A 128,109-nucleotide genomic window follows, 5' to 3' on the forward strand; every position below is an offset into this window, starting at 1 on the left:
TTGAGCAGGTTAGCTACGGCAGTGGGTAAGCCAGTGTCTTTAGCTCCGGAAACAGAGAGGAAGGAGAATTTCCATGTCGCAAAGATGTATGTGAGGATAGATCTGACAAGGAAGCTTCCGGAGAAAATCATATCAGGTTTTTCAAGTGGAAGAGAAGTGGAGATATCTGTTACGTACCCCTGGTTACCGGTGAAGTGTGAGTTGTGTTCAAGTTATGGACATGTTGCTGATAGGTGCCATTCAGGAGGCGTGGTATTAGGGAGTCAAGAGGCAAGGGCTAAGAGTGCCACGGTTGATAAGTCTCGTGGTAGGCCCCATAATAGGCACCACTCCAGTCAGAGCCGTTCGACGGGTGTTACTGAGCAGTCCAACCCCTGTATGGGAGGTAGCATGCCTATCATAACACAGGATGAGATACCGAAGGCTGCAGAGCCGAAACAAGAGATCCAACAAGTGGCGTCGTCTGTTGCTCTTAGAACTCTCCATAACAGGAATCGTTCGAGGGCCCGGAGTAGGTCTCGCTCTATAGTAAGAGTGTACGCTAGAGCCGTAAGTTCTCCTCCGGAAGTCAGTACAAGCAGTGCTCTGGCTGTGGTAAGGAAACAAGAAGTTCTAACTCAGTCTCAGTTGGAGGAAGGAGAGATTGGAGAAGATGACAGTCTAGAAAGGAACATGAGTAGTAATGCGAGTAAGGAGTTCAGAGTGGAGCAGGACGAGGAGGATGAAGTCTGGTTCACGAAACACGCCAAAAATTATAGACGTGCATTGCGTCAGCAGGAGAGTTGGGAAGCGTCGGGAGCAGTTGGTTCGCCCCCAAAATTAGCTAAGTTTCTCATGCGAGCTAACACCTCGGGTGGGAAAATTGGGTATAAATCTGGTCCCCCTTTTTTGAATCTGTATATATGAAGATTTTTAGTTGGAACATTAGAGGAATAAATGGCCTTGGCCGTCAGAGAGTAGTCCGTAGCTGGTTACAGAGTTTGGGGTCCTCAGTTGGAGCTCTCTTGGAAACTCATGTACAGAAAGAAAGTTTTCTTAGTGTTTTAAGAGCAGTGGCTCCAGGTTGGAGATATGATAATAATTACTTGGAAGCTTCAGGAGGCAGAATCTGGCTGTTGTGGAGAGAGTTAGTATCAGTGGTGGTTTATCGGAAGACGGATCAACTTATTCTATGTGGGGTACTTGACCCGGCGTCAGGCATCGAGTGTACAGTGGCTTTTGTGTATGCTCATAACACAGAAGTTGAGAGAAGGAACCTGTGGAGAGACCTTGTCACAATCACGAGTTCCTCTCTAGTGGCAGCGTCTCCTTTAGTGATAATGGGGGATTTTAATCAAATTTTAACGGCTGCTGAACATTTTTCATTGCAACCGTATGAGCTACCTGTTAGAGGGATGGAGGAATTTCAGAGCTGTTTGGAAGACAGTCAGTTATCAAACATGGAGATCAGGGGTACTTTCTTCACTTGGTCCAATAAAAGACCAGAGGATCCTATCCTCAGGAAGTTAGACAGAGCGATCTGTAATGAAAGGTGGAGAGACATATTCCCAGAAGCAGTAAGTATCTTTGAAGCTCCGGGTGACTCAGATCACTCACCGATAGTGGTCACCTTCTCGTCGGTTCCTCAGACTAGGAAGTGTAGCTTCAAGTATTTCTCCTTCTTATCTTCGCACCCAAATTTCATAACTGAGATTTTGAAGAGTTGGGAAGAAGAAATCCCGGTGGGATCAAAGCTCTTTTCCTTGGGTCAGAGACTTAAGAAAGCCAAAGCCACTTGCAGGAGACTTAATAGAGAAGGCTTTGGGAATATTCAGCAAAGCGCCAAGGAGGCTCTGAGTAAGTTGCAGGAGATTCAGCTCCAGCTTCTTTCAACCCTTCAGAAACGCTGTTTCGTCAAGAATTTGTGGCCCGTAAGAACTGGCAGTTCTTCGAAGCAGCTCAGGAAATTTTCTTCAGTAGAAAGGCCAGAGTCAGATGGCTGGATTGTGGAGATGCAAATACAAAATTCTTCTACAAAGCGGTGGTGGCACATCAGTTAAGAAATGCAATTACTTATTTGATGGATGCAGGGGGGAATCGGATTTTTAACATGTCTCAGATCAAGGATATGGTAGTGGCTTATTTCCAGAATCTATTGGGTTCAGAGGATGAGTCGATTCAGAATGTCTCGGTTGAAGAGTTAAGAGGTCTTCTATCGTATAGATGCACCCCGGAGGTGACTGAGAAGCTAGTCTCAATTCCATCTGATGAAGAAATACAGTCTGTACTGTTTGCCATGCCAAAGAATAAAGCGTCAGGACCGGATGGTTACTCAGCGGAGTTTTTCTTGGAAGCCTGGAGAATAGTTGGAAAGGATACGATTGGAGCAGTGAAGGAGTTCTTCATGGCAGGAAGAATGCTGAGACAGTTCAACACTACTACTATATCACTTATACCGAAGGTTGTTGGAGCAGAGCAATTATCCCAGTTCAGGCCGATATCTCTGTGTTCTACGGTCTACAAAGTAATGGCCAGAGTGTTAAAGAAGAAATTGAAGTTATGCGTCTCAGATATAGTTCAACGCAATCAAGTGGGGTTTGTTCAAGACAGATTGCTCTGCGAGAACGTGTTGTTAGCCTCGGAGCTGGTGAAAGACTTCAATGATCAAGGTCCAACGACTAGAGGGTGCCTTAAAATTGATATTTCAAAGGCCTATGACAATCTTAGCTGGGAGTTTCTTTTCAAAGTCCTGTCTGCGTTTGATTTGCCTGAAGTATTTATAGGGTGGGTTAAGGAGTGTGTTACTACCCCCTCATACAGCATAGCGTTGAATGGTGACAATATTTTATTGGACATTAGTCTATTCCTAACATTGTTGCTCCAAGGATTTTTGCCGGGGAAAAAGGGCTTGAGGCAAGGTGATCCCATATCATCCTTACTATTTGTGATCGCCATGGATATTCTTTCAAAAATGCTCGATAAAGGCTCGATGGAAGGGAGATTTAGTATCCATCCAGAATGTGAGGCTCCTCTGATCACCCATCTGAGCTTCACGGACGACATGTTGATCTTCTTTGATGGTACTGAGGACTCATTGACAGGGATTCTGCAAATTCTAGAGGAGTTCAGACAAATATCAGGCTTGAAAATCAACAGACATAAAGCAGAGCTGCTGCTTGACGGGGGTAGCAGTAGTAGATGTCGTGATTTGGCTACAACAATGGGGATTGCTCAAGGAGCTCTCCCGCTGTGTTATCTGGGGGTTCCGCTATCTCCAAAAAAATGACACGTTCAGACTTTCAGCCTCTTATAGATAAAATTGCGTTTCTCCTCATGGACAGTCAAGCATTTGTCCTTCGCGGGCAGGTTTCAGCTAATCCAGGCAGTGATTTACTCCACTATCTCCTTCTGGGCTTCAATGTTTATAATCCCTGCGGAGTGTGTGGCCATTTTAGAGCGAATGTGCGGGGCCTTTCTTTGGAATGGCGCTCCAAATTCAGCTAGAGGAGCTAAGATATCATGGGACTCTGTATGTACTCCTAAAGAAGCTGGTGGTCTAGGTTTAAGGTGCTTAGCAGATTGGAATAGAGTTCTTGGTTTAAAACTGATTTGGCTAATCTTTACAGCCGGAGGTTCCTTGTGTGTGTCGTGGGTGCGAAGGAACTTGATTGGTAGAGAGATTTTTTGGGTTTTAAATCCTACTACTAGGAGGAGGGGAAGTTGGATATGGAAAGCAATTTGTAATCTTCGACCCATGGCAAGGCCAATGGTGTGGTGTGAACTGGGCTCTGGCATTACTGCCAGTTTCTGGCATGATAATTGGACTCCCCATGGTCCTCTGATTGAGCTGATTGGAGATCGAGGTCCACAAGTAACTGGCTTACCTATTGATGCAGCAGTAGCGGATGCTTTGACTGATGATGGGTGGTGGCTAGACAGAAGTAGAAGTAGAAGCCCCACCATTACCTTGTTGAAGGCTTGTTTTCCCAATCCACAAGAGATTATTGATTCAGAAGAAGATGATACTTTCCTCTGGTATCCGGAGCCTGGCCGTGGTAGTGGGAACTTCTCTACTAGCGCTACTTGGAGAGCTCTTCATCACACTCCTTTAGAGGTGTTCTGGCATAAGGTGGTGTGGTTCGCAGGTAGAGTACCTAAACATGCCTTTATTACATGGATTGCAGCTAGAGACAGAATGGTTACAAGAGATAAACTAATTCGGTGGGGATTGAGAGTTCCAGCGAGCTGTGTCATATGCCCCTCTCATGAGGAATCTCGAAATCACCTGTTTTTTTATTGTACCTTCAGCAGTCAGGTTTGGTTTTTTTTAACTTCTCGCTTGCACCTCACACCCCCCACAGGGGTTCGAGGCAATTCTGAGATGGCTTAATGCTCCCTCTAGAGATTCTAGTGTTACGTTGATCGTGAGACTTATATTCCAAGCCGTCTTATACTTGGTCTGGAAAGAGAGAAATAGTAGAGTTCATGGAGGTGTGGAGAAACCTCATAGTGCTATTGTAGCTGAAGTTCAGCAGATCATCAGGTTCAGACTAGATCCATTGGCTCGTCGACAGGTACTAGCGTCAGGGCAGTCATCAGTGCTTGCAGTTTGGTTCTCCTTCTTCGATAGGTGAGGGTGCATTCTTTACACGAGATGTGAGTTGGTGGTAAGTTTGTTGAGTGGCTGTAGAGCTGCTCTTTTTTTTTTCTTTTTTCTTTTTTCTTAGATTTATGTTCTGTTTCTTTGTAATAGGTTTTTTTAATAATAAATAGAAATTTAAAGTAAAAAAAAAAAAGAATCAATATGTGTCATTAGTTGTCTGGATAACATTAAAAGAGGCGGATCGCCTTGGCTCATGGCTTCCTTCTTCCGGGTGGTGACCGCATGGATTTTCGTGTTCCAATTGATGGTTCATGCTATCAAAGGTGTAGTCTGGATACTGAGGCATGCTATCAACCTTCATTTGTTGATATCAAAAAGAAAGAATTCAAAACACAAAATGACATATCTTTCTGTTCACGCTAAAAGTTAGAACGGTTAAAGTTTTTGCTACCGGTCATTATGTAATTAATTATAAATTAATACAATACACCAAAAATATAAAACTGTATAACTAAACCAAAAATCTATAAATAACAGAAAAGTAAATATTTAGTGATTTATAATTATTAATCATATTTAATTTAGTGTTTTGTAATGGATACTGTTTCAATAGATACGATCTTGTTATTTTATTAGATAATTTTAACCTTATTAAAAGTTGTGTAGCCTATAAAAATTTATAGTATGTTTTATAATTGGTTAATAGTTTTTAATTTATTTTTAATAATACTTTTAGATAAAAACAATTTTTAATAATTATGCTTGGATCTAAAAAATCATATATTTTGAAACATAGAGCTTGTCTTTTCTTCATAAATGAATTTAAAAATTGAACCTCAATTTTGTAAGAATCTCAAAATTAAGAATCATAAAATAGTAAAGGAAATCCTTACTAATAAAATGGAGCTTTTGAGGCTCCATGGGACGTCCACATCAGCGAAAAAAACTTCTTCCGAAAGATGACACGTGACATTAACAAAAAATAAAAAATAAATATACATATAAAAAAGTAAATATACAATATAAGAAATGGAAAAACTACATTAAACATCTATTTAAAAAATGTATAGTTTTACATTTTTATTATTTCCAGATATTTTATAAGTAAATATAAAATATAAGTCAAACAAGCATACAATCTATACTAATAAAAGTGATCTTTTGAGGCTCCATAGAGCGTCCACATCAGCGGAAAAAATTCTCCCAAAATATGACACGTGGCATAAAATATAGTTTTACATTTTAATATTACTAATTTTCGAAAATTATAAATAATATCTAAACACACAGCATAAAAAATGGAAAAACTACATTAAACATATGTAAAATTATCATTTTTCACTTAAAAAAACGGCTTATCTCCATAATGTAGCATTACCGTTTTATAAAAAAAACAAAAAAACATTATATAAAAGGGACCTTCTGAGGCTCCATAGAGCGTCCACATCAGCGGAAAAAAATTCTCCCAAAATATGACACGTGGCATAAAATATAGTTTTACATTTTAATATTACTTATTTATGAAAATTATAAATAATATGTAAACACACAGCATAAAAATGAAAAAACTACATTAAACATATCTAAAATTATCATTTTTCACTTTAAAAAAAATGGCTTATCTCCATAATGTAGCATTACCGTTTTATTAAAAAAAAAACAAAAAACATTATATATAAACATACAACATTAAAAATTGAAATACTACATTAAACATATGCAAGATTACCATTTCACATTTTTATGTTTTAAAAATAATGTGTAAACATACAACATAAAAAATGGAAAAACTACATTAAACATATATAAGATTACCATTTTTCACTAAAAAAAGACGACTTATCTCCATAATGTAACAAAACTATTTTTTTAAAAAACATTATATATAATATCGAAAATAATAAATAATATGTAAACATACAACATAAAAAATGGAAACTAATAAAAAAAACCTTATTTCGAAAATAATAAATATATATAAACATACAACATTAAAAATGGAAATACTACATTAAACATATGTAAGATTACCATTTCACATTTTTATGTTTTAAAAATAATATGTAAACATACAACATAAAAAATGGAAAAACTATATTAAACATATGTAAGATTACCATTTTTCACTAAAAAAATACGGCTTATCTCCATAATGTAACATTACTATTTTGTAAAAAAAAAACACATTATATATAATTTCGAAAATAATAATAATATGTAAACATACAACATAATGGAAACTAATAAAAAAGATCTTTTAAGGCTCCATAGAGCGTGCACATCAGCAAATAAAACTTCTTCCGAAAGATGACATGTGGTATAAAATATAGTTTTACATTTTAATATTACTAATTTTGGAAAATTATAAATAATATGTAAACACACAGCATAAAAAATGGAAAAACTACGTTAAACATATGTAAAATTATCATTTTTCACTTAAAAAAACGGTTTATCTCCATAATGTAGCATTACCGTTTTATAAAAAAATACAAAAAACATTATATATAATTTTGAAAATAATAAATATATGTAAACATACAACATTAAAAATGGAAATACTATATTAAACATATGTAAGATTACCATTTCACATTTTTATTTTTTTAAAATAATATGTAAACATACAACATAAAAAATGAAAAAACTACATTAAACATATGTAAGATTACCATTTTTAACTAAAAAAAAAGACGGTTTATCTCCATAATGTAACATTACTATTTTGTAAAAAAAATATATATATAATTTCGAAAATAATAAATAATATGTAAACATACAACATAAAAAATGAAAACTAATAAAAAAGACCTTTTGAGGCTCCATAGAGCGTCCACATCAGCAAAAAAAAAAATTATCCCGAAAGATGACACGTGGCATAAAATATAGTTTTACATTTTAATATTACCAATTTTCGAAAATTATAAATAATATGTAAACACACATCATAAAAAATGGAAAAACTACGTTAAACATATGTAAAATTATCATTTTTCACTTCAAAAAAACGGTATATCTCTATAATGTAGCATTACCATTTTATAAAAAAAAATACAAAAAACATTATATATAATTTCGAAAATAATAAATATATGTAAACATACAACATTAAAAATGTAAATACTACATTAAACATATGTAAGATTACCATTTCACATTTTTATTTTTTAAAAATATTATGTAAATATACAACATAAAAAATGGAAAAACTACATTAAACATATGTAAAATTACCATTTTTCACTAAAAAAAGGCTTATCTCCATAATGTAACATTACTATTTTGTAAAAAAAAAAACATTATTTATAATTTCGAAAATAATAAATAATATGTAAACGTACAACATAAAAAATGGAAATATTACTTTAAACAAATGTAAGATTACCATTTTACAACATACAACATAAAAAATGGAAAAACTACATTAAACATATGTAAGATTACCGTTTTTCACTAAAAAAAGACGGCTTATCTCTATAATGTAATATTACTATCTTGTAAAAAAAACATTATATATAATTTCGAAAATAATAAATAATATATAAACATACAACATAAAAAAATAAAAATACTACATTAAACATATGTAAGATTACCATTTTACATTTAAAAATAACAATAATATGTAAACATACAACACAAAAAAATGGAAAAACTACATTAAACATATGTAAGATTACCACTTTTCACTAAAAAAAAGGCTTATCTCCATAATGTAACATTACCATTTTATAAAAAAAGAAAAAAACATAAATATAACTATTTGACTATTTGTCCAAGTTCTTCTATTAAACATTGTCGTTTTACATTAAAAATGGAAAAAAAATTAAGATTTAAACATCTATCTTAAAATATAAAATACAGATATTAACTAAATATAAAGTATAAGAAAGAGAAATACTCAATATATAGTAAAATAAATATATAAATATATTTACAATAATAAGTAAATGCACAATTTTTAAAATATGGAAAGAATACATTAAATATTAAACATCTATCTTAAAATGTGAAATATAGATATTAACTAAATAAAAAGTATAAGAAAAAGAAATACACAGCTTAAAAACAATGGAAAAAGTATATTAATATTTAAACATCTATCTTAAAATGTAAAATATAGATATTACGCAAATAGAAAGTATAAGAAAAGGAAATACACAATTAAAAAAAAATGGAAAAAGTACTTTAGTATTTAAACATCTATCTTAAAATGTAAATCTATCTTAAAATATAAAATTATTAGTAAATAGAAAGTACAAGAAATAGAAATACACAATATAAATAAAAATAAATAAGAAGTAAATATATAATATAAGTAAATACGCAATTTAAATATGGAAAATTGCATTAAAATTTAAAAATATATCTTAAAATTTAAAATATAGATATTACGTAAATAGAAAGTATAACAAATGGAAATACACAATTTAAAGAAAATGGAAAATGTACATTAAGATTTAAACATCTTTCTTAAAATGTAAAATAGAGATATTAAGTAAATAAAAAAGACAAGAAATGGAAATACATATACAGGAAAATAAATAATAAGTAAATAATGTAAATATATAATATATGAATTATATATATAATAATAAGTAAATACACAATTTTTTTAAAAAATGGAAAAAATTCATTAAGCATTAAACATCTATCTTAATATGTAAAATATATAATATAAGTAAATACACAATTAAAAAAAATGGAAAAAGTACATTAAGATTTAAATATCTATTTTAAAATATAAAATATAGATATTACGTAAATAAAAAATATAAGAAATGGAAATAAACATTTTTAAAAAGGGAAAAAGTACATTAAGATTTAAACATCTATCTTAAAATGTACATCTATCTTAAAATGGTAGTAAATTATATAAAAATGGAAATGCCACATTAAACAAAAAAAAATAAAACTATATAGTTTTACATCAAGAAAGTCCCTATAAAATTCATTATTCCATCAACATCAACCTCAACCTCACACTATCAAGGAAAACTTAAAAGCACTCGAGCAAAAAAATGGTTCCACCATCAACTCTTGCCATCCCAAAAACCTTTAATGACCTTGAAGGAGATTTTTTATAACAACGAACTTTTTGTTAGGTGGATTCATTGTTGGAAAACCCGCAACTTCCAAAAGCCAAACTTATTCATGGGAATTGAATTGTTTTTCATAGACTCAAAGGTATTCTTATAAATTTAAATTAATCTAATCGATAATTTTATTGTTAATATTCATACTAACTATTTCATGATCAAACCATTACAGTTAATAACCATTCAAGCGTTTATCCCGAAACACTTCTTTCCTCGTTGAATCAGGTATTGGTTCATGTTGGTTTAGTATTGTTTTTAGTTTATTAACCGGTTTAGGATGGTCCTATTGTAAATATAATTTAAGTTGGTTTAGCATATATTATGCTTAAAATAACTTAAATTAAATAATAGTAATATTATGCTTAAAATATAATTTTAGAGAGTTTTCAAATATAGTTTACGGAACATTATAGGTGATGAATTTAATTTATTAAATTTGTTTTTACTTAAAACTAAGTTTTTTTAAAAACATACTGAGTTATAAATATCAATGCTGGATTGGTGAGTATAACATGAAGACAAAAATATAAATATTTCATTTTCAAGATAAGAAATTCAACTTTTATTCAGTTACTCAATATATAATATCTTAAATTATTTTTTAAAAAATATACATAATTTATATATATAGATTAACCTTCCAAACTTAAACTATTATATTATATATGAATAATGTTTTTAAATAAAAATAATTTCTGATTTAAAAAAAAATAAAAACAACAAATGGTTATTTTCAAATAATGGATGTAATTTACATTATACTATCATTTAACAAGTATTAGATACGTTTTGATATATCATTATTTTCTATTTCTAGAAAAAAAAAAATTGTTAAACATCAATATCATCTAGGTTAAGTATACAAACAACACAAATTCAAACATCACAAAAAATATTTACATAAACATTATAATACAATAATTTAATCAAAAAATACAATTCAAAAAAATAATATTCAAAAGAATAGTTATATACTTAATATTTGAAAATCAAAGATATTTTTGCTAAAATTGTACTTACCTGGCCAAGGAGATCGACCATCTTTTTACGGATCGATCGATTGTTGAGCATGTGATCGATCCGAAAATACTCTGCAGTTTAATTAAATATCTAAAACATTTATTTCAACACTCAACAAATAGTTTTGCTAAATATGATAACTAGATAGCCAACAAAATTACAAAAAAAATATTTAAATAGTAAAAAATATGTTAATTTAACGTGTTAAAATTTAAAAATAAATTTTAATTATGACATGCATCTTAACATTTATATAAATATATATCATAACCTATATATAAATAATTTAACAACTTAAATTAGAAAAAAATAAAAATCTCGGGCGTAGCCCGGGTTAATCCCTAGTCCTTACTAATAAAAGGGAGCTTTTGAGTCTCCATGGGGCGTCCACATCAGCAGAAAAAACTTCTTCCGAAAGATGACACGTGGCATTAACAAAAAATAAAAAATAAATATACATATAAAAAGTAAATATACAATATAAGAAATGGAAAAACTACATTAAACATCTATTTAAAAAATGTATAGTTTTACATTTTTATTATTTCCAGATATTTTATAAGTAAATATAAATATAAGTCAAACAAGCATACAATATAAGAAAAGTGAGCTTTTGAGGCTCCATGGGGCGTCCACATTAGCGGAAAAAAATTCTTCCGAAAGATGACACGTGGCATTAACAAAAAATGAAAAATAAATATACATATAAAAAAGTAAATATACAATATAAGAAATGGAAAAACTACATTAAACATCTATTTAAAAAATGTATAGTTTTACATTTTTATTATTTCCAGATATTTTATAAGTAAATATAAAATATAAGTAAAACAAGCATACAATATAAGAAATATAAATATTACTTCAAACCTCTATCATAATATTATCATTTGATATAAAAGCAAGAAAATTAAAATAAATAAATATACGATATAACAAAAAATAAACAATAGGTAAAATACAGCAGAAAAAACTTCTTCCGAAAAATGACACGTGGCATTAACAAAAAATAAAAAAAAATATATACATATAAAAAAGTAAATATACAATATAAGAAATGGAAAAACTACATTAAACATCTATTTAAAAAATGTATAGTTTTACATTTTTATTATTTCCAGATATTTTATAAGTAAATATAAAATATAAGTAAAACAAGCATACAATATAAGAAATATAAATATTACTTCAAACCTCTATCATAATATTATCATTTGATATAAAAGAAAGAAAATTAAAATAAATAAATATACGATATAACAAAAAATAAACAATAGGTAAAACACGGCGGAAAAAACTTCTTCCGAAAGATGACATGTGGCATTAACAAAAAATAAAAAATAAATATACATATAAAAAAAGTAAATATACAATATAAAAAATGGAAAAACTACATTAAACATCTATTTAAAAAATGTATAGTTTTACATTTTTATTATTTCCAGATATTTTATAAGTAAATATAAAATATAAGTCAAACAAGCATACAATATAAGAAATATAAATATTACTTCAAACCTCTATCATAATATTATCATTTGATATAAAAGCAAGAAAATTAAAATAAATAAATATACGATATAACAAAAAATAAACAATAGGTAAAATACAGCGGAAAAAACTTCTTCCGAAAGATGACACGTTGCATTAACAAAAAAAAATATATATACATATAAAAAAGTAAATATACAATATAAGAAATGGAAAAACTTCTTCCGAAAGATGACATGTGGCATTAACAAAAAATAGAAAATAAATATACATATAAAAAAAGTAAATATACAATATAAGAAATAGAAAAACTACATTAAACCTCTATTTAAAAAATGTATAGTTTTACATTTTTATTATTTCCAGATATTTTATAAGTAAATATAAAACGAGGGAAAGTATTTTTAGAATAAAATCTATGTTCAATGGGCGACGAAAAGGACAAAAATGGCGACACGACGGCTCCGATCTCTGGCGCTCTGGCATCTCCGGCTCCGATCTCTGGCTCTCTGGCATCTCCGGCTCTCTGGCATCTCCGGCTCCGATCTCTGGCTCTCTGGAATCTCCGGCGACGGCACAAGATGGTACCGACCCACCCCCGAGGGAATCTCGCGACTCAATGGTAACGCTGGGCGACGGAATCGGTGACTCGACGGGAGACTCTCTGGCTGCTCCGGCGACGACTACGGATGGTTCAGATCCACCCACGTTTGAATCTCGCGACTCAGATCCACCCCTACACGACGGAAACGGCGACTTGACGGGTGACTCACTGGCTGCTCCGGAGAGAGCTCTGGATGGCTCAGCCACAACCCCGATGGAATCTCACAAAGGCGGCTCACCCCCCCCCCCCCCCCCCCCCCCGTGAAGGCAATCGCTCACCGTGGACAAAACCACAGACTGTCGAGTTTGTGCCTCCTCCAGCTGCTGAAAATGGCGTCGTGGAAATGACGATTCCAGATGAGATTTTGACTGATCAGAACCCTTTGTGGAGATGCTATGTAGTGGGGTATTTCATTGGGGATGCTCCTCACATTGGATCCATCCACGCTACGGTGAATCGTCTCTGGTCTTCGCCAAAGACGGGAAGCAAAATTGATGTGCAGTTCTTGGAGAAGAACACGGTTTTTTTCGGATTGAAAATCCCCAGATGAGAACTCGAGTCATTCAGAGGCGATACTGGCATATTGCAGATATTCCACTGGTGGTCAACGAGTGGTCCCCGGAATCGGCTCTTCAGCCACCGGACCTGTCGGCTATGCCCATTTGGATTGACCTTAAGGGTGTGCCGAGTATGCTTTTCTCTCAGAAGGCATTGAAATGTTTAAGTCGAGCTGCAGGCAAATTTGTCAAACTTCACCCTAGTACAGAAAAATGTTTGCGGCTTGACGTGGCTCGAGTACTTGTTGAGGTTGATCTCCATAAGCCACTGGTGGAGAGGATCAGCTTTGCGGATAAGAATGGTGTGCAAGTGCTGATTGACGTATGCTACCCCTGGTTGCCTCCGAAATGCAGTATTTGCAATGCTTGGGGCCATAAGGGAGCGGCATGTAATTCAAGGAAGATTAAGGTTCTCCAAAAGGAAAAGGAGATAGTGGGATTGGTCCCGGAGACTGAGGTTAACGGCGATGTGCAGGACAGGTATGCGATCACACCAAACAAAAATGCTGTTAGTGATTTGCTCCACGAGCTAGAGGCTATGCCACCAGCATTGGAAAGCAATGAGGTGGAAGTTAAGTCAAACGATAAGTTTGAGGTTGGCGGTTCTTCAAGTTCAAATGTCCTGAAGCTAGATTGGATCCTTACAGGCAGGAAGTCTTCTCCACATGATAGGGAGAGGGTCACAGGTCCAAAAGAAGTTGATCAAAGGGAGGGGGATATGGTGATCTCACCTTCGAGATTCAGTGTTCTAGCGACGGAGGATACTGAGGAGAGAGATGGGGATGGAGATGATGACCCTGACGACATAGAGGAGGGACAGGTGATATCTGAGGTACAGGATACGGATTCAAAGAAAGATACAGCCAAGAACGTGAAGTTTCGGGCAGGAACGAGTCTCAAGCTCAGTAAACAACTACAAGGGCGTGGGAAGGAGATGAAAGGAGTAAGGACACGATCCACCAAAAAAGCTTCCACTCGGAAGTTATGACGTCCTTTTTCGTATGGAACATGCGTGACTTCAATATGCCTCGCAAACATAGAGAAGTTAAAAGATGGGTACAGGCAGAGAAGTTCTCTTTTGGATGCTTACTGGAAACTCGGGTTCAATTGGGGAATTATGGAGAATGCGCAGCAGAGGCACTTCAGGGCTGGGCAACGCTGGCAAATTATGAGTACAATCCTCTAGGCCGCATTTGGTTCTGCTGGTCAGATAAAGTGGTGGCTACTCGGTTACATATAAGCTCTCAGGTTATAACGTGTGCAATTCAGATACCTGAGACACGTGAGCAGTTTATATGTTCAGCAGTCTATGCCTCGAACTGTGAAGTGGAAAGGAGGAGACTGTGGGAGGAGCTAAGGGGAACTCAATCTGCATATCAACATCTCGATATGCCTTGGATAATCATCGGGGATTTCAATGTTACACTGTCTACAGGAGAGCATTCTAGGGGTACTGTCCCTCGATCATTGCTTGGAATGAGGCAGTTTCAAGATGTCGTTATGGACTGTGGTCTAACTGATTTGACGGCTTCGGGGGCGCTGTATACCTGGTGGAACAGACGAGAGGAAGATCCTATTGGAAAGAAATTGGATCGCGCGTTGATAAATGCGGCATGGCTTAGGCATTACCCGCAATCATCTGCTTATTTTGAGGCTGGGGGTATATCTGATCACGCGAGATGTGTAGTCACCATATCAGGAGCCCTAAATGAATCAAGGAAGCCGTTCCGTTTTTTCAACTACCTTTGCGAACATCCGGATTTTCTTGCTACGGTCAAGCGAGTATGGGACTTGACGCAACCTATTCATCACACTAGGGCGGCTTTGAGTAAATTCCAGGGAAAATTAAAGCTTCTCAAATTCGATCTGAGAGTGCTAAACAAAACCCATTATGGGGACCTGCCTAATAGGACAAAGCAAGCATTTGAAGAGATGTGCAGATGTCAGAATGAGGCACTTGTGAATCCAAATCCAAATACTTTTGCGGCAGCAGCAGAGGCGTCAGCTAGATGGAACAAATTGGCCACTATCGAGGAAAAGTTCTTTCGTCAAAAATCCTGTGTGCGGTGGCTGGGAGCTGGGGATCAAAATACTGTATTCTTCCACCGAGCTGTGATGACAAGAACGTCTAGAAACACAATTAAAAAACTGGTAACTGAGGCAGGTGAGGTGCTAACAAAGGTATCTGATATAAAGAAGGAAGCAGTCTAACATTTCCAAAAGTTCCTCCAAGGTCAGCAGGGTCCAGAGGTAGACTCGGAAGACATACTGGAGGACCTTCTAACCTATCGCTGTCCGGGTAGCTCTGCGGCAGGGCTTGTAGCTCCTGTGACTGAGGAAGAAATTATATCAGCACTGAAAGCTTTACCTAACGATAAGGTGTCGGGTCCAGATGGCTTCACCAAAGAGTTCTATGTAGCGGCTTGGTCTGTGATAGGGGGAGATTTCATCGTAGCGGTACAGTCCTTTTTCATTTACGGTTTTCTACCAACTGGGATCAATGCTACGGTCTTGACACTAATACCCAAAACGGAGGAGGCGCAGACAATGAAAGATTACAGGCCAATCGCATGCTGCAACTTTATATACAAGGTAATATCCAAAGTGCTTGCTCGTCGGTTGAAAACTATACTCCCTGACGCTATTGAGGCAAATCAGACGGCTTTCATTAAGGGTAGGCTGATGCTCGAAAATGTTCTTCTAGCATCAGAACTCGTAAATGGATATCACAAAGGGTCAAATTCTGATAGAGCAACAGTAAAATTTGATATCTCAAAGGCATTCGACACGGTTAGGTGGTCTTTCATCACCTCGGTTCTAAAAGCTATGGGCCTTCCTCCACAGTTTATACTTTGGATAAGGGTTTGTATATCTACTGCGGCTTTCTCTGTGTCTGTCAATGGGAGTTTGGAGGGTTTTTTCACAAGTGCTCGTGGAATCCGCCAGGGATGCTCTCTCTCACCTTATCTCTATGTCATACTAAACAACGTTTTATCCAAGATGTTGAACAGGGTAGCGTATGAGCATCAGTTCGACTATCATCCGCTATGTAAAAAAGTAAAGCTCACGCATATCAGTTTCGCTGATGATATTCTTGTGTTTACTGATGGGTCTGCTAGGTCACTACGGGGAGTACTAACGGTCATGGACAAGTTTGCTAGCATCTCAGGCCTTCATATTAACGCAGCCAAGTCTTCGATATTTGCCTCCGGACGGACGATAAGAGAGGTCTTACGTGAGGCGGCGCTCTATGGGATCAAGGTCGGACAGCTCCCGGTTAGGTACTTGGGTATGCCACTCACCACCAAGGCCCTCACGAAGCAGGACTATGACCCTTTGATTGATAGGGTCCGCAAAAGGATGCTTTCTTGGAGAAACAAATGTCTTTCCTACGCTGGCCGGCTACAACTAATAAAGTCTGTGATCTCGAGCATAGTAAACTTTTGGAGTCAAGCTTTCATCCTTCCAAAGGCTTGTCTAGATGAAATTGAAAACATGTGTAGCGCTTTCCTTTGGTCGGGTTCTCCCAATCAGACTAATAAAGCTAAAGTAGCATGGGATGACCTATGCTGTCCTAAGCAGGAAGGAGGTCTTGGTATCAGGAAGCTTAGGGACTCCTCAAAGGTCTTCGCAATGAGTCTAATATGGAAGATTTTCTCGCTAAAAAGCTCTCTATGGGTCTCCTGGATCCAGGAATACTTACTGAGACAAAAATCATTTTGGGATGTAAGGGATGATGGGAAAGGATCATGGGTTTGGAGGAAACTATTGAAACTTCGTGACCGGGTTTATGAGTTCATACGTTTTGAAGTTCATGATGGACAGACTGCTTTCTTCTGGGTTGATGATTGGCTACAAGTAGGGAAGTTAATTGATATCACTGGCCCTATTGGCACATGCCATTTAAGAATTGCTCGCCATGCCAGGGTGCGGGATGCAGTCACGAACTCCTTTTGGAACATCCGTGGTCACAGGAGTCGCTTCTTTCATGAACTTACTGACCGCATTCGTAGTGCACAGCTCCCCCACGAATCACTCGGACCTGACATCGCGCTGTGGAAGCACTCTGATGATAATTACAAGCCTTACTTCTCCTCGTCACGCACTTGGGAGCAAATCAGAGACAAAAAGACAAATGTATTTTGGAGCAAAGGTATATGGTTTACACAGGGAGTTCCGTGCTTCTCGTTTATAGTGTGGCTGGCGGTAAAGAATAGATTGTCCACAGGTGATAGAATGAGAGTTTGGGGCATTCAACAAGGTTGTGTATTATGTGGTGAGAGGGATGAAACCCGTGATCATCTTTTCTTCGCTTGTCCTTATTCTTTCACAGTGTGGGACAAGCTAGTGAGCAGGTTGAGCGGAAATAGGACTGATCCAGACTGGATGGCCACGCTTCGGTATGTCAGTGGCAACTCACTTCACCTTTTGGACAGGATTTTGCTAAAAATGGCGTTCCAGACATGCGTCTATCTCTTGTGGAAGGAAAGAAATGGGAGAAGGCATCGCACTTGTTTCCGGACAGCATACCAACTGATCAGGATCATTGATAAAACGGTAAGGAACAGGATAACTTCGCTTCGACTCAAGGCTGGCCAAAAGCTTGAAGGATTGATGCGACGTTGGTTTGAAGTTACAGCCTAGATAATTTCTTCTCCATATGTATATCCTTTCCTATAATTTACCATAAAGCTTGTAAAACTCTACTCTTTCTAGTCTGATCAATAAATTTCACATTTTATCAAAAAAAATATAAAATATAAGTCAAACAAGCATACAATATAAGAAATATAAATATTACTTCAAACCTCTATCATAATATTATCATTTGATATAAAAGCAAGAAAAATAAAATAAATAAATATACGATATAACAAAAAATAAACAATAGGTAAAATACGGCAGAAAAAACTTCTTCCGAAAGATGACACGTGGCATTAACAAAAAATAAAAAATAAATATACATATAAAAAAGTAAATATACAATATAAGAAATGGAAAAACTACATTAAACATCTATTTAAAAAATGTATAAATTTACATTTTTATTATTTCCAGATATTTTATAAGTAAATATAAAATATAAGTCAAACAAGCATACAATATAAGAAATATAAATATTACTTCAAACCTCTATCATAATATTATCATTTGATATAAAAGCAAGAAAATTAAAATTAATAAATATACGATATAACAAAAAATAAACAATAGGTAAAATACAATTAAGAAATTAAAAACTAAATTAAATATTTTTGTGAAAAAAATGTTTAGAAAAATAAATAATAAGTAAATATACAATTTTAAAAAATAGAAATATTTTATTAAACATCTATCATAGTATTAGAATAAGTAAATATATAATATAAGAAAAATATACACAATAAGTAAATATACATTAGTAGAAATAGATACTAATAAAAAAGACATTTTGAGGTTCCATATAAGGTTCACATTAGCAAAAAAAACTTCTCCCATGAGACGAGGCATTATTATTTAAAAAATAGAAAATAAATAATAAATAAATAAACAATATAGGAAATAGAAACATTACATTAAAATAATAATTAAATATACAATATAAGGAAAAATAAATAATAAGTAAATATACAATATAATAAATAGAAATATTACATTAAACATATATCATAATATTATCATTTGATATAAAAGCAAAAAAATTAGAATAAGTAAATATACAATATATAAAATAGAAAAATTAAATTAAACATATATATGAAAATGTATAGTTAAATAAATAATAAGTGAATATACAATATAAAAATATTACACTAAACATTTATTATAATATTACAATAAGTAAATATAAAACATAAAAAAATAATAAGTAAATATACAATATAATAAATACAAAAATACGTTAAACATCTATCTGAAAATATATTATAAAATAAATAATAAGTAAATATATAATATAAGAAATAGAAATATTACTTTAAACATCTATCGTAACATTACAATTTGATATAAAAGAAAAACAATTAGATAAGTAAATATACAATATAAGAAATAGAAACACTACATTAAACATCTATCTGAAAAATGTATAGTTTCACATTTTTATTATTTCCAAATATTTTATAAGGAAATATACAATATAAGTAAAACAAACATACAATATATGTAAAAAAAATGTACAATATAAGAAATATAAATATCACATTAAACCTCTATCATAATACTATTATTTGATATAAAAGGAAGAAAATTAAAATAAATAAATATACAATATAAAAAAATAAACAATAGGTAAAGTACAATTAAGAAATTAAAAAACTAAATTAAACATCTCTCTGAAAAAATGTTTAGTAAAATGAATAATAAGTAAATATACAATTTAACAAATAGAAATATTATATTAAACATCTATCGTAATAGTAGAATTAATAAATATATAATATAAGGAAAAATACATAATAAGTAAATATACAATATTATAACTGAAAAAAACTAAATTAAAAATCAATCTGAAAAATGTATAGTAAAATAAATAATAATTAAGTATATTTATTTTGACAACAATAATTAAGTATAAGAAATAAAAATATTACATTAAGCATCTATCATAACATTAGAATAAAAAAAAGTAAATATACAATATAAGAAAAAATAAATAATAAGTAAATATACAATATAAGAAATAAAAACTAACATCAAACATCTATCTGAAAATGTATTTTTTTACATTCTTATTATTTACAATAAGTAAATACATATACAATATATGAAGAAATAAATAGTAAGTAAATATGCAATATAAGAGATAGAAATGTTACATATTATAATAAGAAAAAATAAATAATTAGTAAATATAGTATATAAAAAATAAAAATATTACATTAAATATATATCATAATATTATCATTGATATAAAAGCAAGAAATTTACAAAAAGTTAATATACAAAATAATAAACGATAAATAGTAAGTAAATATACAATATAAAAAACATTATACATATATCTCAAAAATGTATAGTTAAATGGAAAATGTATAGTTAAATAAATAATAAGCAAATATACAATATAAGACATAGAAATATATAATTCAATATCTATTTTAATTTTACCATCTGATATAAAAGCAAGAAAATTAGAATAAATAAATATACAATATAGAGAAATTCCTTAAGATGGTCAGTTTAAATTTTTGTCACAAAACAGCCTTAATAAGAAAAATGACCAAAAGAAGTTTTCATAAAGAGTAAAAATACTTTTATACCGTAGGGTTAACTAATCTAGATTTAGAGTTTAAAGTTAAGGGTGGGGTTTTGAGGATAGAATTTCAAATTAAAACAAAAATTAAAATTAAAATTTTCAAAACAAAAAGTGGCTATTTTGGTTATTTTACTTATTCAATGTTATTTTTGTGACAAAAACTTAAAAAATAATTCGAGAGAGATGTCCTACAATATAAGAAAAATTAAATAATAAGTAAATATACAATATAAGAAATGAAAAACTATATTAAACATCTATCTGAAAAATGTATAGTTAACATTTGAAAATAAAAATAGCTCCGCGCGTAACGCGGATTAACTCCTAGTCTTATATATATATATAAAGTTGGTTTGTGCTCTGCGCACACAGCCTTGCACGTCAGCAATGAGATTGGGGTTCTGATGCCACGTGTCAATCTTAAAAAATAAAACGAAAAAATCGGTTTTAAGAAAAAAGATTATGACCTTCGTTATGGTTGATTTTTAATGGGCTAGATATTAGATTATTGGTTTAAATCTATATGGACCTTTATTCCACTCTAAACTGGGCCGTGTATAGTCAAATAGAGTACGTCTAGGAGACTCTGACGTTTAGATTAGAACTTCTAGCTGTCTATGTTCTGCAACAATTCATCTTAGCGGCGACGAAAAATCTGGAGACGTTACAGAATCAGACTGAATCAAACGTCGTCTTTAACGCAATCATTAAGAATAGCTCCACTACTTTCACAATTCATCAATGAATGCCTTCACTTCCTTTTCCTGAATCTCCGACTATATAAAGGTACGTCTTATCCTGTTTAATTCATCACCCCAATCCTCTAAAAAAAAGTACGGCTATGACCAGAATCTCTCACTACAGAAGGCTTTCGTGATCGTGTTTTACTGTGTTCGAATTTTGGAAGAGCTGGAAGGACATGTGAAGCTGATGAGGACACAAACATCGTTGCTGCAGTAACCGTCGATGGTACAAACGTCTTTTCAGAGCGTACGTTCAATTGCTAGCGAAGTCCCTCACCAGAAACAAGATTTAGAAGAAACCCGCCTAAACCATTCAGTCAAGTCCTCAAACTGGGCTAATCCAAATCGAACCGGGTCTAGCTTTCACCATGGTTTCTCTCTCGATCTTCTTCTTCGTCGTGTTCTCTTCCGAGAACCTCCTCTTAGCTCTGATCTTCGTTGCCGTCCTTCTCTTCATCGCCTCGAGTGTGTACTTAGTATCTTCTTCGTTTGAGCATTTTTCTGCCTGGATTGATTTTGGTAAGTATCACAATCTAATGATTCCTGGTTTCTCTTTCCTACTACACTACACATGATAATTTCTTTTACGTTTTGGTTTTGATTATATTTTTTTCCTATTTGAATAACTAAACACATTGTGTCGTGATCTCACAAAGAAAAATATGGTTCCTCTTACGAAAGTTTATAACTTTGGATGTCATTTACAGAGCTCAGATGGTGATATAATTGAATGTGTTCCTATCTCAAAGCAACCAGCTTTTGATCATCCTTTCCTCAAATATCTCAGGTACATAGAATGACGTTTACTTAGAATTTATTTGGGATTTATGTTTTATGTTCTAAGTGCTAATGTTTAGTTTATTTTACTTGCGGTTTCTTCTTTGGATGAAGCCTAATTACCATCCTGAGGAATTATTTGATGACAACAAAGTGTCTCCTACTAAGTCAAAAGAGAAGGGCATACATATCCCTCAGTTATGGAATTCATATGGTAAATGTGCCGAAGGAACCATTCCCATGAGGAGGACAAAGGAAGGTGATACCTGGAGAGCAAGTTCAGTCAAAATATATGGCAAGACGAAGCATAGAACTGTCATCTTACCTAAATCTGCAGAATCTGGCCTCATCAACCAAAGTGGTCACTAGGTGTGTCAAAGTTTCTTTTTTTTTTTGTTGGTTTCTTGATCTGAGTTGTGTTGTTTGTTTTGGTTTTTTGAACAGTAGCATGCCATAACCTATGTGGACAGGGATAAGTATATAAAGTGACTATAAATGTGTGGGGGCCTAAGGTACATCATATAAGGTTGGCAGATACACTCAGCTTCTAGGGAACATATATGAATATGATTCCGTTTCTCATATTCTGTATAATGATCTGTGTATGCAGAGATTAGTGAAACTGTTATCTTCAGTTACTATTGCTGTTCACATTTCTTTTACTAATTTTTTGTTTTACATATGAAACAAAAGCTGATATTTCATTGGTTCCATAGGAAAGTGAGTAAGGGGCTTAGGTTCGATTCATGATGGCAGCCTATTTTTTCTTATTTTGCTTCTAGCCTTGTGAAAGACAAGACCGGTGCTGCCTAGAGCAGGCACTGTGGGACATTGATTCTTGGAACGCTCAAGCCTTCTACTCATCTATTGGTAAGGCCTGCTATATTATCCATAACTTGGCGAGAGTTGGTCGCAGAAAGTAAATAAAGAAATTAAAAGAGACCAGACTAACTTTTGGGGGAACTAATCAAAAGGAGATTGGCAACACAACCATAGACAAAACCCTTCATAAAGGGTGTGATATGTAGTGGTTGTAGATCCACGGCCTCATTTATTTCTATATCACTAAATTTATAGCAATCAAGCTTTTAAAAAAATTTCAAAATCACAGTTCTTGAAATAACCTACAGTTGTACAAGTGCTCTGTATAGCCAAAAATCCAGAGCAATTTTTTGGAGCTTTCTATAAAATTCTAAAGCAATAAAATCTAAAATCACAGCAAAAAGTCTACAGATTTTTTTTTACAGCAAATTTTTTAAAATTACAACCATTACTAATCGGATCCGAAGTGTAAGTATTTTAGTATTCCAACGACCATAACCTCTCTCTCTTCCTATGAGATTATATGGTATTTGTTGCAGATCGAATAACTGAAAACTCATAAACCCGATCTGCAACAAATACCGTATAATCTCATAGTATTGTAACTTGGAGAAAGATACATTAAGTGTTGTCATCAGAAGACAGGGAACTTGGACTCAAAAGCTTTACACCCATCTCTCTTCTTCCATTGATTCTCTAGAGGTTTCTACTGAAGGTCCTTATGGTCCTAACTCCTTAGATTTGAGGTACAAGAACTAAACAGTCTTAGTTCATTTTCTTACTTAACTACTTTATCTAAATTGTCGTTATCATTTTCATTTACTATAGGCATGACTCTCTAATACTAGTCAGCGGGGGAAGCGGAGTCACTCCCTTCATTTCAGTGATCAGAGAACTCATATTCCAGGCCCAAAACCAAAGCACAAAAATACCAGATGTTCTTCTTGTTTGTGCCTTTAAATACTACCATGATCTTGCGTTTTTAGACCTAATCTTCCCACCAGATATTTCAGTCTCGGACATCTCTAGGCTGAATCTCCGGATCGAGGCCTATATAACACAAGAAGACAAGAAGCCGGAGGCAGCTGATGATACCAGATTGTTGCAGACAAAATGGTTCAAACCACAGCCACTAGACTCTCCAATCTCACCAGTCCTTGGACGCAACAACATACTCTGGCTAGGAGTTGTGATCTTATCATCATTCGTCATGTTTCTCTTGCTCATAGCGATTGTTACACGTTACTACATATACCCTGTTGATCGTAACACAGGAAAGATCTACAACTTCTCGTACAGAGTTCTCTGGGACATGTTCCTAGGATGTGTGTGCATTTTTATTTCTTCAAGCGCAGTTTTCTTGTGGCGCAAGAAAGTTAACAAGGAAGGAGATAAGGAGTCCAAGAAGCAGGTACAGAGCGTAGATTTTCAGACGCCTACGTCTTCTCCAGGTTCATGGTTCTGCAGCCACGATAGAGAGCTCGAGAGCGTTCCCTATCAATCTATAGTACAAGCCACTTCAGTCCATTTTGGCTCCAAACCTAATCTGAAAAGTAAGTCATCTAACTCAGTAGAGTCCACGTGTTCATCACATGCATGGAAAAATGGTGTATACGTACAGGAATCTGATGCTTGAACTTTATTGTTTTGCAGAGATTCTGTTTGAGGCCGAAGGTTCAGAAGACGTTGGAGTGATGGTGTGCGGGCCAAGAAAGATGAGGCATGAGGTGGCAAGGATATGTTCATCTGGTTTGGCTAAAAACCTTCACTTTGAAGCAATTAGTTTCAACTGGTGATCGATTCCATGTTCTGACTATGTTGTTTATATTCATTGTGATTACCTTTGATATGTTGAAATGGTTTGCTGTTTATTTTTTTAACGCAATGCAAAAATGAATGTCGATATGTGCTATCATCCATCCGCATCATTAATTATCATCATCACCATATATGGGATCATCATCATCATACTCGATGTCATCGGTTCTAATATGTGTTGAAGAGCAAAATAATGTTTTAAAAAATCTAGATGAATGATCCATGCTAAGCGCATGCATAATTTTAAAAATCACATTACCGTTTCATCAAAATTTTATGGTAAAAGTTTTATATATTCCTTGGATAAGAGCTAGAGGTGATTAGTTCTTTGTTCGAATTTTAGATGAAGGTATTTTTTTAGGAGGAAGAGTAAAAATGTCTAATAGATTTTGAAAAAAGGAGATAACAAAAAAAGTGTCAAATCTCATTTTGTTAAAAAATCTAATGGTACAAATCGTTGTTATCCAATTGTTATGTTAGAGCACTTCCAATAAGAAATTCTCACTATCTTACAATTAAAAGAAAAGAAAAATGTAAAAGTATGAAAGAAATTGAAGAGAACTTATGAGATACTATTAAAACATTCTGTTAACAACGAGCATGATTTTTTTTTGGATAATGTAATTATGTTATCGTTTTTATTTGGTAAGATGTTTTTAGTTTGTTATGTAGTAGGTGATAAGTTAATATGTTTTGTCTGTTTTTTTTTTGAATAATGTGTTGTTGTGTGTATACTTGTTAGTAGTCAAATGAGCCTCTAACGTAAACTAATATTGAATTTCAATAACTTTGCATCTACGCATTTGTTGATTCTAAGATTAACGGTTTCATCGTCAAAATTGTATTATATTTTTTTCATATTTTTGAAAATTATAATTTTTAAGATGTTTTTTGCCCTCTCCCCATATTTTAAACTTGAGCCCTCACCTTCTATGTATTTCGTTACATTTCTGGTGTGCGGTGCTTCTCACCATCACCGGAAAAAGACTCACATTTTTCTCTTGTTTTTCTTGCCTTCTTCACCTATGAGATTATATGGTATTTGTTGCAGATCGGGTTTATGAGTTTTCAGTTGTTCGGTTGCTTCCCACGGCATTGTAGGCTGTTCCAGTCAATATTGATTGCTCCTCTTCTTCCTTAGATTTCAGCTGATGTTAGGAAGTGCATCTCATTGGTTGGGTCATAGTTTATTCGTCTTTGATTTTGTATTCCTCGTCGTTGGCTTACCGTCAATAGTCTCTGCTCGTTTTGGTTTTCAAGATCTAGTTTTTGGTGTTCTGACTTCTATGCTCTCTTTCATAGCGTGAGGACGGCTCCATAGTTTTCTGATTTCGCTCTGTCTCCCTTTCCCTCTTTATTCTTGCATCTCTTTGCAGCTTTCATCGCATCTCTGGTGGCTCTCCCTTTCACCATGTTTGCCACTCGAGATTTGGATAATGTTTTCGTTCGTGTATGCTATGTGGGCTTGGAAGGTTATTTCTGGTCTCAAGTTTAGTCTCTGATTTTTTGGTGGTTCTCTTTCATTCTCCCTCTCTCAAGTTGTTTCTTTTCTTTCCATGTTTTCCTTGGTATAGGTGTGCGGAGTTAGTCTCTTGGAGCTTTGGTCCCTTCTATCCAGAGCTTTGTGATTTTTCAGTTGGATGTCGTCTTGTATGTTCTTGTTTAGTCTGTGAGGTGTTTCTTACTTTTTAGCTACTGGTTGTGATTCCGGTGTTTTAGGCATATATTTTCCTGCTTTTTGGTGGCTTTGGCCTTTCGATTATTATTCTCCCTTTGGCCCGCTTTCTTAGTTTATGTGTTGGTTGTCTAGTTTCTTATTCTTAATTTGATTATCTTATGATACTAATAGTGAAATAAATATAATTTGTAAATGAAATAATAAAAATTAGTAAAAATAATAAAATGATGAAAAGTCTTGCTATTTTTAGGTGTGAATAAATTAAATATTTAAAATATATTTATATTATTTTATTTATTTCTTGAATTTTAGAGACCAATAAGTGTGAGAAGGATTAGATAATACACAATTAAAAATTTATGGAGAAAATTGCAATAATTTAAAAGAAGAGGAATTTATATTAAAAAAAAAACATGAGGACACTCGTTAGCAAATTAATGATCTGAGAAGGACCTTCTCAAGAATGGATATAAAACTATAGAAATACAAATAAAATGCTATACAGAACGTTGACGTTGATGATCTTCAAGTTATTCTTCCCATCACAGACTCAACCAAAACTATAAGACTTGACATCGACCTTATCATCACCAGTCTTGAGAGAACTAATAGGCCTCCAATTAAAGAAGAAGAAAAACTATACATGCACGGTATGCTTCGGAAATTTCAACAATGGAACCTGTCTATGCTTTCTTACTTACTGTCATACTTTCCATTGCCGCTGCATTGACCAATGTATGTCCCATATGTAGGAAACATTATCTATAAATCAGCATTATTACAATTTATAAGTGATTTCTTATGTTCCAATTTTCCGTTTCATTTGCATACTATTTTTGATTTTTGTTTTAATTTTTAAACAAAAAATATAAATGTTTTTCCTCATTCTCTGATGTGCTCCATCACCAGAATTAGTTTCTCACCAAAAATCAAATAACACATATACAACTGAGTTATGTTTGGTTGCACACCTTTAAATTCAAATTATTCTCTAAAATAAAATTTCAAATGCTGTTCCTTTTATATATTGTTCACATTGTACTTAACAGTATATGTATGTTGTTTAAAGAAAACATATATTTTACTACTTAAACCATAAAGCATATTTGATAACCACTACAAATAGATAAAAAAAATATCATTCTCTTTTAATATATTTTCATCTTCATTTGAAAAAAAAATCTTTACTACGACCATATATAAATTATAACTTTTTAACAATAAAATATATGAACCCGGCGCGTAGCGCCGGAAAACCACTAATCTATAATAATAAAGTCAGCTCATGATATCTCCTCATGCTTCCACGTCCTCAAGGAGAGAGGTGATTTTCTTGACACGTGGCATCTCTCTCTTTCCTCAACTCAATCCTACGAAACCAAAATATCTGGGCTTAACGAACTTCCTTTCTGATAATTTTCTATTTGGACTCGGCATTTTCTCTGTGTTATTTTACTAGGCATGTCTTCAAATCAAACGAAGCCCATATGTAGAGTCTGAGTGTTTATTATTTTTGTAAACTCAGCCGCATCAAACAGCCCTAATCGTCGTCTAAGTTCTTTATCTCTTCGTATCACCGGAGAACAAAAACTAGAAACGTTACGGAATCAGTATGGATCGAAGTGTCATCTTTAAGGCGCTCTTAGCCTCTTATTTATAATAGCTCCCCACGATTTATCATTGAATGCATCTCCAATGACTTCCTCACTTTAGATCCTGGACTTTAAAAATGTATGTTCTATCCCCTGAAAATCATCAGTTTATTGTGATATGATGCGTCCTTCCACATTCTCCACTTCCACTCCACCCGGTAAACAATAATTTATACATGGGTCCTTCATCATGCTTCATTGGATTTTACGTTCTTCTTATAATTGTTATTCTTATAATTGTTATTCTCTAATCTACAGCTTTGGATTTGAGACGGAGTATGGATTGGGAGAGTGAAGAACATCTTTCGAGAGAAAGCATTACATGAATTTCGTAAGAATAAAAGAGGATTAAAGCGATCTTTACAGTTTCAATATTTTGATTTTTTGTTGCGATGATTATATCTTTAAATTGTGTATCAGCTTCCGCTGAGAAAATCTGGGGTCGACCAAAAGATGGTTCTCTGACACATTGAAAAGCTGACAAATCAAAGTAAGCTGGTTAGAAGTTTCTCCATCGAGTTTCAAGCTCTCAGTGGATTGGATTTCTGCAGGTTAGGATTAAAAATCATATCAAAAAGTAGGCAAACAGTTTTGTTGTAATCAATCTAATTGTGTTCTCCATATCATTCACAGAGACAATAAAAGACTCCAGCGCCGGATTGTAGTCCGCACATACCAATTGGAGACGATTAATGGAAGCACTTAAAGAACCATACCAAACATCAATGTGTATTATCAAACAGGTATTGGAGCAGCAGCTCCGAAGCTGGTCATCAGTGAAGAAGAATATGATCGAATCAAACAAGCCTTATTCATTCACCTAAGAAACTGTTAACAAAGGAGGCCGTAAGCAACAACTCTTCAGTTCTCCAATACCATTAATTCCTCTCATTAACTCTTATTATGCCACAGGTAACAGGTAATGATCCAAGAGATCAGCACTAGAGAAAACGATGAGAATGCATATCGTAACATCTCCAATATGGAGAAGATCCACGGCAAAGAAATAGAGAAACCAGTCGTGAGTCACGTAGTTGCTCTATGCAGTGGTGGTGTCGGTGTTGATGCTACTGCCTTGTCTCTTCAGAAAAGCATGAACCCAATTACAGTGATAATTCAATTGTGCAAAATGCTTTTGGCACGTTGGATTTTAGCTTATTTCGTGGTGACATTTGCTGAAGATGTGAAAACACAGCAAGACTTGTCAAAAAGAAGTGAGAGGACATATCAAAGTAGTAAGTGAAGCTAAATGTGATCACTACCAAAAATATTAGGCACCTTCTCCTTCCCCTTTGGGTTCATTGATGTAAACCAAAAATATACCATTAGTATATTACTATAAATTATTTATAAAAATAATTTTTTTCTTTTTTTGTGTTACTTTTTAATATTATATTTAAAATCGTTTTTGAATTAAGAGGTTTTTGCAAATATAACTCAAAATTTGAAGTCAAACATAAAACTAGCTCATATTTTTTTGGAACTTTGATTTGTCTATTTCATCCTCAAAGTTCAGATTATTCACGAAAATGCAATCACTTTTTTTTTTTGAAAATGCATATTTTACTCTATCACCCTCATAAAACTTTTTATTATAGTTTTTGGCTTTTTCCTTTTTTATAACATGTGGAAAGGGGGTTTGTTGACATGTGTCTTCATATTTTTTTGTATTTTAAATCCTTTTACTTTTAAATTATTGCAATTTGTTCCATCAATCTCTAATTATGTACTATCTAATCCTTCTCACACTTATTAGTCCATAAAATTCAAGAAATAAATAAAATAATATAAATATATTTTAAATATTTAATTTATTTACAATTAAAAATAGCATAAACTTTCACTATTTTATTATTTTTACTAATTTTTATTATTTCATTTATAAATTATATATTTATTTCACTATCAATATCATAAGATAATCAAACTAATAATAAGAAACTAGAGCACCAACACAAATAACCAAGAAAGCGGATTAGAAGGAGAATAATAATCGAAAGGCCAAAGCCACCAAGAAGCAGGAACATATATATATGCTTAAAGCACCAGAATCACGATCAGTAGATAAAAGGTAAGAAACATCTCACAAACTAAACAAGAATATACAACACGGCCATGCAAATGAAAAACCACAAAGCTTTGTTATAGAAGGGACCAAAACTCCAAGAGACTAATTCCGCACACCTATACCAAAGGAAACATGGAAAGAAAAGAAACAACTTGAGGGAGGGAGAATGGAAGACAACCACCACGAAATTAGAGGCTAAACTTGAGACCAGAAATAACCTTCCAAGCCCATATAACATGCACGGACGAAAACATTATCCAAACCTCGAGTGGCAAACATGGTGAAAGGGAGAACCACTAGAAATGCGATGAACCTGCAAAGAGATGCGAGAATAGAGAGGGAAAGGGAGACGAAACAAAATTAGAAAACTATGAAACCATCTAAAGTCACAGCAAAAAGTCTACAGATTTTTTTTTACAGCAAATTTTTTAAAATTACAACCATTACCAATCGGATCCGAAGTCTCGCTATTTTAGTATTCCAACGACCATAACCCCCCCCCCCCCCCCCCCCAACGTACCTCTCTCTCTATTCCTTTCCACTGCTCTTTCTCATTTCAACAATGGCCTCAACGCCGCCTCACTGGTCCCTCTTCACCGCCACCACCAGTAACAATCGCCACACCCGTCATCAACAACCCAACAACCGCCAATGGCTTCCTCCTCGTGCCCCCCGCTCCCTCTCCTCAGCATCCCATGTTTCCCTCTCCAATCGAAAAAAGCTCCCAACTTTCTCTCCTCAGCTAACCCCAAACTCTTCTCCTCCTCTCTCCTCCGACGTCTCGGGTCGCCGCTCGATCCGGTTCGTCTCCAAGATGCATTTCAACCGACCCAAAACCACAACCTCCACGCGCCACACCCCCGCCGCCGAAGACGCGCTCCATAGCCTCACCGCATCCTCCGGAGACAACGACAAGACGACGTTCCAGAGCCTAATCTCCACCTTCGAGCCAACGCTTCGCGGCTCCGACGACTACACATTCTTACTCCGTGAGCTAGGGAACCAAGGCGAATGCGACAAAGCCCTTCTCCTTTACCACTTCGCTGTTCAACGAGAGAGAAGGAAGAACGAGCGAGGGAAGCTATCTAGCACGATGATAGGCACTCTCGGTAGACTAGGCAAAGTAGACATCGCTAAAACCGTTTTCGAAAGTGCTTTATCAGGTGGGTATGGGAACACTGTCTACGCCTTCTCTGCTCTCATAAGTGCTTACGGGAGAAGTGGTCTACATAATGAAGCTATCACCGTCTTCGACTCCATGAAACGCTACGGCTTGAGGCCTAACTTGGTCACTTACAACGCCGTCATCGACGCGTGTGGTAAAGGAGGGATGGAGTTCAGCAAAGTAGCTGAGTTCTTCAACGAGATGGAGAGGAACGGTGTGCAGCCCGATAGAATAACGTTCAACTCTCTCCTCGGCGTATGCAGCAGAGGAGGGTTGTGGGAGGTAGCGAGGAGCCTCTTTGACGAGATGGCGAATAGAAAGATCGAGCAAGATGATGCGATCTGCAAAGGAGGGCAGATGGATCTTTCTTTCGACATACTCGCTCAGATACGTGCGAATAGAATAACACCTAACATTGTGAGCTACAGCACTGTCATTGATGGTTTTGCGAAAGCCGGGAGATTCGATGAAGCTCTCAGCTTGTTTGACGAGATGAGGTATCTCAGTATTGCGTTGGATAGAGTTTCTTACAACACGTTGCTTTCTATCTACACCAAAGCTGGTAGAGATGAAGAAGCGTTGGATGTTTTGAGAGAGATGGCGTCGGTTGGGATCAAGAAGGATGTTGTGACTTACAACGCTCTTCTCAGAGGGTATGGGAAGCGAGGAAAGTACGTTGAAGTGAAGAGCGTTTTCGACTAGATGAAAAGGGAGCGTGTCCTGCCTAATTTACTCACGTATTCGACGTTGATCGATTTGTATTCGAAAGGGGGTTTGTATAGAGAGGCGATGGAGGTCTTTAGGGAGTTTAAGAGCGTTGGTTTGAGAGGTGATGTTGTGTTGTACAGCACGTTGATTGATGCTTTGTGCAAAAGTGGGTTGGTTGGTTCTGATGTTTCTTTGATCGATGAGATGACTAAGGAAGGGATTAGTCCTAACGTTGTAACTTATAATTCGATAATTGATGCCTTTGGTCGCTCTGCAACCATGGAGTCTAGAGATGGTACATATATAAACAATATTTATTAATAAAATATTATATTAAAATATAAACTGTTAAAGCAAATAACTTAATTAATATTAAAATTTAAGCAAAATACAATATTATTCCATAAAGTGATTTTCGTAATGCATTTCAAAGTAAAAATGGTTCTCCTCATTTTTAATTTGTAGATTAGAAATAAAAATTATTGAAATCGGGTGATATTAATACTTGTAAATACATTAGATCGGAACAAAAAAGTAAAAGAAAAACATAAAATATTGCTAAAAGACTAATTTTTATCGATGATATTCGTGAATATATTCAACTAGTGGTATTCCGGCGTTACGCGCCGGGTTCGTATGTTTTATTCTCTAATGAGTTCAAAATTGTTTTTTGATCCATTTGATAGTTGTTAATGACAGTAGTGTGTTATTTTGTTTTGAAGTTTGTTAGGTCAAAGAAGAATAGCATAAGTGGTTTCAATGTTCTAAAAATCGCTAGGCGGTAACTAGGCGCTTTATAGAGGACTAGCGACTAGGCGAATTATTCGGGGCCTAGGCGAGGCCTAGGCGTTAGAAAATTGTTGATTTATTTTATATATTTTATACATTTGTATGACATATTTTAGTTTTTAAGTTTAATTATAAAATTATTGTGATGAGTTATCAAAATTAGATATACAAAACAGAAGAAAGTAGACAAATTTGTAGATTTGTAATAATATTATTGCTTTATTTAACATATATAGACAATTTTAGATCGATTTTAACCAATTTTAACTGATTTAGAACAGTTTAAACCAATTTAAATCATATAAATCGGTATAAATCGGATTTTAAGAAAATCGTTTCGGATAGGACCGAGTTGCTACCTAGGCGGGGGCTTAGGCGCCGCCTAGACCGATTTTTAGAACCTTGAGTGGTTTTCACTGATCGATTCAATAAAAACAGAATAAATAGCTGATAGTTGCACCAAAGTAAATGTAGTTGAACTTAAACATAAAGTAAAGTTGATGTTCCAAAATAAAAACATGTAAATGCATGTGTTTGTTTTGTGATGATCATGTCTGAATGAAGATAATAAATTCTTTCATCCTCTTAAAGTATTAACAATCCTCGCATGCTTTGTCCATGTCATGGTTGAGGCAATTTATTAGGGATTCATTGTAGACGTATTGATTAAATATTTTGTCTTGGGAGGAGTGGGTTAATCACGGAAAACTCGGAATTAATCATGTACTAATGAAAGATTGAGACATTACGGAGATCGGAACGGCACTTTAGGTTCTGGATATTTCGTCAGGTAGTCTACGAAGGTCTTAAGCTTAAAGAAGATCTAATATTATAGTAGGCTTGTCATGGTGTTTCCCAGGATTGGGCTTGTCAAAAGTTTTAAAAGACCCTATCTCAAGCTATAATAATAGCCCAGTCCGAATAGGTGGTATGAGAAAACCAGAATTCACAAAATCAATTAAGACGCAAGTTGGTTTGGCGAAGTGACACGTGTCCAAAACTTCCTCTTTCTTGCTAACATGGCGGCCTATAGAGAGAACTGTGTATTAGATTTTGTACAATAATATATATTTTAATTATAACAAAACTATTTTTGTGTGTTTTTTAGAAAAATATAGCAAATATGAAAATATTTAAAATTTATTTATGTCCATCAGTTTTTGAACTTATTTTTAAAATTAGCAAAATTTAATATATGCATAAAAAGAAACATTACACAACCAATATTTGATGAGACTACACCAGAATTTCTGAATATTATGCTCTTAAAATTGAATAGAGTTTTTTTTTTGTTACAGTTATATTCAATTGTGCAAAATGCTTTTGGCACGTTGGATTTTAGCTTATTTCGTGGTGACATTTGCTGAAGATGTGAAAACACAGCAAGACTTGTCAAAAAGAAGTGAGAGGACATATCAAAGTAGTAAGTGAAGCTAAATGTGATCACTACCTTGTTCATTGCAACCATAGTTGTGGTTGCACCTCTCATATCTGATGAGATTGAGATGCCTCATAAGGAGACGGGTGTTCGGAAGATTTCCAGGCCTTTCACTTTAATGGATTTACGTCCATTATTTCATGACGATCTTTAGAAATTAAATGATACCTTTAAAATCTACTTTACCTTTTTTACCCTATAACATCTATTTTAACTTTGCATTCACCTTTGATACAAATTTAATTGTATTACTACATAACGAAGACGTTCTGTTGTTCTAAATTGGTTTTCTTCATTTTGGATTTAAAATACAGAATAGAAAAATGGCACTTTAATTATAATTTACACATTTCTAATAAATTCACATTTATGTTGTAGTTTTGTTGTTGAAGGCATATATGAGAAAAAAAACTTTTAGTTAGTTTTGCGTTCCACTACGTTAACAACCGGGACACAAATTTTGGATGTGTTACTTCAGTGAACAGCAACTGATTTTGCTTTACAGAGCAATGGTATATTATGTTTGACTCAAACCCACTATGAATCAGTCTGAAAACAATTTTGCATTGTCAGAACTGAACCAGATACAATTTCATTGAAGAACATGGCTGATGGGACACAAAGTTGAATGACATATTAACAACAGTGCAAAAAATAGGCTCATGATGTTTTAAGCTCATTGAATAGAGGGTTGAGCTTTTTCCTCAGTTCATCCTTATAAACCCGAAAACCATATAAAATACAAAACAAATCAGGAGTCAGGTCATTTCCTTCCAAAGAAATTCATCAAACATCTGATAATCCTTGATGATCCACTCAACCCCATGTAACTGAACAATTGATTAATAGAGACAATGTGAAGAGGGTATAGCAGCATTTGTGTATAAAGTGAAATCTCTGCATTTCATGGAATTTTGTTAAAATGAATCGGGAAGGAAAGAAATGGAGGAAGAGGATGAGCTATTTACCTAATTCTGCAGTGCAAAAAGAAAAAACCAAGTAGTTTATTTTTCTATATGTCTACCCTTCTTGCGATCTCTATCAACTCTCTTGTCTCCTTTTCTCCCGTATACTTGTATGCATATATCCCTCTCTATCTCTAGATCGTGAACGGTGGTGCGACCTCGACGGTTTAGATCATCGACCATTCTCGTCTTTGTCTCTTCTATGCCTTGAGTTTCTAATCTCCGACTTTGTTTTTCGGTTGATCATACTCATTAAAGTACATTTGTATACATAACTTCAACAAGCACTCGGTCTACAAAACCTAAGAAGAAAATTAGCATAAGGACAACAACAAACACAACATCACTCTCATACGGCGAGCATCGTCCTTTTGAAAACTTTCTTGGAACTTTTTCAAATAAAGAATCAACCAGCCCCATGACACATAAACATAAATTCTTTGGGAAAAGTCTGCGATAATGTTTAATACAACATATTAGGATGGTTCGATCTGAATCAAAATATAAAGCACATGGGTCAGTCTATGGACTCTTTAAGGGTTTAACATTACATACTTGTCAACAGATTACTTTCTAGCCTAGACATAACTCACCCTGCAATGAGAACCTCGACTATGATCAAATTAAATCAGCGAAGACACAGAAAACAGTTCTGGGAGATGAAAAAAAGAGACAAGTAGATGAAAGCAGTCTTTTTGGTAATACATGATCACAACTTACTTGCCCAATGTATGTTTATCGAGATCCCTAGTTGATATCATGACCCCTGCGGCAAAAGAACATAGTTCTAGACTTAACCATAGCTTATCACTAATCTGAAAACATAAAAGCCAAGTCAAACAAATATGTTGACAGCAGAGTTCTCGTTTTCTTAAAAATATATGAAAAAAGGAATGAACAAATACTAATCAGGAAAAACATGAAAAGAGGAAGGCTAAGTAGGACTCACCCAGGCTAGGAGTAGACAGAACGCAACAGCGGCTAACTGATAGAGGTCATTTGTCTGATTGAAGAAGAAAAAATGTTGGTTAATAATCTACAAATTAACTAAATTTCAGTGGACATAAGATAAAAAAATCATGTACACGTGATGCTGACCATTAGCTTCAGTAACCAAGGAATAAATGTCTGTGCTAATATTTGACAACGCATCCAAAAACGAAAGCAACACAACCCCCCCCCCCCCCCCCCCCCCCCCCCCTTTTATACAAAAATAGAAAAGACGTGATTAAGTATGATACTTAGAATACACTTTTGGAGCAACTTATATTATCAGTCTTTCCTTACACTTTTGTCATTGACAACACGCCTTCAAAAACGCCAGAGTTTCCCCCTAGAATTGGGTTTTTGTTATTTAATTAATTTTTGTTAGTTTTACTAAATGATAAAAGTTTATAAATTTTACATTTTCCAAAAAAAATATTTTTTTAAAATGATTCTTTTGTTTTTTCAAAAAAAAAAATGTACATATGGCATCTTCATCAACAAAATTAGTTGACCTAGCATTTAAATCAGCAAAATTAGATGATGTGTCAGCTCATGTGGCGACTGAGATATGATTTGATAAAAAAAATAAACAATATGTATTTTATTTGAAATTTTTGAAAATTCAGATATGCATATAAGTCGGGTATCAATCGAAAGTATCGCAATATTATTAACTAGTACCAAGTCCCATTTTTTGTCAACGGTCACTCATTATTTTTGTCAAAGTCAACGGTCACTTACAAAGTTCCATTTTTCTGTTCCTGTTCTAGTTCATACTATCTATCATAAAGCTTAGATCTTTCTCAGTTGAGTTTGAATCTACAAAGGTTTTTGTGTGTGTCAAGATGGGAGGTTGTGTTTCAATATCAGTGCCGTGTGATCAAACACTCAGCCAGATCGGCCGCTGTTTGACTCAGAAAGCAAGTTACATTCGTAAGCTCCAAGAAAACGTGGGAACTCTGCAGACGGCAACGCAAGAGCTCAAGGATCTCAGGGACGATTTGCTGACAAGAGTTTCTTTAGAGGAAGAGAAAGGTCAACGACGGCTCGCAACCGTTCAGAGATGGCTTTCAAATGTTGAGACAATCGAATCTCAAGTCAATGAATTGCTGCTTGCATCAGGTACTGCCGAGGTTTCCAGGAGTTTCAGGTCGAGGTTTGAGTATGGTAAAAAGGTCTTCAAGAAAATCAAAGAAGTCAAGAATCTCAAGTCTAGAGCAGATTTTAAAGTCATGGCCGAGAGAGTTCCTAGATCTAAAGTGGAAGAGAGGCTTATCTACCCTGTTGTTGGTATGACAGCAATGACTGAAAAGGTATTTAGCAGTCTAATGGAAGATAAAGTTGGAACATTAGGTCTTTACGGAATGGGGGGTGTCGGTAAAACCACACTCCTGTCTCAAATCAATAACAGTTTTGTTAACACAGGAAATGATTTTGATGTTGTCATTTGGGTTGTGGTGTCTAAAGATCAAAAGATAGAGAGTGTTCAAGAAACTATTTTGAGGAGACTTGGTCTTTGCAGTGAGGAGTGGAAACACATAAAGGAAGAAGAGAAAGCGTCAGAGATCAAGAAAATGTTAAAGGGTAAGAGATATATGTTGTTATTGGATGACATATGGAGTAAAGTAGAGATTCAAAGGATAGGATTCCCTTCACCCACAAGAATGAACCGATGCAAAGTAGTGTTCACTACTCGGTCTAAGGAAGTGTGCTCGGAGATGCGGGTTGATGTTGAGATGGAAGTCAAGTGTTTGGCGTCGGATGAAGCGTGGGAGTTGTTCCGGATGAGAGTTGGGGATCTAACCTTAGAGAGTCATCCATACATTCCTGAAGCTGCAAGAATAATAGCTGAAAAGTGCTATGGTTTGCCACTGGCGCTCAATGTTATTGGGGAGACCATGTCATCTAGAAAGACAATACAAGAATGGTCTCACGCCCAGGATGTCTTGACTTCGTTTGCTGCTGACTTTTCGTGTATGCAAGACAAGATTCTTCCTATCTTGAAGTTTAGCTACGATAATCTAAAAGATGAGATGTTTAGAAAGTGTTTACAATACTGCGCTTTGTTCCCGGAAGACTATGAGATTGAGAAGGAAGAGTTGGTGGAGTATTGGATATGCGAGGGAATTATAGATGGGAACAAAGACAGAGACAAAGCTAAGAACCATGGTTATGAGATCATAGGTACTCTTGTTCGTTCTTGCTTATTGATGGAGTATGAGCATACAGAGTTTCTCAAGATGCATGATATGGTTCGTGAGATGGCGCTGTGGATAACAGCTGATCTTGGTAAGAAGAAAGAGAGCTTCATTGTGAAAACCGGTTCCGGGTTAAGCCATGTCCCAGTGGTGCAAGATTGGAGCGTTGTCCAGAAGATGTCATTAATGGGAAATGAAATTGAGAAGATTAATGCATGTCCTTATGGGACAAAGAAACTCGCAACACTCTTCCTTCAAAACAACAAGCTGGTGAGTATCTCAGAGCGGTTCTTTCAGTGGATGACAGAGCTTAAGGTTTTGGATTTATCTTCCAATGAAAGTCTCACCCAGTTGCCTGCAGACATTTCAAAGTTGGTTACCTTGCAGTATCTTAACTTATCAAGTACAGGGATCGAGGTTTTGCCATTTGGTATAAAATCTTTGACAAAACTGATACATCTGAACTTAGAGTTCACACACAAGCTCAAGAGTGTTGTTGGGATCTCGAATCTATTGAGTCTGCAGGTACTAATGCTATTTGAGTCCAATATTCCTCTGAATAATGGCTTAGTGGAGGAGGAGCTGAAGTCCTTGGAAAATTTGGAACTTTTGACTCTAACTCTAAAAGATGCCTTTGTGATGGAACGACTCCTAAACATCCACAGTTTAGTGAACTTTACGCGCCATTTATCTCTCGATAAATGTATACCAAATGCTGTCAGAATATCATTAGTGGCAGGGTCGAGTGCTCCATCTGGCCACGAGGATAGGCCACTGCAGCACATGAAAAGTCCAAATCCTATGTACTTCCGCAGCCTCTCACGTGTAGACATTGTGAACTGCGAAGGTCTAAGGGATTTGACATGGCTGATGTACGCTCCTAGCCTGACGAATCTGCATGTGGAAATGTCATTTCAAACAGAAGAGATAATAAGTAGAGAGAAAGTGATGAAGATTGATGGAGAGAAGCTTACTACGCCTTTTCTAAAACTAGAATCACTCTCACTTGTGTTTTTGTATGCAGTGAAGAGTATCTACTGGGGTCCTTTACCCTTTCCTGCTCTTAAATATCTAAAGATACACAGATGTCCAGATCTCAGGAAGCTTCCACTCGATTCTGCAAGCGCCAAGGGGTGTGGTCTTGTTCTAGATGCTTATAAAGAGTGGTTGAGAGATGTTGAATGGGAGGATGAAGCTACTAAGAACCGGTTTTGTCCAACCTGAAAACTGTTAACCTGCATTTACATTTGGTTGTACTTCACAATGTCTTATGTTTGTGTCACTAGGGGTTTGTCCAGATATTATATTTATGTAGTTCAAGATTCGACATTTTTGATATTTTTATTATGTTTTGGTGTTATTTGTTATCAAACATATTTCATGACATTGTATTGTTTTAATTATTATCATCTTTTTAAGTTGTAACTTTTGTGTGGAAACACATCATCTTCCTAACATTTATATACACATCTAAGACCATTAAATAAAATCTATAAAGTTTCCTCAATCATTAAAACTGGTAATATATCGTTTACATTAAATATTCTTTATGTAGATAAAATAATAATTGCGTGATTCAAAAGTAGGGGTCAGATTGATTTTTCTTATAATTTGGCAACCAAAAATTATGCATTTTGAAAATTATATAATTAAATTATGTGCATATTGATACATACATTGTATATGTAAACAACGACAAAATACGCATGTTGAAAATGAAAAGAAATATATTTAATCTAACATATTTTTTGATAAACAAAAAAGCTCCCACGCCAATCCGTTAATTAAAAAAAGGTAAAAATAATTATAAAAAATTCCAATATTTATATTATTTAAATTTTACAAAATGCAATTTATTTTAGTTTCAAAAATAAATAACTAAAATATAATTAAAATAATTTTAATTGTTTTATTTAAAATTATTCAATGGAGCGGGTGCGGATCAACTATTGTTGTAAAGGTTATGCGGTCGGTTAATTAATCAAAAATGATTATAAATAATGAAAATATTTATTTTCACTATAAAATATTTATACTATAAACACATATCATCTTTAATTTTTTCTATTACAAATCACACACTTTAAAAAATAAAATAATTTTCAATATCAATACTATTAAATCGGCAACATGACCTATTTAGTCCAACAAATATAAACCAAATTAAACAAACTGTACAACTATAATTATCTTTTATTAATCGATGCCTATTTTATAACATCTACTCCAATATTTTAGGCACCACTGTCGACAGTTATATATATAATAACAATTATTTCTTCCTTTTGGGTTTATACCAATTTGTGATTGGTAATCTATGTTACTTTATTATAGTAAAATTATAATTAAAATCTATTACACTATATACACGAATATTACTGTGATATTACCATGTACTAGGGATTAACCCGGGCTACGCCCGAGATTTTTATTTTTTTCTAATTTAAGTTGTTAAATTATTTATATTTAGGTTATGATATATATTTATATAAATGTTAAGATGCATGTCATAATTAAAATTTATTTTTAAGTTTGGACACGTTAAATTAACATATTTTTTACTATTTAAATATTTTTTTGTAATTTTGTTGGCTATCTAATTATCATATTTAGCAAAACTATATGTTGAGTGTTGAAATAAATGTTTTAGATATTTAATTAAACTGCGTAGTATTTTTGGATCGACCACATGCTCAACAATCGATAGATCCGTAAAAAGATGGCCGATCTCCTTGGCCAGGTAAGTACAATTTTAGCAAAAATATCTTTGATTTTCAAATATTAAGTATATAACTATTCTTTTGAATATTGTTTTTTGAATTGTATTTTTTGATTAAATTATTGTATTATAATGTTTATGTAAATATCTTTTGTGATGTTTGAATTTGTGCTGTTAGTATACTTAACCTAGATGATATTGATGTTTAACAATTTATTTTTTTCTGGAAATAGAAAATAATGATATATCAAAACGTTTTTAATACTTGTTAAATGGTAGTATAATGTAAATTACATCAATTATTTGAAAATAATCATTTGTTGTTTTTATTTTTTTTTTAAATCAAAAATTATTTTTATTTAAAAACATTATTCATATATAATATAATAGTTTAAGTTTGGAAGATTAATCTATATATATAAATTATACATATTTTTAAAAAAATAATTTAAGATATTATTTATTGAGTAACTGAATAAAAGATTCGGTTACATTGGCTTTTTGTAAGTATTTCACCCAAATTAATTTATTTATGGTATTCAGTAATCTCAACCATGTTTTGAGAGAATTTCAACTTTTATTTGATTAATATAACACGTTACTTTATAAAATAGATTTATGCATACAGTTACATTATTGACATATCTTTTAAAAAGATATGTTAATTAATTACTCCTAATAGTATTGGCAAAGAAGTATAAAATGTGATTATTATTGTAGTTACTTAATATTTGTTAAGAAGTACAAAATAAAATACTTATAGTAGTTTCACTTTTTATTGTCACCGCTAATATTACTTTTAAAGTAATACTATTTTCACAAACTATTACAATATAATCTTAGACTTAGGTTGTGATTGGGGATTAGACTTTCAAGACTTTGAAAGCTTTACAGTAATCTAAAGTTTCTAAAGCCAATAAATTTACCAATCAGATTTTTGCTTTCCTAAAATTACTCAAAGCTCCTAAAATTACTCAAAGTTCAACTTCCCTTTCTTTTCTCACGTTCCTTTGCTGTTTCTAAAAACTTGAATTCATGGCTTTAGAAAATATATATATTTTTTTAAATCACAGCCACAAAAGCAGCAGTGGAACATTTTCTAAAGCCATTATTTTAAAGTCTTAACAGTAACAGTCTTAAACAATCAAAGCCTTAATCAAGTTTGATATATTTCATAAAGAATCATTCTCACACTACAACCACATAACTTACATCTTAGCCCAAAGAATTATGATTTATTCAACCATATATTAATTATTTTAAATTCTAAATAATTTACACAAACATTAAGTTTATCAATTAACAAAGCGCATGATGTTAAAATGGGTTTTAAGTTGATTTTTAATAAGGGAGGGTATATTTTTCGATTTAATCTTTTTTAAAAAAAACAATTTTTATATTTGTGCTTTTTGTAATCGTATCAATACTATTAAATTAGGAACATGCCCAATTGATAAAAGGTTGTGTCCAACATATATTCATTTTATTTAAGGGTTACTTATTATTCTCTTTATATATCCATATCCAGTTTTATTTATAACTTCCATTTGATTCCCCTAATTTTCGGATCCACTTGAGTCAAAGTCTACGGTTTCATACAACAATAAATATAAGTAATCATATTAAACATGTTTGACAACAATATAATTGAAATCAATTTTTTCACCCTATAACCTAACCTCGATTCTATTCGTAACACCTACACCTTTTATAAGTAAAACTAGAGCTTATCCGCACGTCCGTGCGAATATTTATTTTCACATTTATATATATAAATAATATTTAAATGTTTATTGGTTAATATTTTAAAAGTTTATCATATTTTAAAATTTTTATAAACATTAGAGTTAAATAGTTTACATGTTGGAAACAAATATTGACCCATGTGCCATATTTAAATTTCGACAAACATTGAACTATTCATATATTTGAGTAATGTCCCTTTTAACACGAAATCGTTTCCCAACTATATAATATTTTAAATATTTTAATTATATATGGGTCATACGGCGAGATTTAGATACATCAGAAAATAAATATTTCATTGTAAACATTAAATATTATTTTACAAGCAATTTTATGACATTTAAAAATTTATATAGATAAATTTCTTGTTGAAATATATTTTAGAAATATTTGAAATATATATTTTAGAAATGAATAAAAATATATTTTAGAAATATTTGAAATATATACTTTAGGCAACATTTAGATAAATTAAATTGAATATTCGATTACAATACATATTATTCTACAAGTAATTCAAAAATAGTTAAACCTTAGCATAGATAGATTTTATTGTTTAAAATAATTAATGGTAGTGGTTAAACTTGGGAAATATTATATTTTATTATTGAAAACATTTTTAAACTTGAATTTTCCTAAAATTTAGCTAAATCATTTTAGGAAATACGCTGATCACAAAAATTTAGCTAAAATTGATTTATAAAATGATTTAATAAAATTGGAAAAGACAATGATTACTTAAATGAAGATTTATTTAATTCTCAATGGTATTAGATTGTAAATATTGTGAAAGTTTAAGGGTTAGTTTATATTTGTACTTCTGTTTTAATAGATTAGATTAATTCAAAAGTTTTAATAGGTTTAGATAGATACAAACAGCTTGATATATATTAATTAGGTTGATTTATTTTATTGTCAATTATATTTGATATATATGACTAATTTAGATACTTAATCATTTTCAGAATATTTTAATATATTAGGACTGTTTTAATACTAATAATTTTTAAAAATATTATACACAAACATATAATTTCTTTTTAACATATAAAAAAATGTTACATATTTGTGACAAAAAAAATGTTACGTACTTACAGAAAAATAAATAAATTATAAAGTAACATTATACTTGCGGGTGAAGATCTATAATAAACAAATATAATTACAAAAAAATGGGCATACAGACATAGATTATAAGGAACATAGAGTATGTCGGGTCAACTTCTTAGTTGCTATTATTTTATAAAATATTTTTGATTAAAATTTATACACATAAATATGATGACAAAAAAAAATATAAAAATTAAATTTCTAAGAAAAAAATGAAACAAAAATTAAGGGCGGGTCAGAATCTAGTATATACTATTAAAACAGAATTCATGACTTTTTTCATGTGTGATATTTTAAAATGGACCATCCTCCAAAATGTTTATCAAATTTTACATAATTTAATCTTCATATCTTTTAATATCTTTATCTTTTATTTAAAATACTTTTGTTTAGAAAAAATCTAAGAAAATATTTTCAGAATCATTTTAAATTTTATTTCCGAAAATTAATTAATTTAAATTTTAACTATCATAAAATATAATTAGAATTTTAAATTAAATTTATTTTTGTTTTATGAACGAAAACTGAAATCATTTAAAATATTTTGATTATATTTTAATGATAATAAAAATTTAAATTAATTAATTTTCAGAAATATAATTTATAAGGATCTTAAAAATATTTTGTTAGAAAGAAATGTCCATTTCTATTTCAAATAAAAAATAAAAAACTTATCCAATTTTGTGTATTTCAAGAAATTTTTCAAAAAAGATTTCTACTGCAAAATTATTTTGCATGTACTATATATTATAGTTTCTTTTTAAAAAAAATATTTTTTGTTGTTTTTAAAAATATCTCAAAATATTTCTTTTCTATTACGTAGGTCCGGTTTAATTTGACTTCCATAGACATTTCGAACTTAGAAATAAAATTTAAATTATGTAAAATAGTATTCTTACATAATAATGTTCTCAAAATAAATTTTGCTACAAAATTCATAGTAATAACAATATAAGCCACTTAAATATAAGCATTATAGAGTTATATAATACATATAAATTGCATTAATTTAGTGTAAATTTTGTTATATACACTAAAATGTTTTAGTATAAAAAGAAAAAACCCGCACGGATGTGCAGGTCAAGATCTAGTTATAAAATTAAAACTCAATTACCAAAATGCAGAACAAATAATACTGGTAGATGTTAAGTCAAAACGTAAACAAAAAACAACCAGAGCTTCGAAATCGCTGATCAAAATCTAACAAAAAAAAACAGCGCTTTGAAATCACGGATCAAAATCTAGTTATCTTTAAACTAAAACATCAAATAAAATATAAAAATATGAGCAGTAAATTTTTATTGGTAAAACCAAAGATAATAAACATAATTATATATTTATTATTTTTAATATATGTGAAATAAGCAAAACATCAAACATTTGTATATAAAGAGAGTAGAAAATTAACCTATAGTATAGCATTTTTGTTGAGGTTTGTAATCATGTTGGTTATGTTTATATTTTTAATATGATATATTTGTTTCTTCTCAAAACACATTTCATCGGGTCACCAAAAACGACTCCAAAATCTATTAAAATTTCAATGATGATACAGACCCCCCTCCCATCATTACACACCAACAACCATTTTACAGATAAAGAGAGATTGTTTCAAGACTACTTTATGCTATATTAGGCTGGGTGTGACATTGATTCTTGGAAGGTTCAAGCCATTCTACTCATCTATTGGTAAGACCTGCTATATTATCCATAACTTGGCGAGAATTGGTCGCATAAAGTAAATAAAGAAATTAAAAGAGACCTGAGTAACTTTTGGGGGAACTAATCAAAAGGAGATTGGTTGGCAAACACAACCATCTCTGTCTTCTCTCTATGGACAAAACCCTTCATAAAGTGTCAGTCTTTTAGTATTCCAACGACCATAAAACCCAACCCCTCTTAAACGTACTTCTCTCTCTCTTCCTTTCCACGACTCTTTCTCATTTCAACAATGGCCTCAACGCCGCCTCACTGGTCCCTCTTCACCGCCACCACCAGTAACAATCGCCACACCCGTCAACAACCCAACCACCGTCAATGGCTTCCACCGCGTGTCTCTTCCTCCCCTCGTGGCACCCGCTCCCTTTCCTCAGCTCCTCCCTCTTCACCATCCCCCGTTTCCCATCGAAAGCTTCCAACTTTCTCTCCTCTGCTAACCCCAAACTCGTCTCCTCCTCTCTCCTCCGACTTCTCCGGTCGCCGCTCGACCCGGTTCGTCTCCAAGATGCATTTCAACCGACCCAAAACCACAACCTCCACTCGCCACACCCCCGCCGCCGAAGACGCGCTCCATAGCCTCACCGCATTCTCCGGAGCCGACGACGAGACGACGTTCCAGAGCCTAATCTCCACCTTCGAGCCAACGCTTCGCGGCTCCGACGACTACACATTCTTGCTCCGTGAGCTAGGGAACCGAGGCGAGTGCGACAAAGCCCTTCTCCTTTACGAGTTCGCTGTTCAACGAGAGAGGAGGAAGAACGAGCAAGGGAAGCTAGCTAGCGCTATGATAGGCACTCTCGGTAGGTTAGGCAAAGTCTCCATCGCTAAAACTGTTTTCGAAAGTGCTTTATCCGGTGGGTATGGAAACACTGTTTACGCCTTCTCTGCTCTCATAAGCGCTTACGGAAGAAGCGGTCTCCATAATGAAGCTATCACCGTCTTCGACTCCATGAAAAGCTACGGCTTGAGGCCTAACTTGGTTACCTACAACGCCGTCATCGACGCGTGTGGTAAAGGAGGGATGGAGTTCAGCAAAGTAGCTGAGTTCTTCGACGAGATGGAGAGGAACGGCGTGCAGCCAGATAGAATCACTTACAACTCTCTCCTCGGTGTATGCAGCAGAGGAGGGTTGTGGGAGGTAGCGAGGAGCCTCTTTGATGAGATGGCGAATAGAAAGATCGAGCAAGACGTGTTTTCTTTCAACACCCTTCTGGACGCGATCTGCAAAGGAGGGCAGATGGATCTCTCTTTCGACATACTCGCTCAGATGCGTGCGAATAGAATCACGCCCAACGTTGTGAGTTACAGCACTGTCATTGATGGTTTTGCGAAAGCCGGGAGATTCGATGAAGCTCTCAGCTTGTTTGACGAGATGAGGCATCTCGGTATTGCGTTGGATAGAGTTTCTTACAACACGTTGCTTTCTATCTACACCAAAGCTGGTAGAGATGAAGAAGCGTTGGATGTTTTGAGAGAGATGGCGTCGGTTGGGATCAAGAAGGATGTTGTGACTTACAACGCTCTTCTCGGAGGGTATGGGAAGCGAGGGAAGTACGTCGAAGTGAAGAGCGTTTTCGACGAGATGAAACGGGAGCGTGTCCTGCCTAATTTACTCACGTATTCGACGTTGATCGATGTGTACTCGAAAGGGGACTTGTACAGAGAGGCGATGGAGGTCTTTAGGGAGTTTAAGAGCGTTGGTTTGAGAGGTGATGTTGTGTTGTACAGTGCGTTGATTGATGCTTTGTGCAAAAGTGGGTTAGTTGGTTCTGCTGTTTCTTTGATCGATGAGATGACTAAGGAAGGGATTAGTCCTAACGTTGTAACTTACAATTCTATAATTGATGCCTTTGGGAGGTCTGCAACCATGGAGTCTAGAGATGGTAGCTTAAGTACATTGACTGGAACAGAGGAAAATCGTGTGATAGAGATATTTGAGCAGTTAACCACTGAGAGTAGTAACAGAAAGAAGAAAGAGTGTGAGGAGGGTGTGAATGAGCTCTTCAGTATGTTGGAAGTAATCCGCAAGATGCATCAGCTGGATATCAAACCAAATGTGGTAACCTTTTCAGCTATTCTGAACGCTTGCAGGTTTGTCACTCTTCTTGAGGTTAGCATTTTTTTGGTGAGGAGTCTTATTTTGTTGACATGTTTTTGTATCAATGTAGTCGGTGCAACTCATTTGAAGATGCTTCAGTGCTGCTAGAGGAGCTCAGGGTGTTTGATAATCAGGTGTATGGTGTTGTTCATGGGCTTCTCATGGGCCGTAGAGAGAATGTGTGGCTCCAAGCTCGGAGTTTATTCGATAAATTAAAGGAAATGGATGGTTCGACCGCTTCTGCTTTCTACAATGCTCTTACAGACATGCTCTGGCACTTTGGTCAGGTATAAATAAGACTGTTATAGCAGAGTCCACTTCGTGTTTGGACTTACACCTTTGTTGTTTATAGAAACGAGGTGCACAACTAGTGGCGCTTGAGGGAAGATCTAGACAAGTTTGGGAGAACGTGTGGTCGACTTCGTGCTTGGACTTGCACCTTATGTCTTCTGGTGCTGCAAGGGCAATGGTTCACGCTTGGTTGCTAAACATACGCTCCGTTGTTTTTGAAGGTCATGAGTTACCTAAAGTCATGAGGTAAGCTACAAAGAGCTTCTCGGTTTAACTTCAATCCTAAACCCAAAGTTTTTCTTCTAACTTTTGTCTTTGTGGCAGCATATTAACTGGTTGGGGAAAACACAGCAAAGTGGTTGGAGACGGAGCGCTAAGGCCAGCGGTTGAAGCGCTTTTGAGGGGAATGAACGCACCGTTCTACCTCTCAAAATGCAACATGGGAAGGTTCACATCGAGCAGTTCGGTTGTAGCTAGTTGGCTGCGTGAATCTGCCACTCTCGAACTCTTAACCCTCCATGATCACTTAACCACCAAAGCTAACACAACAATGAGATCAAGAGACCAACAAGGGCAAGACTCTCTCAAGTTGCAGCCTCTTCTTTTGTAGCTCTACTCTGTTAACTATTTATGACCATCAAATCTGTGTTTTGTTCCCAATAATGGTGGGATTATGTGCTAATATCTTGTAACAGAAAAAACCAACTACTTATGTGGACATGGTTTTTATTCTACCAGATAATGACGAATCAAATTTTAGACTAATATTGATATGTATAAGATGCTGAGTTTTCGTTTTTGTTTTGATACTGGAGTGGCCAACATGAACACGCAATAGTTAGATTCTACAATGGATTTTGACCATTGAAAAGTAAGTCTTTGAATTGTTGTTCTCTATTAGCCTTGTTCAATTTGATTTGAATATTATGTGTGTGAAATTGTGAATCGTAAATTTATTTTATTTTTAATAAATCACACTTTGTTATAGTAGATATTATAAATTGAAAAAGGAAAAACTAAAAGAAAAACACCGAGGGGAGAGTAAAATATAGAGTCAATTTGCTCTATATACACAAAACAAGCCAAAACTAATAAACTACCCTAACATGTTATAAACTAATAACTACAGTAGTAAATTCAACTTAAGATGATTATTTTGCCCTTTTGGAAAGACCGCGTAAGAGGGAGAAAGCTTTATTCTTCATGTCAATCACTTTCCTTTATTTTTTTTGGCAACCAACCCTCTTACGATAATCTCATCTTTGATTGATATTCTCTACTCAAATCGCATTCACCACTTTTTTTTATCTTTTCAACCGGCGTCAGTTCTATTTTCGTCGGTAATCACACATCGACCTCCTCCTCGCCAACTTGTCCTTGCCACTGAAACAGTAATTCCGTCAATGCTGAAGGCATTATGAATTTCAGTGAATCATGGAATTAAGGAAAAACAAGCCTCCGGGAAGCTCTCCGTGATATGAAAGATCAACTCCAGTTGTGATAAAAAAATATTCCCCAATTTATGAATCTTCATATTAGGCTATCTAAACTGAAAATCAAGAGATAAATTAAGGACTGTGATGATTGATTGCAGGATCTTAGCAAATCGGTAATCTACAATTTGTTTCCATGATAAAAAGCACAGTACATTCATGAAGCTGAGCTTACATTACTAGTACGTTAACAAAAACGTTAACTGCTTAGCTTTTACGTAAACGTAAATTGAATGATTAATAGATAACTTGTCAATCCAAAAGGTAATGCTCCCACTTAACAAATCAATGCATGTCACAATTTTAACATACTACATATTTTGTTAGCAAGTTATATTTAAACGTAAAGCGTTAGAAAATTCAATAACATATACTGTAGTGATTACTCATAAAGTGTTATCAGTCTAATATATGTTATTTTATCATGTAAATATAAAGTTAGATGTAATTTACTAGTTGATGTATGATACAATAGTTGTTAACTGTTGAGAATGTAAAAATAAATAGCTAATGATAAAGTTATCCCGCTAACATATTTGGTAGAGTCTAACAAATAATTTATCAGTTAGTGACATGTATATTTTACCATCTTACCAACCATTTCTAAAAGGGCAACATAATTTGTAACACATAACCTATTTTGTAGCATCTAATAAATCATGTATCATCCAACAACATCTATTTTTAGCATCTTACAAATCATTTTTGAAAGTGGCAACACGTTATGTAACATCTAACAAGATAAGTATCATAGTGGCTACAACTACTTATTATATAAAAAAAAACTACTCATTATCAAAATATGTAAGATTCAGATCGCCGTCATCGTCCTCCGGAAAACCCCACTCTTTCTTCAATAATGCGCTCAATCCATAAAACCATGTGTTTTCACGAACTCATGAATCAAGCCACCACTTCTTTTTTTGGGTGTAAATCAAGCTACCACTTTAAATCCTCTAAATCAAGACTTTAAGCAAATTGTGAACAATTACAGTAGACAATCTCGTCGAGAGAGAAGTACTCACTGGACCAACATGATGCCTCTATAATGAAACATACCTAGCCTGAAATAGATTCATGGTGGTAGAAGATTGGTAGTGAAACTCGACACAAATTTTATCCTTGGTACAGTGAAGCTTAACTACTGTCTCGATTAGGGTGTTGTTTCCATCTGCGGTTCTCGCGAAAAATGTACTTGAGATGATAACATACAATTAATAACAAAGGGAATGGATGAGGGTGGAGCCATGGAATATTGCGTATGGTTGAAAACGATAGAGAGGAAGCTATAATTTGAGAGTAAAAATCAATAAAAAGTCGCAGGAGAATCAAAGGATACACGTGAGAGAGGGAGAAAGGAGAATGTGGAAAAGGGTAAAATGGGATTATTAATATGTTAACAGTGAAAACAACAGTGAAATGATATTTACTTAATTATGGTTTATTGTGTGTATATAGAACCTAAATACTCTAAAATATAAGCACATACCGAATATTTGGAAACTTCGTAGTATCTATGATCTTCTTAGTCCCAGATGAATATATATATTTGTGATTCGTTTCATCGGGAAAATTTCAGATATCCATAGTTTTTTTTTAATATCCAAATTATTCGATTCGATCTGCCAATTATACTAAAAACTAAATTAAAATAATAATATTAAATTAATTAAAAAAACTTTTAAAATATCAATTTAAAATAAAAATATATTATCATACTAACAAACTAATATTTTAACAGATATTGTAAATAAAAAAATTAATGTTAAGAAGTCTGATAAGAAAAACCACACGTTAACATTTGATTCAACATAAAAATTAAATTGGATATGCAATAATCCAAAACAAAAATTTGAATAAACAACTTAAAATAAAAAAATAACTAAATTATATCATAAAATATGTATAGATATAATAGTTTGTATATACAATTACATTATATATCTATAAATATACTGATCGGATCGGATATTCGGTTTTTCAAAAAAATAATATTTCAATTACGGATATCACATTTTGATATTTGTTTCAATTCAAAAATTTACGGATATCCGAATTTTTCGGATCGAAACGAATAACGAATCGAATCAAATTTAAGGGATAATTTTACCAGCCCTAAATATAAGCTATCATCTCCATACATACATGAAGGGCCTTTTGATATCCTTGGCTGGTTTTATGAAAACCGAATAGGTGAATCCACAGATTACAGTAATTTAATTCTGGAAGATTAATTATTAATAGCGAAATATTAAATTAATCCAACTTGTCAACACCGACCAACCAGTGACGTTTCACTCACTAATTGAACGTAAATCATTTCATTTGGTAAGATTACATATTTGCATATACCCCCTAAACAAACTTCTTATCTTTGTTTAGTAAAATATACTGTAATTGATTTTCTTTTCTTAAAAAAATCCATTTTTCAAAATTTCGTTTTAAACCGGGAATCTATAATATTCTTAAACACGTGAGACGGTAAGAGTACGTTGCTGGTGTTTTGTCATTATCTCATTAATCAGACAAGATACTACCACAGCTCATGATATATACAAATGTTCTAAATTTATAATTTACTCTTTAGTATTATTACGAGTAATGACTCCTCCTGATATACGATTACCACTTTTATTCTTGATTAAGAAATAAACCAGAAAAATCTAAGATTCGGGTAAACTTTTGAAAAAGGTAATGAGATTTTGACAAGATTTTTTTGCATTTTATTAGAAATTCCATGTTTTTAGAAGATATATATTCAGATATTTTTATGGATAATGGATATTTCAAGAATATATTTACGTTTATATCTCATATATAAACTTAATCAACGGTCATATCTCATAATATTTTTTTGCATTTTATTAGAAATTCAATGTTTTTAGAAGACATTCCTTAGATATTTTTATGGATTATGGATATTTCAGAAAATATTTATATTATCTTAAATGATTACGTTTATTATCTCATCACCAGTTACAACTCTTGGTCCTCCTCTATATAAACCATTCTCTCCTCCCCCTTCATTTTATTTCATTTCCCTTCTATAATTTTTATATCTCCGATTTGATCCAACGATCCACAGATCTCGTTTCCACATGGCATCCAACGGAGACAAACCACTGATCGTCAGCTTCGGCGAGATGCTCATCGACTTCGTCCCCACCGAGTCCGGCGTCTCCCTCGCCGAAGCTCCGGGCTTCCTCAAAGCCCCCGGCGGCGCTCCGGCTAACGTCGCCATCGCCGTCTCTCGTCTCGGCGGACGATCCGCCTTCGTCGGAAAACTCGGCGACGACGAGTTCGGTCACATGTTGGCTGGGATCCTGAGGAAAAACGGCGTCGCTGATCAGGGGATCAACTTCGACACTGGAGCCAGAACCGCCTTGGCGTTCGTGACGTTGAAGGCTGACGGAGATCGGGAGTTTATGTTTTACCGGAATCCTAGCGCCGATATGCTTCTCCGTCCCGATGAACTCAACCTCGAGCTCATCAGATCGGTATGTGTATCTCTTCTATCTCTCTATCCCTCATGATCTTCAAGAGATCCGGAGGGAAGTAGAGATTCATAGTCTAGTTTTTTGAATTTTCGTATAGAGTTTAAGAGAATATTGATTGCTCTGAGTAACGTAGAAGCTGATCTCTCTCACTCTAATGGGATATGTATCAATCAATGCTAATTGCTAACTAACGGTGACTTTTGTCTCATCTCATTTCGATTTTTTCGCGGGTCTTATTAGTATTCTTCTTCCTCGCACGGATGTGCGTTGTTCCACGTGGGATCACGTGATTTGTCCAAAGCACATGACTTCTTGTTTTTTATCATCCAGAAAACTGGAAAAAAAAAACATGAAAGTGATATGAAAATTTTCATTTTTTTTTGTCAAAAAATAAAAGTTCTACCGTTTTTGTTTAACTAGTATCGTGATTAAGCAAAAGCAAAATATTTTTTTGCTAATAAAACATATGTTCTGATTTGTGGAAAGGGCAAATCTCCAAAATAGCACATTTCTAAGTTTATATCACAAAAATAGCACTCAAAAACTAAAATGACCAAAATAGCACCTTTGTAAGTTTATCCTTTGAAAATTTTAATTTTTTTATTTTTCAAAATTTGAAATCTTATCCCCAAAACCTCATTTCTCAACCCTAAATCCTAAACCCTAAACCCTAAATTTTAAACCCTAAACTCTAAACCCTAAATCCTAAACCCCACTCTTTAACTCTAAACCCTAAGTTTGTGACTTTTGATAAAACATTAAGTGATATTTTTGTGACTTTTGACCTCGAATGCTACTTTGAGAACAAAAACTTGATTTAGTGCTATTTTTGTCTTTTTTTCTTGTGGAAATAGGAAGAGATGTTTTATAGTATTAATTAGTTAAAGCCGTGTTCTCTTCTTGATCAAAAATGAATTTCTGAATTTTTGAGAATTTTCGGGCTCATTGATGTGATCAAAAGGGAATGGCGATGGTGAAATGATCGCTAGGTTTGAATTTTTTTTTTTTTGCGTAATTTTGGTAAAAGACATACTTTTACAGCTAATCTCAATGGCCAGAACCTTTTACTTTTCTTGAACAGTTTGATAATGATTGACCCCATTGTAGTTTTACATGAAAAAACAAAGAATCAATATCAGAATGGGTCCCTTAGAAATTATTCCTTATGAATAATGATCAAACTTGTGCTATTTTGTGAGTTTTTTTTGGGGTGTACCGTGTACCAACCTGGCTTTTACTTGATTTTTGTAAATTTTGAATTTTGTTGACCGGTGTACATTTGTGACCAATGTGATGTGTTTTTGCAGGCTAAGGTGTTTCACTACGGATCAATAAGCTTAATAGTGGAGCCATGTAGGTCAGCTCACTTGAAGGCCATGGAAGTTGCGAAAGAAGCAGGAGCTCTTCTTTCCTACGACCCAAACCTCAGGGAACCTCTGTGGCCATCAAAGGAAGAAGCCAAGACACAGATCATGAGCATCTGGGACAAGGCTGAGATCATCAAGGTAAGCGACGTCGAGCTCGAGTTTCTCACTGGAAGCAACAAGATCGACGATGAAACCGCAATGTCCTTGTGGCACCCCAACTTGAAGCTCTTGCTTGTCACTCTCGGTGAAAAGGGTTGTCGGTATTACGCCAAGGTAAACTCACTATAACATCTTTTACGTGCATTTACCATCATCATCATTCATCATGATTGTATCTTGGTTGTGTCTTGTCTAGTGCTGTGTCCATTAGGTGATACCAGAAGGCAAAACTAGTATGCTATATATTATACATTTCATAATGTATTTATATACTAGCATGTTTTTGGAAAGGATCCGAGAAACGTATTAAAAATATTAATCAGAACAGAGGAGACTTAAAAAATACATCAAGGAATCATTTGTGCTACTCAATTTAATATTGTTTGGTAGATCTCACCTAATGCTTAATTAAAAAATTGATTTCTTTTTTCGTGGACCCTCTAGAAACCAATTGAGGGTCACAAAAGTCGTGATCTCTAAGGTTCTTTGTATTATCAAACATGACGAATTTTCTTCATGTCAAGAAAAGGAAGAAGTTACTTTGTGCTTTTCTCATTTGCCGAATCACGTGAACAGTAAAACGATTCGTATACTTCTTTATTACGTCAATGACTTTTGTGTCTCCCACTAAAATTGGGTTTCTTTGCTTATATTTACTGTGTAGAATTTCCGTGGATCCGTTGACCCTTTCCATGGGAACGCGGTGGATACAACAGGAGCTGGAGATTCCTTTGTTGGTGCTCTCCTAAACAAGATTGCCGATGACCACTCCATCCTCGAGGTAAACTAGCATCTAATTAATTATTGAATGAATCCTCTTTAGGTTAAAGATGATATAAAATGTTTTAAATTCATTAACAGGACGAAGAGAGATTGAGAAAGGTGCTAAGATTCGCAAACGCTTGTGGAGCAATCACCACGACCAAAAAAGGAGCCATTCCAGCTCTTCCTTCAGATGCTGAAGTTCTCAGCTTTCTTGAAGGGAAGTAGAAAACAAAAAACAACTCTCAAGCTTTCTCCAAGTAAATCTGTTTTTGCTTATGTAATCTTGTTGTAAGAGAAACCAATTAGGCAGGCATTACGCTATGTTTTGTCTCTTTTGCTCAAATGTAATGATTTAAAGGAACTATGCTTAAAATTCAAGGCATCATTTGCTAATAAAAGATACATATTTTTTTGAACTGCATACAAAATACTTGTAATACTGGTTTGAATCATGTGCTGCATATAAGTTTTCTAGTTCCTTTTATAGTTTAAGCCTAGGTCGGGGACAAGGAAGTGCTCTTCATCATCATCATAACGGATCTCAAGCCTCGGCTTCTTGTTGGAAACATTGGAGTTCATTGGTCTATTGTAGGAATGAACATGAGCTACATGCGAAGCCGAAAGCTCCGGAACTTCAGCTGCTGGTAGAGCTTCTTGATCAGGCTGGTCCCCAAAGAAACCCATCTCTGCAAGCCAGTCCAGCTCTCCAAGATCAAGCTGCTCTTTCTGCCAAAACCACAACAAATGTCAAAATAAGCTACAACAAACTAACACATTTGGTAAACCACTTTCTCACCTTGTTACTGCACTCAAGGTCTGAGTAGCGGAAGAACTCATCGCCAGCCCATGGAGGAGATGGAGCAGCAGGCTGTTGAGTAGGAGGTTTAGAGGTAATCTGCTGGTTAGGTGGATCGAAATGATTCATCTCCACTTCTTTACTGCAACTAGCAGAGCTGAGAGCTACTCGGATTCCAGTAGCCAAGAATCTCTGGTGATTAGCAGAGCGAGTATTAGGCGCATGGGTCCCCTCGTCACAGTCTCTGCAGAGAAGAGCTCTATCCTCAACACAGAAGATGAAAGCTGCCTTCTCCTGCAAGTCAACAAAGACAGAACACAAGAAAGAGATTAACCTTTGAGCATGTGTTTCTTGAAATCTAAAATCAGTAGACTAAAGTTAAAATCTAATCACTTGATCTTTGTTAACGAATAGATTCAAAAGCTAAGAAACTTCTCATTGATACTCTCTTGAAGAATAATAGATAAACTCAAAAAGATCACTGCAAATACAAAAACAGAAGAGGAGACTTGTCTTACAAGGCAGATGTCGCATGGAGGGAATTTGGTGGAGAGAGAGTCAAGGAAAAGGCGTTGGTGTTTGCTAGCTAGCTTATTGGCTGCGTGAACCTCAATGTCGCATTTAGCGCACAGAGCAGCCTCATCGGCACAACATATGAGTGTAGCCGGAGCTTTCTCACACACGTCACACTGTATCTTCATCTTTCTCTCTTCACTTTCACAGAACCACCAAATGGAGACAAAAGCTTGAGATCAAAGCAATAAAAGAAAACAATATTGTTTAGTGTTCAAGTTGAGTGATTGGTGGAAGAGAAGAAGATAAGAGGAGAGGTTTTATGATTCTGCGTATCAAAAGAAACCACATCCTTTCTTCTTATAGAAAGGCCTTCTTGTAGTTTATAAGGTCCCACTATCCTTCTGTTTCTGCGGCTCTGCTTGTTTCTGTATTCAGTATAGCCGCAAAAGCTTGTGGACGGTGTTTCACAAACAAAACTGTCGGCTGATTGTTTCTGAGGTCTATATTAAACGTTGCATATCGTAGGAAGAAAACAATGAATGTTCTTTATGATCAATCCAACCTCTCGATGGAGTTGGTTGGAGTTTGACTAATCTTGTGGCTGTCCTCGTCCCATCATAATAGATAACACAAGGTATCTAATGATCTGGTGACATGGTTTTGAAATTTTACCAAAACGATACTGACAAAAGCTATCTTTAACAATACAAGTGGCAGCTCACTTTGATGTACATACCAAACAGTCTACATGTTTATAATACAAAATCATCAGAGAATATAAATAAATATCAAGCATGGTGTTTGCAATAACGGTTATATATTTTATGATTTATAACAACAAATTAGCATTTGAATGTGTACTAAGACACGAGGCAAGAGTCTCAATAACAAAATCTAAACAACTCATAATGTTTCTTTGGGCTATTCAGATGTATTGAACAGTGATGTACGAAAAGGCTTCTGGTTATTACACAACGCCAGTACCCTGTAGAGGCCAGGAAACCAGTTAGCTAAACGCTCAAAAATCTAGAAGATTGCAATTGATGGATGTACCTCTCATTACATAGTATTTGTATTCGTGTTCATCAGCTCTCATTCTGGCCGTTAAATGGCTTCTGTTTCCCATTTTGTTGTTCCTGCTGTCGAAGACGGTGTTGCATAAGCTGTTGTATCTGTTGCTGTTGAAACTGAAACTGCTGCTGTTGTTGGTGTTGGTGTTGCTGCTGTTTCTGTGAATGAAGCTGCAGCTGCTGGAGCTGTTGTGCCGCTAAGATTGTCTGCATTGACTGATTGTTGGAATAGAACTGCTGTTGTTGTTGTCCAAACGACCCATAGTTCATCCCTGATGATGCACCGTTTGAGGCAGCTTGGCCAGTCAACACCTTCAGATGCTGGATTTCCTCCTTAAGTGCTTCGTTTAGTTCTGACACAAAAGACAAGTGTTTACATCAAATGATGATGAGACATCCCTAAGTGGGGAAGTAAAAGTGCTTATGATTTAAAGAGCCTCACCATCCTGCAAGTGAACTTGCTGCTCCATTGTTTGCAACCGCAGTTTCAGCTCATTGTTTTCAACAGTCAAGCCATTCGTGTCTCTCTGAACAAACAAGAAGAAGAAACAAGTTTTGAAACGCATAACACATGAAAGAACATTTGTAACGCTAGAAAAAAAATTTCAAATAGCAACCATAAACCATAAACCGACTTCATAACAAACCTGTAAGAGAGTTAACTGGGCTGAGAGGGTTGTAGCTTCTGTCTGCAAAGTCTGTACTTTTCTCTCAAGCTCAAATATGTATCTCGTCTTCCTTTCTTTTGACCTCGCCGCGGACTGCCTGTTTGCCCATATCCTATTTATATGAAGCAAAAACAAATCACACACTTTCTCAGTTCACAATAGGAAGTTTAGAATCTGAGTGTACTAATTACCTCTTAGCACGTTTAGGATCGATGAGAGCAAGCTCAGCGAGTTTAGCAGCAGACATGGACTTCTTAGCATCAACCACAGAATCATCACCCTCTCCGGACACAAGCATCTCACTGATGTTCAACGACCCATCCATAGAGTGGCTGTGCTGGTGCCTGACTCTCGGCCTTTCCCCAAAGCTATTCTGAGGGTTGGAAGTCGACCCTGTATGCATCCCCACAGACTCATTTCTCCAAGATGGCTCGCCCACTTGAGCGGCGGCCGAAGAAGTAGCAGTAGAGGAATTGAACTTATCCATATCGAGATACATAGAGAGCAATTCTTCCTCAGTGTCATCAGAGAAAGAAGCTCCATCAGCAGCGTTAGTACCAACCACACCGAGATCACTATCAAAGCTCAGATCATCAGGGAGCGTGAGGATCTCGGAGTGAGCTCGACGGTGGCCAATCTTCTTAGGTGGGTGTTCGAGCATACGGCTCATATCGTGGCCGATGGGAGTAGGAGATGGAGGTGGGAGGCCTCCACTAGGTGCTGGAGATTTCTCTCTTTCCATTTTATAGAATCAACTGTCCTGCAAAAAATATCAAAGGAGACGACTTTGTAAAGACCAGTCAAAACCCACAAACTCAAGCTGTTGATTCCTCAGAGGGAAGAGTGGTAAAGCACAAGTTTTTTATCAAAGCCCTAATTGAAAGTAGATCAAAAGGAGACGACTTTGGAAGACCCACTTACGAAAAACAGATCTAATCAGCTGAAGCAGCCTCCAGAAACAGAAAGTTTTAGGGTTTTGAGGAAAATTGTGTTTCAGACGAGGGGGATCTGTGAGATGAAGAAGAAGAAGAAGAAGAAGAAGAAGAGGGAATAATGCGATTCTTACAAGAGATCATGTCATGTGTAGAGTTGTAGATAGAGAGATGTGTCCACAATCTCTCTCTCTCTCTCTGCGTAATGGGGAATACACTCTTAAAACGCTTCGTTTTGGTGTGTTCCGCCATTTCCGTTAGTGTGACGTTTTAGAAACAAAGATATTCGTTAACTAACTAAACATGGTGGATTACTTAATGTCAATTTGTCCCCACCGGGCCTTTGGGCCTTCTTCTTTAAAGTATTCTAGGACCTAGCCCATTAAACCCGAGACATGGGGCTCATTACTCTTTTCTGGGCCGGGAAATGACAGACGAACTATATGTGATCTTCAAAATACTTGTCTTTTAGATTATATTATACTAGGGTATGCTTTACGTGATATATATAACTATATTTTTGTACATTTTATATTGCGTGTATTTTATAATGTTTACGGGTTTTTAAGAATATTTGGTCGGTCTTCTGGTTGTATGTTAGCATTAATATAAGTTAGATGAAGTGTACTTGGTCTTCTGGTTGTATGTTTAGGTCTTATGATAACATTTGTATGAATATGTTGGGCTATTGAGGATTTCATTTCGGATGCCGCATTTCTCATCGCGCAACATTTCTCATCGGGCATAAATGTTGTCATTATTATTTGGAATGACTATCAAGGATTTGATTAATTTTATTTGTATAAAAATTATTTGTATAAAATTACATGTAAATGAATATATATATATATATATATATATATATATATATCTCGTCATGTTGGGGTTATATGGTCGTCTAGTTTGACTAATTCATGAATATCAATTGTTTGGATTTTAAAAGGTTACTTATTTTGTTTTATATATATATATATATATCCTCTTCCATAGTTATTTTGTTTGTTTCTTTTTTTTTTAAATGTTATAAGTCTACACTGAATTTGCCGTGGTTCTTTATTACACTGGAAATGCAGTTTAAAGATGTTAAAATCGGGGAGTGATTCTTAGTTAGGTTGTGATTATGTTAGAAAGAGAAGTTGAGAATCATCACTATGGTGTGTTAAGTGGAACCATAGGTGATGGTTAGAAAGCACTATGTATGCATGCAGTTTAGCAATGAAAATATGAATGTCAGAAAGGGTCGGTTGTACACTATTTTTACAATAGATATACAATCATTTGTCTAAGAAGTACTCATCGCCTTAGTGGAGTTTTGAATGTACTTTTGCAGGCGATAATTGTTTCTGAACTTTCCGTGATTATCACCCAAAGTTTGTGTTATGGGAAACATTATTTGTTCTAACAACTGAATAAAAATATTGGTTCTACCACACTGAACATTGCATTTGTAATACACGCACCCTTTATTGTACAGTTTTCTGATCAGTACCGTGGTGGGGTGGGCCTAGATAGTTGTGACGTAACTATGGCTGCCTTTCCTCAGTTTTTGTAAGTGTAGGAATTGGAAGTAGACATATCAGCGGTTAATGGTATTTTCATACAATTGAAGAATACATGTATTGTGCAGTTTACCTTGTCATAGTTTGGGCAAGCATGACCGAGACGTGGAGTTTTTTAGAGACTGTCTTTCTCATTTGTGTATCAGTATTGAGAATATGGGAGGGCGAGAAGTTAGCCTTTTCCGGCAGGTATTTGCTTAACCATCTCTTGAGAAAGGAGAGACTATGTGCGCTGCCAATGCTGGATATGGTTGCTGGGAACTTGTACATATAATTCTAAGTAGGCTCAGAGCTGTGGTATTTGTTCAGATAACCAGATTGAGTGCCTATTAGGTTTCAAGATAATGTCAGTTCTTTTTCAATGAATGACATTAAAAGGCGTTCATTTGGTAATGAAGCTGTGTATAATGTTTATGTAGGTGGAAACACCTATTGGCTTCGAAAGAGACTGCAGTTTTATATATATTATTAACTCATTTATTCTATTTATGAATTGTAAAAAATATATTTCATGTCATTCAATCTCGTAGTTAATTTTTTGCATTTTTTAAAAGAAAGAATATATCCTTGTTGGTAGCAGATTGAGCTGACTGTAGGAGGTTGCAGCAGTTTTAATTGGGTAACAAACTTAGTTTTTTTTTGTTAGTAAAATAACCAAATTTAGCGACTATGCTAATAAAAACGGTGGTGGAATAAAGTGAAGCAAAATTTTATTGTATGAATAATCTGCACACATAATATATGAAATCAAGGATTGCAAGTAAAGAGTAGGATTCTAATCTTTCTAACTTGGTCGGTTAAGTATTGCGAGCCTTTTTGAGCAAACACTCAAATGCTAAAACCAGTAGCTCCTCAACAGTGCTCCCACCGCAAGGAGGCAGAACATGTGCAGTGGTTGTCTCCAATGGATGTGCTTGTTGCAGCGGATCATGATCACTTGCGGCTGAGTTTTCGCTTCCAGATATATTGATTCTGTGAGAACACTTGCAAGATACACATGAGTTGTTCATAACTTGAGGAGGAATCTTTTCATCAAGCATGAGCACACTCATAAGATCCCCTTTTTCTTCATAATATGTGCCTCCTAGAACAAACAGCAAGAGACACAATCAAAGGAAGTTTGCAGTTTTGACAATGTATTTATGTAGATTGTAAATAACACATATTTGATGTTACCATTCCCCGGAAAGTCCAAAACAAATCAAATGTTTCAACAAAACAGATAAGCGTATTTGTAAGACATTGTACTGAGAAATATATACATACATATATTTAGAGAGAGAGAGATGAAGGTTACTTCTTCAAGCATCGATAAAGAATAAAAAAAACTTATGTTGACTCCTGAATTTATAAAGAAATTTATAAGACTTGATAAAAATTAAAAATTTATACTATCACAAAGTTCTGAATCCCAACATCATGAAAATTAGATTGATGTGCTTTGCATAGAAAGTAATAGTTTGGCCTTTCATGAGCGAAGTATAAGTAATGGGTGTCAAAGAAAAGAGAACTTACATGTGTAGCATCAGGTCCTTTCTCAGGTCCGTCAAGATGAAGTGCCTTTTCTTGCCTTATTCTCAGTCTAGCAGCTTCTCTCTCTCTGCAGCTTGACGCTCTTTTCTCTCATGGGTCTCTTACTCTCTTCTTCCTATTCTTCTATGTGATTCCTCTTTTTGAGCAGTCTCCCTCTTTAAACGATTCACCTCTTCATGTTTCTATTTCTCCCTAATGCCTTTTTGGAGTAATGCTTGATAGAAGTTTCGAAGTCATTATCCATCTCTTTCTACTTCAAATCTTTCTGCTTCCTCTCCTTCTGTTTTTCAAACTCCGGTTCCAGTTCTGTTTCTTTTCTACCTCAGGCTCTTTCACAACCATCTCATCCTCCGGAGCCCCAGCTTTATCATCCTCACGAGTCATAACATTGCACAGAATATGAAGAGCTTAGAAGTTTAGTTTACATGTGTGTACACACATATATAAACGTTTTTAGAAACAGAACAAATTTGGATTTCCAAACATACAATTGATAGGCATAACATCTTAGGTACAGAAAAAAAAATCCAGACACAGGAAACATTTTTCTCGTTTGGACATGAGACACTCATAATGTTGTTAGCAGTTTCATCACCATCAGGAATACAATCTCTCTAGATACCATAAGCCTTAAAGCATAGCCTAAAGCCATCTTATCTCACTCTCTGTCAAATTTTGCTCTCCAACTATCATCCATTATCTTAAAGCATTACATGTCCAAAAGTCTTTAATTTGTAAAAAACATTCAAAACTATCATCTACTATCTAAAGCATTACCTGCCAAAAGTATATAACTTGTAAAAAAAAAAAATTCAAAAGCTTACATTTTGATTCACATGCCCTGTCAAAGTTTCAAGACGTAGTAGTCAGCCGGAGAGAGACGTGAAGGCGCTAAACTATCACCAACAGGAGCACCACCAACACCAGCGAAATTCTGCATCTGAGAGATTTTGCTGAGATATGGTCCCTTGGTTTGAACCTGTTCTGATGAGCCTCCGCTATTACAGCAGCATCAGCACTCTCCACCGCCGGTTGTGAACGTGAGGACAACACATCGTAACAGCTTCTTTGTAGCTTGTGAAATCCCCATCTGCTTCAAAACTATCCGCCAATACACACCTTAGGTTGGAGCCGCCGCCGCTGCTCATGAAAGGGGTGGTGGAGGTGGAGACGTCTGAGGAGGAGGAGGAAGAGGATGAGAGGAAGATTGGTGTGTAAATCCGATGAGTTTCAGTTCAGATTGTTTACGAACGGGGAAGAGATTTACCCGTGCGTAACCGAGTTAGCTGATATTATAGGGAAAGAGTTGGTAGAGAACACATGGCCTAGAGACGAAGAGCATCACCAACGCAGCTGGAATCAAAGAATTGAAAATTTACTAGTTTGTTTAGATGGAATGAGGAGATATTTATCAGAGTAGGAAAGCTTACCTTTCTATAGTCGCAATTCCATCGCTTTGCATGAGTAAGCTCGGATTCAAGACATAATTAAGAAGGACTTTAGGAGGACGAATCTGTAACTGGTAGAGATTGTTAGGAAGAAGATGAAACAACTTTCAGAACTCTGGTTTTGTCTCGATATCAATGGCGGAGACAAAAAAAAATATGAAAACCCTAATAGGAAAACGACGCGTGATGTAGCGTTTACAGTTAATCTCTGCTGGGCTGGTTGAATGAAGCAAACTTAAGGCCCGGATCGCAACAACGCTCACGTAACACAAACACGCTGCGGATTTGATTTCTCTGCCACGTGTCACGCCCAGAAACACTGATTCGATGATGTGGCAAAAGGAGAAGAGAGTAGAGTTCTTCTTTATAATATTAGATATATATATATATATACATCTTTTATTCTTAATAATTAAATTATACTTTTTACTTATACGGTTTTGTAATTATTTGTATTTTATCATAACAAAAATTTTAAACTATGGATCAACACAAAATTTGAATGTGAGATTTTTAACGGTTTTAGTAGTTTATAGTCGTTCTTAAAATTTTAAAATATAACATATACAGAAAAAATCTAAATTTTATTATATGATTAATGTGGTTGTTTAATTTATTTTAATAATTTAACATTAAACAAATATGATAGAACATATGCTAATTTTTATCAAATCTTCATTATTCAAAATCATTAATTCTGATATATACTTTAGCCACATTAGGCAATTCCGTAACTTTTATTTAAGGAAATAATAAAGAAAATTAATAATGAATTTATGGTTAGTTTAATAAAAAGTTTATTATATAATTAGATGGACCAACCTATTTATCTAATGATTTTAAGAATCATCATAGTGATGACACGTGCCTACAAAAAGAAGTTGTAATGTTTCTCAATTAATATAGAGAGAATTCTCTATCTACACAGTTCTTTTCTACAGATTAAAAACTCTGTTTTGATAAATAGGGTTTTACGGCTTATGTTTTTTACAGTAGCTTACAACATAAAAAATATATGATTGATTAGAAATTTAAACCAATTTTTTTTGTATAATGGGTTAGTTTTGGTATAGGTTATCTTGTTATGGTTAACTTATATCTATATATAGACATATACATTGTAACTGAAAGATGAAGATTCTGACTCGCACAAACACACTAGATTCTGATTCGCACACTTGCATATAGAAAAAAAACAAAAACAAACAAAGAAATATTTTTGATAGAATAGTAATTTTTTCGGTACTACCTTGTGATCTCCATTGAGGCTTTGATTGGTAACATGTATTACACTTGATTTAGGTTGAATTAAGCACATAAGTCAAAAATGTTACCAATCATGAATTACTTTTAAAATTTTGAAGTTTTGTTTGATTTATAATTGATTATTAGAGTTTGATCTGTGCGTCCGCGCGGATACTTGTTTTCAATTTTATATAAACAAATATTATTTAAATGTTTATCGGTTAGTATTTTAAATATTTATATTTTTATTTTTTTTATAAACCACAATAATCAAATAGTTTACATGCTGTAAAAAAATATATAGTGATCCGTATGTCCTACTAAACCTTTGACAAATGTTGAACTATTTGATATTTTTAAGTAGTATTTCTTTTAACACGAAATTGTTTTCCATATGTATAATAATTTATTTTGATCATATATTGGCCATATGGCGTGATTTAGATACGTTAGAAAAATAATATTCGGTTAAAAACTTTAAATATTATGCTACAAGTAATTCAAAAATATTAAAATCTTAGTATTCAGATTTTATTGTTGAAAATAATTAATAGTAACTGAAATGATTTGGCATATATTTTTTTTTTTGAAATATATATAATTTTAGGCGAGATTTAGTTATATTAATAAGAATATTCAGTTACAAACATTTCATATGGTTCTACAAGTAATTTAAAGATATTTAAATCTTAGCATTTATATATTTTATTGTTCAAAATAATTAATGGTAACAGTAATGTTAAACATATATTTTAAGAATATTCGTAATATTGTTTAATATCAAATTTGAACTTGAATTTTGTTAAAAATAATTAATGGTAACAATATTCAAGTTTATATTGTTAAAATCAATTTTAAATTTGAATATTCCTAAAAATTTGCTAAATCATTTTAGAAAATATATTAAACAGGAAAATTTAACTAAATTTGATTTAGGAAATAATTTTATAAAATAGGAAAAAAACAATGATTACTTAAAATATATGTTCATTTAATTATTTCAGTGGTATAGAATTGTAAATAAGTTAGAAAATTACAGGACATATTTTATTTGTACTTTTATTTTAATATTATAGATAGATAGATAAAAGTCGTGTAAGTCCTAATTTGATAGACAAACTGATTTTTTTTTCCTGAGAATAAGACGTGTTTACAGCTATATCTAACTTTTTTAGTTAGAACATTTTTCTGTTAGTGTTACAACTTACTAACAAAAGATCTTTGATATTCTTTTTTGTGGATTCTTTTAAGGAATATACATATTATGAAATTATTAATAAGCATTAATTTTAGTTGAAATAACTCAACTTATTTAGTTACTTGCGATTAGATTTTTAGATTTTTATCATAAAAGGAATATTCGTATACTTATATATATATATATGTATGTGGAATACTGATTTTAAAGGAAATTGGAATAAATGAAAAATCAACACATTTCCAATTTAATATAGTATATTGAGCAGGGGTTATATATGAATTAGGTAAGCGTAGATTTTATTTTAAAAATTGATATCGGAGGTGATAGCTTAAAAAGTGGAAGTGTTATGGAAAGATTGATATTTGTATTAGTTGATGTGATTGCCTAAATATAGGAGTTTTGTTATGGAATATCATTAGTTTTAGTATTATTCTTGCATATACAGTTTTAGATTTCGTAGCTGGTAATTGTGGGTTCAGTATATAACTAAAATTTAATGTAAATACTTCTATCTATATATTATTAAAAAAGAAGTACCCATTTGAAAATGTTCTCACTTCATTAATTAAACTCACTATTTTTTTGCTTATTTTTTTCAGTTGCATTTATGAAATATCCTAAAACGAATAAAACTACATAATTTATTACTTATCTTTTCAATTAAATTAATGAAATATGCTTAAATGAATTTAAACTTCATATTTTATTGTTTGTCTTTTTCGGTTACCTTAATAAAATATCCTTAAATAAATTTGGACATAATGTCATTTAATCAACCAAAAAAACTCATGAATTATCCTTACGTGCATAATTAAAAATATTCTAATTAAAATATGTAAAATTTAATATAGTTTTAAAGAACAGGTCAAAATAAAAAAAAATTACACATAAAAAAAATTATGATTTTTGTTAACTGTGTGGATCATTATTTATATGATATCGCACAAGAAAGAAAATTTATGTTTTTACAATTATCTAATTAACTCTATATACTCATTTTTTATTTTTTTATATGATATCACACTTCTATATTATTAAAAGAGAAGTACCCATTTGAAAATTTTCTTATTTCATTAATTAAACTTCCTATTTTTTTACTTGTCTTTTTCAGTTCCATTTATGAAATATCCTAAAACGAATAAAACTGTCTAATTTATTACTTGTCTTTTCAGTTACATTAATGAAATATGGTTAAATGAATTTAAACTTCCTATTTTATTGTTTGTCTTTTTCGGTTACCTTAATAAAATATCCTTAAATAAATTTAGACATAATATCATTTAATCAACCAAAAAAACTCATGAATTATCCTTACGTGCATAATTAAAAATATTCTAATTAAAATATGTAAAATTTAATATAGTTTTAAAGAAATGGTCAAAATAAAAAAAAAATTACACATAAAAAAATCATGAATTTTGTTAACTGGGTGTATCATTATTTATATGATATCGCACAAGAAAGAAAATTTATGTTTTTACAATTATCTAATTAACTCTATATACTCATTTTTTATTTTTTTATATGATATCACACTTTCGTAAAAAAATAGATAGTTTAAGAAGCAAAAAAATATTTAATTAATGAATATAATATGAACGAATATTACAAATACATCATTTAATAAAATAAATAAATAAAAACTAAAAATTCATATCCGCGCGCCAACGAACCAATATCAAATTCCATCACAGAAACGAACTCTAAGTAGAAACTTAAACAATTAATTGATTTATTGGAGGTATGTAAACAATATTTAGATGAATCATGTTTCCTTGATAGCGATGATCTACAAGTTTTTATAATTATGGATAATATTAAGCTTATGTATTTGGTTGACCCAAGTTGGTTTATTATATATGTGATTAGTGTGGTTTTATGTAAACTTACGTATTAAAATAGAAGTTATGACTTATTTCATGTGTGATTTTTTAATTTGGACCATCACTTAGAAATCTTATTAAATGTATTTTATTAAAACTAATAATACATAAAATTTTTAAAATACTTTAATCATAATATCTTTTGATATCTTTTCATTTTAATTTAAATTTTTAACAAATCTGTTTTAAAAGATTTTTGCAAGATCTTCATTTTCAAAATTATATTTAAATATTTATACTAATTTAGAAATTAGTTTGAAATATTATTATACATTAATATATTCAGTTATCGTTTATAAAATGAAAATAAAATATTCTATAATATTTTATCTATTATATAATCATAATCAATCATATTAAAAGAAAATTATAATATTGAGATAAATATAATAAAATTGTATTAAAATTATAAAACTATAAATTTTATTTTCGTAAGTATAAAATATTTATGTTCAAAAATAAAATCTAATACGTTGGTAAAATGGGTTAACATTAGCAAACTATATAATATATGTATAAAAATTAACATGTATTTGCTAATAATATAAAATCTTTGTACCTACTTTAATAATAATATATTTTCATTTTCAATATAATATAATATATACTATATTTTCATTTATATATTATATTTTAAAAATAAAATAAATCTGTGTAAAAATATTTTAACAATAATATAATGTATTTTAAGTTATCATTTATAAAATAAAAAATAAATAAATTATATCCTACTTTATCTACTTTATAGTCATGATCATGTTAAAATACAATTATTATACTTAATAAATATGATAAAAGTATATTCAATTGATAAATTTATAAATTTTATTTTCATAAATATAAACTGTTTATTTTAAAAATATAATATGATGATAGAACGGCTTAAAATTAGCAAACTATATAATACATGTCTAAAAATTAATATATATTAGACTTTTGTATATACAATAATATATTATCTAAATGAATAAGCATAAAATATATTGGTAAAAAGAAATCCAGCTTTGAAAGACGGGTCAAAATTTAACATAAATTAAATACAAAATAATTTTCAAATAAGTGTTCTCATAAATATATTAATTTCCTTAATAACTAAATGCAAATACAATAAGATAAACATATAATAAGAATTGACAAATTCATACGGTTTTAAACAATTGATTAATTATAACATGTAAATTATAAAATTATTGTATTTGAAATAGTTATATAAATATTTAAGTAAACGGTTAAAGTTAAAAATATATACACTTATGTTCTAAAACAATAATTTATGTATAGAAAAGTGAAAATAAACATCCGCGCGGTTGCGCGGATCGAAATCTAGTTGAGATTGAAATAAAAGCTGTCGGTCAAACTCGATTTGGTAAGGAGAGGTGTGATCATCCTTTTATTAAAGAAATGGATTTTGGATAATTTAGGAACGTAGTTAATGATAAAAAAATAGACTCGTAATTATTGAAGAAAACTCAGGGTTAAGTACAAAATGTTCTCCTATTTTAATAGATTAGTTTAGATTGTTGAGTTACAATTTTGAGTTATAGCCTTTGTAAAAAATGATAACTCAAATCTTAAATCAACATCAACAAAAATCTCATGTATTAAGATTTGAGTTAAAGAAATTTTTGGTTTTGTCTATTAACTACCCCACGTCTTCTTTTTGAATTTTTACAAATTTAGCAATTTACAAATACATAACCATGTAGTTGTAGTTGTGTACATTTAGTTTATATTAATTAATACAATATATTTAACAATTAATATGGTTATATACTTGTTAGCCAAAGTTTTTTTCAAAATTATACAAAAAAAAGCTTTTCTAAAAAAATATTTTCATTTGTTAAAAAAATTCTATAATTTTAGTTATTAATTTTCTTTGGTGATTAAAAGTTATGTAAATAAAATATTGTATAATTTCCACTTAAATAGTCAATTAAAAGTTTCAAAAAAATTTAATTTTTAATATTGTTTGGTAATTAAAAATTTATGTACATCAATATCCTTAGTTAATTTTAATTTATGTTTTTTATTTTTAAAATTTCTTATAAATTGCATTAAATATTATTTATATTTTAAAAAAATAACATATACTGCAACTTATACATCAAAAATGTTACCAATCAACACTATTGATAAAATAGTAACTCATATTTTTACAACGAAACTCACCACATAAATCTACAGTTTTTACCACATAGTTTTTACTGCAAGTTACATCAACTCGTAAATTTTATTGTAACTCAACTCTAATACTACACGTCACCGGTCAAAGCCCGAATATCACATTACTTGATTTAAATAAAACAAAAAATATATTGATTTTGTGATATATTTAGAGTCTTTTGTTTCAACGATTCTTCCTACTAATAGAAAACTACAACACAACCATGGGGGAACTGAATAGCATCAAAAATGTGAATAAAGCTTAAAGACATTAAGAAATACTGAAAGGTGACGGAATTTCTTAACATATAGCAAATTTTCAATCCAAAATCTCATTTCGGTTCTTTCGTAAGTTTAATTTGTGTCTAAATACACAAATTATATTATATATATATATGTATATTAAATGATTTAGTGGTTTTGACAGAAAAAAAACAAAATGGTTAGTTTGGTAAAAAAATCGTTTCAGCGATTTTGGCAAAAAAAATCCGATTCAACGGTTTTGGTTGGAAAACATGATTTTGCGGTTTGGCGAAAAACCTTATTTTACGGTTTTAGCGAGAAATATTTTTGGCAAAAGTGAGATTTTTGGTTAATGATAATTTTGTTATTTAGATAAATATTTTTTAGATTTCAGTTTTGGGTTTAATCCTATAGTTAAGAAGTTGAGAAGAGAGAAAATGTGTTAACCAAAGGCAAAAATGTATTAATGGTATAAAATGTTTTAAAGTGTAAATAATAAGGGTAAAAACGACCTAAAATGTAAATATCAATTCGATAACAGTCTCCAGCTACCGAACGTGATTTTTGCCTGTAATCACGTACATCCATAAAGCAGTGTATATGAACAGTTAGAATCGGTCAAGGAATATCGAGCCCTGTGTCACCCAATTCCTCTTTAGTCTTTAGATTGGCATCTAAAAATAACTTTTAACTTGATCAAAAAAAGTAAATAAATAAAAAACTTTCAACAAATTTACAATTTTTTTTTTTTAAAGCAAAGCTGACAAAAAAAATAACAACAAATATTTTAGTGGTTAGAAAGAAAGTAAACTAGTGCATGTAATTTGTTACAGTAAATTAACTCTTCATGAGACTATAAATTACAAAGGCAAGCATCGCTTTTTTATTCTCTCCATTATCCCTAGAGAAAAAGGTTCTCTCAACAACAAAGAAAACCTAAAAGAGATAAAGGAGATCGAGAAAATGTCTGTGACATCTACGGTGGAAGAGAACCACCGGAAAGATCCTTCATCGCCGGAGAAAGCGGCGGAGAAGAGGAAACGTAAATGGGTGTTTTGGGAAAGAAAGTGGAGGAGATTAGATTATTTCAAACTTACAGCTTCATTGTTTGTGCATTCTATGGCTCTTTTGGCTCCGTTTTATTTCAGCTGGTCGGCTCTTTGGGTTACCTTTTTGTTTTATACGATTGGTGGTCTCGGTATTACCGTCTCGTATCACCGCAACTTGGCTCATCGGAGTTTCAAAGTCCCTAAATGGCTCGAGTATCTCTTAGCCTATTGTGCCCTTCTCGCTATCCAGGTTCATATCAATAACATAGATTTTACAATTTTTATTTGTTTATTATTTTTAGTCAAAGTTGGTCTAATACTAGATCTTAAGATCTTAACTGCTACTATTAATTAGTATTTTTATTTATTGAATTTAATCTTTTTTAATTAATAGGGAGATCCGATTGATTGGGTGAGTACTCATCGGTATCATCATCAGTTTACTGATTCAGAACGAGATCCACATAGCCCGAAGGAAGGTTTTTGGTTTAGTCATCTTCTGTGGATTTATGATTCTGCATATCTTGTTACAAAGGTAGATAATCTTATCTTTTTCATTATAAGTCACTTATTTATAACCAATTTAATATAAATCATGATGAATCAATTGTAGTGTGGAAGAAGAACAAACGTTGAGGATTTGAAGAGGCAATGGTTCTATAGGTTTCTTCAAAAAACGGTGCTGTTTCACATTCTAGGACTTGGTATCATTCTCTTCTATCTTGGTGGCATGTCCTTCGTTACTTGGGGAATGGTATAAGTTTGATTCAAAATGAAATAGTATAATGTTACATATGAATACTAATTATATACTATTGTAGAAATTAGTAATTGATTTGGTTGGCAATGCAGGGGGTAGGAGCAGCACTGGAGGTGCACGTGACTTGTCTCATAAACTCGCTTTGCCATATCTGGGGCACTCGAACTTGGAAGACCAATGATACTTCTCGTAACGTTTGGTATGCAAATGTTTATAATCTCTATATTTTTGGTGTGTACAAGAATAATTTAATATTTTAATATCATCTCTGTCACTTTCTGAAAATATAAAAAAATCACACGTGAATTGTATACAGCTAATGTTTCCAAAGGTGCATTGTTGTTAATTTTTAATTATTTCTTTTGTTTTTTTATTAATTTCAAGGTGGTTATCGGTGTTTTCATTTGGAGAAAGTTGGCACAACAATCACCATGCGTTCGAGTCGTCGGCGAGACAGGGGCTTGAGTGGTGGCAAATCGACATTTCTTGGTACATTGTCAGGTTTCTTGAGATTATCGGATTAGCATATGACGTGAAACTGCCAACGGAATCTCAGCGTCGTCGTATGGCTATTGCTCATTGAACTGCGTGAAGATCGCACAAACAGGGATCTAGTCTATGTAACTAGAATAACTTATATATCTTAAAAGAGTACTGTATTATTTTTTCTTTCATTTGAAGTTTTGGTTAGCGCAATGAACGTTTCCGATGTGTTGGACAAAGTTATTTAAGATATAAAATCATTAGCGGGGGAATTAATTGGGGTGTCAATTCGGGCTGGTCTGGCCCGGCCCGATCCAAACCCGTTAAGTCTTTAATATTTGAGTTTGGTCCGGTCCGGCCCGAAAATATTTTGGGCCTAAAATTCATAGTCTGGTCTGGCTTTTATAGGGCTATAAGGCTTTTCAAATTTTTTGGACTTTTCGAAAAATAATTTGTCATTGTCATTTCCATCGTTTTAATACTATTTTTTTAATAAAAATAGTTTCTTTTTTTTTTCAAATATAAAGTGAGTTTAAACTTTTCTCATTTATCAAAAATGTTTTACTTTTTCGTATGATTTAAAAACATATTATAAACAAACCAAACTTAATAAGATTTAGATATTCAAATATAAATTAAAACTAAATATATAAGAGAACAAAATTTATGATGAACATGGTCAAACGTTTCATACTTTGCGTTTTGAAATAAAAAAACATGTTGTACATAAAAGAATAAGATACATTTGCAAAATTTAAAGTGTGACACTTATAATGATCAAACAATAAAGTGCATTAACAACTTTTAGAGTTTGAATAAAAATATTAAAATAATATGTTAATACAATAATGGTTTTGATTGTAAAAACAATAAAATTTAAGTTAAAGTATAAAATGTCGGGTTTTCGGGTCGGCCCTAGCCTAAACGGGTTTAGGTCCAAAATACCTCAAATCCAAATGGACTTATCCCGAAAAACTCAATTTTTTTTTGGCTTATAAAACTAAGTCCAAGTCCAGTAATTTTTAGGGCTGACGAGACTCGGACCACGGGTTTTAGCCCTAATTGACATGTTTAGGAATTAATACGTTATTTATGTACACCAAGTTAAAACGTTGTAAAAGAAAAAAAGTAGATGCATACTTTTCCACAGGGAATATTATTGGTTTCCGGAGTTTGTTGGCTTTTATGCAGTGTTTGGACCTCGTTTCATTTATATATAGTACTCGATGCATTTCGCTCCGAGCCGCCCAATGAGATCTATGTTCGATGATACGCCTTTGTACGATGCTGAAAACTTCTTATAATCTTTTTTCTCCATGATCTGCATAATTTGTATTTTTGACCTCCTGGTGTAGAAGTATTAATGAACCTTTAGTTAAACATGAGTTTTTATGCAGTGTTTGTTTGTTATATACATATAAAATCGATATTAATGAGTTGACAAAAAAAAATTTGATATTAATGAATTTATTTGATAATAGTTGGTAGCACTAATTTGTGAATAATGTAGAAATTATCTTTATGATAATTGGTTATACTGATTTTCGCTTTGAGATAATACCCAAAATTTGGTTTTTAGTTTTATTTTAATATCAATATTACAAGACCAAATCATCCTTTTGGAATTAAACTAAAATGGAATGGATTAGGCAAAACCCGTTCGGATTAATCACAATTTCACAAGTAATTACTAGCTTTTATTCTTAGCGGGCAAGTAATACTTTAACACAGATGGTCCAATAGTTCATTATTTTATCGAATCAAAACTTTCAATTTGAAAAGTTTGTTAGATCATTTATTAATGCTATATTGTTAATGACAATGACCAACTTTATTCGCTAAGAAGTTTAATCTTGTTTTGAACTTAAACTAGACTAGCCAAATACATAAATCTGACTAGTTGTTAGATTTTTTGTTAAATACTTACGTTTCACCACTAACGTTATTTACATAATATTTTATGTTTGTTGCTGTTTTTTACCAAGTAACATCTTTTACATAATAGGTGTAATTTACATAATAGGCAATTTTAATTTCAACATGGATATGCGGTTGAACCGGTAAATCCGATGATGCAAAATATAATATGTTTTTTTTAAAAAAAATTGTTATTTAAAAATAGATTAAATCCGCAAAAACTTAATAAAATTTGAGAACTGTTATTTTAACAATATTATAATATACATTTATGAATGTTAAGATGAATACTGGAAATATTCTGGATATAGATCTCAAACTTTTCAAAAGTTAGCTATTTTTTTAGAGTTAACGGTATGAACTTTAAATTAAACTGTTTTTCATCTGGTTCTGGTCGTATTTGATCAGATTTGAAAAGATCATTAATAAAAGAGAATCAAATTTGAGTATCAACTACTAAATAATTTTGTATATGTTTGCAAGAAATATGAGATATAAAAATAAATTTTCTTTGTATTTTTCAATAGTTGATACTCTCTCCGTTTCTTAAAGATGGAAGTTTTGGTGTTTTCACACATATTAAAAAAACACATTAATCATGTATTGTTTTTCGAAATTATCAAATTCCAAGGCTTTTTAATCAATAGTCTTTCAATAAATCCAATTAATTTTATTGAAATTTATAAATTTTGTATTAAAAACATAAAAAAATCTATCTTTGTGAAACAATTTTTTCTCTAAAACTTATACCTTATTGAAACGGAAGGAGTATAGTATGTATTAAATTAATTAAATTATTGAGGTCCGCAGTCGAACCAAAGTCTCTCGTTCAGTATATGGCCGGGTTTAAAAACATTGATAATAGGTGTCTTAAATTTAGTTGATTAATAGTTTATCTTAAATTAGAATGATTAAATTTGTGAAGCAGAACTAATTTCCTAATTCGCATACAAATGTCTAATAGCATCTCCAACCCCTAGCTATTTTTACCTCTATATACTATAATAGAGGTAAAAGTGTTCCATCTCATCTCTATTTCCACCTCTAAAATAGAGATTGCTATTTTTTCCTCTATTTAGCGGAAAAAATAGCATTCCTCTACTATAGAATCATACTTTTTTATTTTCAAAATAGTCTTTTAACTTTCAAATTTTTAAAGTTGTAACCAAAATAATTATATTTATAGAGAAATACAGCTTTTGTAAGAGTATAATAACATTTTTTATTTACATAATAGTCTTTTAACAAAACTTTAGTTTAAAAAAATTCATAAGTTTATGAAAATATTTTAAAAGTTAAAAATAAATAGGGTTAGTTATCAACTTTTATAAACAAAATGTATCTTTTGTAAAATTAAAATAGAATCTTTTTGAGAATATTCTTTTATAGAGGCAAAAATAGAGAAATACATTGGAGAGAAATTCATCTATATTTTAGAGATGCTCTATTTTAGAGGTAAAAATAGAAGAATACATTGGAGATGGTATAAATATATTTTATGTATTCATGAAAGGTAAATATATTTTATGTATTCATAAATTTTGAAGAAAATCTAAAAATCTAATTGTGGTGTTAATGGGTACCAAAATAAAAGGTTTACATCAAAAGTAAAAAAAAAAAAATCTCTTTTTGTATTATAAAGAAATGTAATTAAAAAACTAGTCCACGTTCACCTTATTTATATGGGCGAGAAGCCTAAGCTTTGAAATTATCCTTAGCTTCTCGGATAATCCCTAAAGCTTCTGCATCATCTGCAGTCTCTGAAATGCCTAACGCCCGACGAATATCGGTATTCGAACTTCGGAGGAACGGGTTACAAGCTTTCTCCATCTTCACTGTTGTCGGAATCTGACCAAACAAGAACCAACGCTTACCATAAACATTGAGCAATGCATACGAGGATGATTTGGTGATGAATCAATTCTTTTTTTACCGTGGGTAGTTTCTTTTGGCGGAGTTCTGAAACATGAGCTGCATAAGACTGGAGGACTTCGTTGTTTGGCTCCAGGGACAAGGCAAACTTCGAATTACTCTGCAACCAAAATAAAGAAAAATTAAAATCAATTCTCTTTTTTAGTTAAAGCTTACTCAACAACAAGCCAAAAATATAACAGACCAGTGTATATTCACGACCACAGTATATGCTCGTGTCATCTGGTAAAGATATGATCCTTTGGAGAGAAGCAAGCATCTGCACAACAAGTAGCATACAATAGAAACTCACATGAGCTAATCCAAAACAAATGTAACTAAAAGCAGGATGATAGAAAGAGATAAGTGGTGTTTGTTTTACCTGCTTAGGTGTACCTTCAAAGAGTTTACCACATGATAAGCTAAACAAGGTGTCCCCAGTGAAGATAGCTCGTGATCCTGGAAAGTATAAACTGATATGGTCTGACAAGGAGAATCAAGATTTAAATGCCATATGATTACTAGAATGCAAGAACATGAAATGGAATATAAAATTCAAAGCTTCCAGATTTTAAAATGTGAAATTATAAAGAAACCTTTTGTGTGACCAGGAGTATCCATAACATGGACTTCATGACCAGCAAACATCCATTTGTCACCATCCTTCAATGCTATATCGATTCCAGGAATGCGGTCTCTGTCTACAGCTGAGCCAATCACCTTACATTCCAAATATTGTAACATACCCATCATCATCTCAACAATGTTTTATCATAGCACAATTGATCAAGAGGATAGAAAAGAGATTTTGAATCTTCCTACCTTTGCACCGTACCTGTCTTTCAATTCCAGGTTACCACCAGTATGATCATGATGATGATGTGTATTCAATATGTATGTTAGGTTACGACCACTTCTCTGTAACGAGTCTATCACAGGTTCAGCTTCAGAAGGGTCAACCACACCAACTGTACCAGTATCCTCGTCATGTAAAATGTAAGCATAGTTGTCCTTAAGACAAGGCACCTTGAAAAGAGAAAAAAACACATGAAGAGTCATTTTTGAGTCATAACAAACTAAAATGGGAGCTTTTGGGACAACAACCAGAAGTACACACCAGTTCGATTTGTAATGAGGAGAGGTTGGAGACACTGCAGAAATTGGAGACACGAATAGATTTACTAGCACCGCGCAGAGTCCTAAGGGGTGAAGAGACGAGCTTCATGACTCTGCAGACAAGACCCTTTCGGAGGTGAAGCTGTCTCACACATGGCTGACTTGTTGGCTTCTGAAAGAAGAAAGGATGTTACACACTGATTTACATAAAAAAAAAAGTCAAACAAGCTATATAACTGAATGCAACATGTTGACACCATCAAACATCATCATTGCATCCTTAACTCTAGTAAATATTTGACTAAAGCAATGGTTTTTATTTGATAAACGGAAAGTTGTTTTTTTTTTTTTTTGATAAAGCAAACTAGACGACCTTTCTTGATTCCACCAACTCTGTTTATGATAAACAATCTATCAGTAAGTATCTAAAGAGGAGACGAACCAACGCAATTACAGTAAAAAAAAACTATCTTAAGGAAACAGATCATAAGTTGTAGAATTCAGACAAAAAAAAAGAGAGAAAACAAACCGAAGAACATCGAAAGGAGGAGACAGCAGACGAAGCTTTCGAGATGGTTTGCATCCTTCCTTCTCGGAAGAGAATTTTCTCTGTTAGATCAAAAGGATCTCTCTTCCTCTTTGTCTCCCGGAAATGCTCTCTTCTCTGATGAAAAGGAGGAGAGAGCGTCAGAGAGAGACAAAGAGTCGAACAGACTGTCGAGGTGCTTTTAGACCAGAGAATAGAAGAAGAAGAAGATCATCAAAGCGTGTCTGGAACAACAGGGTGCTAACTCCAAATGCCCATATAGAAAAAAATTCATTGTTCTTTCTCTTTTCCCATTGCCCTTTGTCTTTCAATTCCCAATACTAACTTTTCTTTTTTTAATATATCTCTAATCCACCTCGTTAATTCGTTTAATTTTTCAATTAAATATCCTCAACCAAACACAACAACCAAATGAAGTCCACAAACAACCTTAACCAATCAGATTTACCTTGGCCCACATGTCTTCATGTTCCCTCTCTTCTCTCCTCTGTCAGCATAAAGAGCTCTTCTTCCTCATCCTTCATTGGCGATTTTGAAGCTTTAACATCAGGTAATTCTTGTCTTTTTTCATGAAATTTTGTGTGAAATATCTTTTAAATGTTTGTGTAAACCATGGGTAACCTAAAAAAGTAAGAATTGATGAAAATTTGAAAGAGAAAAAATGAATTTAAAAACTGTGTATATGAATTTCGGGTTTAATTTATATCCGTTTTTGATTAAATTTTTGCTGGAATACTTATAAAAATAAGTGTATATATCGGCTAGTGTAACAAAAGAAATGTTGAATGCAAATTTTAAGAGATTTAAAAGGATTTTGTAAACTGTATTTATTGGTTTTAGGGTATATTTTATGTACGTTTTGAGCCCATTTTGATGATTTTTTCGGTGTAATTTCATTAATATGAATTATATAACATGGATAATGTAAAATCCGAACAAAATCAGACTAAAAACTTGATTAATTAGTGCAAGGATAATTTCTGGGTATTACTAAGATAACCCGTTTTACTAAGGCAACGTAGTATTACTGATACTACTGGTATTACTATGTTTACAAATATTACTAGTATTACTGGTTTTACTATATATATAGTATTGAAAAAAATTAGTATTAGTAAGAATGCTAACAGTAAAATATTACGTGGGAATTAAATTTAAACTTCTTAATAATGCTAATTCTAATTATAATTCATTTTATTTCAGGAAAATGCAAAATCCGCATTGTACAATCATTTGTTTTGATTATGGAGGATATTATATTAAAGATGGGGTTGAAATGAAATGGATTTCGGGAGATGGTGACGGGAAAGATGAAATTCACACTATTGTGTTGAAGAAATCAGTGGATGAGATCACACGCTCTGTTTTGGTTGAGCGTATTTGCAGAAAGATAAAGGTAGATGACTATAAGATGGAAGCGAAGATTAGTTACTTTCCAATGGTAATGTATTCGAACAAGCCATCATATATCTGGGAAGATGAAGACGTTTTTTGTTATCTAATGCAAGTAAATCAAGAGAATTGTAGAAGTGTTCTACATGTGGAGTTCAACAAAAGGGATGATGACACTGATTTCTATGGCAGTCTATCGGATAGAGAGGCTACTGAAAGAGGGGCTACTGATAGAGAGGCCACTGATAGAGAGGCTACTGAAAGAGGGGCTACTGATAGAGAGGCTACTGATACAGAAGCTATTGATACAGAGGCTATTGAGACAGAGGGTGGTGATGAAGAAGGTACTGAGAAGGATGCAACTGATAATGAAGGTACTGGTAGTGTGCTTACACTTTACGAAGACATTGAGATGCATGAGAATGCCACCGAAAGAGAAGCAGGACCCTTAGTTGAAGTCACACCAATTGTCTATAAGGAGTGGGATGATGGTATGGATTTGGTTTTAGATCAAGAATTTAGAACCAAGGAGGAAGCGCAAACTCATATACAGGCGGCGTCACATGTGAAGTGTTTTGAGTATGAGGTAATTAAGTCGGATACTAAGAGATATGTGATAAAATGCCGAGGAGCCAAAGAAGGCTGCAAGTGGTTTGTGCGTGTTGCAAAGTTAACGAATTCAGATCTTTGGTCAGTTAGAAGTTACATCAAGCAGCATAGATGTTCTGTTGTTACCACAAGAACACTGCCTAATAGAAGGAGAGGCACACAACAAATCGTTGCATCTATCCTGGCCCAAGATTATCCTGGAAGTTTTGACACACCACGTCCCAATGCTCTGATCGATTTGGTTCATCAGAGAGTTGCTGTGGAAGTATCATACACAACAGAATATAGAGGAAGAAGACTAGCTGCTAATAAAGTGCGCGGAACTTCTGAAGAGAGTTATTCTTTATTATATTGTTATATGCACATGCTGGAGCAGGTGAATCCTGACACAATAACTCGTGTGGTTGTGGATGAGGGCAAAAAATTTAAGTATCTGTTTTGGGCTTTGGGAGCTAGCATAGAAGGATTCCGCGCGATGAGAAAAGTCCTTGTTGTGGATGCAACACACCTGAAGACTGTTTATGGTGGAGTGTTATTTGTTGCGACTGCTCAGGATCCCAATCATCACCACTACCCAATTGCGTTTGGTGTTGCTGATGGTGAGAAATATGAGAGTTGGCTATGGTTTATGGAACAGTTGAAATCAGTGATATCGGATCTCCCTGGATTGGTGTTTCTTTCGGACAGAAACAAAGGCTTGATCAAGGCAGTACATCAAGTGTTCCCTCAGGCCGCTCATGGTTATTGTATATGGCATCTGTCTCAAAATGTTAAAGGCTACGTCCGTAACAACAGAGAAACATGTGCATTTAAGTTTATGGAGTGCGCACACGCTTATACAGAGGCGGAGTTCTTGGTCCTTTATGACGCTTTTGGCAGAAAATATCCTAGTGCAGCGGAGTATCTTGACAGAAGTTGTGAACAAAAGAAATGGGCTAGATGTTACTTTGAAGGAGTTAGGTACAATGTTGACACCACCAATTCAGCAGAATCTTTTAACGGTGTTATTAAGGACGCAAGAAAGTTCACCTTACTTCCAATGTTTGATTTTATCATTGGAAAAATTGCTGAATGGTTTAACAAGCACAGGAAAGAGGCAGCTGAAATGCCACCCGCACTGAAGCTTGTGCCTATAGTGGAGGAGGAAATGACTAAAAGATGTGTTGATGCAGGGTTTCTTCGGGTTGATGAGTTAAACAGCTTCCATCTCACGTACAGTGTGCATGGTAGTGACGGGAAGCGTTATACCGTGGACATGGCTATGAACACGTGCACCTGTGGGCAATTTGATAAAGACAAATATCCATGTGTTCATGCAGTAGCTGCTGCCACATTCATGACTGAGAAAGCGGGAAAGGAACTCCATCTATCTGAGTATTGTTCTAAGTACTATTTGGTAGAGCAATGGGCTTTGGCTTATCACCGGACAATATATCCTGTTCCTCATATGTCTGATTGGGTTATACCAGAAGAAATTAGAGCAAAGAAAGTACTTCCTCCAGAATTTGAAGTCAAGAAAGGAAAACCACAACAAACAAGGAAACCATCAGCAGGAGAAGCGCGTGGAAGAGGAAAAAGAGGCAGAGGGAGTGGAAGAGGGAGAGCCACAAGCACAGACACAGGGAGAGCCAGAGGAAGAGGTATGGCAGCGTATTTTGAATGTGGAAGTGGTTCAGGTTCAGGTGTTTGATTGTTGAAATTTTTTTCATTGTGCTATTTTGACTACTAGGACTACTGGAATTACTATATGTTATTTGGACTACTAGAACTACTGGAATTACTATGTGTTATTTGAACTACTAGGAATACTGGGTTTACTATGTGTTATTTGGACCACATATATATTAGTATGAGTATTTATGTTTAGTATGTAGAATCGATATATATTTTATGATTATTATCAATTTGTAGACTAGTTACTTACTAAATATATATTAAGACTATTTTTTATGATTATTTCAGCAGTTTAAGAAAAATCTTTTCATTTTTTCAAAAAACTCTCTTAACTTTCATTGTTATTGTATGAATGGTTAGACCATAGTAAGGAAAATCTAAAAAAATACGTATTTCTGGCAAATGCTTCCTGAAAATGTCTTCTTTAATAATTATTATAGTGTAAAAGCATCAGTTTTACTACAAAAAAGCTCATTTTCTCAGGGTTTTACTAGATAAACCTAAAAATTGCCAAAAGATTACTATGTGTAAGGTAGTATTACTAAGTCCTTGAAACTTACCAAGAATTACTAAGTGTAATCAAAATATAATATCAAAATATATGACGACTGCACGTTTTACATGTGCATTTTTTATCCATGCACGTTTTACATGTGGTTTGCATTTTACATGTAAACTGTTTTTAATTATTTTATAAAAGGGAGTATTTTTCCAAAATTTAAAAAGTAATTTTTTTCAAAATTATGAAGTATTTTTCCAAAATTTTGACCAGAGTTTCCCCTGTAATTTTGAGTTACCACACCTGTTTAAAAAGCATAAAACATCCAGAAACTTAACATAACATCCAGAAGCAGAAACATAACATCCTAACAAGTTCACGAGAAGCATTTTAGGCAGAAACATAACATCTTAACTTGAATAATACATATACATAACTTAAGCATTTTAGGTTTTTGTTTTAAGCTTCTTCTTTGGCACTTCTAGCTCATCAGTCTTTCCCTCAGTGAAAGGAGACTGCACCCACCGTGATTGTTCACTTTTTCTCTTCTCCGACAGCGGCGTACATGGCTTCAATGTAGCCTCAGTCTTCTTCGGCCTGCCTTTCTTCTTAAGTGCACCATCAGCTTTAGCTTTCTTTTTTTCAGCTCTAGCTTTCTTTTTTTCAGCTTCAGCTCTCATTTTTGCTAGTCTCTCAGCTCTGGGAATGCCATACGGCACTGCTATGACCTTGACATTAGGCTTGCGCCTAGTTTTAATTCTACCTCAACTGACTTCTCAGTTAGCTCAGTCTGTTTCTTAGCGGGACTCTCCACAAGATTATCTTCAACTGACTTCTCAGCTAGCTCAGCATGTTTCTCAGAGGGACTCTTCACAGGATTATCTTCACTTTCCTCTGCTTTTTCCTCCTCTTCATCCACACCTTGATCCTCTTTCTCAGCTAACTCAGCATCTTTCTCAGTAACCTCAGCCTCTTTCTCAACAATCTCAGTCTGAATAGCTTCTTGCTCTGTCTGAGTAGCTTCTACAATCCCTGTTACCACAACAATCTCTGGTGATATAGAGATTGCTTTCCTCGCAGCTGCTGCCTTAGTTCTACCACATGGTGTAATGACTATTACTCCTGTAGAGGTAGGAGTTCCCTTGGATTCTTCTTTCTCAGCCTCTTTCTCTTCTTGAACCTCTTCGTCAGCCTCTTTCTCAGCCTCTTTCTCACCCTCTTCCTCACCCTCTTTCTCTTCTTGAACCTCTTTCTCAGCCTCTTCCTCACCCTCTTTCTCAACCTCTTCCTCACCCTCAGACTCATCATCAATTGTCCTCCAAAATTCTTCTGCTTGCACTCTCACTCTTTCCTGAAGCCTTAACAGAGAACTTTCTCCATCTGATTCCTCCACGTATTCTTCGCCTTTCTCAACAGAGTCACTGTTTTCTTTGTCTTTTTCAGGTTCTTGATCTTTCTCTTCTTCACCCTTCTCATTGTTTTCTTTCTCACCATCCTTACTGTTTTCCCCACCTGAGACCACATCCTTTTCCTCGCCAGACTCACTGTTTTCCTTGTCTTCCTTAGCCTTCTCACTGTTTTCCTTCCCTTCAGCTCTACCATAATCTCTATCATCCCATCCAAAATCCATATCTTCACCATAGTTCCTCTCCTCATTTTTGTTGCTCTCAATAGAAGTCAGCTTTTCTTCTATTTTCTTAGCCCTTCTTCTAAGTTTGCGCTGGTTCTTTTCAAATTTACTCATCCTCACATCCATATCACCCAGCTTTGCCTCCACCACTGATTTAAGACCAGAAAACTCTTCACTCATGGCCCCCAAAATATTTTCTTCCAGAGCTTTCAAGCTCTCCAACCCAGATTTAGAAGACGAATCTTCTAAAAACGTCACCTTTTCTTTGTCCTTTTTCTTTTTAAACACTCGTGCAGCAACATCTAAGTCGTATAGCTCTTTCCAAAATATCTTCTTCTGCTTCACATTTAGCCAGTGGTTCCAAGTATCACTTGTGCTTCCCTCACAATGATACTCTCGCTCCTCATCAATTATACGAGCCAACATGATTTCCTCACCCACAGTTGGCACCAACACACTGTTAATAACCTGAAAAAAAAAACTGAAAAGGAAAATCAGTTTAAATTTTATTATATTCTTCTAGTTTCTACTACAAAGTATATATACATATACCTTTGTGTGTCCAAGTGCAGCATATATATCCTCCAAAGGATAGCCCTTCATGCTACTCTTTGTAAACCGGCTCTTGCACATCCTAGGACAATCTTCAGAAGGTGTGTCTGCAGATAGTCGAAATGTTTTCCCCAGCTTAGGAATACACTCAAAAGCCAAAATCTACACAAATATTGTAGCGCTGTCAGATTTACGGTTATAAAACAACTCATATTTGACTAGATTGTATGCTTTACCTCTAATGGAATTATGAATCCAGGAAAGCCGCATGCCGGGTGCACTTCACCCTTCAGAAGCTCCATCATATGCTTAATGTTCTTTATTGCATCTTCAAATGTCAAACGACCCCATGGAAATGTTCTGCAAACATCCAAATCTTCCACGATCCTTAAGATGAACGGGTCTACTGGTCCGGAATCCTTTGCCTATCCTCTGATAACCCGACCAAGGAAGAACAAGACAACCATCTTCAATCTATCATTGCATTACGTCTTCATAGACAACAGCTTCTGCTCCACATATGTTATGGTGATCTTCTTTAGTCCACCGAAGTAATAATCCACAAACTTCGTACTCCCGAGCTTCAAATATTTCCTTGGATACTCATGGTAGTCTAAGCCCGAGATGAGGGCATGCTCCCTCGTAGAATAGCGGATGGGAACACCATTCAGACTAAACCATGCAACATCTTCTTCTTCAGTCGAAATGGTGCGCAAGAGTAACATCCACATTCCTTGGAGCTTCAGGTATTGTTCATCAGGCATGTGGAAGAAGTGACGAAATTGAGGATGGGTTGTGAACCATTTAACCTCCTCCTTAAGCTTCTTAATCACATCCACTGTAATTCTTCACAAAGCACTTGGTTTGAATCTTGCAAGTCTTCGTGAACTTTGTGCTCTTGAAGTATAATTCTAGGGGCTGTGGTGGTTGCTTTGCCTGCAATCATAATATATATGTATTAGTCATTTGTTACTACTAAAACTAGTATACTTCCACACTGACAATGAAACGAGTGCAAAAACTACCTTAGATGATACAGCAGACATGTCATCACTTTCTGAATCAACAGAGAGAGAAACTACAATCGTTTCTCTTACCGGCTCATTCCCAGCTGAGACCGCCTTTCTAGCTCTAGTTCTACTGGAGACTCCAACGCACGTAGTAGATGGATTCTTTCTTTTTTGGCCCTTCATTTCCTGTATAAGAAGTTAGAAACGCTGTTAAGAACACAACAAGTCACCGTCAATTACTCCAAATGCAAACCGCATAGCAAACATCAATTATTACATCTCAACAATGCAATACTCAGAGGAAACTACTCACTTACGAAAGGAACGAAGATGGAGACTAGAATTTCGTCGGAGAAAGAAGAAGAAACGAAGCGGTTCTCGATTCTAGAGAGTTGAGACCCGAGAAATAAGAGGGAGAGAGGACGTCTACGGAGAGATTGATGGATTCCTGATTTAGACGAAGGAGGACGACGAAGAAAGCCACAACGCACGGAGGCTAGGGTTTCGTCGCAATCGCAAGAGAGAAGCCGGAGAGGAACGAGACGGGATTTAGATTTAGGTGGAGAGGGAGAGAGACAAAACGCTTCGTTTAGAGAATAGGATCCGGTTCAGTTTGGTTGGGTCGGGTAGAGCAGGTCGGGTTGGTAATAAGTTGGTTTCATTAAGGTCCCTAGCGTCTTTAACCATGTTTTACCCGATTTTATATTTAAAAAAAAATAAAAAATATATTATTTTTTATTACAGGGTGAAATCAGCATTTCTAATGGAGAGGGAGGGGCATTTCGAGTTAAAGTCCGGAACAACACAAACGGACCGAACCGGAACAAACAAACCGTACTGGAGACTAAACCAAACCAAACCAAACCAAACCAAATCAATTAAATAGCGAGGCATATCCATCTATCTTCAGACTTAAGGGTAAGAAGTGTCCTCACGACTGTCGACCAAAAAAGCACATTTTTCATGTAATTTTTGGTAAGGGAGAATTCCTTAAAATACGCAGACTAATTTTCATTTGCTAATAAGATACATAAACTATTTTGGATTTCCGTTTAATAGACGTATTAATTTTCGTTGTCTATTAAATACACAAACTTTTAAAATTCGCAGGTTTTACACATAGTTTTAGACGGCGTTAACTATATTTAAAGGCAGTGACGACGGCGTTAGTGTTTAATTAACACGTGTTTAAATTTTGAAAATATTTTTTTTAAATACAACTATTTTTCATTTGCTAATAAAATACACTAACTATTTTTGGATCCCCATTTAATACACAAATTAATTTTTGTTTTCTATTAAATACACAAACTTTTGAAATTTGCAGATTTTACACATTGATTTAGACGATGTTAACTATGTTTAGCATAAGTGAAGACAATATTTAAATTAAACAAGTGGTTTAACTGTGAAAAGCACGCTCACCCTCGGCCAATTGAAATTAATTTGAGTTAGTTTCAATTCGAGTTTGACACTCTAATATGTTTCAACCTCTTTTATTCTCCAAAATATGTTTATTTTCTTCTTCTTTACTTTGATTTCTCATTCTATCGATTCAAAATGAGGCCGATTTCCATGTCGTGAAAAAAGATGAAGAGAACTACGTAATTTTAAACGAGTTTCTGATTTTGGAATTAGTTTAGTGTTATGCATTTCTAATTTTTTTTTTCGCTTTGATAGTAGTGATTATGATTCAAGGTAAATTTACACTATGATAAATAAGTTTAGTGTTATGAATTAAGTTCTACATATATTTTTTCTACTCTGATCAAAAAATTTGAAATTTCATCATAAACAAAATTTACACTATTGAAGCGTAATGGAGAAGAAAGCTAACAATATAATCTATCGGAGGACATTTAAGAAATTTTTTCTTCATAGTTTAACCACATGCTCAATTAAACACTAACATTGTCTTCACTTCTGCTAAACATAGTTGACATTGTCTAAATCTCAATTTTCAAAAGTTTGTATATGTAATAGAAAACAAAAATTAGTTTGTGTATTAAACGGAGATCCAAAAATAGTTAGTGTATTTTATTAGCAAATGAAAAATAGTTTGTGTATTTTTTAAAAAAATATTTTCAAAATTTAAACACGTGTTAATTAAATACTAACGCCGTCTTCATTGCCGTTAAATATAGTTAGCACCGTCTAAAACGATGTGTAAAACCTGCGAATTTCAAAAATTTGTGTATTTAATAGACAACAAAAAAATAGTTCGTGTATTAAACAGGGATCCAAAATAGTTCGTGTATTTTGTTAACAAATGAAAATTAGTCCGAGAATTTTCCATTTTGGTAATTGACTTCTGTTCAATTTCTCACATCATTTTTTCTTTTTTTTTGGTAATCAAATCCCACATCATTTTACTAACTAACAAAGCATTATCTCAACAAAAAAAAAACAAAGCATTATCTCAGGATGTCTTTTTTTTCGAAGAAAGGGTTTTCAATTATCCCGGGATGTCACACAAAAAAAAATATCTTAAACCTTTTTAAAAAGATTTCGTAATGAATGTTTTGAAACCTTATTAAAAAGACTAGAGTCGGTGTCCGCGCTACGCGCGGAAAACATGTTCAAATTAAGAAATTTTTATTTTTGATTGGTAGCCGCATATTGATTTATTTTAAATTTTCATAAAATTTTATTGTCTTTATGTGTTGAATAATTTTTTTTTTTGTGGACAATTTTAAAATTAAAAGAAACGTTAGTCAGTTCACACAGTTCAAAACAAAATAGTTTGACAGTAGAAATAAGCAATTGTCTAAAGGGAATAGTATTTGGTAGATAACGGAAAAGAATAAAAATAAGTTAAGGTGTAGACGATGTCTGGGAAGTATACTGTGAATGGTCTTGTAGAGCTGGCACTTTCTATTGGGGGCGGACCTATTGTTAAAAAGAATTTTGTTAGTACAGCTTCATTATTGAGTTTGGAGATTTTTGGTCGGCCGACTTACTTGTTGCTTGCATCTTATGGTATAGAAAGTTGTTCGTGATTCTGGTGAGCCTGATCTGGGTGAGCATCTGATCGTGATTCTGGGGGAGCGAGAGAAAGGAGTTTAGTATTTTTGGATAATGTTGTGTATTGTGTTGCAAATAATAATGGATTACCTGGTAAGTGAGGTAGACCGTTGTATATTTCTTTGTAGACTATGTTTTTAACTCTTCCGATCTTTTGATCATTTCTTTGCAAATATTTGTACGGTCACGGGGCAAACTCTAGAAATAAACAACAACATGGCAAAATTATTATCCTTTTTCAAATTTATTTTTATAGAAATTATAGTTCAATATATGTTTATATATTTTATGTATTTATAAATTTATTTTCTTTATTTTTAAGGGATGCTAAGATTTTGAAATTGGAATTTTTTTGACCCACCTATATATTATTTTAATTAGGAAATTTTGAACTTTAAATGTTAATTTTTATTATAACTGCAGAGATTAATTTTCAATATAAATTTATGTTTAAATACTGCGAAATACATTATTTAATATAAACAAAATACTACAAACATAAAAGAAACACCTGCTATGATGAAACAATGTAGTGAATTTACAACTTGTATAATTGTTTTATTAGAGTTTTGGGTTAAAGTAATATATTAATATTTCGATAATATTAATGTTTTTGATTCAAAACTGATAATAAGGGAGAGTTAAAATTTTGGTTTTATTAGGATTTTAAGTCATTTAAACTTTCTTTGTTCTAATATATGTGAATTTTCATTAGAAGATATTAATTTAATTTTTTGGTTTTAAAATATAAAGTAGGTCTAAAATTATTATATTTTCAAAATAAAATTACTTTTTATATTGTTTAGAAACATATTACGAACAAATCAAATTAAATAAGCTGTAACTAATCTTCTTAAAAAAAAACTTCGGAAAAAGAAAATCATAAAGATCAATGCTTAATGTGTGGAAACCTTTGGCTCTCTTTCGTACCGGTACCTCCAAGACATCAGATTCAAGTTTTCAAACCGAGAAGAAGAATTTAATCTCTATATTCTAACGATGAGTTCTTTTCCTTCTGAATTACAATTATCAAGCTGCTTTGAAATTGGGCTAGTGATAATAAGGTATTGAATTATTGTTGAGTAACTATGAAAGTCACTGGGCTACTTATGATCGTATAAACAAACCCCTAAAAAAATATCTTCTGGAGATACCGTTAACAAACGTAAAAATGCCAACGACCCTTAGCCACCTCCACGCAGCATCTCATCCTTCTCTTTCAGAACCGATGATTTCATGGAAAATGCACCGAAGATAAAGTGTATAGAGAATATGATTAGATCATCACAAAGACTTGTCTTTGAACGTAGATGAAAATCAAAATATATACTGAAGAACTTACTAAGAGAGACGAAGAAGAAGAAGGCTTCATGCTCTTCTCCTTGGTTCTCCTTGGAATCATAAGATCTGTACTTGGATTTGAAGAAATCCATGGAAAAGATGGTTGAGCACGAGATTCATAGCGAGTGGAGAAGAGACGTCGCCGTTGATGAATCGGTGGAGAAGCAAGCCGGAGTGAATCTGTGCCTTCGTGGTGATTGTCATTACCTTGAACATGGAGATGAACGGTGAAGATAAAGCTCTTGACAGATTTTAACCAGTCCATGCCGATTGCCTGCAAGAGAGAGGAGGTGATCTCCGACGAAAGAGTTTCCTGTTCTGAGGGAGATATCGATTAGGGTTACGGGGGAGTGACTTTAGGCTTGAGTGAGTGAGTGATTTGGGCCAGCCCGAGAATGAAAATGGCAAAACTCTGTTTCCAATTCATTGGGTTAAAGCCCAAAACGGTAGTGACATGGCATATTGATTGGCTCACAATATTTTTGCCCATGTGGCAGTGTTTAGGAACCAGGGATTTAGTATCGATTAGGGTTACGGGGGAGTGACTTTAGGCTTGAGTGAGTGAGTGATTTGGGCCAGCCCGAGAATGAAAATGGCAAAACTCTTTTTCCAATTCATGGGTTAAAGCCCAAAACGGTAGTGACATGGCATATTGATTGGCTCACAATATTTTTACCCATGTGGCAGGGTTTAGGAACCAGAGATTTAGTCCCTTTTATATAGTAGGATTCATAAGTATTCATCAATATTACCAATAGTAATATAAAAAGTAACATAAAAAGATATAATAATTTATAGAGTATGTTTCATAATATTTAGTAGTGAAAAGCGATATTAATATACATACACTATTTTTTGTTATTCTTCTTATAAATCTAAGAAATCATATATTATGATGTTAAGATCATGTCCGGATGTGCCACATGGAAGCCATATTTGCCAGAAGTTGAACTCGTTCTGCAGCTATATCTTTGGCTACCAGCAGTGTTTAGAAACCCAATCCGGACACGCGGTTGAACCGGTAAAACCGGCGACCAGAAAAAATCTGGTTTGGATTTTGTGAAAAACTCAATATTTAGAAACCCGCAAAAATCCACTAAAACCCAGAATCCGATACCGGTTGAACCGCCGGTTGAATCAATAAATAAATTTTACTTTATTTTTTTTAGTTTTTAATTATGTATTTAGATTATGTTTTATATTCTAAGTTTCCAATTAAGAAGTTAGGTTTTTCCTTTTCAGTTTTATATTTGTGGTTTTTAGATTTTGATGAAAATTTCACTATACCACCTAAAGAAAATAAAGTGAACAATGGTAGAGAGAACTAAAATCAGTTGATGTAATTTGGTGTTTGTTTATTTCTGTTATTGACAATTTATTACAATGATCTTTTATTTTTGATATATTTTTTATTTGTAGTTCAATTTATTATTTACCTTGTTAGAGAAAATTTTAAATTGTATAAACTATTTTTGATATTTTGTATGTCAAATGAAAATAAAAATATAAAAACTAAAGTTAATTATTTTCTAAAGGTTCCAAACTATTATTTTATGTTTAAAAAAAACATTTAGAAAATATTAAACCTTAGTTTCTATATTTATAGCCGCTTTTAGCTCCATAGTACTCCTTTTAAGTATGGCATGCTGCAGTTCAAGAAACCAAAGAAAAAAACACAACTCATATAAAGAAACCAACAAAATAAAAAGAATTTTGACTCACCTGATGATCACTTTGGTTGATGAGGTCAGGTTTTGCAGATTTAGGAAACTGTACAGTTTCTATGCATCTTCTTGACATATCACTCGGGTATCCAACCTCCAACTTTTTCATGAATTATGTATATAACGTTAACTATTTGCTATAGTGGCCTATGAGTTATATTAAATAACTTAGTTCGTCTAAGTTATAAAAGGGTTGTATACATAATTCATGAAAAAGTTGTCTAGGAAACTGTACAGTTTCTATGCATCTTCTTGACATATCACTCGGGTATCCAACCTCCAACTTTTTCATGAATTATGTATATAACGTTAACTATTTGCTATAGTGTAAAAGAACTTATAGAGTGGCCTATGAGTTAAATAACTTATATAATCGAATCATAGGGGAAGCTTTACGTATTCGGATTGGTTGTAAAAGTAAAACAAAGATGGTGGAAATCACTTAAATTATTCTAATCAAAGATGCATTTCTCTATTACAAAACATCCACTTCAAGCACAATGTGCTCAACTCGAATTGGCTCCAATAAAGAGAGAGACAAACTTATTTCCTTACTTTCTCAATGAATAATCAAGCAAAAATGTGTTGTCTATGTTACATAAAATCAATAATAGATGAATTACTACTATACGAAAAATGTCGATTGTGCCAAATCCACCAGTTGAAAACGCGTTACATAGAATACGGAATGAACTCTAACGTGGTCCATCTACCAGTTCTACATACTGTGCTCTGCCAACTACCTCTGCAATGACAAACAGTCCATCTTAATATCTACGCGTTTGTTTCTATTATGCATGTCTGAATGCAAAGATAAAATATATTACATTATAAGAAAAAGTAAAAGAAGAATCCAAGTTACAGCTTGAACGGATTTGCTACGCATTTGACACTCAGACAGATTTAGTTGTCACTGTATAGCTCATACCAACCGTGAAGCTGCTTTTTGTAGAAACATGAGTTCAAAATGTCCCTAGTCAAATGCTTCGTATCGTCCTGAATAAGTCTGAGCACACGCGTTTGTTCCTGAAAATATCAACAACCATATCACATATTGAAGGTATATAAAATGGCTATTTCAAATCAAATGTTTGCTTGCAGAGTTAACTTAGAGTTACCTTTCGTCTCACTGATCAAAATTTACAATCGAATTCAAAATGAGGGAGAAGCTGTTTAACAATAAACTTGTGAACTGGCACACTTTCTTTTCTTAAAGATGCATGTAACCCCGAAGACTCAGTTTATTACCATGACCTAAAAGGAAAGATAATAACCAAGTGAATATGCCAGAAGGAGAGACCGACTTCTATTCAAATTTATCCTTAATGGGGTAGAAGAATAAAGCTAAGCGTCTCAGTAACCACATCAGTAACCACATGTAAACTAATGATCTTATGAACAGGTAAGAGAATGGTGCTATGGTTACAATGACAAACTCAGTAGTGTCCACTTCACTGAAAACATTTAGAACTTTCTCCATTCTCTCTTTCAGTTGGTCCAACTCGTTGGACTGTTTCAAAAAAAAAAAGAATCTTTAGAAGAATTCGAAAAAAAAGAATTGATTCAAGAGAAAATGCCTATACTTACAGGTCTTTGTTGTTGTATCTCCTTTTTACCAAAGACAGACGTAAAGGCTGAAGCTGCCGCAGTGATCTTCTTCTTGAGCTGAATATCAAATACAACTAAGCTAAGCTAAACATAACAAAAGGATTAAAAAAAACTGAATGCTCAAACTTTTATTTTGCCAATTGAAGAATCATAGAAATCGGACAGAGAAAGAAACTGCAGAGTATGTTCCTGCAAGAATACTATTCAAAAAATATAAAAAAATCCACCAAGTGGAATACTCCAGACTTAGAATATATATATACTAACCGTGGGAGTAGTATCGAGGACTATATGTGTAAACCTATTGTATTCTGGTGACTCCATAAATTGAAGAACATGTGAAGACTCGAGAGATCTCAACATTAGTTATAAAAAAATAAAGTTCATCTTCAGGGAATCTCAACATACGTGCCTTGGATATAACTGATATTTCATCATATACCAGGTGATGCAGCATTGAGCATATCTTCAATATTCAAGCTCCCTAACTACAAAGACAAAAATGGACAACGCATCTCCATGACATTTACAAAGTTTTCCCAAACCAACAAAAGTAGAAAAGAAAAGAGATCCGATTTCATCCTTTCATTCACTGTACCAATCAATAGCTTGCCCGGTAATCAGAAACGGCATTCTAAACTAAAAACACCACCAAAAAAAGACTCAAACTTTGACTTGCAATTAGATACATAGAACATAAAGCTACCACCTTTATCTCTGTTTGGTTCGAATTGTTCTTGTCCACGTCGATTTTGCGACGCGACGGCAGAAGATTCCTCCTCGGATGATCCATCGACACCGCATCCGTCGAGAACCCTAATCCTTTACCACACCAAACATCAGAAACCGCGACGCAGCCGCCACTGCCATTGACGTATCTAATTACAGAAGCGATTGGGCTGGAAGATTGGAGGGACAATGTGTGTCAGCGGCAGATCTTCGTCAGCAGCGCTGTGGCGGATTGTTTGGTGCCTAGCTCGTCGGAGTTTGATATCGCGATTCGTAGTGGAGCATATTTATACACGATCTCGGCGACGAACAACACAAACGAAAGTTTCGTAGTGGGATTGCGAATTAAGACGATTTAAGATGAATAAATCACAACGCAACGTTACAGAAACTGAATCGTCCCTCCGCCGATTGAAGAGAAACTGGATTTCAGCCAAGATATGAGGAAGGGCAAGCTCGGGTCGGCATTTTCTCGGGTCTCCAGATGACGCAAAGTCTAGATGACGTGTCAAAACGTTATAACGTGATTGGTCAATTTTCTTGTCCGACGTGAACGTGCTATCTGATGATTATATATCCCTTTTAGTATATTATAGATTTCGTAACTAACTACATGAATCTCATGACATGATATGATGAATTGATGACCGCAGTACCGCGTTTGTAATTTAAACTTGTTTTCTTAAGTTTTTAAAAAGAAGTTTGGTAGAGCTAAAAAGACGTATGATGCAAGTACAACAATGAAGAAAATTATTTAATTTTATGTTTTATATTTGGATACATACCAGTGTTGACGTCCGCGTAGGCATTTGTAGTTGGTTAAACAACTATACTAATCTAAAATATCATAATGCTAAAACTATTAATCTTTCCGTTTCATTTTACATATCGTTATATACTAAAATTTTCCGTTACAAAATAATTATCGTTTTATGATTTAAGTTTAGAAAACAATAAATAAAATATAACTTTAATACTCTCTCCGTATCAGTTTAACATGTGTTTAAGGATTTTGATTTTGTTTCAAAATAAGTGATGTTCTCATAATTTTAGGTGAAATTTAATGTCATTTGAAATTTTTGACCAACTATAAAATACTCCATTTTTTTATTGGTTGAATTAGTTTTGTTTAGTGTTATTTTATGTAACCAAAGCCAATTACATAAAAGTTTGTATTTTCTTAATATATCTGCAAAAATTTTAAACACCGCTTAAAGTGATACAGATGAAGATGAAGTAATTAAATAGGAGTAAAGCTGATTATTTAACCAATTCAAAAATTTGTGTGAAAAATAACTTTAATGGATAGATTTTTTTTTCCTTAGCTGAAGGCTGGAGTCGATTAATGAGAGCGTAAAACGAGTAGATGGTTATATTCTTTTGGTGATGTTTTTGTTATATTCTTTTGGTGATGTACCTAGGATCGACCAAACTTAAACCGGCATATGAGTCTGTGTCTGTGATTCAGTTTTCTGAATAATTATCCGGTTCTCGTCTGAATAAGAACTCATAATGTAAGCTGGACTTTGACTTATTCTTCGGATCACCTCTCGGGGTGAACCAGTTCACCAATTAATAATATTTTGTTATTTCATATTCGATATTTAAAAAAAAAAAACAAAAACAAAATATTATCAAATTATATTATGTTTTTAAAATAAAAAAGTAAAAAAATAAATAAAAAATAGTATCAGTTACAAAAAAAAAATTAAAAAGTATTTTTAACGTTGTCAGCAAAACACTAAACCCTAAATTTCAAATCATAATCCCTAAACCCTTGAATAAGCCCTAAACCCTTGAATAAGCCCTAAACCCATGGATAAATCCTAAACTCTAAGTCAAAAACACTAAACACTAAAACACTCAAGGCTTGGTGTTTTAGTGTTTAATTTTTTTTTTAATTTAGAGTTTAAGATTTATACAAGGGATTTGGGTTTACCCAATGGTTTAGTAGTGTTTAGTATTTAAGGTTTAGGATTTAGTGTTTTGGTGACGACGTTAAAAAGATTTTTTTTAAAAGATTTTTTTTTTGTAACTATTATTATTTTTATTTGTTTTTTTATTTAAAAAACATAATATAACTTGACAATACTTTATTTTTTTTTTCTAAAATATATCTAATATGAAATAACAAAATCATATTGATTGGTGGACCTTAGGCGTGAATCCAAGAATAACTCGCTGGACCTTGTCATATTCACTTGTTTGATTAATCCCAACATATGTTGTTCAAATGTTTCAGCAGAGTTTCTTGCCAAATAAAAGTCACGAGACGAAAAAAGTCCTCGAGTCAAAGAAGCAAACGAACTCCAATCTCATGGCATAATAAAGTTTATAATTAAATTTTATATAAAAGTGAAAGAAAAATCAATATAAATCTCACTTTGAAAACTTGGTGATGGATCAATTTGACGTACCGGTTCGTTCTCCAGTTGGTCCTTTGAAGAATCTCTACCTCCACACGTATTCTCTAGTTCTTTACTCTTACTAGTGACAATGAAACCCGAGTAGTCCTTGATATCTCATGATTTTTATAAGTTTTAGATTCATATTTTAGCTTATTATGATCATTTTAGGTTGCATTTAGGTCTTTGTGTTGTATTTGCATACTCATTTGCATATCATAGGGGTTGGAATGCTTATTTGGAAGTTTGGGGCGAAATTCAAGGGTTATACTACAAAGTTTGGAAGTTTTGGGTCCACTGTGATGTTAACAAGAACCCAGGGACCAAGGTTGCAAATTTGTAATATTCGATTGGGCTAAATCGCACATTGGAAACTTTGGGTTTGATTCGCGAGGGCATTTTTGCACATTCCAAAGGCTGGGTCCGTTTTGTAAAGAATCAAAAGGCCAGGGACTGGTTTTGAAAATAATGAAGAAACCTCCATTGGAGAGCACGAGCTTTCTCCTGATGCATCCGGAGCTTGACGACGCGGCGAGCCTGTTACAGTACCATGGAGAAGGAAGCTACGATCTGAGAGCACGACACCGTGGAGGAGCTCACGAGCTTCTCTTCGCCGGATCTGAATCCCGACGGCGGAGGCTGAGAGCACGGCGGAGAGCTTACCACGACGAAAGCCACGACGGGAGAACTGAGCACCGGCGAGGTGTTGACGATGGATGAACGACGGATTGAGCTTGGCTGTGGCTCGGTGGTTCCGGTTCAGTGGAGAGCTTAGTGACGACGAAGCTTGAAGCGACGACCTCCGGGAGTTGTAGCCATGAACGAAGCGAGCTCGAGCACAGCGACGTGATGAACTCGCTCGGGAAATCCATCATCAAAGATCAAGCATCACAGCGACTTGCCACAGCGAGGTGCAAAGGCCGCTCGCAGAAGACAAAAACGCGATCTCAGAAATGATTGACCGGTTTATTCCGGTTTGACCCGGTTTAATTCACTAAACCAGCTCGAGTTTGGCATCTCTTATATATAGTTTTAAACCTAAAAACCTAAAAAGAATCTCATTTTTTCTCTCAAGAACTTGCTTCCCTTTGTAAAAAAAAGCTTGAATCTTTATATCACAATCTAAGGAAGTTCTTAATTTTATATCTTGTTTCTCCTTCTCATAAACATGATGAGCCTTGAATCCATCATGGATTTTAGGTTTCTCATGGAGATTAGGGAGTAGACACTCCTTGGATGGGTTAAGGTAGATTAGGGTGATTAAGTGTAGATTTAGGGTGTTTTATTGTAGATCCTTGTATGAACTTGCTTGTTGAGTATTTTTAATGCTTGTTTAGTCTTGATCACTCTAAACCTGATTTCTAAACACTTCTCATCAGACATGATTAGATGAAGTGTTTGAATCAGCTCAACTAAGCTCTAGTGAGATTAGCCAAGGACACTTGATGTTAAAATTGCTAGATAGTTATTAAACTTGAACTTAAAGATTGCTTGATTGAATTAAGCCAAAGACATTTGATGTTTAATGATTTCTAAGCAAATGGACATTTACCTAGACATAGGACCTGTCTAAAATTGTGTTTAGACTTAAGAGATTACTTTGATTGAAAGTTTGTCACCTAGATTGGATTTTAGTTACTTGAAGTCAATTCCCTTAGTCCATGGATTCACTTGTTTATATTTCTAGGATATTAGTTTGTTACAAATCATCTATCTTCTTGTTTGCTTAGAATAGGAAGGTTTGTGTATTCTTGGTGTTATAAGTCTCTAGTTCTCTGTGGATTCGATCCTAAAATGCTACAATGACATACCATTCGATTGTGGTATTGTTGGCACATTAGGTTAATTGGTGTGTGCTTAAACGCGTAATCAGTCCTCATACTCATACGCAGTACCCATTATCATATATGAACGTTGGGTGTTGATATTTTTGTAACTCAGTTTGTAGCATAAAAGTATAAAATAATGTGACTTTGAAGTCTATCTATGTTTTACGCGATGTGCTTAGCTTCTAAAACATTATTTTTATATAATGTTATTCGTTAAAGTTCGAATGCAAACGTAAACAAATAGTTATTTGGCTAAACTTTAACATGAATATTTTTTTGGAGATTTTGATAGAAACCTCGTTATATAAATTGAGGTGTGTGAATGTGGCTACTTATTTGAACCGTTGATTTGATATCATTCCACATGTCTCATAAGTCATAACTTCTATAAACCAACAATTTGAAAATTCGAATGAATTCACGACATGTGGTAATTTGTTAAAGTTGCGATAAAATGGTGTAGTACCACGAGCTATGTCACAAAAGTGATATTACAATCCAACCGTTTCAAAAGTGATGCCAATGGTGGTACAATAAACCTAAACCAAAAGTAGCAATGTTTTCACCAACTCTACTTGTCTTGGCGTATAAGACCGATGTCCTTCACTAGTTTTGTCGCCCTGTTTTGTCAAGCGAATCCATTGATTTGACGATAACTGAAGAAAATGTTACTTTTGTCAAGAAAGTTACCAAATCTAGTTACCAAATCTATATATTTTTACATCAGGAAGGTAAAAGAATCGACCCATGCCATCGAACTACTGAACCAAAATCAAGCCATCCAAGAGGAGATCTAACCCGGGTTGTGACCAAAAAAAAAGAGAGAGTTAGAAAGACCAGGTCTTGTTGATTTCAGCGAAAGCCCATGTGGACTTAGCCAAACCGTGTCTAAGCGAATTTTCTATTCCAATGTCCTACAGTTTGGTTCAATAATATTGAAAACTAATTCTTTTGTAGTAAAGTCAAAGTCAAAGTTCATATATGTGTTTGTATACAATAAACATAGGAAAGTGAGACCAACAATGTACAAGTCAAACAACGACATCTCAAGAAACCTATATATATACGAGGCATTATCGAATTCGTTACATATACAAACCTAAAAAGACCCTACACTTCTCTAACCAATAAGAAGGAATTTAGCACAAAAAAACCCAATAAGAAGAATTATGATGAAGAGACAATTAGTGCTTGTGATTATCTTAGTTGTTATTTTCGTTGCTGTCTTGGACGTTGTGCAAGTTGAAGCCATGAGGCCTTTCCCGGAGGCCGTCGACGAGATAAGTCTACTGTTGTTTCAGGCGCTTCAAAGAGGTCCGGTCAGTGGCTCTGGTCGGAACGGTTGCACCAATATTCCTCGCGGTTCAGGAAGGTGCCGCCACGGCTAAAGCTGTCATACGAATCTTCTTCATTATTTTTTTATTCTTTTTTTAGTTCCCACAGTTGTGTGTTACGTACATAATTACATATACGTAATTATACGATAGCTTTAGACTTGGTCTCATATCATTTGAACTGTAATAAACGGAAATCTAATTAGTTGATTAATGTGTGTCTTCAATGACAATACATACATGTTTTTTACTTTTTTGGGGCTATTCACTAAATTGGTCAAGAAAAGCTATATTTGTAGAAACAAATATACTAATAACCAAAAGATTTTTTTCGTTTTAAAAATAGAAACTTTATTGGATTTTCAGTTTGAAAAGGTAGGTAGACAATACAGTAAATAATTCAAGTATTTGACTTTTACCGCCAAAAGAAATCAAATCACACAGAAACATGCGCTTTATAAAAAACCGTTTTCATGGCAGTGTACTCCCACTTATACCGTTAGTCGCCCGAGGTTTTTCCCACCGACGTCTCTTCTTGACGGCAACAAAAAATATCTCCCCTTGTGGCTGGGAGCCACAAGATACCCACAATTTTCATCAACGTTCCTGTGACAACAAAACCTGCATTGGAGTGTGAAACTTCAGATAATTAGCTTTGCAAGTAACACTAACAAAAACATTGTACGTTGAGTATGCATAGATGCTACCGCAACGAACATGAATCAGAAACAGAAGTAGAAACAGATCATGTAAGGTGTGTGTACCTGTGTGAAACTGCCTATGTTCTGTAGCCAAGCATCAAGTGCTTATAATAACGACCCCTGATAATTCTCTGCCACCAATATTTGGTTGAGCTCCAATAACTCATCTTCATTCGTTCTTGGATGAGCCTGTAATGCAGATCACGCAGCTGTTTAAGGATTGAACAGAGATTTAAAGGAGCAGGTTCAAGGGAGAAGGGAGAAAGTTTGATCACCATCTAACGAGGCATCTTTTAATGCCTTGCGATATAGGACGGAAGAAAGACGGATCTCGCTGAGTATATAGTATCCCAACCTGGAACAGAACCAGCCCTTCTTAGTAACATGGCTCGTCAAATTAGTGTCTACCGAGATCAAGAGAAGATATAACTTTTACTTCAACCAATGCCATAGCAGAAGGGTCTTCAAAAATCTCAAGGCTGTAGTTACCCAATGAGTAGTAGCTGCCATGATTCCAATTATTAGACATTAGAGAATCGAAATGAAGTTTCAAATGAAAAACATAGCTAAGAGTCAAGTTCATAATGGAAAATTACTATTAAGAATATCCATAACTAAATGACATGCTACAAGCCTACAACGTATACATGTCTGAAACCAGTTTCCATCTACTGCTTACGAGACCAAGCAATCATCGGATAGTAACAGCATGTAACTATAAAACCCAAAAAGGCAACAAATAAAATAGGACCAACCTATCCGAAGTCACGAACAGGACAGGTAGACAGCGCTCATTCGCACCTAACCTATTATTCTCCACACAAGATTGTCATGGTACATTGAAGCTGAGACTGTTGAATCATCAGTCTGAATGGCACTCTTCAAGATTTCAATGTTGTTTTGTAAAAGCCGGATAACCGGACTGACATAAACAATAAAATAAAAGCGATATGTTAAGGAAATAGATATTTGGAAAAGCGAACACAAAAACGATAAGAAATCGTATTCGCAAATGAACATGAAGTCAAAATATAATCTCTTTCCTTAACTCTAAATATTCGCTCCGTAGTGAGACGAGACTGTGCGAATATTGAGTCCCGGGATACAACCATGGCAGACGAATCAGCTTCACTCGTGATCGCCCTATCGAACTATAAACTATATGAAACACTCTCGGATTTATGACTTACGCTAAGGGATTTTTGCTGTTGGTTCGATGTGAAAAAGTTAAGAAATGAAGAAGGAGGAGAGTCGGCATTTAAAGAGACGGAGAAGACCCACTTCCCGCAACAGCTGCTGCACGTGGGCAAGAATCTCGCGGAGATCGAGGGAAGTTGAGTTGCAAAAATTATTCCCCAAGACTCTTTCTTATCTCGTTTAAAACTTTCGAGAGGATAAAATGTATGACGTTTTTATTTTCTGGACAAACTACTTGTTGTTTTAAAGAAAATTGCATGTTGTTTTTCTCGAAATGAATGGCAAAATGTTGAGTTTCACTTGGTTCAAAAAGAATCTTATTGGGCCGGAGGCCCTCCACCGAGGCCAAGACCAAGACCAAGGCCAAGCCTAAGGCCAAGGCCAAGCCCAAGGCCGAGGCCAAGGCCAAGCCCACGCCGAGCCGGCCAGACAGCAGCGGCGGCACGCGCGTGGTGAGCTCTCACTTCCTCTGAGTCGTTTACTCAAGGTTAGGTAAGTGCACATATATATACAACTCATTCTTCTTGTTTCTCCCCGATGTGGGACTCTTCATAATGTCATCTTGACATTTCAATTATACTGGGCTTCACTAGTAAAAAACAGGGCCATAGCCACGAAAATGCCACGCGAATTTCGTGGCAAAAACGCAAAAGCTACGATCTACCTACGAAATGCTACGAGAAAGAAAAACGTGGCAAATCGTAACCTTACGTAGCAGACGTTGCTACGAAATTATTACGGATATATTCGTGGCTAGGGTTTGCCACGAAATTGCCACTTAATAATCGTGGGTATGCAATTCGTAGCAAACAACGTGGCAATATTCGTGGCATTTCGTAGCAAAAAACGTAGCAATTTTCGTGGCATTTCGTAGCAAACACTCCTACGTTTTGCTACGTTTTAACCGTGGCTATCAAAATTTATAATATTAATATATCTTAGTCGGCCAGAAAAAACAAATAAAGTGATTGCCACGAATTTTATCGTAGCAAACCGTGGCAAGCCCACCGAAAAAAAATCACATCAATCACATCCTGCACATATGGCAGGGATAAAAACAAAAGCTTAAGCCACGAAAAGATTGGGTGTAGGAAAGATTCTGATAGGTTGCCACGAAAAGAAACGTAGCAAAATCGTAGCAATATTCGTGGCATTTCGTAGCAAAAAACGTAGCAATTTTCGTGGCATTTCGTAGCAAAAACGTGGCAATGTTTTTCCTATATAAGCAAACGCATGAGAGTTCATTCACATTGCAACCAACTACCATAACAATTCACACTTCAAATGTGAGATCAGACGATTTGTCTAAAAAAAAAAAAGTTTTCAATGTCTTATTATTTTCAAAATCGAGAGTGGATGGATCGACACATTGATCCAAGTACTAATCATGTTTCAAGAGAGTTTAGCGAAGGTGTTGAAGTTTTTATCGCCTTTGCCTCAAGGCAAAATTCTTTTTTGGAACGAAAAACCATGTTATGTCCTTGTGTAACATGTGGAAACCGAAAGCAACGTGATGTAAGAACCGTATCTCGCCATCTTTACCGAGTTGGCTTCAAAAGTAATTATTATGTATGGTCAAGCCATGGAGAAAGCTACTATGACGCTGGAGAATCATCGACAGGAGGTCAATTTATGGGTATGGGAAATGAAGCAAGTTATGCAGAAGATGGCCCATATGAAGAGAACATTCTTGGAGGAGACTTTGGGTCAACTGAAATACCGGAAAATTTGATGGAAGAACCCAATGAAGAGCAATATGAAGAAAGAGTGTTTGAAGATTTTGAAGCCGCCAATCAACCACTATATGATGGATGTGTTGAAGGTATTTCTCAACTATACTTGGCATCTCGTTTAATGAAAGTAAAAACTGATCATAATTTGGCGGAGTCATGTATGGATGAGATATCACAAACTTTTAGAGCTGTTTTGCCACAACCAAATATAGCTCCTGAGTCATATTATGAGATGAAGATGCTGACGAAGTCGCTTGGTCTCCCTGTTGTCAAGATCGATATTTGTGAGGATAATTGCATGTTATTTCGGAAAGAAGATAGCGGGTTGTTGGCGTGTCGGTTTTGTGGGAAAGATAGATATCACAAGAACCATGGAAAGGGAAAGAGGCGTCCAAAACAGAGAATGTTCTATTTGCCTATTACAGAGAGGTTGAAGCGTCTGTACCAACAAGAGTCTACTGCATCACAAATGCGATGGCACGCAGAACATGAGTCGCCAGAAGGAGAAATGCACCACCCTTCAGATGCTGCAGCATGGAAGCATTTTAACAAGGTATATCCTGATTTTGCGGAGGAAAGTCAAAATGTTTATCTAGGATTAGCAACAGATGGATTTAATCCAGTGGGTATGAGCGGAGAAGCCCACTCGGTCTGGCCCGTCATCGTAACCCCGTATAACCTACCTCCTGGTATGTGTATGAAAAGAGAATATTTCTTTTTATCAGTACTAGTTCCTGGGCCAAGGCATCCAAAGAAGAGCATTGATATTTATCTGCAGCCGTTAATTGAAGAACTAAAAAGTTTGTGGAGCGATGGAGTTGAAGCATATGATGTCTCGAAGAAGCAAAATTTTTCGATGCGAGCCGCACTAATGTGGACAATTAATGACTTTCCCGCTTACGGCATGATGTCCGGATGGATGACTCATGGCCGGTTAGCTTGTCCATATTGTCTTGATGATACAAAGTCTTTTTGGTTGCAACATGGAAGGAAGCATAGCTGGTTTGACTGCCATAGAATGTTCCTGCCTAAGGAGCATCCTTACAGAAGAAATGTCCAAGCTTTTCGAAAGGGGCAGACAGTAACTGATGATCCTCCACCATGGTTGACGAGAGAAGAAATTCTTCGCGAAAGAATCAACAACATCGAAGGATTGAAGAAAACTATCGATTGTGGAGGAAATGGACACGAGAAACCTGCGAGCATTATAAACGGCTACGGCAAAGACCACAATTGGGTGAAGAAAAGTATCTTTTGGGAGTTGCCGTATTGGGAAAAACTTCTTCTTCGCCACAACGTGGACTTCATGCACGTTGAGAAAAATTTCTTTGATAATCTTATCAACACGGTGCTTAATGTTCCCAGGAAGACAAAAGATAATGCAAAGTCGAGGATGGATTTACCTGATTTGTGCAGAAGGTCTGAGTTACATATGAAGGCTGATGGAACGATGCCTGTCCCGATTTTCCGGTTGTCGAAGGAAGAAAAAAAAGAATTTCTGCGATGGTTGAAAAATGATATAAAATTTCCAGATGGGTATGCTTCAAAGTTTAGTAGGTGTATAGACGAGACGAATAGCAAGATTTCAGGTCTCAAAAGTCATGATTGTCACGTCATTATGCAGCGACTTCTCCCATTTACGTTTAAGGAATTACTACCCAAAAGTGTTCACATTGCCATTTCAGGTACATAATCTTAACAATTGGTTTGATACATGTTATTATTGACTAACTCCTTATAATTTTTTTTTTGTAGAGATAGCACTTTTCTTTCGTGATATCTCTGCAAAGATACTTAAGCACGAAGATGTTGCTATTTTAAAAGAAAACATTGCGGTGAAGCTTTGTAATTTGGAGAAGATTTTTCCACCGTCGTTCTTTGATGTTATGGAACATTTGGCCGTACATTTAGCAGACGAAGCTGCTTTAGGTGGTCCAGTGCAATATAGATGGATGTATCCTTTCGAGCGATACATGTACCATCTGAAAAAGAAAGTTAAAAATAAGGCACACATTGGAGGTTCCATCGTTGCACAATATGTGAATGAAGAAATATCTACCGCTTCTCCAAACTTCTTTGGTAATCCACATGTGGTACCTGAGGTTCCACTTCCCGGGGAAGTTCGGTTTACATATCAATATCCAGATGTGCCTAACTTGTTTTATCACGAAGGTCGGGTTAGTGGAAAATGTGAAGAGAAATGGCTAACCGATGAAGACTACACTGTCCTCCAGACTTTTCTGATGCTCAATTGTGATACATTTGAACCCTACGAAAGGTACTTCAATTACTTTTTTTTTTGTTATTTTTCAGGATACCTGAAATCATAATCTCTTTTAAAAATAACAGGATGTTCGAGGAGTTTATGACAGAGAGAAACCCATATATGTCTACTAATGATCTACAAATACTGAAAGACCAACATTTTGCTGAATGGGTGAAAAACTATGTGAGTTTATGATATTATTTGATTTTTAATTTGAATTAGAAACTTATCAATTATAAATATAAATTTAATTGACAGGTTGTGCAAGCGAGTAACACATATGAGTTTCCGATGTGGATGTTAGATTTTGTACAAGGTCCGCAACATAAGTATAAATCTTGGCCGATTTACCATTCACGTGGATACTGCTTCCACACACATAGCCATGGCCAAGATAAGAAAACCCAACATTACGGCGTCCAAGTTCGTGGAACCACAGATACTGACTATTACGGTTTGATTGAGGAGATAATAATGGTTGAGTATTTTGGTTCCGTTGGACTGAAGGCCATGGTTTTTAAATGTAAGTGGTTTGATACAACTGAAGGACGGGGAATTCGAAAACATAAATCAGGAATCGTTGATGTGTCTCCGCGTTGGCAGTATGAGAAATATGATCCATTTATCTTATCTGGTAATTGTGATCAAGTTTGTTTTATTCCTTATCCGCGGGTACGACATACATCAGCCAACGATTGGTGGGCATGTACAAAAGTTATGCCTAGAGGGGTTCGAGAAACCTCTGAGGATGCTCTTGTTGCATTACAAGATGATACACACAACCAAGTTGTTGCACAGAGCGTGATGCTGCGCATTGAGACGTATGTTGTCGAAGATGATTCAGATTATAAATCTACACCAGTTGTTCCTCCTAATGACGAATACGTTTCAGAAGATGAATTAGATGAGGCTTGTACTGATTCGGATTCGGAATCTGATTCAAGTTCTTAGTAAGTTTGTCGTTTATGAAGTTTTTTAAAATTGTAATATGAATAAGTAATCACTTAGTAATGTGTAATTTATGAAGTTTAAAAAATTTGTAATATAAATAAGTTAAACAATTAGTAACTTGTAAGTTATGAAATTTTTAAATTTGTAATATATAGTTTAAAATCTTAAATTCTTAAATTCTTAATTTTTAATTTTTATATGAAAATTTTAATTTTGTAATATATAGTTTAAATTATTAAATTCTTAAATTCTTAATTTTTAATTTTTAAATGAAATTTTTAATTTTGTAATATATAGTTTAAATTCTTAAATTCTTAAATTCTTAATTTTTATATGAAATTTTTAAATTTAGTTTCTTATATTCTTAAATTCTAATTAATAGTTTTAAGATTTTTTTAAAAAATTACATTCTTTTAAAACCCTAAACCCTATCTATACCCTAAACCCATTTCCCACCACATAATTAACCCAAAAAATTTCCCTCCTAAACCCAGAACCCAATTCCCTCCAAACCCAAAATTTTCCCACTTAACTAAAGCCCAATTTCTATACTTAACCAATTTTTTTCCTCTAAACCTAAAAATTGTCGCGTCTCTCTCTCTCTCTCTCTCTCTCTCTCTCTCTCTCTCTCTCTCTCTCTCTCTCTCTGAAACCTTCACCATTCTCCCATTCTCCCATTCTCACGAGACTCTCACAGTCTCCTCTCTCTCTCAAACCTTCACCGCCTCTCTCATTCTTTCTCACAGCCTCCTCTCTCTCTCAAACCTTCACCGCCTCTCTCATTCTTTATCACACTCTCTCACAGACTCCTCTCTCTCTCTCTCTCAACGATGGCTCCTTCGACTGGAATCCCCAACGAATCACGTCGTCGCCCTCGCCCTACCGAATTACAGCTCCCAGGTTAGTGAGCCCCTCGTCTCGGTCTCGATTCCTCTTCCATCTAGACTTCTTAGGGTTTCGATTTAGACTTCTTAGGGTTTCGATTTAGACTTCTTACGGTTTTGATTTAGACTTCTTAGGGTTTCGATTTAGACTTCTCACGGTTTTGATTTCAAGTTTTTGCTTTTCGGTTTTGTCTCCCTTTAAAGTTTTGATTCCTCTTAATACTCTCTGTCTGTCTACAGGTATGCGGCAAGGGAGACCACAAATGACCTTATCGGATCCTTCTGCCATGGCCCCATCTTTTTCTCCTCCTGGAGTTGTACCTCCTGGAGCTGTTCCTCACGCATCTGTCGGGTCTTCAAGTGCTGTGCCTGTGGCTCCTGCCCCTTATGTCAGGAGAAGAGAAGATGCTCTGCTATGTGCGCCATCCAGACGTAACCAGCCACACCTCCACCCTGACAAGACCAATGGAGCATTGTGGTAAGTTTAATACTAGTTCTGTTAAGTAGTTATGTTCTGTTAGAGTAAGTTTAAAGTAGTTCTGTTCTGTTTAAATACAAAATAAAAATTATTGTGTTGTGGTATTAGTTGAACCTTGTATTAGTAGACTAAGTGTAGAGTATAATATTTGATTTTTTCAATACTAGTTGAACCGTGTATTAGAAGATTAAGTGTAGAGTTTAATTTTTGATTTTTATTTAATGTTTGCCATTGTCTTGTCTCAGGTTTGGTATTGATCCTGAAGTCCATGCTTTTATCCGAGCAACATGGCAGGGAAACTACTGGGGGTCGTGGGCAAGCTGGAACTTCGTTCCACCTGAGAAGAAGGATCAGTGGTGGCATGCGTTCATTGTAAGTGCTTGTTTCCCTTTCCTTTTCCCTTTCTCAACTATTAGGAAGCTATAATGTTTAACTCTGTCTTATGTTCTTTTGTAGCAACACTACTACTGGGATGACCAATTCCATGATGAAATCTACTTGAAGTGGAAGAAACAAACTCAGGTTACCGTATGTGGCCGCATCAGCCAGAACAGGAGAGATAATAGGCAACCTTCTTACATGTCAGACGCTCACTGGGCAACAATGGTTGAGAAGTACAACACTGAGCAAGCAAAAAGGAAGAGTGCAAAAGCTGCAAGATCTCGTAAGTCTGCTCCAGTTGGGAAGAAGATGCACAAGCACGGTGCAGGCCCACGCTGTTTCCTGAACATTGCGTATCAAATGGTCAGTTTTGCCTTTTTTTTTCATAATTTATTTTGCCTTAAGTGTTGTCTAACTTCCATCTGTTTCCTTTCTTGTAGATGGTTGATGAAGGTTTGGATGAACCACCTTCATACACAGCCCTTGCAAGGAAGACTCACACGTGTAAAGATGGTTCCTTCCTAGACGAACGTACGGAGGAACTGGTGCTGGAGGTTGAGGAAGCCGTTGAAGAGATGTTACAAGATGGATCTCCACTAGGAGACAGTCAAACTGACTCCACTGCTGCTTCAAATGCAAAGCGCTATCTTCTCAACCAAGAATACATCAAGGTCATTTCTTCTCTCATCCTCATTTTATTTATTTCAGCTTACTAGTTGTCTAAGTTAATTATTCAAATTGAGACTCTTAGTTAATTATTGGAATTGAGACTGTCTATGTTAGTTATGGTGCTTGTGATTGTCTAAGTTAATTATTGAACTGGAGACTGTCTCAGTTAGTTAAGATGCTTGTGATTGTCTAAGTTAATTATTGGAATTGATACTATCTTAGTTATGGTGCTTGTGATTGGAATGAATGCTTATGATTATTTTCCTGTCTTTTTGCAGAGAGGAAAGACAAATAAGGGTACAATCTACGGCCTTGGCAGTGTTCAGTACAAGAACAGCAGTCCATCTGTGCCAATTCCTGTCTCACTGCAGCGTAACCTAGACGTTGATATGCGCATGTCTGGCTTTGAGACCACCATTTCTGAAGTCAAGGGAGACATTGCTGGAGTCAAGGAAGATTTCAGTGCTTTGAAGGCAGAAATCAATGCTTTCAAGACTCAAGTAACGGGGGGGATGTCAGCTAGCCAAGCAACTCTCAACATTATTCTGCAAACTCTCCAATCTCAAGCTTCCACTCCTGCCTCAACTGCACAACCATATCAGCCTCAAGCTCAGTCACAACCTCAAGGTCAGCCCCAAGCTCCCATTCAATCTCAACATCAGCCACAAGCTCAAGGTCAGTCTACGGCTCTACCACAACATCTCACGATCAATAACCCATCTGAGTTAGATAGGTGGTGCCAAGACCTTGGTATGTAAGGTTTGGTCAGTTGATGTATTAAGCTCAATCTTTTGTGTACTTTGTTTCAAGTTGTATTATCTTTTGAATGTTTAAAACTGCAACTTTTATGTAATATATTTTAGTTTCTATGATATTTTAGCTTTTAATTCGCATTTTGCATTTTATAAAAATTTCAAATTGGTGCTTTATAATTGTTTTTAATTTTTTTTTATAATTATTAAAACTACCCACGAAAACAATCGTAGCAAACCGTAGCTTATTGCTACATTACCATCCGTGTCAAACCGTAGCACATTGCCACGCATGTTTCGTCTCAAATCGTAGCAAAGTTGCTACGAAAAGTTTCGTGGCAATACGTGGCATTTTGCTACGTTTTTTGACACGCGCTGTTTTTGCTACGCTCGTATACGTACGTTTTGCGTTTCGTAGCATTTTGTGGCTTCTGCTCCGTATAGCCACGAAAATTTGGTCATACCCACGAAAATTAACGTGGCTGTGGCCCTGTTTTTTACTAGTGGCTTGTCTAATTACGTAGTCCATTATATTTCTTTTCACAAAACTTTAATCAATGTTCTTTAAGCCAACGGGCTTGAGAATTTGATCCAACGATCCCCCACATGAATAGAAATGACTCTAAACATATGCAGACTAAATGCAGACTCGATAAACTCTAAAAAACGATACTTATTCTAATCCTGACTAGACTAGACAGACTTATCTAGAGTGTTTGCGAAAAATTTATTGTGTTTGAGTTGGTGGCATTTTTAAGCCATGAACCACTCGTAGTTAATATCTGTCGGGTTTACTTTACCAGAAGGTGAACATGATGTCTTGAACCAACCAGTGTTTTAAGTAAATCGTGACAACATGCATAACACAACTTCATTTTCTCGTAGAATTTAGTTCTCTATTGTCTTCATTGTGGCCCTGAACTCTTCCTAGTTTTCATGAGTGAACTTAGAGAATATAGCCTTGCATTCATTCTCCTAGAAACCGTCCCATTTCACACTCATTAGGTGATTGACCATGAAAAGTATTGAGTAATATTCCGCTTTAGAAGCTATGGAATCATTAAAAGCTTATGCTTATCCTTCTAACATTCGTTAGCACTTTTATCATCTTAGGAGCTGGGAAGAGATTACTTTGTCTCAAGTGCTTTGGTTAGATTCTGTCTGATTTTGTTTTCCCTTTGAACCTACGTCTTGGGATCTCCAGTCATGATAGGTAGGGTTGCAATCAAGCATCCTCATTAGTTGTAGGCTTTAAACTCATTCCTTTTGATGATTTAGCAACAACATCTCGTGGCAAAGTTTTTGTAAATGAATCCGCTAGGTTGTCAGCTGATTTGATGTAGTCTATTGTGATTACACCAGTTGAGATAAGTTGTATAATTGTTTTATGTCGTCTTCTAATGTGACGAGATTTACCATTATAGAGATTACTCTGAGCCTGAGCTGTAGCTGATTGACTATCACAATGTATGCATATAGCTGGCACAGGTTTCTCCCACATAGGAATATCTTCCAAAAAAATTGTAAGCCATTCAGCTTCTTCTGTTACTTTGTCTAAGGCTATGAACTCAGATTCCATGGTGGATCTGACTAACACTGTTTGTTTGGTAGATTTCCATGATATTGCTACTCCTCCTAGTGTAAAGACATATCCACTTTTGGATTTTGAGTTTTTAGAATCTGATATCCAGTTAGCTTCACTGTATCCTTCTAAAACTGCTGGTTCTTTACCATAGTGAAGCCTAAAATCTTTGGTGTAGCACAAGTAATTAAATACTCTCATTATAGCTTTCCATTGTGTATGACCTGAATTACTTGTATATCGACTAAGTATGTTTACTACATGCGCTAGATCTGGTCTCATACAATTAGTCAAGTACATGAGACTTCCGATCACACGTGCATACTCGTTTTGTGAAACCGCTTCACCTGAATTCTTTGTCAAGTGAATTTGGGGATCTAACAGAGTTTTTGCCGTACTTTTAGAGTAATTTTCAAGTCTCTATAATATTGTTTGAGCACAATGAGATTGGGTTAAGGTAATTTCGTTTGAATTTCTTGTGACTTTAACCCCGAGAATTACATCTGCTAATCTCAAGTCTTTCATCTCAAATGTCCCTTTGAGCATGTTCTTTGTTTGATTGATAATGTCTTTATTGCTTCCAATAATGAGCATATCATCTACATATAGACATAGCAAAAAATACACATTTTTGGTTGTTTTGTAGTATATGCATTTGTCATATTCATTTATTTTGAAATCATTTGACATCATTGTATTGTCAAATTTTTTGTGTCATTGTTTAGGAGCTTGTTTAAGCCCATAAAGTGACTTTACAAGTCGGCATACTTTTTCTTCCTGTCCAGGAATGACAAAACCCTCAGGTTGTTTCATGTAAATTTTCTCTTCTAAGTCACCATTTAGAAAAGCGGTTTTTACATTCATTTGATGGATTTCTAGGTCTCTTAAGGCTGCGATTGCTATCATCAGTCTTATTGATGTTATTCTCATTACTGGAGAATATGTATCAAAATAGTCAAAGCCTTCCTTTTGTCGGAATCCTTGAACTACAAGCCTAGATTTTTATTTTCCACCAGGTTTTCGTGTCATTATATATCTATTTCCTAATGCTTTGCAGCCAGGTGGTAAATCTGTTATGTACCATGTATAATTTTGCATGATAGAGTCAAATTCACTTCTGACAGTTTCGTTCCAAAACGGAGCTTCTAGTGAAGCCATGGCTTCTGCCAAAGTTTTTGGAACATTTTCTACTAAAAATGCCAGTAGGAAATCTTCACCAAAAGAGTTTTTTCTTTCGAGCTCTTTTGCTTCTTCGAGGTTCATTTTTTTTTCATTTTCTGAATTATCATTTATAGAAATCTCGATGTTTGTCTCAGTTTCTGAGTCCTTGTCTTTGTCTCTTTCTTCTCGAGTTCGTTTTGAACCTTGTTTTTCCTTACATGGTAAAATATTTTCGAAGAAATATGCATTTCTTGATTCCATGACTGTATTGACATGAATGTCTAATATTTCAGATTTATGTACCAGAAATCGATACGCACTACTATTATGTGCATATCCGATGAAGGTGCAATCCACAGTTTTAGGTCCAATACTGACCTTTTTTGTGGGGTACCACAAATTTTGCCAAGCACCCCCACACTTTGAGGTATTTATACAAAGGTAAATTACCTTTCTATAATTCATATAGAGGTTTGCCAGTTTCTTTGTGTGAAATTTTGTTGAGGATATAATTAGTGGTAAGCAATGCTTCCCCCCCCCCCCCTCCCCCCCCCCCCCCCCACATGTTCTGGGATAACCCAGATTCCTGCAATATTGCATTCATCATCTCTTTTAGAGTTCGATTTTTGCGTTCAGCAACTCTATTAGATTCTGCTGAGTAAGGAGCTGTAGTTTGATGGATTATTCCATGTTCTTTACAAAATGAATTAAATGGACCATCATACTCGCCTCCTCTGTCACTTCTAACTACTTTAATAGTTGTTTTAAGCTGATTTTCAACCTCGAGTTTAAATTCTTTGAATTTTTCTAAGGTTTCATCTTTGCTATGTAATAAATACACATAACAATATTTTGTGCAGTCATCTATGAAGGTCACAAAGATACTTTTTTCCACTTTAGTTTGTATGTATTTAAAATCACATAAATCAGTGTGAATTAGATCTAGAGCTTTATTAGTTCTTTCGACATGATGTGAAGGAGTTTTTGTGAGCTTAGCCTGTACGTATGCTTCACATTTTTGTTTACTTGTTTTGTATAAATTTGTAGTTTATGTGGCCTAATCTTTCATGCCATATACTAAAAGACTCAACCAAATAAGCAACTGGCTCTTTCTTATTCATTGAAACTTTTGGAGCTACAACTTTTGGAGGGACTGTCATTACATTCATCTTGACAAGTTCATCCTTAACATACCTTTTTACCAAATAAATCACATTCTTCTTAATCACGAGCTTGTCTGCCTCAAGACTTGTAGCGAATCCATTCTTGCTGAGCAAGGTTCCCGAGACCAAGTTCTTCCTCGTGTCAGGCACATGCTTCACATTCGTCAGAGTGACTTCACGTCCAGATGTCATGTTCAGAACCACACTGCCACGGCCTTCAATCTTGGAGACTGCAGTGTTTCCAATGAACAGCTTCTTCCGAGTCTTGCTTTTCTGATAAGTGCTGAACATCGCCCTATCAGTGCAAATCTGGGTGGTCGCTCCTGTGTCATACCACCATTCCTTGGGGTTGCTGCCTTCAACCATGTCGGCCTCAGTCACCATTGCAACGATATCCTCCTCAGTGAGATTCGCTTGATGCTTCTCATCTCTGATCTTGCTGCGACACTCAACAGTTTTGTGTCTCACTTTGTGTCAGTAGTGACACTTTTCCTTGAATTTCTCCACATTCGCATTGATTTCAATGCCTTTGTTATTGAAGTTTTTTCCAGAAGTCTTCAGGGCTGCAACAGTTTTGGAATGCTTGGTAGGAGAATGGGTGTGTGACTTTCCTTTGCCTTTGTGCTCAGCCATGTTGACAGTATGCTCCTTAGTAGTGACCTTGTCAGCAGTTCGGTTTCTGGATTCCATCTGAAGCCTCATGATGAGCTCCTCGAGCCCCATCTTCTTCTTCTTGTGCTTCAAGTAGTTCTTGAAATCCGCATAGCTTGGAGAAAGCCTTTCAATGAAGCTGAGAGTTGTGAATGTCTCACAGATGGACATTCCTTCAGTAGCGATTTCATGGCAAGTGAGCTGAAATGCTTCCACCTGATCCATGTTGGGTTTTGAATCGACCATTTCGAAGTCGTGGAATTTTGAAACCACATACTTCTGACAGCCAGAGTTCTCACCTATGTACTTCTTGTCTAGGGATCTCCACATCTCTTTTGCAGTGGGAATCTCACGGTAGACTCGGCACAATGGGTCAATGAGGCGACCCAAGATGTATCATTTGTAGAAAAGGTCGGAATGCACCCAGATGTCAACTCTTGCGAGAGTGTGCACATCATCAATCCCGTAAGGGACAAGGGGCTTGTCCTCCTGGATGAATTTGTCCAGCTTCAACGTTGTTAGGAAGAACAACATCTTCTTCTGCCACGTTTTGAAGCCTTTGCCATCAAACTTGTCTGGCATCAATCCTTGAGTGACCACGCTAGGTACTGATGGAGGAGTTTGAACTGCCACCGGACCACTTGTGGTTCCTGAGACTGAACCAGTATAATAAAGACCAGCACTGAATAGGCTACGGCGCGTGGTTTCATCAGCAGCATTACCCACTGGAAGAGTAGTTGCTGTTGTTGTTGCAGCGGTTGACGCTGTGTTGGTTCCAGCGATGGTCACATCAGTTGCATCAGTTGCTGCAACGTTGAGTGGAGTCTGAATGACATTCGTGGTGTCAATGGGGGTGTTGTTATCGTTCGTCATTGTTTTTCCTGTAGAGAAAAACATGAAAGCGAATCAGTATTCCATTTAACAAATAACATATTAATTTAAAGAAAAATAATATTTTTAAATTCGATGGTCATTTTTGGTGTTTGAACCAGATCATATCAATATTAGCCTGGAAAAAACGTTTTGCAAACTCGCTTAGAAAAGCGTTCGCAGAAACCGTTTTGTATAGATTTAAAATGTTTCATAAACTCGCTTAAGGAAGCAGTTATGGAAACGATTCGTATAGTTTTGTTTTAAGAATCATATAGCAAAAAACGTTTCGCGATAATGCTAGAAAGCAATCCACAAATCGTTATGAAATACATAAGAAGCGTTTCACGAAAGGGCTATAAAGCAATTCGCAAACACGTTTACAAAAGAACAAAGAAACGTTTTGCGGATAAGAAAATAACAAATCAAAAACATCGTTTCAATGAAACCGGAAAAGGTTTCTACGAATCGTATATAGATAAACGTTTTTCGGTAGTGCTACAGAGCAAAACGCAAACCTTTTATGAAATAATTAAGAAACGTTTCGCGGAAATGCTACAGAGCAAATCACAAACTTCGTTCTAAAAACCGTTACCAAATCCCTGTTAAACCGTTTTTCAATCCGATCAAACGCTTTAAATAGAAAGCATATTTAGAGTTAAGATTGTAAAATTCGGATAACCGAACTGACATAAACGATAAAATAAAAGCGATATGTTAAAGAAATAGACGTTTGGAAAAGCAAACACAAAAACGATAAGAAATCGTATTCGCAAATGAACATGGAGTTGAGATATAATCTCTTTCCTTAACTCTAAATATTCGCTCCGTAGTGAGACGGGACTGTACGAATATTGAGTCCCTTGATACAACCATGGCAGAGGAATCACGCTTCACTCGTGATAGCCCTATCGAACTATAAACTCTACGAAACACTCTTGGATTTATGACTTACGCTAAGGGATTTTTGCTGTTGATTTCGATGTGAAAAAGTTAAGAAATGAAGAAGGAGGAGAGTCGATATTTAAAGAGACGGAGAAGACCCACTTCCCGCAACATCTTCTGCACGTGGGCGAGAATATCGCGGAGATCGAGGGAAGTTGAGTTGCGAAACTTATTCCCCAAGACTCTCTCTTATCTCGTTTAAAACTTTCGAGAGGATAAAATGCATGACGTTTTTATTTTCTAGACAAACTACTTGTCGTTTTTAAGAAAATTGCATGCTGTTTTTTCTCGAAATGAATGGCAAAACGTTGAGCTTAACTTGGTCAAAAAAGAATCTTGGCCCAAAGCCTACGCCGAGCCGGCCGGACGGCATTGGCGCGCGTGGGGAGCTCTCTCTTCCACTGAGCCGTTTACTCAAGGTTAAGTAAGTGCACATATATATACAACTCAATCTTCTTGTTTCTCACCGATGTTGGACTCTTCATAATGTCATCTTGACATTTCAATTATACTGGGCTTGTCTAATTACGTAGCCCATTACATTTCTTTTCACAAAACTTTAATCAATGTTCTTTAAGCCAATGGGCTTGAGAATTTGATCCAACATGTTTTAAGACTAGCTTAGGCTGCCAAGTGAAACAAGAAACAAAGACAAAACCAAGCCCGCATTACATAGTGAAGAAAGTAACTCTATAGCTATCAAAATGTTCCCAAACAATACATAATACAATGTAACTTATAAATTCCATTACCTGGAAGAAACCAATCTCTGCAGCTTGTGACAACAACTCTATCATTAGCAAAGGCTAGTCAGTACATGAATTCGCTAACGTTTTCGAAAACCCATTAGTTCTATTCATATGCGCAATGGCATTGCCCCTACAGCCCGGCTGCATCTTTATAACCTCTTTAGCCAATCTCAACGCAAAGGCCGTCTCTCTATAGTAACTGGCCTCTTTTACAGACAAGCTACAACCGCCTTTCTCATCCAATCCAACCAACAAATCAATCTCATCGGCATTTTTGTTATTAATAGTAATTCATTATTATATGTTTATATTTATATTTATTTTATTGAAAACTATACCACAACTTATACATAAAAAATGGCTACCAGTTATCAGTTTTACTAAAATGGTAACTCTTATTTTTACTATAAAACTTACTACATAAAATTACAGTTTTTACCACATAATTTTCACTACAAGTTACATCGAATTGTAATACATATTGCAACTCAACTTCAATACTATATGTTACTAATCGGAGTCGTATACTGCTATTTTCTTAACACAGATGTATAATGCTACTTATAGACAGTATTTAAGATTTAGAGTTTAGAGTTTTAAACTAGAAAAGGATTCATTTATTTTTTAATTTATTATGAGTTTTAGATTTTATTTTGACATATTATTTGATGCTTGTCTTTAAAAGTTTATGATTTATAATTTAGAACTTTAGGGTTTAGGTTATGTTTAGGTTTAAAATTTGGAAAGGGGTAAATTTGAGTTTCTTTTGAAATTGATTATATATGCTGATTTTTTTTCTAACATATCATTTGGTGTTTATTTTAATAAGATGATCATACATTAGAAGTTTAGGTATAAATAAGGTTTAAATTTTCAACGAATTAAGTTGTGTCTACATATTTCCACGAAACAAATCGTAGCTAATAGTGGATTTGAATTTCAAATATCTACAAAATATAAATCGTAACTATTTAGCCACAAAAATCTATGCAGTAGCCACAAATTTTGGATTTTTTAAATGATAGCTTGTTTGTGGCTATTTGCGGCTTCAAAATTACAGCCAAAAAAATTTTGTAGCTAATTCGTAGCTATATTCTATTTTTCTTGTAGTGCAACGACATCTCAAGAATCCTATATAAAGAGTCATTATCGAATTCATTATATATACAAACCTAAAAAGACCCAACACTTCTCTAACCAATAAGAAGGAATCTAGCACCAAAAAAAACAATAATAGAAGTATGACGAAGAAACAATTACTGCTCGTGATTATCTTAGTTGTTATTTTCGTTATTGTCTTGGACGTTACGCAAGTTGAGGCCATGAGGCCTTTCCCGGAGGCCGTCGATGAGATCAGTCTACTGTTGTTTCAGTCGCTGCAAAGAGGCCCGGTCACTGGCTCTAGTCGGAGCGGTTGCACCAATATTCCTCGCGGCTCAGGAAGGTGCCGCCGCGGCTAGAGCTGTCATACGAATCTTCTTCCACTTCATTATTCGTTGATTCTTTTTTTTTTCCCACACTTGTGTGTTACGTACATAATTACATATACGTAATTATACGATAGCTTTAGACTTGGTCTCATATCATTTGAACTGTAATCAATTTTATTTAATGTTTGTCCTCAATGACAATACATACATTCTTTTTTGGCTATTCACTAAGTTTGTCAAGAAAAGCCATTTGTAGAAACAAATATACAAATAATCAATAGATTTCCGTCTTAAAAATAGAAACTTTATTGGACTTTCGGTCTGAAAATTTAGGTAGACAATGCGAGATTAGATGTAGAAACATTTTTTGTTTTTCTTTACGTCGACATTTGGTGTTGTAAGAACACTTTTTCGTAGAAATGAAGAAAATTGAGACAAAATTACCATTTGTACAACTAACAAAAAAATAACTAATTATTCATTATTTAATATGTTTGGATCGATAAAATAGGAGAGAAAGTGATTTTTTATTTGTTTATGCTTTTATCAATACATCGATTATTTATTAATTTTTGCTTTTTCACAAAATTTAAAATATAAAAATAAATATATTTGGTATAATAAATTGAGTTTTTTATTCTTTATATTTTGACATTCATTTCCTTATAGTTTTATAATGTGAAAATATGGACAATATTTAAACCTAAAAATACTTGTACACGAAGAGTGTGGACATATAAGTCGTGGATGAACATTTCATGGACATGCAAGCAATTACTTGCTCAACAAAACTGCAACTTTACATTTAAATCATTAACCAATCAATCGAGCAATTACTTGCTCAACAAAACTGCAACTTTACATTTAAATCATTAAACTACCTTACTTAACAAATCATATTAGATTCATTAGGTTCTCTAGCTCCTTATGGATTCGATCCCTAAGTACTAATTGAACCTCTTATTTGATAGAGTAAATTCACTCTTTAGGGTAATTTGAGTGAGATCAGTATACTGTTTAGTGGATGTGCTAAATGTATTTTTTAGTCTTGACATGAAAATGTAATTTTGTGTATTCGATAAAAAAACATAAATGAAAATGAAAATATGAATTTTAAAAAATAATAATAAATAGAATTATAAAATTATTGATTAGAATAACAAACATACTAAAGTCAATTCAAATAGTTAAATTATTGTTTACAAATGCAATATATACCATTATAACTAATATTTGTTAGAGTATGCGGAACCTATGGTTTCCATCATATGGACCATCTCGAGAGGTTCGAGGATCTGATATTTGCTATTAAAGTCGAGAGAGTCTCTGGAGATTACCTCCTATGCAAGCTCTTCAAGTACTCACTTGCTGGAGATGCTTCGCATTGGCTTAAGCAACTGCCACCAGGATCCCTAACATCCTGGAGCGACATCAAGAATGCATTCTTGTGCAACTTCTTTGATGAAGCATGTGCTGAAGACTTGAGGAGCAAGATTGCTACATTCACTCAGGAGCCTGCAGAATCATTCAGAAGCTTCTGGATCAGATTCAAGTCTTACCAGAGAGACTGTCCACACCATGGATTCAATGAAGTACAACTGCTCAGTACTTTCTACAGAGGCATCACGGTGCAATACCAGATGGCTCTTGATGCTTCCAGCAATGGGAAATTCAACACCGGGAATCCAGAGGAGGCAGTGAAGGTCATTGAAAACCTAGCATCTAGCAGCAGCACCAAGAACACTGCTTTTGAGAGGAAGAGATCTGTCACCATCCTTGGGAATGATCAGATGGATGAGGTAAAGGCAAAGCTGGACAGTGTTCACAAGCTTCTTAGGAAGCAGGTCTGCTTGGTTGAAGATGCAGAGACTGTAGACACAGAGGGTAGAGCAGAGAAAGCAGATGTTAACTTCATCAGTGGAACTGGATTCCAAAGGCGGAAACAGAAACTCCTATGGAAATATGGGCAATTTCAACCAGAGTTCGCAGCACCAAAAAGCCTACAACTACAACTATAGCAACAACATGGGTTATGGAAGCTCCTACTACCAGAAGCCACCACCGCCAACTCAAGAGAGCAAGATTGAGGAGACGCTTGATAGAGTTCTCGAGGGACATCAGCACATGACAGTGGACTTCGATGGGAAGATTGATTCTGTCTACACCAACCTGAACACAAAGTTTGAGACTTTGAGCACTCATGTGAAGAAGCTGGAGATGCAGGTTGTTCAGACAACAGAAGCTGTTAAGAGGCAGGGAGCCTTGACAAGAGGGGTAGAAGATGATGTGATGAAGCACCACGTGAATGCCACCATTGGGGATGATTTCTGGCAAGTGGTGAAAGAAGAGAAGCTGCAAGAAGGAGATTTCGAAGTAGAGAGTCTGATGAGCTTTGGCAGATCGCATTGGTGTCGATCGACGCCAAGCCACGAATATCGGTCGACAGAAGTCACCCAAAACCGATCGATATTTTCTCCTGGTCATCGATCGACAACACCTACGGAGTCAACCGCTTCTTGCAATGCCGTGAGGATCATGACTCACGAGGAGTTCGCAGCAAAACACCCACATCCCCCCCAGCCCTGTCTACGCGAAAATCGATAGACATCAGGAGCCCGTCATCGATCTACATCAGGAGCGAGTCATCGATCGACATCAGGAAAACATCATCGATCGACATCAGGAAACCGTCATCGATCGACAGCCACCAGCGCCCATTAATCGACGAGCACCTATTATATACCGAGTGTAGATGCTGAAGATAGATGTTGCACGTCTTAATGCACTCAGGCCCAAACTCAAACCTTCAAAAAACCCACCAGAGGCCGTCAGGACACTTCAGATGATGGAATAGATTCTATGGAGGTTGACAGGGTTTCTACGGGAAGAACCCTAAGGAAAAGAAAGGAAAAAGTGGCGAAACATCTGAAGAGGGGGGCTAATGAAAAGGAAAAGGAAAGTTTCCAAAAAAGAGTTTTTAGGATTTCTCTAGAAAAGTCATTCGATGAGGCTTATTATACCCACATATTGTGGATGTTCTTTAGAGAAACCAGAGAGACAAAAGACGACATTAGGAGAATATTTTGTGAAGCTAAAGAGCAGATGAGAAAGAGCGTTGCATTGAAGAAGAAGAGTGATCCTGGGCAATTTGCAATACCATGCACGGTGAAGGATATTGAATTCCCACATGCCTTGTGCAACACAGGAGCATCAGTCAACATCCTACATAGGATTATGGTAGACCATCTGGGTCTGCAGGTAGAGCCTTCCAAAGAATTATTCACTTTTTTGGATTGTTCTCAGAGGAACACATGAGGGATTGTAAGAGACCTAGAGGTGTAGATTGGTAATGCCCTAGTTCCAGAAGATTTCCATGTCTTTGACATCAATCTGAACTGGAACTCTTTTCTATTACTTGGGAGAGCCTTCTTGTCAACACTGGGAGCAGTGTACAACTTGCAAACCAACCAGTTGTGCCTAACACTCATAGATCCTCATGTCCACTACAACTTTATTCCAGTCAGGAAGCCACAGACGACCTCCAGAAGAATCAATGATCCAGGAATCATTCCAGCATGCCACTGTGGAGCTGAGTACGAGACAGAATACTCGGCGTCGATCGAAACTCACACTGCAACATCGATCGACAGTGCCCATCAGAAATCGACCGACACACCAAAGGAAGAATCAGTCGACAGTAGTCCAGAAGATTGGGAGAACGACTACTACAACCCCACTATGGCAGCATACACCAGACAAAACATGCATACGGAGGAGTTTGATAAAGATTATGAGGAGGAACGAGCTACCGAGTACAAAAACATTCTTGATGAGCAGGATAAACTTCTACATCATTGCTCTTGGAAAAAGAATGCACCATCGATCGACAGAACAAGCTCGACATCGATCGACACTCAACCTTATCAGAGAAATCAAAAACAAGCATCGACCGACATCGCCTACTACCCATTGATAGACACTTACATCGATGCTACTCGAGACAGAGATTACTCAATTGGAGGTTGGGCAGATGATCGCCATCACGAGAGCTACGCAGTAGACAAATCATACTGTGATCAAGGAGCTGATGAACTTCATGAGGGTTTCACTTATGAGGAACTTCTCAACAGGCAAAGACACGATGAGACAGATCAGAAGCAAGCTGAAGCTGTTTGGGGAAGATTAAATTTCAGCCATTCGATCGACAGGCTATTCCTCCATCGATCGACATCAACCATACAACATCGATCGACATCCGTCCAAAACCAAAACCCACTGTAAGCGAAAAAGATAAATCTGATAACCAGTATCTAACTCCAGACGAATTTGGTATTTTTAGTGACCCAGATGGCTATGCAAAAGCAATAGATGGACGTACACTGCACGTATCTCGAGAGGATATTGCAGACATCCTTCAGACAGCCAATGAGGCAGACAACCTCTTCATGCGACAACACACTATTACAGAACACCAGCAGAAGGTTGCAAAGGAGTTCTATGACACAGCTGGTGGCATGGATAAAAGCTTCAAACAGAGGTCTCAACATCCTACTCAACCATTGATCGACGTTGATGTCTCAAACTTGGTCGACAGACGTCCTGAATTTGGCAGTAGAGATTTTGATCTTTTTGGAACCAGAAAATTATACTGGAAAGAGAAGGATGAGTATGGAATCTACAGAGATGATCAGGGATACGCCAGAGACGGAGATGGACACACCATTCATGTTCACAACAAAGATATCAGAAGACTTCTGGAAAGAGCTTCGAGAGATGAGCCCAACTACATATGCCTTCCAGAACATGCTAGCTCATTCACACAAACCAAGCTAGTACCAGAGATCTACACCAAGGACGAGATCAATGAGATGTTCTATGGAATCTGCAGAGAAAAGAGAAGAACAAAGAAGACTTCCAGATGAAGCTTGATGGAGTCTACTATCCATTGAATGATAGTATCAGTTGGCTAACTACTTGCATGGAAGAGATGAGGCAAGACATAGCCATAATTCAGCGTGCGAACGACGTGTCTCGCTCTATATTGATCGACAGACATCGACAAGCATCGATCGATAGTCACTTACATGCATCGACCGACAACCGCTTACCAGCATTGGTCGACGACAACCGCTTACCAGCATCGGTCGACGATAACCCACCACACTCACATACGTTGAAGTTTCAACCAGATTTTCACACCAGGGGAGAGATAGATCAGTTGGTAGAAGTGATCTATAGAGCTCTGGAAACTACAGAAGAGATGTTTGACAGGAGATGTGATGACATCTATTTCCCAATGGATCTTAGCATTAGTGCTTTGACTTCCAAGAAAGAAGCTATTCAAGGGGAATTAGTGGAGATTCAGAGTTACATTGCCCGTCGACAAGAAGCATCCGCATCGCTCGACAGAAGCAACAACATATCGACCGATATTCGTCGCCAGACATCGGTCGACGACGCTACAAACCGAGGCCGACTAGTACAAAAGGTGACATCAGACATGTTTGACACACATAACAATGGAGAGGAGAACTCAGCAAACACATACGCCACAGTTATGAGACATCAGTTCTATCTGGAGAGTCTTGGAGATAGATTGCAAAAGATAGAAGATGCAACTACAATAATGAAGGACAAATGGCGCAGAGGAGATGAAGCAATGCGAGACTTCACTGGTACATGGTTCAACAAGTGAAGAGAAGAGATGGAGACTTGTTTCCCAACAAGTGCAAGCTTTCAACATTACTAGCCCAAATCACCTCCAAAGTCTAGCTAAATGACTATAACAAAGCGCTGAGTGGGAGGCAACCCACTATTAGGTAATATTTATTTGGTTTTTATTAATCTACTATTTAGATTGGTCTTAAAATATTGCATGTCATAAAAAAAAATTCTGAGTGGACGATTGCCGTCAGTATCGACCGACGAGACACTGTCGACATCGATCGACATAGTATCACCTGCCGCGACCGATATCAACACCCTTACATCGGACGACATACATTTCGGTCTGGTATATCGTTCTAACTTGTTACGTTAAGTACTTATGATTTATTTATCACCGTAACTCCGACTGGGGTTACACTGGGGACAATGTAGTTTAAGTCTGGGGGAGGTTTACTGATAGTAGTTTATTTATGAGTCTTATTAAAATGTTTTCAAAAAAAATAAAGTTTTTATTGAGTCAAGAAGGGGATAATGAACTTATTAGATTTTTGCTTGTTATCTAACCACTCTTTAGCACCATTCTAGACTTACTGATTGCATATAGTACTAAAGATACTAAAGTTGATCAACATGTCAACTATGCTACACTTGCTAAGATTGTTTGAAGGAACCAAAGCTGACCTCCAACACTAAACTTGACACAACTGCTTGTCTTGGGGCTTGGTATACATGAGATCAGATTCTTCAAACAAGTCTGGAAGGTAAAGCCTTGTGTATATAGATTTATCTTCCTCTCTCTCTCTATTTTCGAAATATAGATATAAAAAATAATTTTTTTTATTATTATATATACATATTTATTAGAGATTTATTAGGAAGGGATTCGAACAGGACTTGGTGGCTACAACCACTAAGGATTGTTTCATAAGAATTCTATAGGTAAAGGACTAGAACATGATTTGGTAGATACAACCATTAAGGCTTGCTTCACAAATAATCCTAGGATATAGGTCAAAAAGAAGTGAACATGACTTGCCACTACCATTAAGTCATGATTCAAGGAAGCCTGTTCAATCTTGGTCAATGATCTTGCAAATATAAGTAGACTTTGACTAAGAGAGAAAATTAGTAGAGAGAGAGGATATGAACTAATGTTTACCTACAGGTCCAGATACTTGTTTGAAAATCCTTGCATTCCGTGATCGATACTCCCAAGGTAAAGCATGCACTTTTATTTATGCTAAGAAATGAGGTTTGTAGAGGAGAATGTCAGACAAGATTTGCTAAGTTGTTAGCTAGGTGAATTTGGTTGCTAAGCTAGGATATGGTATAATGTGCTTTTGTGATTAGGACTTCTTAGATGTGGATTGCAATACTGTAGAGGTAATGATTCTCAGTTTAAAATTGTATGAGTCCCTGCTTTTTCAAACCTCTTTCAGACAGACTGCCTGTTTGTTTTGCTTGAGGACAAGCAAAAGGGTAAGTCTGGAAGAGTTGATAGACCATGGATTTGACCCACTTTCACCCATGGTTTATAGGTATTTTTACTACTAATTATTATATTATAGAGTCTATTTGTTATATTTATAAGATCATGAGTGATTTGGAGATAAGAGATGATTTAGGAGCATTTTGGAGATATTTAGAGCAAGCACCCGAAACGACCATCGAGCTCGACCATCGATCGATATTGATGAACAAATATCGATCGATGTTCACATCAGAACATTGATCGACAGCGAAGCGCGCAGAAAGCCCGTTTGGTCACAGCCGACTTGAAGCCCAAATCTTCACCAATTTATAAGATTAATCCTGACGAGTTTTAACCTAATTATATAAGTTTTGCCACCATATTAGAGGCAAATGGGTGATTTTATTGTTTTTCTAGTTTTATTATTATTAGAAAAGGTTTTTAGGATTTTGATAGATTGGAGAGAAGATCCAAAGTTATAATTTGTGATTGGAACTACATTAATATCTATTTACTATTGTGACGAAGTTTTCTTACCTAATTGCTGTCATGAATTGCTTGGCCATGTCTGAGTAATTCCATTGTTAGATTTAGGGTTTAAATAGGTTATGAGGGATTAGCCTCAGCTATAGATTGCTGAGTTGTGATAATAGTCATTAGGATTATCATTAATGCATGATTCTAGATTAGCTACCTAGAACTTGACCTAGGATTGTTAGATAAAAGCGAGAGCTTCATTCTCATCCTGAAACCATTCTATCTGAGCTAAGTTTCTTGCTAAGAGTAAGGCGATAGCTGATTTAGTGAGCTTAGTAAGCATCATTCAACCCGCGCATAAAGTTTAACTAGAAGCGCGTCGATCGATATCAATACTGAATAGTCGATCGACAGAGCGAAAGGTGTATTGATCGATATCCCTATAGGATCATCGATCGACACTGCTATTGATCGAACAAATTCTTTTGGGTCATTAGATCTAGTTAATAGAAAAGTCCAGACATGCGAGAGCTGATTGACTTGTTGATTTAGTAGTTGACCTTTACATTATCATGCGTGCAACTCATTAGGCATCTGTAGGATTATAATCCCAAGTTTCCTGAATAAAAACCCTAAGTCTAGTTATTACCTTTTAAGCACCAAAACCTCAACCAATCAATCGAGCAATTAGTTGTTCAACAAAACTGCAACTTTACATTTAAATCATTAAACCACCTTACTTAACAAATCATATTAGATTCATTAGGTTCCCTAACTCCTTGTGGATTCGATCCCTAAGTACTGCAATCGAACCTCTTATTTGAGAGAGTAAATTCACTCTTTAGGGTAATTTGAGTGGGATCATTATACTGTTTAGTGGATGTGCTAAATGTATTTTTTGGTCTTGACATGAAAATGTAATTTTGTGTATTCGATAAAAAAACATAAATGAAAATGAAAATATGAATTTTAAAAATAATAATAAATAGAATTATAAAATTATTGATTAGAATAACAAACATATTAAAGTCAATTCAAATAGTTAAATTATTGTTTACAAATGCAATATATACCATTATAACTAATATTTGTTAGAGTATGCGGAGCCTATAGTTTCCATCCTATGGACCATTTGGAGAGGTTCAAGGATCTGATATTTGCTATTAAAGTCGAGGGAGTCTCTGGAGATTACCTCCTATGCAAGCTCTTCAAGTACTCACTTGCTGGAGATGCTTCGCATTGGCTTAAACAGCTGCCACCAGGATCCCTAACATCCTGGAGTGACATCAAGAATGCATTCTTATGCAACTTCTTTGATGAAGCACGTGCTGAAGACTTAAAGAGCAAGATTGCTATATTCACTCAGGAGCCTGCAGAATCATTCAGAAGCTTCTGGATCAGATTCAAGTCTTACCAGAGAGAATGTCCACACCATGGATTCAATGAAGTACAACTGCTCAGTACTTTCTACAGAGGCATCACAGTGCAATACCAGATGGCTCTTGATGCTTCCAGCAATGGGAACTTCAACACCGGGAATCCAGAGGAGGCAGTGAAGGTCATTGAAAACCTAGCATCTAGCAGCAGCACCAAGAACACTGCTTTTGAGAGGAAGAGATCTGTCACCATCCTTGGGAATGATCAGATGGATGAGGTAAAGGCAAAGCTGGACAGTGTTCACAAGCTTCTTAGGAAGCAGGTCTGCTTGGTTGAAGATGCAGAGACTGTAGACACAGAGGGTAGAGCAGAGAAAGCAGATGTTAACTTCATCACTGGAACTGGATTCGAAAGGTGGAAACAGAAACTCCTATGGAAATATGGGCAATTTCAACCAGAGTTCGCAGCACCAAAAACCCTACAGCTACAACTATAACAACAACATGGGTTATGGAATCTCCCACAACTAGTAGCCACCACCGTCAACTCAAGAGAGCAAGATTGAGGAGATGCTTGATAGAGTTCTCGAGGGACAGCAGTGCATGACAGTGGACTTCGATGGGAAGATTGATTCTGTCTACACCAACCTGAATACAAAGTTTGAGACTTTGAGCACTCATGTGAAGATGCTGGAGATGCAGGTTGTTCAAACAAGAGAATCTGTTAAGAGGCAGGGAGCCTTGACAAGAGGGGTAGAAGATGATGTGATGAAGCACCACGTGTATGCCATCA

General features: G+C 34.8%; 15 protein-coding genes, 4 long non-coding RNA genes and 1 pseudogene across 41 annotated transcripts; 14 read left to right on the forward strand and 6 right to left on the reverse strand.

The window, feature by feature from the left end:
* The first annotated feature begins 3,733 nt into the window (after nucleotides 1-3,733).
* Nucleotides 3,734-4,613, forward strand: LOC125585805. Its single transcript, XM_048755499.1, has 2 exons — nucleotides 3,734-4,177; nucleotides 4,341-4,613. Exons 1-2 carry the CDS (start codon nucleotides 3,734-3,736, stop codon nucleotides 4,611-4,613), a joined length of 717 nt encoding a protein of 238 aa, XP_048611456.1.
* An 8,729-nt stretch (nucleotides 4,614-13,342) lies between these two features.
* LOC106378615 lies at nucleotides 13,343-14,341 on the forward strand. The gene has a single exon (XM_013818719.2). The coding sequence runs from the start codon at nucleotides 13,343-13,345 to the stop codon at nucleotides 14,339-14,341; it is 999 nt and encodes a 332-aa protein (XP_013674173.2).
* Nucleotides 14,342-21,170: 6,829 nt separating this feature from the next.
* LOC106382050 lies at nucleotides 21,171-22,855 on the forward strand. 4 transcript variants are annotated; one of them, XR_007322337.1, is made up of 6 exons: nucleotides 21,171-21,376; nucleotides 21,455-21,852; nucleotides 22,041-22,120; nucleotides 22,225-22,479; nucleotides 22,558-22,636; nucleotides 22,827-22,855. It is a non-coding gene; the product is annotated as an uncharacterized LOC106382050 (long non-coding RNA). The 4 variants fall into 4 exon arrangements; XR_001276799.3 differs by having other exon boundaries at nucleotides 22,558-22,855; XR_001276798.3 differs by having other exon boundaries at nucleotides 21,173-21,376; nucleotides 21,440-21,852; nucleotides 22,555-22,855.
* A 600-nt stretch (nucleotides 22,856-23,455) lies between these two features.
* Nucleotides 23,456-24,847, forward strand: LOC106378613 (ferric reduction oxidase 5). The gene is made up of 4 exons (XM_013818718.3): nucleotides 23,456-23,464; nucleotides 23,530-23,678; nucleotides 23,761-24,485; nucleotides 24,586-24,847. The coding sequence occupies exons 1-4, from the start codon at nucleotides 23,456-23,458 to the stop codon at nucleotides 24,726-24,728; spliced, it is 1,026 nt and encodes a 341-aa protein (XP_013674172.1). The 3' UTR covers nucleotides 24,729-24,847.
* Nucleotides 24,848-26,849: 2,002 nt separating this feature from the next.
* LOC106379788 lies at nucleotides 26,850-29,449 on the forward strand. Its single transcript, XR_001276178.3, has 5 exons — nucleotides 26,850-28,238; nucleotides 28,339-28,411; nucleotides 28,501-28,631; nucleotides 28,714-28,926; nucleotides 28,993-29,449. It is a non-coding gene; the product is annotated as an uncharacterized LOC106379788 (long non-coding RNA).
* Nucleotides 29,450-30,669: 1,220 nt separating this feature from the next.
* LOC106379787 (pentatricopeptide repeat-containing protein GUN1, chloroplastic-like) lies at nucleotides 30,670-32,450 on the forward strand. Its single transcript, XM_048754468.1, has one exon. It carries the CDS (start codon nucleotides 30,711-30,713, stop codon nucleotides 32,013-32,015), a length of 1,305 nt encoding a protein of 434 aa, XP_048610425.1. The 5' UTR covers nucleotides 30,670-30,710; the 3' UTR covers nucleotides 32,016-32,450.
* A 2,342-nt stretch (nucleotides 32,451-34,792) lies between these two features.
* LOC106379786 lies at nucleotides 34,793-36,397 on the reverse strand. Of its 2 annotated transcripts, XR_001276177.3 has the most exons (4): nucleotides 36,312-36,397; nucleotides 36,163-36,216; nucleotides 35,217-36,028; nucleotides 34,793-35,145 (listed from the first exon to the last, which is right to left on the reverse strand). It is a non-coding gene; the product is annotated as an uncharacterized LOC106379786 (long non-coding RNA). The 2 variants fall into 2 exon arrangements; XR_001276176.3 differs by having other exon boundaries at nucleotides 34,793-36,028.
* Nucleotides 36,398-36,438: 41 nt separating this feature from the next.
* Nucleotides 36,439-39,823, forward strand: LOC106382049 (probable disease resistance protein At5g63020). The gene has a single exon (XM_013822008.3). The coding sequence runs from the start codon at nucleotides 37,046-37,048 to the stop codon at nucleotides 39,620-39,622; it is 2,577 nt and encodes an 858-aa protein (XP_013677462.1). The 5' UTR covers nucleotides 36,439-37,045; the 3' UTR covers nucleotides 39,623-39,823.
* Nucleotides 39,824-45,747: 5,924 nt separating this feature from the next.
* LOC106382046 (pentatricopeptide repeat-containing protein GUN1, chloroplastic-like) lies at nucleotides 45,748-48,846 on the forward strand. The gene is made up of 4 exons (XM_013822005.3): nucleotides 45,748-47,783; nucleotides 47,861-48,077; nucleotides 48,143-48,327; nucleotides 48,406-48,846. Exons 1-4 carry the CDS (start codon nucleotides 45,925-45,927, stop codon nucleotides 48,689-48,691), a joined length of 2,547 nt encoding a protein of 848 aa, XP_013677459.2. The 5' UTR covers nucleotides 45,748-45,924; the 3' UTR covers nucleotides 48,692-48,846.
* A 3,730-nt stretch (nucleotides 48,847-52,576) lies between these two features.
* Nucleotides 52,577-55,778, forward strand: LOC106382047 (probable fructokinase-1). The gene is made up of 4 exons (XM_013822006.3): nucleotides 52,577-53,071; nucleotides 54,379-54,711; nucleotides 55,262-55,378; nucleotides 55,459-55,778. The coding sequence occupies exons 1-4, from the start codon at nucleotides 52,673-52,675 to the stop codon at nucleotides 55,585-55,587; spliced, it is 978 nt and encodes a 325-aa protein (XP_013677460.1). The 5' UTR covers nucleotides 52,577-52,672; the 3' UTR covers nucleotides 55,588-55,778.
* LOC106382048 (B-box zinc finger protein 25) lies at nucleotides 55,727-57,187 on the reverse strand. Its single transcript, XM_013822007.3, has 3 exons — nucleotides 56,677-57,187; nucleotides 56,159-56,452; nucleotides 55,727-56,088 (listed from the first exon to the last, which is right to left on the reverse strand). The coding sequence occupies exons 1-3, from the start codon at nucleotides 56,857-56,859 to the stop codon at nucleotides 55,834-55,836; spliced, it is 732 nt and encodes a 243-aa protein (XP_013677461.1). The 5' UTR covers nucleotides 56,860-57,187; the 3' UTR covers nucleotides 55,727-55,833.
* Nucleotides 57,188-57,442: 255 nt separating this feature from the next.
* On the reverse strand, nucleotides 57,443-59,594 carry LOC106382045 (annotated as a pseudogene).
* Nucleotides 59,595-61,596: 2,002 nt separating this feature from the next.
* On the reverse strand, nucleotides 61,597-64,123 carry LOC106382044. 3 transcript variants are annotated; one of them, XR_007322339.1, is made up of 5 exons: nucleotides 63,867-64,123; nucleotides 63,704-63,789; nucleotides 63,261-63,610; nucleotides 62,419-62,798; nucleotides 61,597-61,987 (listed from the first exon to the last, which is right to left on the reverse strand). It is a non-coding gene; the product is annotated as an uncharacterized LOC106382044 (long non-coding RNA). The 3 variants fall into 3 exon arrangements; XR_001276796.3 differs by having other exon boundaries at nucleotides 62,419-62,808; XR_007322338.1 differs by lacking the exons at nucleotides 63,261-63,610; nucleotides 63,704-63,789; nucleotides 63,867-64,123 and having other exon boundaries at nucleotides 62,419-63,254.
* Nucleotides 64,124-71,496: 7,373 nt separating this feature from the next.
* On the forward strand, nucleotides 71,497-73,183 carry LOC106379785 (delta-9 acyl-lipid desaturase 2). Its single transcript, XM_013819661.3, has 5 exons — nucleotides 71,497-71,918; nucleotides 72,063-72,203; nucleotides 72,282-72,422; nucleotides 72,521-72,627; nucleotides 72,813-73,183. The coding sequence occupies exons 1-5, from the start codon at nucleotides 71,583-71,585 to the stop codon at nucleotides 73,009-73,011; spliced, it is 924 nt and encodes a 307-aa protein (XP_013675115.1). The 5' UTR covers nucleotides 71,497-71,582; the 3' UTR covers nucleotides 73,012-73,183.
* Nucleotides 73,184-73,952: 769 nt separating this feature from the next.
* LOC106382043 (hydroxyacylglutathione hydrolase 2, mitochondrial-like) lies at nucleotides 73,953-78,750 on the reverse strand. Of its 3 annotated transcripts, XM_022711808.2 has the most exons (9): nucleotides 78,385-78,750; nucleotides 77,857-78,027; nucleotides 77,562-77,765; nucleotides 77,336-77,459; nucleotides 77,122-77,222; nucleotides 76,945-77,019; nucleotides 76,762-76,860; nucleotides 76,502-76,676; nucleotides 73,953-74,257 (listed from the first exon to the last, which is right to left on the reverse strand). In XM_022711808.2, exons 1-8 carry the CDS (start codon nucleotides 78,436-78,438, stop codon nucleotides 76,524-76,526), a joined length of 981 nt encoding a protein of 326 aa, XP_022567529.1. In that variant the 5' UTR covers nucleotides 78,439-78,750; the 3' UTR covers nucleotides 73,953-74,257; nucleotides 76,502-76,523. The 3 variants fall into 3 exon arrangements, with proteins under 3 accessions (XP_022567529.1, XP_013677457.1, XP_013677456.1); XM_013822003.3 differs by lacking the exon at nucleotides 73,953-74,257 and having other exon boundaries at nucleotides 76,336-76,676; nucleotides 77,122-77,198; XM_013822002.3 differs by lacking the exon at nucleotides 73,953-74,257 and having other exon boundaries at nucleotides 76,336-76,676.
* Nucleotides 78,751-92,286: 13,536 nt separating this feature from the next.
* LOC106382041 (ATPase GET3C) lies at nucleotides 92,287-94,840 on the reverse strand. Of its 15 annotated transcripts, XR_007322344.1 has the most exons (7): nucleotides 93,733-94,765; nucleotides 93,592-93,654; nucleotides 93,445-93,522; nucleotides 93,284-93,367; nucleotides 92,976-93,111; nucleotides 92,685-92,883; nucleotides 92,388-92,602 (listed from the first exon to the last, which is right to left on the reverse strand). XR_007322344.1 is itself a non-coding variant. In XM_022711818.2 (5 exons), the coding sequence occupies exons 1-5, from the start codon at nucleotides 93,826-93,828 to the stop codon at nucleotides 93,094-93,096; spliced, it is 339 nt and encodes a 112-aa protein (XP_022567539.1). In that variant the 5' UTR covers nucleotides 93,829-94,831; the 3' UTR covers nucleotides 92,975-93,093. The 15 variants fall into 15 exon arrangements, 2 of the variants coding, with proteins under 2 accessions (XP_022567539.1, XP_022567538.1); XR_007322340.1 differs by having other exon boundaries at nucleotides 92,287-92,883; nucleotides 93,234-93,367; nucleotides 93,733-94,840; XR_002662221.2 differs by having other exon boundaries at nucleotides 92,388-92,883; nucleotides 93,733-94,826.
* Nucleotides 94,841-98,902: 4,062 nt separating this feature from the next.
* Nucleotides 98,903-100,121, forward strand: LOC106380227. The gene has a single exon (XM_013820034.3). It carries the CDS (start codon nucleotides 99,598-99,600, stop codon nucleotides 99,814-99,816), a length of 219 nt encoding a protein of 72 aa, XP_013675488.1. The 5' UTR covers nucleotides 98,903-99,597; the 3' UTR covers nucleotides 99,817-100,121.
* A 3,171-nt stretch (nucleotides 100,122-103,292) lies between these two features.
* Nucleotides 103,293-106,610, forward strand: LOC125585806. Its single transcript, XM_048755500.1, has 4 exons — nucleotides 103,293-105,078; nucleotides 105,149-105,671; nucleotides 105,743-105,842; nucleotides 105,918-106,610. Exons 1-4 carry the CDS (start codon nucleotides 103,293-103,295, stop codon nucleotides 106,608-106,610), a joined length of 3,102 nt encoding a protein of 1,033 aa, XP_048611457.1.
* Nucleotides 106,611-107,352: 742 nt separating this feature from the next.
* Nucleotides 107,353-110,771, forward strand: LOC106386091. Its single transcript, XM_048754469.1, has 5 exons — nucleotides 107,353-107,972; nucleotides 108,218-108,344; nucleotides 108,429-108,716; nucleotides 108,794-109,024; nucleotides 109,301-110,771. The coding sequence occupies exons 1-5, from the start codon at nucleotides 107,737-107,739 to the stop codon at nucleotides 109,778-109,780; spliced, it is 1,362 nt and encodes a 453-aa protein (XP_048610426.1). The 5' UTR covers nucleotides 107,353-107,736; the 3' UTR covers nucleotides 109,781-110,771.
* Nucleotides 110,772-117,471: 6,700 nt separating this feature from the next.
* Nucleotides 117,472-118,637, forward strand: LOC106383642. Its single transcript, XM_048754471.1, has one exon. It carries the CDS (start codon nucleotides 118,137-118,139, stop codon nucleotides 118,353-118,355), a length of 219 nt encoding a protein of 72 aa, XP_048610428.1. The 5' UTR covers nucleotides 117,472-118,136; the 3' UTR covers nucleotides 118,356-118,637.
* The last annotated feature ends 9,472 nt before the right edge of the window (nucleotides 118,638-128,109 follow it).

This window comes from Brassica napus, chromosome C4 (genome assembly GCF_020379485.1).
Source record: "Brassica napus cultivar Da-Ae chromosome C4, Da-Ae, whole genome shotgun sequence".
NCBI classification, from domain to species: Eukaryota; Viridiplantae; Streptophyta; class Magnoliopsida; order Brassicales; family Brassicaceae; genus Brassica; species Brassica napus.

Coding starts and splice junctions, on each gene's coding strand:
- LOC106382043 (XM_022711808.2), bottom strand. CDS start 78,438: ATGCAAACCATCTCGAAAGCTTCGTCTGCTGTCTCCTCCTTTCGATGT. Junction 77,223..77,335: donor TACTCCTGGTCACACAAAAG/GTTTCTTTATAA, acceptor TCTCCTTGTCAG/ACCATATCAGTTTATACTTT. Junction 76,677..76,761: donor GCCAAAAGAAACTACCCACG/GTAAAAAAAGAA, acceptor TTGTTTGGTCAG/ATTCCGACAACAGTGAAGAT.
- LOC106382041 (XM_022711817.2), bottom strand. CDS start 93,828: ATGTTGAGATCTCTCGAGTCTTCACATGTTCTTCAATTTATGGAGTCA. Junction 93,655..93,732: donor TCCTCGATACTACTCCCACG/GTTAGTATATAT, acceptor GTATTCTTGCAG/GAACATACTCTGCAGTTTCT. Junction 93,368..93,444: donor AGATACAACAACAAAGACCT/GTAAGTATAGGC, acceptor TTTTTGAAACAG/TCCAACGAGTTGGACCAACT.
- LOC106379787 (XM_048754468.1), top strand. CDS start 30,711: ATGGCCTCAACGCCGCCTCACTGGTCCCTCTTCACCGCCACCACCAGT.
- LOC106382046 (XM_013822005.3), top strand. CDS start 45,925: ATGGCCTCAACGCCGCCTCACTGGTCCCTCTTCACCGCCACCACCAGT. Junction 47,784..47,860: donor GCTATTCTGAACGCTTGCAG/GTTTGTCACTCT, acceptor GTATCAATGTAG/TCGGTGCAACTCATTTGAAG. Junction 48,328..48,405: donor GAGTTACCTAAAGTCATGAG/GTAAGCTACAAA, acceptor TCTTTGTGGCAG/CATATTAACTGGTTGGGGAA.
- LOC106386091 (XM_048754469.1), top strand. CDS start 107,737: ATGCGGCAAGGGAGACCACAAATGACCTTATCGGATCCTTCTGCCATG. Junction 108,345..108,428: donor AGTGGTGGCATGCGTTCATT/GTAAGTGCTTGT, acceptor GTTCTTTTGTAG/CAACACTACTACTGGGATGA. Junction 108,717..108,793: donor TGAACATTGCGTATCAAATG/GTCAGTTTTGCC, acceptor CCTTTCTTGTAG/ATGGTTGATGAAGGTTTGGA.
- LOC106382048 (XM_013822007.3), bottom strand. CDS start 56,859: ATGAAGATACAGTGTGACGTGTGTGAGAAAGCTCCGGCTACACTCATA. Junction 56,453..56,676: donor CTCCATGCGACATCTGCCTT/GTAAGACAAGTC, acceptor GTTGACTTGCAG/GAGAAGGCAGCTTTCATCTT. Junction 56,089..56,158: donor ACCTTGAGTGCAGTAACAAG/GTGAGAAAGTGG, acceptor TGGTTTTGGCAG/AAAGAGCAGCTTGATCTTGG.
- LOC106378613 (XM_013818718.3), top strand. Junction 23,679..23,760: donor CCTAACTCCTTAGATTTGAG/GTACAAGAACTA, acceptor CATTTACTATAG/GCATGACTCTCTAATACTAG. Junction 24,486..24,585: donor CTCCAAACCTAATCTGAAAA/GTAAGTCATCTA, acceptor ATTGTTTTGCAG/AGATTCTGTTTGAGGCCGAA.
- LOC106382047 (XM_013822006.3), top strand. CDS start 52,673: ATGGCATCCAACGGAGACAAACCACTGATCGTCAGCTTCGGCGAGATG. Junction 53,072..54,378: donor ACCTCGAGCTCATCAGATCG/GTATGTGTATCT, acceptor GTGTTTTTGCAG/GCTAAGGTGTTTCACTACGG. Junction 55,379..55,458: donor ATGACCACTCCATCCTCGAG/GTAAACTAGCAT, acceptor ATTCATTAACAG/GACGAAGAGAGATTGAGAAA.
- LOC125585806 (XM_048755500.1), top strand. CDS start 103,293: ATGGGTATGGGAAATGAAGCAAGTTATGCAGAAGATGGCCCATATGAA. Junction 105,079..105,148: donor TGTTCACATTGCCATTTCAG/GTACATAATCTT, acceptor TTTTTTTTGTAG/AGATAGCACTTTTCTTTCGT. Junction 105,843..105,917: donor CTGAATGGGTGAAAAACTAT/GTGAGTTTATGA, acceptor TTTAATTGACAG/GTTGTGCAAGCGAGTAACAC.
- LOC106378615 (XM_013818719.2), top strand. CDS start 13,343: ATGAGAACTCGAGTCATTCAGAGGCGATACTGGCATATTGCAGATATT.
- LOC106379785 (XM_013819661.3), top strand. CDS start 71,583: ATGTCTGTGACATCTACGGTGGAAGAGAACCACCGGAAAGATCCTTCA. Junction 72,423..72,520: donor CCTTCGTTACTTGGGGAATG/GTATAAGTTTGA, acceptor TTGGCAATGCAG/GGGGTAGGAGCAGCACTGGA. Junction 72,628..72,812: donor GATACTTCTCGTAACGTTTG/GTATGCAAATGT, acceptor ATTAATTTCAAG/GTGGTTATCGGTGTTTTCAT.
- LOC106382049 (XM_013822008.3), top strand. CDS start 37,046: ATGGGAGGTTGTGTTTCAATATCAGTGCCGTGTGATCAAACACTCAGC.
- LOC106380227 (XM_013820034.3), top strand. CDS start 99,598: ATGATGAAGAGACAATTAGTGCTTGTGATTATCTTAGTTGTTATTTTC.
- LOC106383642 (XM_048754471.1), top strand. CDS start 118,137: ATGACGAAGAAACAATTACTGCTCGTGATTATCTTAGTTGTTATTTTC.
- LOC125585805 (XM_048755499.1), top strand. CDS start 3,734: ATGGCAAGGCCAATGGTGTGGTGTGAACTGGGCTCTGGCATTACTGCC. Junction 4,178..4,340: donor TTGCAGCTAGAGACAGAATG/GTTACAAGAGAT, acceptor CACCCCCCACAG/GGGTTCGAGGCAATTCTGAG.